At 43.1% G+C, this 133,657-nt stretch overlaps 3 protein-coding genes across 9 annotated transcripts; all 3 read left to right on the top strand.

Annotated features, from left to right (window-relative positions):
- The first annotated feature begins 23,402 nt into the window (after positions 1-23,402).
- On the top strand, positions 23,403-24,490 carry MTLN (mitoregulin). Its single transcript, XM_059942774.1, has 2 exons — positions 23,403-23,777; positions 24,396-24,490. Exon 1 carries the CDS (start codon positions 23,470-23,472, stop codon positions 23,638-23,640), a length of 171 nt encoding a protein of 56 aa, XP_059798757.1. The 5' UTR covers positions 23,403-23,469; the 3' UTR covers positions 23,641-23,777; positions 24,396-24,490.
- A 3,689-nt stretch (positions 24,491-28,179) lies between these two features.
- On the top strand, positions 28,180-88,420 carry NPHP1 (nephrocystin 1). Of its 7 annotated transcripts, none has more exons than XR_009506401.1 (21): positions 28,180-28,295; positions 31,216-31,289; positions 38,901-38,961; positions 40,052-40,176; positions 47,195-47,351; positions 47,665-47,766; positions 51,277-51,377; positions 51,707-51,749; positions 52,720-52,807; positions 54,298-54,392; positions 56,327-56,455; positions 66,597-66,671; positions 68,999-69,109; positions 70,553-70,635; positions 72,482-72,558; positions 73,492-73,591; positions 81,978-82,090; positions 84,116-84,189; positions 84,786-84,927; positions 86,103-86,147; positions 87,637-87,675. XR_009506401.1 is itself a non-coding variant. In XM_059942419.1 (21 exons), exons 3-21 carry the CDS (start codon positions 38,742-38,744, stop codon positions 87,907-87,909), a joined length of 1,875 nt encoding a protein of 624 aa, XP_059798402.1. In that variant the 5' UTR covers positions 28,214-28,295; positions 31,200-31,289; positions 38,646-38,741; the 3' UTR covers positions 87,910-88,420. The 7 variants fall into 7 exon arrangements, 6 of the variants coding, with proteins under 6 accessions (XP_059798400.1, XP_059798399.1, XP_059798404.1 ...); XM_059942419.1 differs by lacking the exon at positions 84,786-84,927 and adding an exon at positions 38,646-38,764 and having other exon boundaries at positions 28,214-28,295; positions 31,200-31,289; positions 87,637-88,420; XM_059942417.1 differs by lacking the exon at positions 84,786-84,927 and having other exon boundaries at positions 52,723-52,807; positions 87,637-88,420.
- Positions 88,421-99,702: 11,282 nt separating this feature from the next.
- On the top strand, positions 99,703-128,503 carry MALL (mal, T cell differentiation protein like). Its single transcript, XM_059942423.1, has 4 exons — positions 99,703-99,875; positions 122,375-122,542; positions 124,760-124,882; positions 126,882-128,503. The coding sequence occupies exons 1-4, from the start codon at positions 99,771-99,773 to the stop codon at positions 126,942-126,944; spliced, it is 459 nt and encodes a 152-aa protein (XP_059798406.1). The 5' UTR covers positions 99,703-99,770; the 3' UTR covers positions 126,945-128,503.
- The last annotated feature ends 5,154 nt before the right edge of the window (positions 128,504-133,657 follow it).

The raw sequence follows: 133,657 nt of genomic DNA, 5'->3' as shown, positions 1-133,657 counted from the left end.
CGAGCACAGATGACCGCCAACCAAGGAAGCTTTGACGTCCAGAGTTTTTATTGGGGCTCAGTTACCTACTGCCCACGTAGCTGGCCTTTCATCTCTAGCCTCTCCTAGATGTTTAGCTAATACGTTTGGTCTTCAATCCCTCCAGGAGTCAGAACTAACAATGTGCTCAGCGTCCCCAGGCAAACAAAGACACTCCTATCAGGCAGGACATTCCAGGGACCTAGAAATCACCTCCCAGGAGCTGAGGGCAAAGCCTAGACCTCTCTTTGGATAAGATAAACTCTTCATTACATACTTGTACATACATTTCTTTTCTTCTTGAAAATTCACTGCTTTTATTATTTGCACAGAAAAGAATGCAAATGACCCAAATGTCCACTAAGAGAGGACTGCTGGAATAAACTGTGGTACCTTCACACCACGGAGTACTGTTGAACAGTTAAAAGGAAAGAGGATATCTCTACATAACATGAAGTGATGGCCAGGATATGCTAAGTGAAAAAAGTAAGGTGGAGAAAAGTGGGTAGGAAATACTGCCATTTATCTAAGAGGGGGTTATGAATATATAAACGCATTTGCTCATATTAAAAACCAAAGGAAGGGTATACTAGAACCCTTTTTAAAGACTATCTTTGGGGGAATGAGGGAATAGGGACACCTCAACACTCAGAGTGTGGTCTCTAGATAGCCTATTCCACTCAAAGGAATCAGAGCTCCTTGGAGAAGTGGCTGATTCCAGGACCAGGGAAGGAAATATACAAATGATCCTGGAACATCTTGTCACACCAGAAAGAAGGAGGCTATCTGGGTCTACTAAGACAAAGTCAAAAGGACTTTGGAAGCAACCTGCAGAGTTTCCACTGGCCAACGATGGAATGATTTCAACACCAATAAGGAATACAATGGGAATAAATGGAAACATACTATGTGTGTTAAAAAAACAAAAAACAAAAAACTGTGAGTTTCTAATGATACTTTGAAAATACAGCTAGAGAATGCTAGGAAACCAACTCGTTATTTAGAAAACTGGTAAACAGAGGGGAAGATTCAAGCGCCTGTCCCACCTTTCTTAGTCAAATGATACTCAAGGTAACTAAGAGTGGATGATGGGAAGTTTCTCTTATTGAAGTATTCCAACTGAGAATTGAAGAATTAAAATATGACCACTTGCAATCCCTGATGAGTTCATGGATATGGGCAATGATTATCCATGACTGCTAACAGAGAGAGAGAGAATGTCTTTTGCCTCCTTACAGGAGAACATACCACTGCCTACAGCATAGTCTTGCCCCAAACTAGAACCTGAATATGATCATCTCTAAATCAAACTATCAGTTTTGAGGAATACAGGCATAGCTCAGAGACATTGCAGGTTTGGTTCCAGACCCCTCAATAAAGTGAATATCACAATAAAGTAGTCACATGAATTTTTTGGTTTCTCAGTGCATATAAAAGTTATGTTTATACTGTAATCTATTAAGTGTGCAATAGCATTACTTCTTCAAAAAAACGTACATACCTTAATTTTAAAATATGATATTGCTAAAAAATGCTAACCATCATCTGACAATGCAGGGTTGCCACAAACCTTCAACTTGAAAAAAAAGGCAATTTCTGCAAAGCACAATAAAGTGAAGTGCAATAAAACAAGGTATGTCTGTACAACGAACCAATGAATGTGTTAAATGATACCAAAGGGATGCAATGAATAAAATTCTGATTGTGGAAATTTCTATAAGAAAAATCACCTGATTTCTTCAACCGACAAATTGAAAAAGAAAACGATGAGACAATCAGAGAAATTTGAACTGACTGGATATTTAATAATATTAAGGCATTATTAAATTTTTAGATGTAATAATGGTGTTGTGATTATGTTTTTGAGTCCTTATCTTTTAAAGATAAATATCAAAAATGTTGATGGGTAAAATAACAAGAGGTCTGAGATTTGTGTTAAACTAATGAGGAGAGGTGAGTAGGCCTAAGCTAGAACAACGCTGTCCATGGGTTGATAAATGTGGAAGTCCCCACGTAATGTGGACAGGGGAGTTCATTATATTATCCTTTTTACTTTTGTATACATTTGAAATTACAACTCTTTCTGATTTGACTGCTCAAACTTAGGAGCCTTAATGTTGAGAGTTACTTTATGATATCTCCTTAAAATGTCCTCTTTCTGTCACTTGGAATTTCCGTTGGTGCACACCAGGTATCAAAGACAGACATGCTCCTGTTCCTAAAATATGGTGAAGAAAGTCTAACCTGCATCACTAATCACCCACCTATTTGGAGGCAAATCTGTATATAGTCGCGACCTCCTTGGTTCACCCTGAGTCATCAGGGTTTGTGGAGAAATAATCTAGGAATTGGAGACAGGGTCAAATAATAGGAAACATACAGTGAGCCAGTTACACAATAGAGCTGCCAGGCCAACACAGAAAAGAAGAGCAAAAGAAATCCACAACATGTGGATACATAATATGTTTTCCACATCCAGCTACATCAGTGCTTCCCAAATCCTGCTGCTCAACAGAATCATTTGCGGCACTTGTTAAAAATATAGATGCCCGGGCTTCCCTGCTGGCACAGTGGTTGAGAATCCGCCTGCCAATGCAGGGGACACGGGTTCGAGCCCTGGTCCGGGAAGATCCCACATGCTGCAGAGCAACTAAGCCCGTGAGCCACAACTACTGAGCCTGCGCGTCTGGAGCCTGTGCTCCGCAGCAAGAGAGGCCGCGATAGTGAGAGGCCCGCGCACCGCGATGAAGAGTGGCCCCCGCTTGCCGCAACTAGAGAAAGCCCTCGCGCAGAAACGACGACCCAACACAGCCAAAAATAAAATTAATTAATTAAGATATATATATAGATAGATAGATAGATACCCAAGGGCTGTCCCTAGCAATGCTGCCTTAGTAGGTCTGGCGTTGGGCCCTCTGCACTGTATTTTGTAACAAGTCCACAGGTGATTTCGATGCCTGATGGGGTTGGGGAACCACTGAGCTACACTGCCAATTACGAACAATTCACCAGTGTTTCTGGGAACTAATAGTTGGAGTTTTCAAACTCCTGGTATTAGAGAGAAAGATAGGAAGAAAGGAATGAAGAAAACAAAGAGGGAGGGAAGAAGGAAGGGAGGAAGGAAGAGGGAATAAAAAGCCTCTTGGCATGGAATTTAGATTTTTAGAAGTGCTGAAACTCAAAAAGTTGATTCTCATTGCTCTCATCATAAAGTCACCATGAACACTGAATTAGTGAAAACTGAACCATTGCTTCTAGGGGAAATACAAGGTTAGGTTCCCGGGAGCCTGTGATCACAATGTTTCCTTAACCAGTCAACATAACCTTGTTTATGTGTGTTTCTGTCTAAATGACACCTTATTTGATACATACTGTTGATTCATTAACATTGAACCCATTGCCAATATACTGGGGCTCGTGCCTGATCAAATTGTATCTAACACACTTCTTTTCTCCATAAGGCACAGCACAGATTTCTTGAGCTCAGGATACTACACAGCACATTGACAGTATATTTGGGAGCTATATTGAACTGCAAAATCACCAACAGAAAACAGAAAAATGCCAAAAACATATGGCACTAAACAAATGGGAAAGGACACGTTTACAGTACAAGAGCTGGAAATAAAGGCAGAACCTTTTTCGACCTCAGCTGGGAATGTGCACATCAGACAACTCAAAACTGTCACTGCTTTGCGCATGTCCATGAAAGACTGCAAACCGTCACAAGTGTTGACTTGTATATTACAAATAGATTTTAAGGAATAGGTGAATTTGTAAACATGGAATCCACAAATGAGAATGGATGGTGTTTTACAGACCCAGATTTGTTCCTATGGTAACTAGGTGGGTGGACTTGTCCCAAGCAGGCCACTTCTGAAAGAGCTGTGGTCATTTCAATGTGATGGCCAAAGACAAGGACATCACATTTTGGACTTTTATGCAACAGTGAGAATTTACATAAATTTCTCTGCTTACCCAGGAGTCTTTTTCACCACAGTGTGTTTTCTTTCCCACCCCAGTCAGTGCATGGGAGTTGGGGAACATCCATCCTGATTACTTTGTTGCCCTGTAGGGTTTATTGTTGTTTTATCTCTTACACACTTCATACGCGGCACCCAGCAGAGCACAAGCCACACCTCACAGTCTTACTCTTTGCCAACGATTTATTTTCAAGTCAGTCTCTTGGGTATGTCCCAGGTGCTCAGGAAAAGCATGTCAGATGAACAGACACATAGCTCTAAATTGTACAGCTGATTTGGTATGAAATACAGGAGAAAGAGCAGGCCTTTGGGGGCGGAGGTGGGAGATGTATCACTCTGAGTCCCAGCGGGAAAGAGATGAGACACTCAAATTTGGAAAATTTGAGGAGGGTTTAATAAAAGGATAACTTACAAAGGTGTGGGTGGGATGTAAGGGATGTGCAGTCCCTAGGCTTAGTAAGGCAGAGCTGGCAACCAGCGCCCACCCAGGCCAAAGAGATGAGGGGAAGGGACTCTTTCTGGAGGGCAGAGGAGAGAGTACAGAGACAGGGCTGCCTTCAGAGGCGGCCAGTGCAAAATGAAAATGTGAGCACCTTTGCTCAAAAGGCGGAGAAAAATGACATTAAAGGTACTGAAATATAAACTTTTTCTTTTCTTCCTCAGGTAGGTCTCCCCTCCCCTCCCACTTAAACAGGCAAATTAAATCAGGATGTTCCAGGACCCACATCCTACATCTTGTGAGTGACTGATGACAATACTAATCTTTGAATTCCTGAGAGAGAGATAGCACTGCTTTTAGTTTACTAACTTAGCAGTGAGGAATGGAGGGGAAGTTCCAGGGGCTTCCACTTGGCCTTTGTTACCATAATAGTCAACATTAATTGTCATGGAGCCAATGTGCAGATTCTGCTAGTTTCCAACTAAATCTATTTCCAGTGTCTATTCTGGGAATGGGGTAAAAACCCCATAGGAAGGGTCTTTGATTCTTGGATTCAGACCATAACCTTCAACCATAACCTGACCTCCATAAGCTTGTACTCTGACTAGTGGACCATTGTGGCACTGTGGCTGCAAAGGACTCCCTAAGTTCAGAGCTAGTCTCCTACAACCTTTGGGAGGTCTGGGTATTTCCCATTCTCCAGTGCACCGTCATCTTGGCAGATGGCTGCAGGCCTCCCTGGGAAAGGCGTGGAGGAAGATTCAGTGTACCTCTGTGGCCAGACCTTTACTCAAAGGGATCCAGCCTGTACCCCAATTACGAGCCTCTGGATTGGGACCTCCCTGGTGGTCCAGTGGTTAAGACTCTGTGCTTCCAATGCAGGGGCATGGGTTCGATCCCTGGTCAGGGAACTAAGATCCTGCAAGATGCAGAGCAGAAAAAAAAAAAAAAAAAATTTAAAAAGAGCCTCTGGATCTAAAACCTGGCTTAGTCTGGGGCTGGATCACAGGCCGTGAACCTCCACTGTGGCAAATGGAGTTAGATTTCTGCCTAACAGACTAGAATTTTTCTGCCTATATGTTAAGCAACTTAGAAGATTTCACAACTAGTTCACTTCTAGGGACTTCATGATTGATTGAACCATTGCCACAGATGCTTGCTAATCAAAACACTCTGATAACCTCCCATGTGTTATTGTGATTTCAGCTAAGCATAACCCCTTGGCCTCTATCATGCCAGGGTCCAATTATTCCCTTTGAGATCAGGAAATACAAATCCACTGAGCAGCCTAGAAACAGTGGAACTGTTACACTCCCAGGCCCAAAGGAATGGTGGGGACGGGGGAGCAATTACTAGAACCCAGAAGGAGAGAGTCATGTAGAGAAGGTTGCCTTAAAAGAGTAGCAACTGTCAGTCAAAGGGCATAGCCAAGAGCAAGCACCCCTGAAGGGAATGACCTACACTGTGGGCGGGGAGGGATATTTTAAATTCACTCTTCTTTCTCCTAATAGCCTTCAGGAGCTCCCCTCATATAAAACCAACCAGAAGAGGCTTCCCTGGTGACGCAGTGGTTGAGAATCCGTCTGCCAGTGTAAGGGACATGGGTTCGAGCCCCGGTCCGGGAAGATCCCACATGCTGCAGAGCAACTAAGCCTGTGCGCCACAACTACTGAGCCTGCGCTCTAGAGCCCGCGAGCCACAACTACTGAAGCCCACGCACCTAGAGCCCATGCTCCACAACAAGAGAAGCCACAGCAAGGAGAAGCCCGTGCACTGCAACAAAGAGTAGCCCCGCTCACCGCAATCAAAGAAAGCCCACGCGCAGCAACAAAGATCCAACACAGCCAAAAATAAATAAGTAAATAAAATAAAAATTAAAAAAAAAAACAAAAACCAACCAGAAGCCAGAGGGCAAGGGAGCCCACTGATATGGTCAAGTACGTCAGCCTCCTGAGGCAGAAATGGAATGGATAGAGGTTGGAGAACATTAGGGGTAAGTTTTGGACATATTGAACTTGAAGTGCCTGTGGGATATTCACAAACAAATATCTAGTAGCTGGCTGGAAATTTGGACATAGTACTTAAAAGAGAAGTTGGGGAAATATAGATTTGGATAAATAGAATAGAATATTCTAGATGGAATACGTAAAGTAAGAAGAAATAGGCACCTGGAAAAACACCAAAACATAGGGATGGGCAAAATAGGAGTTGGTGAGAGGTAGAAGATTGGGTAAAGATATGTCTGGGAAACCAAATATGGAAACTGAAAAGTTTGGGCCTTCTGTTCTTTAATTCAGCCCTGACAAAAAAATCAAACTGCATGCAGAAATGAAAAGTTTAGCAGTTTGCAAAAAAAAAATTAGGAGACAAAATAGGAGATTCTTGACACAGGAACTTTGAAAAACCAAGACCGTGAGCTGGCCATGTAGACGAAAGTAAAAGCTAGAAAATGATGGTAAAACATTCATCTTCGATGGTAAAAGGTGCTGTAAAAGGAGAAACTTTTTTAGTTTGTGTGGTAGGCAAAAAATGGTCCCCCCCAAAAATAGCCACGTCAAAACTCTGAACGTGACCTTATTTGGGAAAAGGGTCTCCGTAGATGTAATTAAATTAAGGATCTTGTGATTAGGTCATCCTGGATTATCTGGGCGGTCCCTAAATCCAATGACAAGTGTCTTACCAGAGACAGAAGAGGAGAAAACACACACACACAGAGGAGAAGCCCATGTGAAGAAAAGGCAGCGACTAGAGTGATGTGACCACAAGCCCAGGAGCATCTGGAGCCACCGGAACCTCGGAAGAGGCAGGGAGGGTTCTCCCCTAGGGCCTTCTGAGAGAGTGCGAGCCTGTAAGACCTTGACTTCAGACTTCTAGCCTCCAGAACTGGGAGAGAATAAATTTCTGTTGTTTTAGGTCACCAACTTTGTAGTAATTTATTACCACAGCCCTAGGAAACAAATACAGTTCGGTTAAAAAATAATAAACGAAGAAATGTGTTTCTCCTATAATTGTGTTTCTCTAGTATCATGGTGAAATTCAGCTCTGCAAATTTTAAGTCTATTTTTTTTCTCATAGCTCTTCATTACTAATCCAGTGCAATTAAAATTTTTCTAACGCACTATGTACTCAATGATGACTGATCCTCGGCACTATTAAATAAAATACCATTATTTTGGTAGCTACGCTAAAAAACATTTACCTTGAGGGTACTAAAAATATGAGCTTTAACCCAGATTGAGGTGAAATTTCCTTCCTGACAAATAAATACTTATTTTTAGTCTTGTTATCTTGTTTGTTATCTAGAAGTTCCTCGAGACATCTTGACTTTAGCTTACTGAGCTTGCCTTTGGAAAATAATCTTTAATCTTGTTCGTTATGGGGAGTTTTATTTACTCCTTCTATATCTGTTTTAGAAATTATATTTGTTAGAATATGTTTCTTATAGGAAATTAAATTTATTCACCCATCATGTAGCGGAGTACTTCCTAAATGCTAATGTACCCATGAATCACTGGGGTCTTGTTAAAATGCACATGATAAGACAGTAGGTCTGGGATAGTGGGGAGAGGGAGCAAGATTCTGCATTTCCAGCAAGCTGGTGCTGCTGGTCCTTGCCCAGTCTTTGAGTCAGAAGGAAGTAATGTACCTATTGATACTAGGGCATCTGTCTCTCAATCCACTAATTCACCCTCTGTGTTCTGTGATGCCACAGGAATATAAGCATCTGAAATTCACTTCTTAAACAGAAAACATTAAGATTCATTGTCTGGCTTTCTCCCTTCAGGCTCCACTATAATAAATACCTGTGGCTGATTCATTTCTTAATGTGAGAATATTTCCTTTGCTACAGAGGAGAGTTTCCAAGATGGAGGATCAAGTACCATCATGAGTTTGAGCAGAAAGAAGATCGAAAATGGTCACTCAAGTTCTTAACAAGAAAGTCACCCGTGACCTTAGCAAGAGTAGTTGCAGTGGAGTGAAGGGGACAACAGTGGGTTGAGAAGGGAATGAGAAGCAAGAACACGCAGAAAACCAATGTAAAATACTCTTTGAACATTTTTGGTAATGATGGAAAGACACTGGACAGTAGCTTGCAGAGTGGGGTTGAGCGGGATAAAATGAAGGGGTGTGTGTCTGTGTATGCACTGCACCCACGTGGGTGTGTGTAACTGATGTACGCTTTCCACGTGCCCAGGTGACACACATGTGGTCACTTTTCTTTCAATTTTTATTCAGTCTCTGATCCCACTGTCTTATTAGCAGGAGATCAATCAGCTTCCTCTCGAAGACTTTTTGTTTCCATAATTCTTCCAAGAGTAGCAGTGCCTGTGTGGTCCAAAGGGGTTCAGATGGCTTCCACAAGCCAAGCGGAGAGAGAGACAGAGCATCTCATTAGCTTCTGTTTTTATTGCCACCTGCTGCTGTGGGATGGCTCTTCTCTCTCTAAAGTCTTCAGCCTGGGCTGCCAGTATCCGTACATCTGTACAGTAATGTATCTACATTAGGACTTTCATAGGGGAATCATTTGAAGAGAACTAATTTGCACTAATTCAAATAAACTTTCTCTGAAATTGTTCTCATATACAATGACTTTACCCCCAAAAAAAAAAATCGTATAAGAAATGTACCTCTTCTAAATCCTACCATAATGTGCAATCTCTCCTTGTTCTAAACAAAAGAATAGTTTGGAATATTGGTATAAGTATTGAGAAAGTGAAGTGAAACTTCAGTGATCGGGTAAAAAACTGTTTTGCAAGTCAAATGGTTTCCAATTCTTTGAATTCCACAAAATTAAAAGAAAACCAAAAGAGATGTCAGATGATGACTCACTAGAAATAATTTTTGATAACAGAATACCATGGAATTATTTAGGAAAATAAATCAGAAAGAGTTCAAAGAACTTAATGACATTTATTTAACAAAACTTCTTTCATTTTTATATATTTATTTATGCAAAAAACCTTCAGTGACTACCTTATTTTATAAAAAGGAATAAAATTATTGCTGAATGCTAGCAATAAGTAATATTCATTCATGGATACATGAATAGGAAAAAAAAATCAGCCTGGTCCACGTCAATGGGTCATGCACTTCCAATAATAGTTTATTTTTTATGTTTAATATTTATCGAAGTTGTAATATTTATGTTTAGATTAATTGTATTCTACTGATACTTACAATAATAAATTAATCCAGAAGACAATTTGTCACAAGAAAAAGTTTTAAATATAAACATACATACGTATACATATACATTCTTTCCCCCTACATATGCGGTACATAGGAACAAATTACTCACAAGCATAAAAATACATATTGAAATAGGATAAAGTTTGGAAAGACACTCTTAACAAAGGGCTTGTTCATGTAGCTTTTAAATGGATGATAGAGGGTAGTATTTGAATTCCAATGAATCCCTCTTAAAGACTGGTATGACAATTTGATTTTTTTTTATATTTCTTAAATTTTATTTATAAATAACAGTTGTTTCATATGTCATTATTCAAACTAATAATTACCCAGATTAAATCCAGATTAGTTGAGATTAAGTCTTTTGAAAAGGAACCTCTATAGGGAACAATAATATTAATGAATGAATTCTAACTGTTAGATTTCCAAAAAGTGGCATTGATTACTCAGGAAGGCTAGGTTTTTATTAAAATCTACAGATTTGGAGGCAATCATACTCTTTGTTTTAATGCATACTTAATAATAATAATAACAGAAAATAAAGTGGAAGATCCAATATATAACATGAATTATCCTAAATGTGTTTCTGTAATGAGGAGATACCGTTAGTCCATTTTCCCTGAGGAAGATAATTTGATTTTAATATGTCAAATTTTAATGTCACTTTGCTTCTGGCAGTGGCTTGTTTCAGGCAAACTTCCCAGTGAGAATAACTAGAAAATCCTAACAAAACATGTTTTTTAAAAAATCTGAGGCAGCAAGGAGCTGCAGGGAGCCAACATCCTGGAAAGAGGGAACCCAGAGAGTGACCTCACACTTGACTCGGCTTCTCTCTTCAAGGCATTTGCAAATAGGCAGGTGGGGACTGACAGGCTGAGCCAAACGCAGCAGGTGAGATGCTGAGATGCTGGACGTAGAGCTGGTGATGTGTCAGTGCTGGGAGAACAAACACTCGCGTTCAGGACCTGCCAGAGATAGAGCCCTGTTAAATACCTCGGACTTTCAGGAGAGACCCTAAAGGGCTACAGTCTATAAGGAAGGATGAAGTAGAAATAGATCCACCTTTACAAGGACTGAAGCCTACCTTTTTCACTCAGTCCCTAACAGGACACATTTATGTTAGTCTTTAATAAGTCAAAGATGAATGTTGTAACCTCTAGGGAAAACATCAAAAGTAAAAGAATGTATAATTAATAAACTAATAGAGAGGGAAAAGAGAATAATAAGTTCCACCTCCGGAGCAAGATAAATCCTCTCTGGATTAAGATATTGTCCACAGATTCAAATTATGAAGAATTTTTGGGGGGAATTCCCTGGTGGTCCAGTGGTTAGGACTCCATGCTTTCACTGCCGAGGGCCCGGGTTCAATCCCTGGTTGGGGAGCTAAGATCCTGCAAGCCGCATAGCCAAAAAAAAAAAAAAAAAGAATTTTTCTTAGAAAGACAAAGACTGAAATAGATAATAAAAAGAGACCCATAGGAAATACAGACATTTGGAGTTATTAAACAGAAACCTTAAGATAATTATGATTAATATGCATAATAAATTAAATGACAAGATGGAGACTCCTGACCGAGAACCAAAAATCATAGAAAAGAATCACACAGAAATTCTAGAAATTTAAAATAAAAGAACTGAGTTTAAGAGGTCAGTGGATGGGGACTTCCCTGGTGGCACAGTGGTTAAGAATCTGCCTGCCAATTCAGGGGACACAGGTTCGAGCCCTGGTCCAGGAAGATCCTACATGCTGCAGAGCAACTAAGCCCGTGCACCACAACTACTGAGCCTGCGCTCTAGAGCCCATGCTCCACGACAAGAGAAGCCACCGCAATGAGAAACCCACCAAAATAAATAAATTATAAAAAAAAAAAAGTCAATGGATGCATTTCACAACAGAGTGGACACAGCTACAGAGGGAATCAGTGAAAGAAGATAGATCAGAATAAAATATTGAGACTAAAACACAAAGAAACAAAAAGGTAGAAAAGTCTGAAATTAGCATAAAGTACATATAAAACAGAGTGAAAATGTTTAACACATAGTGATCTCAAAAGTAGAAGAAAAAAATAATGGGCAAAAGCAATATTTTAAAATGTAGTAGCCAAGAATTTTCCAAAACTGATAAAAACATATCAAGTCACAGATCCAAGAAACTCTGTGAGCCCAAGATGGATCAATACAGATAAAAACTCACTTAAGAATAGCATATAAAATTACTAAAAATTAAAGTAAAGGAGAAAATCCTAAAATTAGCCAGAAGAAAGGTAAAACTTTGTTACCATGAAAGACACAAAAATAGAACTGATGGCTGGCTTCTCAACAGAAGCAATAGAAGCCTGAAGAAAAGGTAATGATATCTTCAAAACACTAAAGGACAATAACTGCCATCCTAGAATTCTATGCCCTGAAAATTATCCTTTCAAAATAAAAGTGAAATAAAGATAATTAAGCAAATCACAGCTGAGAGATTTCTTTAGCAGCTGATTTGCACCACAGAATATACTAACTGGAGTTTTTAGGCAGAAGGAAAATAATTCTAATGGAAGCACAGAGATACAAGGAGGTATGAAGAGCAATGAAAAGGTTAAATATGTGGGTGAATCCTAATGAATATTGGTTGTAAAACAATAATAATAATGGTCTGTGGTGTTAAAATATATATACAGAATTTAAATAACAACAAGGGCACAAAACAACCCGGTTTTTTAAAGTGGGGGAAAGGCATTTCTCTAAAGAAGATACACAAATGGCCAATAATCACATGAAAAGATACTGAACATCACTTGTCATTAGGAAAATGCAAGTCAAAATCATAACGACATACCACTTCACATCCAGGAGAATGTTCATGATAAAAAAAAAGTTGAAAAAACAAAGTTGGAGGACTCACACTTCCTGATTACTAAACTTACTACAAAGCTACAGTAATCAAACAGTGTGGTACCGGCATAAGGACAGACACATAGACCAATGGAATAGAATAGAGTCTAGAAATAAACCCTCACATACATGGTCAACTGATTTTCAGCCAGGATGCCAAGACCATTCAATGGGGAAAGGACAGTCTCTTCAACAGATGATGTTGGGACAATTGGATATGCACATGCAAAAGAATGAGGTTGGACCCTTACCTTATACTATATACAAAAATTAACTCAAAATAAATCAAAGACCTAAATTTAAGAGCTAAAACTATAAAATTCTTAGAGGAAAACACAGGAGAACATCTTCATGACATAGGATTTGCAATGATTTCTTGGGTATGACACCAAAAGCACAGGCAACAAGAAAAAGTGGTTAATTGGACTTGATCAAAATGTAAAACTTCTGTGCTTCAAAGGAAATTATCAAGATAGTAAAAAGACAACCCACAGAATGGGAGAACATATTTGCAAAGCATACATCTAAAAAGGGATTAATATACAAAATAAATAAAAAGCTACTAAAATCAACAACAACAACAAAAACAATCTAAAACAAAAACGGGCAAAGAACTTAAACAGGCATTTCTCCAAAGAAGATATACAGATAGCACATGAAAAGAACCTCAACATCACTAACCATTAGGGAAATGCAAATCAAAACCACAAAGAAATACCACCTCAACCATTAGGATCGCTGTTATTTTTTTTAAAAGGTAAGAATGGGAAGAAATTAGAACCCTGGTGCATTGCTAATGGGAATGTAAAATGGGGCAACCTCTATGGAAAACACAATGCAGGTTCCATAAAAAGTTAAACATAGAATTATCATATGATCCAGCAAATCCACTTCTAGGTATATACCCAAAAGAATGGAAAGCAGATACTTGGATAACAATGTTCATAGCAATATTATTCACAATATCCAAAAGGTGGAAACAACTTGTGTCCATCAACAGATGAATGAGCAAACAAAATGTGGTCTTTTCATATAAATGGAATATTATTCAGTCATAAAAAGAAATAAAATTCTGATACACGCTACAACAAGGATGAACCTTGAAAACGTTATGTTAAATGAAATAAGGCAGACACAAAAGGACAAATATTGTATGATTTCACTTATATGAGGTACCTAAAAAAGGTAAATTCATAGAGACAGAAAGTAGAATAGAGACTACTAGGAGGCTGGAGAGAAGGAGGTAGGGTAAGTTACTATTTAGTGGGGACAGAGTTTCTGTTTGGGATGATGAAAAAGTTCTGGAAATGGATAGTTGTGATAGCTGCACTTAAAAATGGTTAAAATGGTAAATATAACATTATGTATTTTTACTACAGTAAAGAAGTTCTCCCCAGATTGCATCCATTACAGTTTAATCTTTGTGTGGTAAAGTCATATGGGTTTTTGGCAAATACATAATGTCACGTATCCACCATTACCATATCATACAGAGTAGTTCATCACCCTAAAAAATCCACAGTGCATTTTTACACGGTGCAACCCTTCCCCCTCCCCCAAACCCACGGTAACCACTGATATTTTACTATGTCTATAGTCTTGCCTTTTCCAGAATGCTATGTAATTGGAATCATGCAGTAAGTAGCCTTTCAGACTAGCTTCTTTCATTTAGCAATATGCATTTAAGATTAATCCATGTCTTTTCATGGCTTGATGGCTCATTTCTTATTTGTAAATAATATTCCATTGTATGGATGTAGCACTGTTTGTTTACCCTTTTACCTATTGAAGAACACCTTGGTTGCTCGCAACTCTTGGCCATTATGAAGAAAGAGGCTATAAACATTCATGTGCAAGTTTTATGTGGACATAGTTCCAAATCAGTTGGGTTTACCTTTTATTATTTTTTAAATTAATATGTAAGGTTAACTTTTTAAAAATGTACAATTCTATAAATTTTAACACACATATATATTTGTGTAACCACCACCACAATTGGGATACAGAACAGTTCCATCACCCTAAAAAATTCCTTTGTGCTACCCCTTTGTAGTCAAATCCCTCCCCTGCCCTAACCCTTGACTACCACTGATCTGTTGTCTAACCTATAGTTTTGCCTTTTCCAGAATGTCATATAAATAGAATCATATAGTTTGAAGTCTAGTTTCTTTCATGTAGCAAAATGCTTTAGAGATTCTTCCCTGTTGCCATGTTCATCAAGAATAATCCCTTTTTAGTGCTGAGTGCTGTTGCACTGTATAGATATAACATAGTTTATTCATTCATTCACCCATGAAAGGACATGTAGGTCTTCTCCAATTTTTGGCTATTATGAATAAAGCTGCTAAAAAAATTCATGTACAAATTTGAAGGTAAACATGAAGTTTCATTTCTCTAGGACAAATACCTAGGAATGGAATTGCTGAATCAACTAGTCAGTGTGTGCTTAACTTCATAAGAGATTGATCAACTGTTTTCAGAGTGATGACACCATTTTGCACCTGCAACTAGAGATGTATGAGAGTTCTAGTTTCTCAGAATCCTTGCCAACATACTTGGTATTGTTATTTGAAAAATGTTTTCGCTCTTCTAATAGGTGTGTAGTGGTATCTCATCATAGTGTTAATTTGCATGTTCTTAATAACTGATGATGTTGAACATTATTTCATGTGCCTACCTTCTGTATATTTTCTCTGGTAAAGTGTCTGATAAAATCTTTCCCCATTTTTATAAAGCCGTTTGTTTTCTTGCACTGAGATTTTAGAGTTCTTTATGTATTCTGCACACTGTGTTTGTTGGATATGTGATTTTCAAATATTTTCCCCAGTCTTTGGCTTGTCTTTTTGTTTTCTTAACAGTGTCCTTAGCAGAGTAAACTTGTGTAATTTTGATAAAGTTCAATGTATAGATTGTACTTTTGGTATCATAATAAGAGTTCTTTGCCTAATCCAAGTTCATAAAGATTCTCTTTTCTTCTAAAAGTTTATAGCTTTTTGTTTTACATTTAGATCTACAATCCATTTTGAATTAATTTTTATATATAGTATGAGTTGAGGGTCAAAGTTCTTATTTTACTTATGGGTGTCCAATTATTCCAGCACCATTTGTTAAATACTATCCTATACCTACCAAACTGCCCTCATATCTTTGTCAGAAATCAATTGACCATATTTTTGTGGGTCTATTTCTGGAATTTATTCTGTTCTATGTTAATGTCTTCTTAATGTTGAAGCAAAGGAAGATCTTAGACCAATTGTACCTGTGAGCAAAGGATTAACAACAATCATCCTCCACTGAAAAAAAGTGACCTTGGATTATCTTTCCAGCCCCTTTTCCCTAGAAACCTGACAGAGCTGGAACGTCTATATTGCTTATGGTAAAAATGAGCCCTGATTGGTAAAATGCATCTAGATTACAAGGACCATGAGTGGAGTATAAACGCCAGTGGAAAGCCATAGCTCTGGGCTTCCCTTAGTGTGGTGACTTGTAACTGGGACTTGTGGCCTGGAAGCTCTGCCTATGGGATGATTATGCAGGATGCTGATTCCTATTTGGGACTTGAGCTTGGCTCTCACACCCACCTCTGTGATCTCATTCTCTCACATGTAACTCTCCACTTGGAGTGCTCTGTGTGCTGCTATGAAACTATTGCTGAGCAACACACTTGACACTGCCAGGTCAGAATACTGTTTCCTAACCTCTGTCCTATCCAAGTGTGGCCTATTATAGTCATTGAGTTTGATTGTCTAGTTAGGCCTAAGACCAGCCAGTGGTGGGCATTACTGTAACTAACCAATTCTTCCTTGTACCAGTTGATATAATACATCTGCTTTATTGTTAAAATACCTAATGACTGAGAATACAGATTTGAGATCTGTGAGGAATGAGCAAAATAGTTATACCTCACTTCCTTGCAGTGCCTAACCTAAACACCATCTTCTCCTCACTGCAATAGTTTTATACTTGACTTTCTTTAGTGTCCCAGTTAAGAAAGATGGTCAATATTACTTGACCCAGGAATTCATTGAGACCTCATCATAGTTCTCCCAAGTCTTAAACCAAAACTCTAAGGATATGCTATTCTCATAGGCGATCCCTTTGATCCCATATGGAAATGTCCTCTTCTTAGGTTCCTCTGATCTGGATGATTCTATGACTTACTGTAAACATCTGCTCACTGACCTGGCCAAGACATATTGGCTGAAGGAAGGAGAGTATCTAAGAAGCGATTACAAACTAATCAAAATTATCCAAGATCAACCATGGAAAGACAGTCAGAAGGATTTCTGGGTTTAATTGGATATTGGGTACAATGGGTACCAAACTTTTCTGAAATAGCAAGGACTCTATACAATTTGACTAAGTCGAATATCTTAGAATGTCTTCCATGGAATGCAGAAAAGGAAAAAGCTTTCTGAGATCTCATAACATCTTTCTACAGTCAGCGAAACTGGATCTTCCAGATTAGCATAAACTTTTTTGTGTGTGTATGTACATAAAAGGATAGGTTTGGTTTCCTTTCTGTTAAATCACTAAAATCAGGTTAATTTTAATAATATGCAAACAGGATCATGCAGCTCCCCTGCTATTAAAAAAATAAAAAAAGCCTGCCTATTTCACTGTGAATAAAATCAGAGTGGCCTGGGGTTGGGGGAAGGGACAGATTGGGACTTTGGGAACTCTGCTCAATACTCTGTAATAACCTAAATGGGAAAAGAATTTGAAAAAGAATAGATACATGTATATGTATAACTGAATCACTTTGCTGTACACCTGAAACTAGCACAACATTATTAATCAACTCTACTCCAATATAAAATTAAAAATATAAATTAAAAAAAAAATCAGAGTGGCCTGAAAGTCCTGTCCACATTTCCTACCTCCCTTCCTCTCCTGCCACTCAAGTTCTCACTAAGTCAGCCTTTTGCAGCCTCACAATGTTCACAGATGTATTCCCTCAGCCAAGAGAAGGCCCTTCCCTGCTATTCCTACTCCTAAGTCTGCCTTCAGATTTTCAATGTAAAGTCCATAGGAGGCTTCCCTTGACCACTCCCACCCTCCCAATCTTGATTACCCTCCTTTGGGTTCCCTCAGACACGGTACATGGTACTTTTCCATCTGCACACTGATTAGTGTTTGTAATGCTGTATTTATTTGTGTGAGGATTTGGTTGTTGTCATTTTTTTCTCTTAGCCAGTAGATCCTGGAGACTGGCTCAGCATGGATTACGTTGCACTGAATATCTGGCACAGAGTATGCACTCAGGAAATACTGGTGATAATTAGTGAATTATAGGTGACCACTTACCTCGGAATTATGAGGAGACTGGTTTGGGGTCTTACTCAGAAGGATTTTTCTGTTCTCTCTGAAGGATTATAGGAGACCACTCTACTGTGCATGTCTCCAGAATTATAGAACAGAGAGGCAGACGTGAAGAAATGCTTTATGGTTTCTGCCAAAGGAGAAGAATCAGCTTTCCCCATAGCACCCCTTGCATTTTTGATTCTGTACTGGAAGGAAATGATTCACACTTAGAAATCACACAACCAGGTATATTTAGTTGATATTGCTTGCCCACCTCCCCTCAGTCCCAGACTCTTAGAGTGTGTACTTACTGGCGGGGGCAGGTGAGTTCGTTCAGCACGACCCCCAACCATGCAGGGATTTCTCTTCCCACCCCAACAGTTCAGGGGACAAGAATGGGAAACAAAGGCTCCGGCAGTTAAACTCAGAGACTCAGGGTGTGGGCTTGTGGCCTGGGGACAACTGGCCCAGCAAGAGTTCTTCAGGGCCAGAACTCAAGGACCTACTGAGTTGAATGTTCCATTTTAATCACGGCAAAGCTATACCTTTTAGGGTGTAAAATGCCTGCTGCGTTGCTTATGGCCCTGGAGTTGTAGAGGAAACCAATTCCATTTACATATATATATTTTTTAATATTCTTTTTTTATGAATATTCTTTTCCATTATGGTTTATCCCAGGAGACTGGATATAGTTCCCTGTGCTACACAGTAGGACCTTGTTGTTTATCCGTTCTAAATGTAATGGTTTGCATCTACCAACCCCAAACTCCCATTCCATCCCTCTCTCTCTCCCCCTCCACACCCCTCCCTCCCCCTTGGCAACCACGAGTCTGATCTCTATGTCTGTGAGCCTATTTCTGTTTTGTAGATAGGTTCGTTTGTGCCATATTTTAGATTCCACATCTAAGTGATATCATATGGTATTTGTCTTCCTCCTTCTGACTTACTTCACTTAGTATGATAATCTCTAGTTGCAATACATATACACTTTAAATGAACTTACAACGAATAAAAGTCTAATACTGTAAATGGTAGAATCTTTTCCCCTGGCAAGCACTTCAAACAGCAAACTCAATAGTGGCAGTTAATGTATTATTCAAAAGACACTCTTGTAATCAGTTAACTCATTACACTTGACTATTCGGCCTGTAAATCCACAGTAATCATCACCTCAAAGTTGGTTGACCATTATCAAGTCTACTAAAATGTTCCATTGAAACAATGTACCCAGGGGAAAAATACAAAGTCTCAAGCCAGGGACACACTGGCTTTTTAAGAGGGATTTAAATCTTACACAGCTGTCTCCTCTCCAGAAGTTCCATTCTTCCGTCTGGCCAGAGTTCCCTTCTGCTAAAACAAGGGCATTTCTACGGTCTCTGCCAGGTCTATGTGTCTAAGGTTTTCCCATATTTAAGGCTCCAATGTACATGATCTGGGTTTATTTTTGGCTGTGCCTCGTGGCTTGTGGGATCTTAGTTCCCTGACCAGGAATCGAACCTGGGCCCTCGGCAGCAAAAGGGTGGAGTCCTAACCACTGGACCCCCGGGGAATTCCCATCTGGCTTATTTTTAACACAAAGGCCACTTAGGGGTGAGGCACGGATTCCAAGTGAAGTTCAAATTTGCAATAACACCAGTGGCCCAAGTACACAAGGTCAGGCTGCCAAAACTGGCTTTTAAAAATGCCTTGTAGCTATTGAACCATACCAAGCTCCTCATTTTACAACTGAGAAAACAAAGGTTCAGGGAAATTTAGTTTTTTCTTCTGATTATCCTACTTATCTTTCAAGATTCAGTTCAGCCACCCACAAAGAAGCCTCCTCTGACCACTCCCTGCCTGTCATCAACATCAAATATTTATTGAGGGTCTGTTATGTGCCAGCCCCTGTCGTAGGTACTTGGGATTCATCAGCATACAACTGAGACAAAAACCCCTGCCCTCAAGTAGTTTACATTATAGTGGGAGAGCTGGAGATAAACCATTAGTGTAATAAGTAAATCCTACAGCAAGTGGAAGGCAGTAAGTACTATGCAGTAGGAGAACAAAGCAGGAAAACAGAGATCCGGAGTGCCAGAGAGGGGGGATTGGTTGGGTTTATGACTTTTAAATAGTCAGGTCTCATTGAGAAGGTGACAGTTGACAAAAACCTAAAGGAGGTGAGGGAGTGGTTAAGATTCTGCGCTTCCAGTGCAGGGGGCACAGGTTGATCCCTGGTCAAGGAACTAAGATCCCACATGCCAAGTAACATGGCCAAAAAAAAAAAAAAAAAAGGAGGTGAAGGAGTTAGTCATTCAGGTATCTGGGGGAAGAGTATGCCAGGCAGGGGAACTGAACATGCAAATGTTCTTAGGTAGCACGGAACCTTGTGAGCTCAAGAAACAATGAGCAGGGACTTCCCTGGCAGTCCAGTGGTTGAGACTTCACCTTCCAATGCAGGGGATGCCGGTTCGATCTCTGGTCGGGGAGCTAAGATCCCAAAAGCCTCGCGGCCAAAAAACCAAAAACATAAAACAGAAGCAATATTGTAACAAATTCAATAAAGACTTTAAAAATGGTCCACATCGAAAAAAAAAAAATCTTAAAAAAAAAGAAAAAAGAATGAGCAGAAAAACAAATGAAACAGTGAGCAGGCCAGTGAGATGTAAGAGGTAGAGGAGAGCTGACCATGCAGGGGCTTTGGGCACTGCAGAGTTTGAGCAGAGGCATTGCATGGTCCACCTTCTGATTTCAAAGGCTCACTCTGGCTGCTGCATTGAGAATAGAATGTCGTGGACAGATATGGAAGCACAGAAACCTGATAGGGGCTATTGCAGTATCTCAGGTAAGAGATGATGGTAGCTTGGGTGCAGTGGTAGCAGTAAGGTGAGAAGAAGTTTAATTCTGGTCATATTTTGAAAGTAGAAATGTTGATGCAAATAATCAATAAACAATCTATAATAAGAATAGAAGAGAGTTTTATTTGAGCCAAACTGAGGACTATAGCCTGGGAAACAGCCTCTCAGTAGCTCTGAGGGACTGCTCTGAAGGGGTAGGGGAGGAATATATATACATGATTTTTTTTGGCTAGGAAATACACGTAGTCAAGCATACATCTTGATAAAAGATTACTGCCAATCACAAAGAACACATATCACAACTTAATGATTTTAGTGCCTTTCTATGTAAGAGAAGATGCAAAAATCTGGGGTCATTGAAATTCTTTCTGAGGTATGCATCTTAACTACCTAGGGACCATCTATTCAAATCACAGAATGACCCATCCATTTTTTTTTTCCCTGAATTTCCCTCAGGGGGTACTCTAGGTGGGCAACTGTAGTGGGTTGCTACTTATCCCTTTGTAGTACTAGATGATGGGCAATTTCTTTAATGGTTAATGCAGGTGTATAATGTATGTTTGACAGGCCATAAGACAGGCTGTTTTAGTTAGCATAAAGTTCAAGGCACATCACGTATAAGCCAGAATGACTTCCCTGTACCTCAATATGTGAAGATTTCTTCCACTAGAACCTACAGGATTGACCAATAGATTGAACGGAATATGAAAGAAGGAGAAGGTTTCTGAGGGTTTTTTTCTTTTTTAAAGGCTAAGCTACATACTTAACTGTATATTCCAGTTCATCAGAGTGTGTCATAATTATTTCTTTCCATCTCTTTCACTCTGCACTGAGCTGTCTGAGGGCAGCTGTTGTGCCATATTCACCTCTACATTCCCAATACCTACTGCAACATTCAAGAAATATTTGCTAAGTAAATGATCATTAAGCATGGCAGACTTGAATTCACATTGGACCCAATACTGTCTTTATCATCACCCTAATAAGATAGGTTTCATCTCAAGTATGAAAGTCCATTTGCTGATATCTATAGAGAGGCTAGGTCAGGCCCGTGCTCTAAAAGAGTTCAGACTCCACGTGCTGGTCTCCCTTTCGTGACTGTGTCTGTTTTCTATTGCTGTGTAACAAATTACCACAACACACATTTATAATCTCAGCTTTCCATGGGTTAGGGGTCCAGGCACATGGGTCCTCTGTTAGGGTCTCACAAGGCTACAATCAAAGCATCAGCCAAGCTGTAATCTCATCTGGAGGCTGCACTGGGGAAGAATCTGCTTCCAAGCCTATTCATGTTACAGGCAAAGTTAATTTCCTTGTGGTTGTAGGACTGAGGGCTCTAGCTTTTTGCTGGCTGTTGGCTGGAGGCATGCTGCTGTTCCTAGAGGCTACCCATAGTTCTTTGCTATATAAGCTTCTCCAACATGTTTGCTTACTTCATCAAGCCCACAACGGGAGTCTTCAGTCTGTTAAGAAGTTTTATATCACATAAGGTAAACACAGGAGTGACCTCCCAGCAAATCACAGATCAGCCCATACTCTAGGGGAAGGACTTAAGACATGAACTTCAGGAGTGGAAATTGTTGGAGGTTACCTTAGGGTCTGTCCACTAGAATGAATTTCATCATTAGAATCTGTTTTCCCTCTATCCCCACAACTCTGACCTAGTGTTAGTTGTGGAATAGAATGGCTCTCTAGACCTTGCTGTCCAATATGGTAGCCACTAGCCCCTTATGTGACTAGTGTGACTGAAGAACTGATTTCTGAAGTTTTAAAAACAACTTCATAAAATTTAGTTTAAAAACCAATACTCGGACTTCCCTGGTGACACAGTGGTTATGAATCCGCCTGCCAATGGAGGGGACACAGGTTCGATCCCTGGTCCGGGAAGATCCCACATGCCGCAGAGCAACTAAGCCCGTGTGCCACAACTACTAAGCCTGCGCTCTAGAGCCCGCATGCCACAACTACTGAAGCCCGCGTGCCTAGAGCCCGTGCTCCCCAACAAGAGAAGCCACTGAAATGAGAAGCCCGCACACCGCAACAAAGAGTAGCCCCTGCTCACTTGAGAAAGCCTGCGCGCAGCAACGAAGACCCAAAGCAGCCAAAAATAAATAAATAAATAAATTTATTTTAAAAAAGATACTCAACTCAGATATTGGGGAAATGTTTACATGTGTTTGAAACAACGTGGGTATATGAATCTAATTTTTCGACTAACTTTTGTGAATTCTAGAAACTGATCAAGTACCTCCACCGAAAATGTAGTGTTCAAATTGAGATGTGCTGTTTATAACATCTACACCAGATTTCAAAGTCTTAGTATAAAAAAAGAATAAAAGATCTCATTAATAGCTTTTCTGATTACATGTTGAAAAGATAACATCCTTTATGTATATTAGTCTAAGTAAAATACGTTATTAACAATAATTTCAACTGTTTGCATTTTTTTTAATGGGTTCCCATAAAATTTAAAGTCACATATTTGGGTCGCATTCTACTGCTGAGAGAAAATATAAAGAGGCTGAGCTGACCATGAGGTTGGAAAGACGCACCACCATAGTTAGCTAATAATAATAAATCAAGGCAACGTCTGATGAATGCCAAACAATAAGTATGGCAGGGGTTCAGAGGAGGGAACTGTGGGGTCATCCAAGGGCGGGGCAAGTCTTCAGCAGCAGGCGAGATCGACGAGTCTGTAAATTGCAAGAGCTGCGCGGCAGGACGCACCGGGCACGCACGGCCCGCGCCCCGCCCCGAAACGCGCTGCGCCTTTTGACCCGGCCGCCGCGCCGTAGGCCGCGCTGCAAGCCTGGGAGCCGCGATGGCGAACGTGTCCGAGAGGACGTTGCAGCTGTCCGTGCTGGTGGCCTTCGCCTCCGGAGTGCTCGTGGGCTGGCAGGCACACCGGCTGCGGCGGCGCTACCTGGACTGGAGAAAGAAGAGGCTGCAAGATAAGCTGGCGGCGACGCAGAAGAAGCTGGACCTGGCCTGAGATCCCCGCGCTGTCGGTCCCCGCCGGCCACCGCGCGGCCACCTTGAGGCCACCTCGCCTCTCCGGCGCGGGGCTCCAGCCGAAGCCAGGCTCGCCTCACTCTCTCCGCCCGCAGTGCCGGGCTCTTGCCGGAGTCGGTGAGCAGTACTTACAGCGCCGCTCTAAGGGGAGACTTCGGGGACGGACGGATATCTTGGGACAGGAGGGTCTTTGGAGAGCCCACAGGAGGTGACTTGTCCCCCCAGGCACCAGAAAGAGGAGGAAGTTCTGTTTTCCCTAATAACTCACATTTTGGTGTCGTAGTTTAGTTCATTGCGTGTGTTTAACGGGACTGTCTTAACCACGTGCAAAGTCGTTGCACCTTGGCAACATTCAACTTCGAAATGGAAAATACTGGAAAAAATAGAAAATGAAAAAAAGGAGCGTGGAGGTGTTCCTACCACACCCTTCCCCCCTCCGCACATCAGCTTATTTTTAAAAATATCCTTGGTAGCACCATAGTACATCTTTGCATTCATGTTTTGTCATCTCCAGTCTAAATTCTTAGGTCCTTGGCAGGCTGGCAATGGCTTGAAAGTCAGGAGCCTTGAGTCTAGTCCTGGCTTTTTCATCAGAGCTCTGCAAATTTACAGGGTCTCAGTTTTCTTATCTGTAACACCAGATCTTGTTGTTCATGGTTTAACTAAACAATAGAATAATTTGAAGTTAACCATTATGCATTTCTAATTTTTATTTCTCTTTTCTGTTTCCAACAGCTTGTTGAAGATGGATATAGAGAACTGGACAGAAATAGTTTCTCCTTGCACTTTATGAATCAATTTTATTTTTAAAATAAAAAGAATTAAACATATTTGAACCTTTTATTAAAAGGAAAAGGAGTATCTTGCCTCCCATGCAGCTTACTGCATTAAGAGATTTGGATCCTCAAAACTTATAATTACTGTTTTTGGTCAGATATCTTGTTTTCTAAAGAACCTATGCTAGTTCCTTGGTACAATTGCAAAGCAGCGTTGGTCTAGGAACCATTATGATTCCCTTTGGTTAGCAGTGTTGCTGGACCTATTCTGGAAAGCAAACGGCTATGTAAAAATAACTGAGGTAAGGGTAATGTATGTAAGACCTTTACACATCTGAGGCTGACAACATACTCCAAGCACAAAGTATAAGTTTTTATTGACAAAAACTTCATTTGTGTCATTATGGAGTATACATGTGAAGGAGAAACCTCATTGAATAGAGCTTAGTGATAAATCCCAACTACAGTTGACCCTTGAACAACATGGGTTTGAATTGCACAGGTTCACTTACATGTAGATTTTTTTCAATAAATCTATAGGTAAGTGGACCACTGTCCACTTACTATCCATGGCTGGTTGAGTCTGCGCATGCGGAAACATGGATAGGAAGGGCCAACTATGGCACTTGAGCATCCTTGGATTTTGGTATCCGTGGCAGCCTCTGGGGTTCCAGGATGATATCCTCCGATGATACCAAGGGATAACTGTGTCTGAAAATTGAGAGTGAGTGACCAAGTCCCAGGTTATTTTTGATTTTCAAGAGGTTTTTTCTAGAACACTGCCCTTGCTCATTCCTATAAAGATTAATTTTGTTTCTCAGTAAACTTAGGATCAGCTCTGTATTAACACAAGAATATTTAGGAAAGTTGTTTCCACAGAAAGCTTTTTTTTTTTTTTTCCATTTTAGTAGGGCCATTATGCTTTATTACTTCCAACTTTATTTTCATTCTGTGAATGCAGTACTTAAGGACTGAAATGTTGGTTCTTAGAGCTGCATTCCATCTGGGATGCAGGTGGCTGAAGTATCTGAGTCACCATTCATCACTGAGGGTCAAAGAGTTGAGGCTCTTTGAGACAAGGTAGTTTTCTTATGGCACATCCATGGTGCCTGCAGACTGTTGGTATGTGCCTGGTTAAGCGTCTAGGTGATGACCAGTTCTGCCTGTATGCGCCTGTTCTTGTGCCACGTTCCTGGTGGACCTGGTCTTTCCAGTGTGACTCCTTTCCCATTACTTACGTGCAGCACCCGGACACACTCGTCTCCCTCTCCTGTCTCACCCCAGTGTTCTGTCATCCTGCCCCTCTGGGCCTGTGCTGTTCACCCCCGAGGCCTGTCTAGTCCTGATGCGGTTTTCAGCCACCCTACACCACTCAGTCTGCCCCTCATTTTCTGCCTACTGCCTCTTTACACTGTGCCCATGTGTCCCCAGCCCTGTGGTGGACAGTTCCCCCAGATGACATTGCCTCTCACTGTTTCTCCTCTAGCTGTCTACCCCTTGCCCTACTTAAATGTGTTTGGTTTTTTCACTGAAACTATTGCCTTACATGGAGATGTTGCATTTTCCATGTTAACCACTAGTTCTACACTATGAGTCTCTACGAAGCTGTTAAATTCTTTTTCAGTATCTCCTGTGAGACAGCAGTACAAAGTTGATATACATTGTAACACACTGATGGAAGAAAATCATAACGAGTTTTATGAAATAACTTGTTCTCGGGAGAAACAATGGCCATGGTTTGCTTTGGTTTCGGCTACCTCACTTCAAAACGGTCTTGTAGGTTACTCTGATTTTCGTAATGGCATCAAGGGATGACGACAGAAGCAGTGACTAGTGCTAAAGTGACTATACTGAGCATTACAAGTCAAAAGAAATGTAAGTTAACGAAAAAGAAGGCAGCTAGCTGAGTAATCTCGTTCCTTACAGCATCGTGAATACCTAAGTGGTATTTCTCAAACTTGAATGTGCACATGAAACACTGGGGTATTGTTAAAGTTTAGATTCTGATCCTGTAGGTCTATGGTGAGGCCTGAGAATGTGCATTTCTAACAGTCACCCAGGTGATATTGATGATACTGATGTGGGAATCATAAGGAATAAATGCTGCTCACACTGAATAGTGTACAGAAATGTATAAAATCAAAGCATCTTTCCACCCGAGATGAACAAGAGTAGTAAACCTTTTTTGCACCCTTCCTCATACATACATACACGTGTAGGGGGTTTATTTTGTTTATTTTTACCAACATAGAATTGTACCATCTTCATGACCCTGTAACTTTTCCATTTAAAATATGGAAATCCCTATAAAGCAGGTAGATTTAAAAAAAAAATTTTTTATAGACATATGTAAAATAAATAAGAATTCCATAAATGACGGGTTGTCTTTAGTGCAGTTTTTTTCTTTTTGCTTACCTCTAACAAGATCACTTAGAAGTACCGATTTATTAATCCATCTAAAAATACTTTATAGCACTTACTACTTACTCATTTGTTGTTAGATTTTCAATGGAAAAACTATGGCTGTTTAAGTGAACTTTTAAGTATCATGAGCCATGATGGAGAAATTAATTCAAAGTAAAGACATGAGATACAAAAAAGAGTAGAATGGATGAGTATATTAGAGTATGTCATACAATGAAACGTCAGAGAGCAATGAGAATGAACAAACTACAACCCACACGATGATATAGATTCATTGCACAAACAGGTTGAATGAAAGAAGCCTGACAAGATGCCAGTACACGGCGTGATTCCATTATTCAGTTCAAAAAGAGGCAAGACAGATTTTTACAGTTAGAGATTGGGATAGTGTTTACTTTTGGTGTAGGGGGTGGAGGTGGGCAGGGACTAGAGGAGGGGAAGACTACTAGGGTGCTGGTCACATTCTGTATCCAAATCTGGGTTATGTTACATGGGGGTGTGTTCAGCGTGAAAATTCAGTGCGATGGGCGCTTGTCACTTCTCTCTATTGAAGAAAAAAGTATCGCAAATAGCATGGCAGTTGGGCCTGTGGAATTACCTTGTGTGTTGTACTGAAGAACACATCAGTGTGGTTCATCTCTTGAAAAGTGAGCTCAGGTCGTCATTCTTATTCGGTGTAGTGGAAAGAGTTTGGGAATTGGATTTATAGGACTGAGTCCCACTTGGGGAAATGTTATTACAACCTCCCTGAGAGATGTAGAGTGGAGCTCATAATTAGGTGCTCACGAAATTGCTGTGGAACAGAGTCACCAACCTCCCAGAACTCAGGATGGACAATGTGCAAAAGTACAATGAAGTGATACTTCAGCAGTATCCCAAGCGGCAAAGAATTAAGAACTGCCTTTTTGAAGTGAGAGTATAAGCCAGAACCACGTATCCCATTAAGGCCATATAGGAAAGCTATCCTTGCAGTTAATTTAAGACATTGAGATGCTTAAATTGTATCTTAAGATTAGTTTAGAAAAACTGGTGTCAGAAAACAAGTGCCAAAACACCAAGTGCCCCAGGAGGAACGTCGTGGTAGTACTGAGTATTATGGGACTTGTAGTTTCGGACGCCGCGGGGCATTCTCCCTCATCTCCACCCCAATCCTTTGGGACTGGCGAGAAAAGGGTGAGTAGCTGGGCAGTGAGCTCAGGACCTGCGGGCTGGCGGAGCGGCATCCTCGAGGGAGAATCATCCCCACACTCTTCCCGCACCAGCCAGTCGGGCTGGGAGGCGGGCGCGCGGTGATGGCGTCACCTTCCGGTGCCGCCGTCTTGGTTTCCCTGGCGACCGGCGTGAGCTCCGCGCCGAGGCGAAGGAGATGCTGGCGAGGCGAGAGCGCGATCCCCTCCAGTCCCTGCAGCGTCGCAATCAGGAGCTGAAGCAGCAGGTATCATCTGGCTGTCCAGTGGGGAACCTGGGATCTGGCGGCGGGCGAGCTCTGGGGCGCACCCTAACCCTGGGAGCCTACCCAACCCACTTCCCTTTCCAAGTTGTAACCTGCCCCACCCCCAGCATCAAACTGATCCCAGCACCAAACTGATTCTAATCCTTCACACTCCCAGCCCAACCCCGGGGAGGCTAGAAAATCGGGACCATCGACTAAATGCTGCCCTCCCCCGCACCTCACCCTAACGTCTGCATCTCCAACCTAACAACTCCCTTAACCCATCTCACCTCCAAATCTAAACTTTTAACAATAATTATTCCAACCACCTCTGCGCCCAACATCACTCTCCTCCACTCTCCATGCCCCCTTTCCTTTATCCCTCATCCAGTGGAGCTATTGAGTGTTTTTGCTTCACATGAATCCAAGCGAAATAGGTGTCAAGGAATAGTCCTAATATATAAGAAAAATAAGACCTGACAAATGAGCAAAGGACTTGAACTAAAGGAGAAATACTAGTAACACACAAATATGAGAAAAGTTAACTTAAAAGATAATCAAGTAATTGCAAAGGAAGTAAGAGATCACAAACACTTAAAATATCACAATACCCGGTATTGGGGAGGCTGTGATGAAACAGGCACTTACACTGCTGCAGGGTATAAGGCACAGCATTTCTGGAAAGCGGTTTGACAAGATGTAGCAAGTATTCATGCTCCTAAGCTGGGAATTACATTTCCAGGAATTTACCGTACACAATAATAAAAAATTGAGACACAGGTTGAGGTATGGAGGTATTCATCATAGTATTACTTATAATACAAAAGGCTGGATGCAACTTAAATGATCAGTAGTAGGGGAATGGATAAATAACTTATGTTGGGATATAATACTGAGATTAAAATTTTAAGGACATTTTAACATGTTAGGGAAAATATCTGTGATAAAATGTCAAGTTATAAAAAGAATATAAAATTGAATATACAGTATTTCAATTTAAAAATTTTATATGTAATATACATAGAAAAAAAGATGGAAGGAAACATGCCAGCATGGTAACTCTATGTGGCAGAATGCTAATGACTATTATGTTTCGCTTCATACTGTTTGATATTTTCATAATTTTGGGTTGGGGCGGGGAGACTTCCCTGGCGGTCCATTGGTTAAGACTTCGCCTTCCGGTGCAGGGGGTGTGGGTTCAACCCCTGGTCGGGGAGCTAAGATCCCACATGCTTGGGGGCCAAAAAAACAGAACATAAAACAGAAGCAATATTGTAACAAATTCAATAGAGACTTTAAAAATGGACCACAGTTTAAAAAAAATCTTTAAAAAAAAAATTAAGAAAGGGAATTCCTTGGTGGTCCAGTGGTTGGGACGCCACACTTTCACTGCTGAGGGTCCTGGTTCAATCCCTGGTCGGGGAACTAGGATCCCACAGGCCGCGTGGCATGGCCAAGAAAAAAAATTATTTTAAGAAAAAAGTAAGTAGTAATTAATGGGTTGTTAATTTATTTTCTGAAATTCCTATTTCATTTTGCTAATTTTACTTTTTATTTTTCATTTGATCTATTACCAAATATTGTTTCCACTAAATAGAATTATTTTATAAACTTTAGCAGGTAAGAGATGTACTGAATGCTCATATTTTATCCACTTTTGGACTTTCACTTAAAAAGTACAAAAGACGGGATGGATAAATGTTTCTTAATGGACTCTATTGGAATTATAGTGGTACAACAAAACAGAATACTCTTCTGGTAGAAATAAAAATAAAACTTGATGAGACATTGACTTAAGCTAAGCTTTGGCCAGATGCTTAATATGGTTTTGTATTTAACTTTAAATTTAGTGGGACATTGAGAGAACCAGGAAATGTTGTAGAAGTAAACTAAAAAAATTATTATTATTACAAAGATATAACAAAGCAGACTATTGCCAGGATTATTCAAGTTGGAGACAAATTGGCTCCGGAGCCTTTTGATACCCTGCATGTCTGTGAAGGACTCTGTAGGTAGTGTGAGCTCATTCTTCCCTGGCCTCACAGAAGACACCTGAAGCAAAAAATGGAACAGATTTCCAACTTGGTATCCATGGGACAAGTGATCAAGAGCCCATCTGGGTCATGCCTGTGATGACCAACTCTGTCACCATGTGTGTGAATTTTGTGAATAACAGACAGATGCAAAATGGCAAGAGTAGAGAATTTTTATTTCTCTTTTTTCATCCACTTTATCTTCTCCACATCTATAGAATGCAAAAGATGTATGTGCCTCTTTTGTGGGTATGTTGGCAAAGTTACATGTAGTGTTTGGAAATGACTAAGTCACAATGTAAGATATAAGAATGAGGATTAAAAAATTTGTGGTTTATTCATATAATGAATACTACTCAGCAATAAGAAGGAATAAACTAGTGATACACACAACAATATGGAAGTATCTCAAAAACATTCTTGTGAAATGATTACACAAACGAGTACATACTTTCTGGAGTAATGGTAATTTTCTGTACGTTGATAGGGGTTTGGATTACATGGATGTATGCATTTGCCAAAACTCAGTAAATGTATACTTAAGATTTGTGCATTTCATTTGTATGTAAATTTTACACCAAATATTGAACTCTAGTTAATGATACCCATGGTGTATTAAGGGGAAATATATTGATGATTGTAGTTTACTTTGAAATACATAAAAAATAAGATGAATTGATGAATAGATGGGTCATAAAAGTATAGTAAAATGTTAATGGTAGAATCTAGGTGGTGGGTATTTGGATGTTCACCATAAAGTTCTTTCAACTTTATTGTATATTTAAAAGTATTCATTATAAAATATTGGGAAAAAAGAATTAAAATTTTATTTCCTAAGGTTATATGGTACTTAACAATATGATATTTTAAACAGTCTCCATTTATTGTAGGTTGATGATTTGCTTTCTGAGAGTCGATTGAAAGGAGCTCTAGAAGCCAGTAAAAGGCGAGATATTTACCAAAGGTAAAGCATATGAAATTATGTTAGCTTTGTAGGGACTGTACTTACATTTCAGTGAGCAGTATTTACAGCATAGAAATTGAGGCATTATTTCTTTTTTTAATTAATAACATTTCTAAAAAGACAAAATAATAATGGGAAATAATATTGAGGTAACAATGAATGAAATTTTCCAAAATGTATTTTACAATATTTCTTACAATTATCTATGTCTGCCTAGTCTAAATGTTGGAATGATAAGATTAAATAGAGAATTACAAATGTTAAAAAGGGGCAGCTTACATTTATTTTGTACTCTGTATGTACCAAGCAGTGTGGTCCACGCTCTAAAAACTTTTTCTTAATTAATTTTTACAATAACATTGTGAGATACTCATTAATATAGATGAGAAAATTAAGGTTCACAGTGGTTAGTTAATATGTCTAACATTACTTAGCTATAAGACATTAAAGTGGGAAGGCAATAAAAATGTTTTGAGATAAATGCAGAATTTATAGATATATTTAATTAATTAATTAAATTCAAGTATAGTTGACTTACAATGTTGTGTTAGTTTCTGGTGTACAGCAAAGTGGTTCAGTTATACATATATATGTATATGTGTGTATATATATATATGTTCTTTTTCACATTCTTTCCATCATGGTTTATCACAGGATATTGAATATAGTTCCCTGTGCTATGCAGTAGGACCTTGTTGTTTATCCATTCTATATATAATAGTTTACATCTGCTAAACCTAAACTCCCAATCCTTCCCTTCCCCACACCCCACCCCTCCCTTGGCAACCACAAGTCTGTTCTCTATGTCTGTGAGTCAGTTTCTGTTTCATTGATAAGTTCATTTGTGTCATATTTTAGATTCCACATATAAGTGTTATCATATGGTATTTGTCTTTCTCTTTCTGACTTACTTAATATGATAATCTCTAGGTTCATCCTTGTTGCTGCAAATGGCAGTATTTCATTCTTTTTTGTGGCTGAGTAGTGTTCCACTGTGTGTGTGTGTGTTCATGTGTGTGTATATACATATATATATATAAAACGTCTTCTGTATCCATTCATCTGTTGATGGACATTTAGGTTGCTTCCATGTCTTGGCTATTGTAAATAGTGCTGCTGTGAACAGAGGGATGCACATCGTATCTTTTCGAATTAGCGTTTTGTCTGGATATCTGCCCAGGAGTGGGATTACTGGATCATAGGGCAGCTTTATTTTTATTTTTTTGAGGAACGTCCATACTGTTTTCCATAGTGGCTGCACCAATTTACATTCCCACCAACAGTGTAAGAGGGTTCCCTTTTCTCCATACCCTCTCCAGCATTTGTTTTTTTTGTAGACTTTTTAATAATGGCCATTCTGACCAGTGTAAGGTGGTGTAAGTAAGTGTAAGGTAAGTGTAGTTTTGATTTGCATTTCTCTAATAATTAGTGATTTTGAACATCTGTTCATGTGCCTATTGGCCATCTGTATATCTGTATATCTTCTTTGGAAAAATGTCTATTTAGGTCTTCTGCCCATTTTTTGATTGGGTTGTTTGTTTTTTTGTTACTGAGTTGTATGAGCTGTATGTGTATTTTGGAAATTAAGCCCTTGTTGGTTGCATCATTTGCAAATATTTTCTCCCAGTCCATAGGTTGTCTTTTTGTTTTGTTTATGGTTTCCTTTTCTGTGGAAAAGCTTGTAAGTTTGATTAGGTCCCATTTGTTTATTTTTGCTTTTATTTCTATTGCCTTGGGAGACTGACTTAAGAAAACATTGCTACAATTTATGTCAGAGAATGTTTTGCCTATGTTCTCTTCCAGGAGTTTTGTGGTTCTATGTCTTATATTTAAGTCTTTAAGCCATTTTGAGTTTATTTTTGTGTACATTGTGAGTGTATGTTCTAACTTCATTGATTTACATGCAGCTGTCCAGCTTTCCCAATACCACTTGCTGAAGAGACTGTCTTTTCTCCATTGTATATTCTTGCCTCCTTCGTTGAAGATTAATTGACCGTAGGTGTGTGGGTTTATTTCTGGGCTCTCTATTCTGTTCCATTGACCCATATGTCTGTTTTTGTGCCAGTACCATGCTGTTTTGATTACTGTAGCTTTGTAGTCTGAAGTCTGGGAGGGTTAAGCTTCCTGCTTTGTTCTTTTTCCTCAGGATTGCTTTGGCAATTCTGGGTCTTTTATGGTTCCATATACATTTTAGGATTACTTGTTCTAGTTCTGTGAACAACGTCATGGGTAATTTCATAGGAATTTCATTAAATCTGTAGATTGCTTTGGGTAGTATGGTCATTTTAATAGTATTCTTCCAATCCAATTAATCCAATATTAATTCTTCCAGTCCAATTAATAATATTAATTCTTTCTATTGCTTTGAATCATCTTCAGTTTCCTTTATCAGTGTTTTATAGTTCTCAGCATAAGTCTTTCACCTCCTTACTCAGGTTTATTCCTAAGTATTTTATTATTTTTTTGATGTGATTTTAAAAAAAAATAAATTTATTTATTTATTTTTGGCTGCATTGGGTCTTCGTTGTTGGGTCTTCGTTGGTGCGCGTGGGCTTTCTCTAGTTGTGGTGAGCGGGGGCTACTCTTTGTTGCGATGCGCAGGCTTCTCATCACAGTAGCTTCTCGTTGCAGAGCTTGGGCTCTAGGTGCATGGGCTTCAGTAGTTGTGGCACGTGGGCTCAGTAGTTGTGGCTCACGGGCTCTAGAGTGCAGGCTCAGTAGTTGTGGCGCACGGGCTTAGTTGCTCCACGGCATGTGGGATCTTCCTAGACCAGGGATCGAACCCATGTCCCCTGCATTGGCAGGCAGATTCTTAACCACTGTACCGCCAGGGAAGTTCCTTGGTAAGAGTTTTTATCATGAATGAATGTTGAATTTTATCAAATGCTTTTTCTGCATCGATTGAGATGATCATGTGGTTTTTGTCTTTTCTTTTGTTGTTGTGGTGTATCACATTGATTTGCATATGTTGAACCATCTGTGTGACCCTGACAACTTGATCGTGGTGTATGATCTTCTTTATGTGTTGTTGGATTCAGTTTGCTAATATTTTGTTAAGAACTTTTGTATCTATATTCATCAAAGATATTGGCCAGTAATTTTCTTTTTTGGTGTTGTCTTTGTCTCATTTTGGTATCAGGGTGATGGTGGTTTCATAGAATGACTTTGGGAGTGTTCCCTCCTTTTCAATCTTTTGGAAGAGTTTGAGAAGGATCAGTATAGTTCTTTTTTTTTTTTTTTTTAATGATGGAGCTAGGTATTTTTTTAAATTAATTTATTTTATTTTATTTATTTTTGGCTGTGTTGGGTCTTCGTTTCTGTGCGAGGGCTTTCTCCAGTTGCGGCGAGCGGGGGCCACTCTTCATCGCGGTGCGCGGGCCTCTCACTATCGCGGCCTCTCTTGTTGCGGAGCACAGGCTTCAGACGCGCAGGCTCAGTAGTTGTGGCTCACGGGCCTTGTTGCTCCGCGGCATGTGGGATTTTCCCAGACCAGGGCTCGAACCCGTGTCCCCTGCATTGGCAGGCAGATTCTCAACCACTGAGCCACCAGGGAAGCCCCAGTATAGTTCTTTTTTTGTATGCTTGGTAGAACTCCCCAGTGAAGCCATTTGGTCCTGGACTTTTGTTTGCAGGGAGTTTTTAAAATTATAGATTCTATTTCACTTCTAGTGATTGGTCTGTTCAAATTATCTAGCTCTTTTTGATTCAGTTTTGGTGGGCTGTATGTTTCTAGAAACTTACTTGTCCAAGAAATGCAGAATTTAGTTAAGCAAGAGAAGGAACTTCACTACAATCTCAGTGGAGTTGCAGCCTTTGGTCCATTTGAGTCAAATGCAAGAATTATGTCATGGTATAACTTGGATCTAAGAGCAACCAACCTAAGCCTGAAGGTTATGGACTTGCTGTTGTGACAGCAACTATAAAAACAGCTCAAGAGTGAACATCAGTGGCTTAGGCCAAATTATGGTAAGTCCTTGGCCTATGTAGCCCCAGATCCTGTGACCTGTCAGAAGTCTCTGTCTATTAGCAATTCTGCCTTGTTTGGGGTGGTGACCTTAGCTCACTTGAGATGGGAAAACTGTTCTCATGATGGATGATTGTTTTTTGTTTTGTTTTGAATTTTCTTTTTAATCCTTGGGAGAGTTTAAAATTAACTAGAGTTTAAAATTACATAGACATGATGAACTAAATCAAATTAGACTATTATTACTTTTGTATTAAGTTTAGGACATCATTAAAATAATCTGTATATTTTGGGTATTTAAAGAATTTATAACATTCAATTGCATGTGAGATTTGTGCTACTAGTTTAAATGATTCATTAGAACATTTGAAAAAATTTTACTTAAGTCAGGCATTCAGAGTGCTTAAAAGCAAAATAAAATTTTAAGATGTGGGAATTTAATTAACTACCTTCATTAGTAGGATTGATTATTTGAGGAATTTAGCTCAAGTTGAATTAATCAAACAATAATGAAAGAAAAAGGGAAGGTTATTGTACTTGCTTTACTAGATTTTAAAATAGAATAAGAGTTATATGCTGAATTGAAGTCCCAGGGAAAACTAGATTTTTAAATTTTATTTTAATAAGCTAATAATTATTTTTAAACCCAAGTAATAGTCTTCTCTGTGTATAAAAAGATCCCCTCAGGGCTTCCCTGGTGGTGCAGTGGTTGAGAATCTGCCTGCTAATGCAGGGGACACGGGTTCGAGCTCTGGTCTGGGAAGATCCCACATGCCGCGGAGCAGCTGGGCCCGTGAGCCACAATTACTGAGCCTGCACGTCTTGAGCCTGTGCTCCGTAGCGGGAGAGGCCACGAAAGTGAGAGGCCCGTGCACCGCGATGAAGAGTGGCCCCCGCTTGCCACAACTAGAGAAAGCCCTCGCACAGAAACGAAGACCCAACACAGCCATAAATAAAATAAATAAATAAGTTAATTAATAAAAAAAAAAAAAAGATCCCCTCACAATCATTTTAAAATACACATTGATACTTGCATGTCTGAAAACAACATTCAGCCCTTATGTTTGATTAATAATTGGGTAGATATGGAGTAAAAAATTTTTCTACTTAAACCTTTGAAGACATTGTCTGGTTCCTTTACACCCAGTGATGCTGACAAGTTTCATGGTCATTCCTTTGTAATTGATCTCTGTTTGAGGCTTTTCTCCTCAGCCTTGGTGTTTTGAAATTTCATCACCGTGTATTTAGGTGTTGTTTTAATTCTTCTCAACACTCAAGGGGTCTTTTCAGTTTGAAAACTCTTGTCTCTCGGTCTCTCCCCACTAGTTTTTGTTTCTTTGTTTTTTTGTTTATGCCTGAGAGGTTCTCTTGACACTTTTTTTTTGGCTTGCGGGATCTTAATTCCCTGACCAGGGATCGAACCTGTGCCCCCTGCAGTAGAAGCGTGGCGTTCTAACCACTGGACCACCAGGGAAGTCCCTAAATTCAGTCTTATCTTAGCCAATCCTGACCTTGCACAAGCCTTTCTCAGTGTTCCTTTTCCTCAAACCTTCTGAAACCGTGCAACTCAGATTGGGATTTGAACCCATGGGCCGGGTCTCAGACCCAGCCAAAACCCAGATTGGGACTTGAACCCACGGTCTTTTAACTGAGATCACACACCTGGTCTCAGGACTTAATGAAGCTCAGGTTCTTGATGTCTCATCGCAGAAAGAATTCGGTGAGAGACAAAGTGATGGGTAAGGAGTGGATTTAGTTAGAGAGAAACACGCTCCACAGAGTGTGGGCCATCTCAGAAGGCGAGAGCAGCCAACTTTTTCTTTTAACTTTTCCGTGGATGTTTTATTTCAGCAGCTGTATTGTTAATTTACAAGTGTTCTTCCTTGTTCTTTAATTTTTCTTTTTTCTAGCATTGTGTTCCTGTTTTTAGGTTATCTCATTAATACTTCCATGATTGGGAGTTGTTGTTGTTTTTTTTTAAGTTCTTTTCTGTTCTCTGAGTTGTCTTTGGTTCCTCGGGGCTCAGATTTTTTTAATTTGTTTACTTTTGGTTAGTCTTAAATTTTATCTTCCATGTTGCTAGTTTTCTTCATTATGCCCAATGGTCCTTGGATTATCTTTCAAGAATGAGGGACTAAGTTGATTATTTTTTTTAAGAATGAGGGACTAAGTTGATTATTCTAGAGAGTTGCCATGGGTTCTTCTACTGTTGTGTGTATAGGTCTCAAGGACCAGCCCTTCCTGTCATTTTGCTCTGTCATCTTCAGCTTGTCGGTGACAGCCCTGCATACCATTACAAAGTCCCCAGTCATCATTACCTAAAAGCAGAAAGGATGATGGTTCTTTACCTGCTCCATCAGGGAGAATAAAATGGGAGGAGCTGCCCAACACATTTCTTTTGTGTATCATTGGCCAGCGCTGGGCCATACACGCACCCTACCTGCAGTGGAGGCTGAACACTTGCGTGTCAGCGGGAGGTCAAGCACGCCAGCGTGGAGGAGGGTGGCAGAAGGGCTGTGGGGCAGGCACCTAGCAGGGTCAGCTGCAGGTTGATGTTTCTACTTCTCTTTTCTGCCTCTTTCACATAGGATTTTTGTCCCCCTTTTTCCCTGCTTATTTCATTTTATGAGTCTCTGGAAGAAAAAAAAAATAACTCAGCATAAAAAATAATGACTTTTTCAGGTTATTGGTGGAGAAAACATTTGATTTTTGAGAACTCATAACTAGCTGTAGCCCGCTTTCAGGCATTTTTTTCTCTCTCTTTTTTTTAAACTGAAGTATAGTTGAGTTACAGTGTTGTGTTAATTTCTGCTGTACAGCGAAGTGAGTCAGTTATACCTATATATACATTCTTCTTTTATATCCTTTTCCTTTACGGTTTATCTCCGGATACTGAATATAGTTCCCTGTGCTATGCTGTAGGACCTTGTTGTTTATCCATTCTATGTATAATAGTTTGCCTGCACTAACCCCAAACTCGGTCGTTTTTATGCTTCTAATTTGGGTGTCTTAAGACTTAAGCCAAATTATATGAGCCGTCCATGAACTATCTAAAACACGGTACCCATGTGGATGGGCCATGTTCACAAGGGGAGTGTGCTGTTGGGGGAGGGGCCAGCTGTAGAATCCTAAACTCTGCCTTCACATGGTTACTCTCCCTCTGACTAGCTCTGGTCACTTTTCAGAACCTCACTTTCTTCAACTGGAGTGAGGGTTGTTATGAGACTCCAATGAGGTGATGCTTGTAAACTGCTTAGCAGTATTTGTGGCGCAAAAAATAAATTTTAGCTGTTATTATCATTATTAGTTTTGTCATCTTGGTTGCATCCTAGGTTTGTGGAATTTTAGAGCTGGAGAAGCATTTTTAAAGTCCAGTGCTTTCCTTATTTTAGAGATAGGAAACTGAAGCCCAGAGTCGCTGAAGTTTTCTGAGTTCCGGTTATCGTACCTCGTACCTGAGATCTTGACTGTGAGGATCACCCAAGCTAATGGATGGAAAGGCATTTAACATGTGAATTTTTAAACATCATTCATGCAATAGAACTTGCCTTACCTGCTTAAAGACTTATGTATGATTTTATAAAATAGCTTTTCGTTCTGACAATTAAAAAAATCAATATTTTGTTTCTTTCTTTTTTAAAATTTAGATGTATCCAATTAAAACAGGCAATAGATGAAAATAAAAATACTCTTCAAAAATTAAGCAAAGTAAGTATTATGGTTAATCATGTTAAAAAAATTCCATTTTTACCCAAATATTTTGTTAAGTGGAAGCTCGTTAGAGGGGGTAAGTTCCTGGGTTCACATAAGTTATGAAGTGTAACTGTGGTCAGTGCTGACCTGCCCGATGGGCTTACTGAATGTGCTTGGGAGCAGAAAAGCCAGGGCTCCAAATCCTGGTAGAAGTTCAGCTTTAATGAACTCACCCAGCATTGAGGACTCGGAAAAACCCGGAAGGAGCTATTTTTATTTTTGCATTGCGTAAGTTTTATGTTTTACAGTTTAGAATTGTTTTCATTTTAATTACCTTGTGGGGAGAGTACATAATCTGGCCCTGAGGGTAAGTGGTAGAGAAACTTCTTATATCACATGGCAGCCCTGATATTGGTGACTCTGCAGAAACAGGGCAAACTAGAATTTACTCTGGGCAGTTCCCATCAGGATTTCCTCTTTTAATATGAGCCTGAGCTTCAGCTAGGTGTCTGGGCTAGAGACTCACAGAGCATTTAGGGTGGAAGGCATTTGAAAGTCATCTGCCTGCCTGTATGTGAATCTTCTCTACTGCGTCTGAGACAAGTGGTCACTGAGTGTCTCTTCTGCATTTCTCCAGTGACACAAAACTGTAATTCCGGAGGCAGACTGACCCTAAATTTGAAAACCTAACCATTCCTGTTTCACAAATGAGGAAACTGAGGCTTCCAAAGGTGAAGCAGCTTTCCCAGTGTCTCACTGCCAGTAAGTGGCAGAACTTGGACTTGGCACTTGTGTTTTTGACTCCAAGGCCAGTCCTCTGTCTGGAACCTGTCCCTTACTGACTATAGAGGGACTGCAATACCAAGCAAGAAAACAAAACAAAAAAACAGGAGGTATACTTTTATTTTGTCATTTGGTTTGCATTCCAACATAATAATCTACATTTCTTTTAAACTTACTTCTCTAAGGTAGGCATAGTCTCATATCAATATTTGCTTTGTCTTATAGCACTTACTGGAGTTTTTTACTTTTAAAATAAATGTAATCGGAAACTGAAATTTTTATTTTTATTTTTTTAGTGAAATAGACTTGTATTCTCTCATAGGCTGATGAACCTGCCCCTGTTGGGAGTTACGATCAGAAGAAAGAGGAGGAACACAATCTTTTGGATAAGCTCACCCACCAACTGCAGGAACTTGCTGTGTCCATAAGTAGAGAAAATGTCACTGAGTATGCTCCCTTCCTTCCTTTCTTTCTTTCAGATATTATGTCACCAACAGTTTTAATGTTTGACTCAGAATAAAGTCATATATAGATAAAAACAAATGGCAGTAACAGTACAATCAGTCAACATTTATTTACTGTGTATAGTAGAAAGTGTGAGATCCCATGAGAGACGTAAAGAAGTAGAAGCCATCATCTCTGCTCTCAGGTAATTTATAAGCTAGTTGGGGAAACAAAACAGAGATTGGAAAAGCTAAATAAACAGATGTTAGAAAATAAGGATCGGGCTTCCCTGGTGGTGCAGTGGTTAAGAATCCGCCTGCCAGTGCAGGGGACACGGGTTCGAGCCCTGATCCGGGAAGATCCCACATGCCGCGGAGCAACTGAGCCCGTGCGCCACAACTACTGAGCCTGTGCTGTAGAGCCCGCGAGCCACAACTACTGAGCCCGCGTGCCACAACTACTGAAGCCCGCATGCCTAGAGCCCATGCTCCGCAACAAGAGAAACCACCACAATGAGAAGCCCACACACTGCAACCAAGAGTAGCCCCCGCTCGCCACAACTAGAAAAAGCCCACGCACAGCCACGAAGACACAGTGCAGCCAAAAATAAACAAACTAAATAAATAAATTTAAAAAGAAAATAAGGATCACGGGCTTCCCTGGTGACACAGTGGTTAAGAATATGCCTGCCAACGCAGGGGACAAGGGTTTGAGCCCTGGTCTGGGAAGATCGCACATGCTGCGGAGCAACTGAGCCCGTGTGCCACAACTACTGAGCCTGTGCTCTGGAGCCCGCAAGCCACAGCTACTGAGTCCGCACGCCTAGAGCCCGTGCTCCGCAACAAGAGAAGCCACTGCAATGAGAAGCCCGTGCACCGAAACGAAGAGTAGCCCCCGCTTGCCACAACTAGAGAAAGCCCACGTGCAGCAACAAAGACCCAACGTAGCCAAAAATAAATAAATAAATAAATTTATTAAAAAATTTAAAAAAGAAAATAAGGATCATGCCTTTAATGTCAGTGTTGATGTGTAAAAAGAAAATTATTTGGATTGTCTATTTGCATATTTATTTACTCCTTTTATGAATATTCTTTAAAAATTGGAGGCAGAAACATGCATTCTTTTCCTGCTGGAGTGGATGTTAATAATAGCCTTTGTAAAATGGAAAGAAAACTTGATAGTATAAACAAACCCAGTTCATAGGAAGAAAAAAGGAAAAAAATCAACTATTTAGACTCTTCAAATGCTGTTCCCATACTTTTACACTGTATCCTGGGAAAAAAATGCTAAAGAATATAGATGCAAGGATTCTAGAATTTCCATTGATTTCCAGTACTGAGAATGACAAAAGTGGCTGGTATTGGACTTACCCTTCCTACCATAAACACCATAAAATCTGGACAAAATATACAAAATGGCTGTTCGAACTCATTGAACATCAGCCAAGCAGGGCTGATATCGTTAATACAGGGAGGCACGAGCTGAGTCCTGCGTTTACCCAGACCCTCTTCCTGAGAGTTAGTTTATGGGCGGTGGTGCCGGAATCCCAGACAGGGAGCAGCAGCCTCGCCGGGCTGAGGAGGCAGAGGTCACGTTCTGGACTTTTGCTAAGGCTGCTGGCGCTTGTGCAGAGAGTGGAGAGAGAGAAGAGAGTTGCAGAGAGACAGCTCCAGAAATCCGAATGGACTCCTGGGCTACACAGAGCATGATGCCAGAAGGCCCGGCAGAAAGTGCCTGCTGGGAGACTGAGAACTTCAAAGATTCTGGAGGCCACAGAATCCTGGAAAAATATTCGAGTTTGTACCTAGCTGGAGTAAAGAGACCTTGGTGAATGCTTCAGGCATTTAGTTGGAGATCACATAAGGCCCATGCCCTAGGAGTAAGGAAAACACCCTAATATTAAGAACTGTGATCTTGGAATACAGACAAAACTGAAGTAAATCTTTTCCAACAAAGCCTAAAATCAGACCTTAACGGGAACAAGATCATTTAACTGTATAACAGAACAAAATTCAACACTCTTTAAAGGATGACCACATAATCCAAAGTCTCTAAAGGTATTATCCACAATGTCTAGTAATTTTAAAAAAATGACTAGAAATGCAAAAAAAAAGTAAGGGAAAATAAATAATAATTAAGCAGTGAAAGTCAATAAAAGCAGAGCCAAATCTGAGCCAGATAGTAGAGTAAGCTGACAAGGATTTCTGAATAATATGATTAATATGTTGAAGAAAATAGAAGAAAAGATGGATGAAATGGAAAAAACATGGCATATTTTAAGAGAATTAAAATATAGAAAATAACCAAATGAACATTCTACAACTGCAAATTATAATATCTGATGGAATAATGGCTGAGGACTTTCTAAATCTGGTTCAATATATAGCTTCAAAAAGGTGAAAATGTCTTATAATAAAGAGAAAAAATAATCATTGGAAATCTAGATGACCCAGATGTGAGAATTAGCAAACCAGAGCTATAAAACAACAATTTTCAATATTTTAGAGAGATGGGCAGATTGCTTGACTAGAGAGGAATCTTAAGCAGAGAAATGGAAACTAATACCAACCAAAATGGAAATTCTGAAACTAAAAAACACAATATATGAAAAGAAAAAAAAAATTGGATGGTTTAACACAAGACTGTATACAATAGAGGAAGAGATCAGTGAACCCAAAGACTGAGCAATGAAAAACTTTCAAACTCATGCACAAAAAGAAAAAAAGAATGAAAAGAACAGAACAAAATGTAAGAAAGATTTGGGACATGGTCATAGGTTATAGCATATGTGTAATTGAAGTCCCAGAAGGAGAGGAGAGAGAGTGGAGCACAAGAAATATTTCAATACGTTTTTAAATTGAGATCTAAAAAAGTTATCAATTCACTGGTCCTAGAACCTCAGGCAACCCCAAACAATAAATATAAGGAAACCTACACATAGGTGCATCAGAGTTAAACTGCTGAAAACTAAAAATAAAGGAAATAAAGAAACATATGTACAGGCAAACAACAATTCAAGTTAAAGTTGACATCTTGTTAGAAAAAATACAGGTCAGAAGATAATGCAGTGACATCATAAAAGAGTTGAAAGAAAAAAAAAATCTTATCAACCCAGAATTCTGTGTACAGCAAAAGCGTCTTTCAGAAACTAAAGTAGAATAAAGACATTTTCCGACAAACAAAAGCTGAGAAAATTTGTCAAACAAATGCTGAGAAATTTGCTAAAGGAAGTCCTTTAGGCAAGAAGGAAATGATCCCACAGGAAACCTGGATTTGCAAGAAGGAATGAAGAGCACCAGTATGTGGGTAAATAGAAAAGCCTATTTCTTCTTTTCTAAATGTCTTTAGAGAACACTTGATTGGGTAAAGCAAAATATATATTTAAGAATTTATAATATAACGTCAATTCTCATTATCTGCAGTGGTTATGTTCCATAAAGTTGCTGCAAATACTGAATAGGTGAATAATAAACCATGGCTTCTAGGGAAAATACACAGCTAGGTTCCTGTGAGGCTCTGGTCACAACTGTTTTTGAAACCTGAGTAATACATGTCCTTGTTTCATGTGTGTTTCTGTTTAAAGATACCTTATTTAATGTATGTTACTGATTCATTAACATTGAACTCACAGCCAACAGCCCTATAATTCATGCCTGAAGAAATCTGACACACTTATTTTCTCCATTAGGGCACATCACAGCCTTCTTGTGCTTGGGAACACTACACAGCATTCCAGCAGTATGGGGGCCATTTAAAACAGCATAGGTAGGTTGCAAGTAAAAGATTGGAAAAAGGTATTCCATGTTAACCCTGACCAGAACAAAGGTGATGCAGCTATAGTAGTGTCAGGCGGAGAAGACTTTAAGGTCAAAAGTAATTTAATAGATAAATACATCTTATGATAATAAAAGGATCAATTCAATAGAAAAAAATTATCCCTAATGTGTAGACACCTAATAACATAGCTTTACAACGTATAAAGTAAAAATTGTTAGCACTGAAGGAGAGCTATATAATCCACAAACCTTAACCACCTTTACCCAATTAAAAATATATCTGTAGAATGCTGTGTCCAACTAGATAATACACCTCTCTTCCAAGTGCACGTATAATGTTAACCAAAATGAATCATAATGGACCATAAAGCAATTGTCAACAAATGTCAAAGGATTGAAATCATGCAGTGTATAGTCTGATGACTTGGAATTACATTAAAACTCAGTGACAATCTAAAACTAATACAATGGTATATGTCAATTATATATCAATTTTTTAAAAAACTCAAATGACAGAAGAGTAACTAAAAATCTCCAAATGTCTGCAAATTAAGTCACATACTTCTGTGTAACCTAAGGGTCAAAGAGAATATTACAATGGAAATCTTAAAATATTTTGAATGATAATAAAATACAACTGTGGGCTGCAGCTAAAGCAGTGTTTAGAGGGAAATTTATGACTTTAAATGCATAGTTTAGAAAAGTTGAAAATTAATTACTGAAGTTTCCAACCTAAGAAGCCAGAAGAAGAATAACAAATTAAACCCAAGAAAAATAGAAGTAAGGAAATAATAAAGAGCAGAAGACAGTGAATAATAAACAGACATACAGTAGATAAAATCAATAAACCAAAAGTTGGTTCTTTGGAAAAGTTAATTAAATGGGTAAATTCCAAGCAAGACTGATTAAGAAAAGAGAAAGAGAAGGAAAACAACAACAATAAAACAGGGAAGAAAACTAATCACTACAGAGTCTACAGAAATTAAAAAGATACTATGAAGATACTATGAACATCTTTATGCCAATAAATTTGAAAATTTAGATAAAATAAGTTCCTTGGAAAATAAAATGTACTCAATTTACACAAGATGAATAGAAAATCTTAATAAAAATGTCTACTAAAGAAGTTGAATATATAATTAAAACCTTTCCACAGAATAAACCCTCAGGTTGCTTCACTGATAAATTTCTGCATTTAAGTAAGAAATAATACCAGTATTATAAAATCTTTCTAGCGAATAGAAAAACATTTCCCAAATCATTTTTTGAGTGCTAGATAACTTCAGTATCAAAATCTGATAAGAGTATTATAAGAAAAATACAAGGCCTTCATGAATGAATGTACAAACTCAATATAAAATGTTAGCAAATAGAATCCAGGGCATATAAAAATGACAGTACATCATGACTAAGTGGGTTTTATTCTAGAATGCAAGGTTAATTTAACATTGAAAAATCAGTAATTGAAATTTGCTGTATTAGCATAATAAAGAAGAGCCATTTGGGTCTATTTGGCTAGTTTATGATTAGCAATGTCCATTTGCATCAAAGTATTGTTATCCCATTTTATTTTTTTATTTTTTAAAATTTATTTCATTTATTTATTTGGCTGCGTTGGGTCTTCGTTGCTGCGTGCGGGCTTTCTCTAGTTGTGGTGAGCGGCCTTCTCATTGCGGTGGCTTCTCTTGTTGCAGAGCACAGGCTCTAGGTGCACGGGCTTCAGTAGTTGTGGCTCACAGGCTCTAGAGCACAGGCTCAGTAGTTGTGGCGCACAGGCTTAGTTGCTCCATGGCATGTGGGATCTTCCCGGACCAGGGCTCGAACCCGTGTCCCCTGCGTTGGCAGGAAGATTCTTAACCACTGCGCCACCAGGGAAGCCCCTGTTATCCCATTTTAAAGATAAGCTTCTCTAATGTAAACGTTAGGAGAGCAAAGACCTCTGTTTTGTTCATTGTTACACCCCTAGCACATAGTGTCTGTCACACAGTAGGTGCCCAGTAAATGCTGAAAGTTGAATGAATAAATAAAGCTCAGGGAGACTTAACAACTTATCCAAGCTAGTATTTTAGCTCCCCTCTCTTCCCTCCTCAGTATCTTTCCCAAACACCTTTCTCTTCATCCCTAATTCTTAGTTTAAACTGTTTCATGTCTCACTTTTAACAGCCATCTTTGCCTTTAGCCCTTCTTCCAATCTCTTCCCCACGTGGCAGCCTAATCATCTTCCTGAGGTGCAGATCAGATCATGCCTTTCCCTTCCTTCATTTTTAGGGAGTACCTTTAGAGATAAAGCTCACATGGGCTGCGTTCTGCTCACCTCTTTTCAATCTCATCTCTTGCTTATTTCTCCCAAGCCTCGTCCTACCACTCGTGAGCTACTTGAGGTTCCCTGATCTTGAGCCTCCTTTCTCCACTCCCTTCCTTACCTTTCTACTCCCCTTTTACCTGATTAATTCCAACTCATCCCTCAAGACCTAATTCTAAGCCTTTCCTCATCTCCACCCATGCAGTCGAGGTTAGGTGTCCCTCTTGTGTGCTTCCTTAGTATCCTGTGTTTACCTCTACTGCAGTATCTGTTGAACTATATAGTACTTATCCCTCTGATAGATTGTTTCATTGTCCTCCTTGAGGACAGGGAATTGTGTCTCGTTTATCTCTGTACCTACTGTGTCTGACATGGAACCTGACATATATCATCATCATCATCATCATCACCAACTTTTATTGAAAGCCTGCAGACACTGTTGTAAACACTTTGCAAGTTTGTAACTCCTCTCATCTTCATGATGACCTTATGAGGCAGGTTCTATTATTATCTCCACTTTACCAGTGAGAAATGGAGAGATTAAAAGAAACCTATCCAAGGTCACTCAATGAGAAGGAGATAGAACCAGAACTTAAAACTCAGAGCCCGTGCTCTAATCACTGTGCAATAATGCTCAAGCAGCATCTGCTGAATGGATGAATCCAAGATTTCAGTGCAAGTCTCTTGGCCTCAAGTCCAGCACATGCTTCACCAGGTCACATACGTTCCTCAGATATATTAACTCCTCATCACTCTCAGTTCCTCGGTCACATATTCTTTGCTAGATGGTAGAAGCTGTTAGTTGCACTTTCACTTTATTCCCTTTATTTGCCACTTCCAAATATAGGCCAGTTCTATATGTAGAAGTTATACTCGTACTCAATCTGGATCTGTTCTTATACGTTATTTCAGGCGACCCTTGTCAAAGAATTATTTTTTGCAGAACTGGGGCGCTTACTGAAGGAGAGGACGATGACAATTCTGCTGAAGAAGATGAAGAAGAAGAAGAAGAAGAAGAAGAAGATGAAGAGGCCACAAGTGGAGAATACATTGCTGTTGGAGATTTTACGGCTCAGCAAGTCGGAGACCTTACATTTAAGGTAGTAGAAACAGACTGAAAGCTAACCGAAGGATAAATTTTCATACCTAACATAGTAAGAAAACTCTACCTGTTCTCCTGGATTAGATATTCCTGATATTAACTTTTTAAAGACTCAGTCTGTTTAAATAAAATAAGTGATAATTAAGATTTACAAGCGGTAGTCAGGCGAAATTCTGTTATCAAAGTTACCTGGTAGTAAAATGGTAAAAAGAGTAGATGCTCTTCTGTTTTTGAAAATAGTTTTCATGTTGATAATTCTGAATTTAGGGGTAAATTTTAATTAAAAAATTTTTACTTTTATTTTCTTTAAGAAAGGGGAAATTCTCCTTATCATTGAAAAAAACCCTGATGGTTGGTGGATGGCTAAGAACGCCAAAGGAAACAAAGGTCTTATTCCCAGAACCTACTTGGAGGTTAGTCTTTTTTGTTTATTCTTTCCTTTTTCTTCTTCAGGACATTTTTTCATTTATAATAAAACACTAAGATGCAGTCTTTGATCAATTGACTAGTGAATGACTTAAGATATAGAATTTGCCTCAATTTTAGAGAGACAGAGCATGGGAAAAATACTGTGTATAATAGTTCTGGGGACCTGTGAAGTGCTCTTATGTAGCTGAGCCCTAGAATATTATCCCACAATGAAGATTAATTCTGTGGATTAATGTTGATCATAAAAATTAATAGGCATTTATTATTTGTTGTGAAACAAAACCACAGTTAACTTTGTGTTAACTTCCACAAATATATGATCCTTTACTAAGATGTGGACATACAATATATGCATGTTTATGGCCTGTTTCTTTCACATTTCATAATATAGCATGGTCGTTTTCTGTGCCAACATATATAGATCAGTGCTGTCCAATAGAAATATAATGTAAACCGCAAATGTGATTTAAAATTTTCTAGTAACTACACTGAACTGTCTTGTTTTTTCTTCACACCACACCAACTGTGTGTTTTTTTTCTGACACCAAACACATGTTGTTTTTCCACACTGATTCTTTGAAACCAACCAGATATCCATCAATTCAGTTCAATTCTGACACTAGCTCCTGGAGTTAGCACAGACCTCCACAAGGTAAAGGCTCAGTCCCGCAAGACTGCGCCACTTCAGATGCCAGTCACAAGTCCCAGGGGCTAGCTGTACTTCTGAGTGACCGGCTCTGAATTTGGAAGTTCCCACACCTTTCCTCAGGTTCAGTAATTTGCTAGAGGGACCCACAGATCTCAATAAACACCTCACTTTTGCTTCCCAGTTCATTATAAAGGATATAGTTCCGGAATAGCCAAATGGAAGAGGTGCACAGGGCAAGGTACTGGGAGAGGGAGGGAGTGGGACCTGGTTCTTCCACGGGCTCCTGGAGCCACCCTGCCAGCACGTCAAGTGAGGGCCAACCCAGAAGCTCCCTAAACTCTGTCCTTTAGGGGGTTTTTGGAGGTTGCATTACATAGACACGATTGATGGAATCATTGGCCGTCAGTGATTAAATTCAGTCTCTAGCTCCTTTTCCCTCCCTGAAGGTGAGGGGGTGGGGGGAACTAAAAGTTGCCACCTTCTAATCACTGGTTCCTCTGGCCACCAGCACCCACCCCTCCCCAAGCCATGACCTCATGAGCATAAACTCAAGTATGTTTGAAAGGGGCTTGTTATGAATAACAAAAGACACTCCTGACACTCAGGAAATTCTAAGAGTTTTAGGAACTCTGTGCCAAGAACTTGGTGTAAAGACCAAATGTGTATTTTTATTATACCACACACATTTTTAAAAAGTAAAGGGAAACAGGTGACATTATTAATTTTTTTTTAATTAATTTGTTTATTTTTGGCTGCGTTGGGTCTTCATTGCTGTGCATGGGCTTTCTCTAGTTGCGTTGAGCGGGGGCTACTCTTCATTGCGGTGCGCAGGCTTCTCATTGCGGTGGCTTCTCTTGTTGCGGAACATGGGCTCTAGGTGTGCAGGCTTCAGTAGTTGTGGCACACGGGCTCAGTAGTTGTGGTTTGCGGGCTCTAGAGCGCAGCCTCAGTAGTTGTGGCGCACGGGCTTAGTTGCTCCGCGGCATGTGGGATCTTCCCGGACCAGGGCTCGAACCCGTGTCCCCTGCATTGGCAGGCAGATTCTTAACCGCTGCACCACCAGGGAAGCCTGGTGACATTATTTTTAATAATTTATTTTATCCAATATATCAAATATATTATCTCATTTCAACATATAATCAATATTTTAAAATCCTTTCTCTTTTTTTAATGCTAAATCTTCAAATTCTAGTGTGTATTTTATACTTAAATAGCACATCTCAGTTTAGACTGGTCACATTTCAAGTGTCAGTAGGCACAGGTGGTGAGTGCCTGCCCTGTAGCCCAGCTCAGCTCTGGGTCATCTGTTTCAATGGTAGCATAGTATTCCAGTCTCATTTAGATGGACATTTAGGTTGTTTCCAACCTATAATAACTATAAATGACATTGCAAAGAAGGTAAGATTAGCTTCTGCTGTGAGTTACAGAAGAGCTCCAAAATAGTGGCCTAAATAAGGTAGAAGCATATTTCTCTTGTGTGTGGAGGAAGTGTGGAGATGGGCAATCAAGGAATGGTAAGGCCCTATTTAATATTTTACCCTGTGGGTAGGTGCGAGCAGCTCTTCCTAGGGTAGTTATCTCTTTAGCTTAGGTTGGCTGCTAGATCTTTCGTTATTAACAATTCCAAGCAGTGAAAGAGGAAAGGGGAAAAAGAAGTCAAAAGGCATGAGTTGCAGTCTTTTAAAGGTTTCTTGGAAGTTACACAAAAAACTTCCAGTTATATCTCCTTGGCCAGAATTTAGTTTCTTGACAACACCTAGCTGCAAGGAGGGCTTGGAAAATGTAGTCTTTTAGCTGATTCGTTGCTATAATCAGGGATTCTGTTAGAAAAGAAGACCCTGTGTTGTGATCAGTCTGCACATATACCTTGTAAACTGTCTGGTTGTTCCCCTTAAATAAATTCCTAAATGCTCATTGCTGGTGCAAAGGGTTTCCACCTTTGTATTTTGATTGAATTTGCCATTTTTCCTTTTAGGAAAGTTACGCCTATTTGGACTCCCATCTCCAGCAGCCGAGAGTGCTTGTTTGTCTACACATTTGCCAGTGATGGTTGTCATCAATCTTTTTGCCAGTGTGATAGACCAAAAAAAACAAAAGGCTCATTATTGTTTTTTATTTGCATTTATTGTACTGCTAGTGAGGTTGAGCATGATTTCATTTGCTTTATGACCATTTCTATTTCTTCTTTGTAAATTGCCTTTTCAGTTCATTTTTCTAAGGGATTTTTGAAAATTGTATTGATTTATAAGAGTTTTTGTAATATCTTGATAATAAGGTTATCAGCCCTTAGAGATTTGTGGCAGATATCTTCTTTGTTGACTTTCAGCCATGTTTTATTTTTTATGTAGTTAAATCAATGTTCCATGGTTTTGATATCATGACTGGAAAGGGCTTTCGAATCTCAAGATTATTTTCTTCGGGGACTTCCCTGGAGGTCCAGTGGTTAAGACTCCGCACTTCCACTTCAGGGCGCGCAGGTTTGATCCCTGGTTTGGGAACTAAGATCCACGTGCCATGTGGTGTGGCCAAAAAAAAGGAAAAAAAAAAGATTATTTCCTTCTAACACTTGTATAGTTCTTTTTGCTTTTTTGTCTTTTCTTCTTTTTTTTTTCATTTGAATAATTCCCATCTGGCATTTATTTTTATTAAACTTGTTCTCTACCTCTGTCATTGTAATTTTTTCATATAGTGACATTATCAACCATGTATTGAAATTTTTCCACTGATTTTTTATATGCCCATCATATACTAAATCCCTATCTACACTTGAGCCTTTCTGAAAGTACGTTTATTGGTTGATTTTTGCATTAGGTAAAAAGTACTTCATATTTCAATAATTTTTCAGCCCTATAATAAAGAAGAAGGTGAGGAGTCTAGTGAAGAAGGCAGTGAAGAAGATGTAGAGGTAGGGGATGAAACGGCAGAAGGAGCAGAAGTTAAACAAAGGTAAAAAGGTGTGAGGGGACATCAAAGTAGGTTTAGGAAACGTTTTATTTGTTTATTTTTGCTATTATAAGTAATTCAAGAATTTCTTGAAATGGAAACAGCTTATAGTTTGGGAGCAGGGCTTTTCATATTACTGTTTGCTTAAGATCATTACAACTTTAACTTGGTGATTATTTTTAGCACATGATATTATGCTTAGTTTCAGGTAGACTCTTTTAGGTTTTCAGAAGTTACAATTATATACTTTGTTCTTTGATTAATGAAATTCCCTAATTGAGTGAATAGGCATAACCTTTCTGTGCACTCACCTAGCTACCCTTTCTCCCTAGAACCGATTCTCATTGGAGTGCTGTCCGAAAAGCCATCTCAGAGGTTGGTATCTCCTGTCTTATTAATGATGTCTCGTTTTGTTACCTAATAGCTCTGATAAGAGTTCAGATTCAAAACAGGATGGAAACTTTAAATGAAAGCATTGGATCTTAAGCAGGATACAGAGCATGGAATGCACAGAGCATTAAAACATATTTCTGGTTTAGTAAGCCTATGCCTATGAGGGCTTGGAAATGTCTCTCATTGATTCTGCTTGAGTTTTCTATCATTTGGGTAAAGACAGTTGTTAAATTTTGTTAATATTAAAAAATTCCAAAAAGCTCAAAAAAGTAAGAAACTTGGGACTTCCCTGGTGGTCTAGTGGTTGAGACTCCGCACTTCCAGTGTAGGGGGCGTGGGTTTGATCCCTGGTCGGGGAACTAAGACATGCCACGGGGCGCAACCAAAAAAAAAGTAAGAAACTATCAATAATCCTATCATTTAGAAAGTTGCATAACAAAATGAAAATCCACTCCTTCCATAAGTAATCATCACTAACCATTTAGTAAATACATTCTTTTTGTCTTTTTTACCCTACTTATCACTTACATGGACATGCACGTGTGCGCATGCGTGTGTGTGTGTGAGTGTGTGTATGTACATTTAGTGTACAAAAAAGCCATTAATTCTTCAGTGCATATCAGTTTACGATATCAACTCATCTGTGACACAGCAGTACTTTGTGGAGCAGGACAGGCCATTTTGATGGGGGCTGTGCAGGAAGCAGCAGATCTGGAGCACGGAGCTCAGCCCCCTGGGCACTGCACGGGGCTTAGGTCCTCAGGAAAGGCCAGGATTCAGCAATGGCGTCTTCTCGGGAATTGGGGGTTAAATTGCTGTATTCTTCCGCTGAAGTCTGTATGTTTGTATTTTTCTTTCGGGGGTTGTAGTTGCTATAGTGATAAAGAGAGAGTATCCTAGAGGTGAGGAAACATGAATGAAACCAAGCAAATTTTTGTTTTACTCTCTTCAGCAGATAAACACCGTCGACGTATTGACCACAATGGGAGCTATTCCTGCCGGGTTCAGGCCTTCCACCCTCTTCCAGCTTCTGGAGGAAGGTAACAGGTGTCCATCAGCCACCACAGACTTTTAGTTAAGCGGTCACGTTTACATCTAATTTTTCTGGCACAGCCAAAGCAAGTCATTGAAAAAGATGTAACATCTCACATCTCTCAGACACTCATCTTTTCCTTCATCTTGCCTTTGAAGGAGGAAGGAGCCCTGATCCTATCAGAGGCCAAGCCCTCTTCCTTTATTTCAAAAACACGACTCTTTGATCAACCCTTTCCTGTATCTTCAGCCTGCTCTCCCCTGCCCCACTGGCTGATTCCCTCATCAGTAGTCCTAGCAAACCTAAAACCTCCCACCTTTACAGACCAGCTCCCCCCAACCCTGTCCCATTCTGGATGAAGCCTCCCTTTCTCTGCTTTTCCTCACAGTGAGACTTTTCCAAAGAGTTTTCCCTATTCGCTGTTTCCGTTTCCTTATTCATTCTTGGATTGCCCTGTACTTGGCAACATTTGTTCATAAGCTCATTTTAAAGAGGAATAATGTGGGGAGGCTCGCCTGTATACCCTGAGCTGCTCAGTCGTCTGCGGAGGGGCTGCTTTGGGGCTTCTCTCTCGGGAAGCTCTTCTCAGCCCTCCCTGAACACCCAGCTCCTTCTCATGCTTTGTTTTTTTGTTTTTTTTAATTATTATAAATCTCTTTTTACTTATTTATTTATCTATTTATTATTATTATTATTTTGGGCTGTGCTGCGCAGCTTGCGGGATCTTAGTTCCCCGACCAGGGATCAAACCCGGGCCCTCGTGGAGTCCTAACCACTGGACCGCCAGGGAATTCCCCGCTTCTCATGCTTTGGGTCTCAGGGTACATTCCCAGAGACACCTTCCATGTAGGCCCTCCTACTCCCATTCACTTGAGCACCCTTTATAAGTCTAAGTCAGCTTATAATTATTTTTTCTTTTGTCTACTTATTTTTCGTAACTGTTTCCCCCACTGAAGTGTAAACTAATGAGGGCAGGGGCCATATTTCTCTGATTCACGTTTATGTTTGCAGCTCCCAGCATAGCACCTGGCAGAGTAGGAACTCAAAAATGAGTTCTTGGGTGAGTAAATGATTTTGTAATAAGTATTCTTCATGACACAAGTATGGAAGAACAGTATTAAAATGCTTTTGTGTTAAGAAGTAAAATTAATGATTATATACTTTTTCTAAAATATCTAAAAAGTGTTCACAGATTTTCTGCATTTTACAAAAATATTTGAATGGATCATCTTCATCATGGGGCATGTTACTGGCCTAAAAGTCTTTAAGATCTTTCCTAAAGCCACTTTAAGATCAGCTCTCATGTGCTTCTATCCTTACGTTTCCTGCTGTTGTTCTTATCTCTGTTGGTACGTCTGTCTTAGGAAGCAAGTTTCTAGTAAACAGCTTGGCATTTTTGACGTCTGTTTCCTAAGTTTGTACCATAACATCATGAATTTGGGGTTTTGAATTTCATTCGTTCTTTGTAAGAAAATAAAGGAGCAATTATTTTTGCAGGGAATCAATTTCGAGCAAGTTACTTCTTGCAACCAGCGCTCACTACTTCACAACTGGCCTTCAGAGATCTAATGTGGGATGCTAAAACGGGCTCTGTAAGTATGGTTACTGTCAGTAAAATTATAAATTTTCCAGATTTTGTCATGGTTGCAAATATACAGGTAACGTAAATTGATTAATGCATTATAAAAAAACCAAAAAAAATTGTCTCTGTATTGTAATTTTGAAACACTTAGTGACAGTTTCATAGCTGAGACAAAACTTGGGTCTGTTACCTTGACTTTATCTAGTTTCTCTTCTCCATTGCTCTCTTCTCCCGTTGTTACCAAGGAAATAATACTAGGTATCAATCTTAATCATTTTTTGCCTCAATTTTTTCATCTGTAAAAAGGGAAAAATAGTAATAATACTTCCAACATAGGCTTATTATGAGAATTGCATTGAATGTGTGAAGGGCTTAGAACAGTGCCTGACACATGATGATAACTTAGTAAATGTTAGCCAGTATCATTATTATTAGTGGTAGTAGTAATATTATTTTAATTAAATAGGAATGAGGAACTTGGCAGTACTTTCTGATGATATTTTGTGGGGAGCTTGGAGTGAAGGATTACTGGTCTCCCCCTTATTTGAAGTAGGAAATGCTGCTCTTGACATTTAATTCTCCTCTTCTCCTCCTTAGAAGATATAAACTGCATTTGAGCCCCTCACTCCCCTTCCTGTTTACCTTCTGCTTTTTCTCCCTTGCTCCCCCAGAGCCTCAGGGAAGAATAAGAGAACCCAGTGTGGTCAGGTGTTGTGGGGAGGGGTGGTGCAGAATTTTCGTGCTGTTTTTCTTCTCAACCAGAGCAGTACCTGGAATCTTTTTAGCATTAAATATCTCCTATTGCAAGTTTACAAATATGTTATATTTGGTGTGTGTAGTATACTAGTACTGAATAAATAGCATTTAATTCTGTGAACCTGTACCCAGAGAGCTCAATTGTCAGCTCTCATTTCTTAAATTGAAAAGGTGACAAGCTGTTAAACATTGTCTGATTTTTTTTCAGTGATGTTATTTAAATGGAAAGGTCCAGGACCATAAAGCAGAATGTTAAGAATTGAAGATGTTCTTAAATAAAAAAACACTAGAATGCCAGTTTTTTTAATTGACATTCTGAATTATCTTGTGAAGTAGAACTGAATAACTACATCCAATGGTCAGTGCGTTCTCTATATAAGAAACCAGGGAACAATGTAGATAAATGCTTGGAATTGAAACAAGGAGGAGCTAGCTGGATAATATTAACGCCAGGTGTCACGGGTCACTACGCTGTGGTGACCTTCTACGCGGACCTGCCTTGTGTAAGAAGGAGCTGTAAGAATGAACCCAGAATACAGTTGATTCCATGGTCAGGTCATTCTTTTTCCCTGATTGTACTGACTACTCTTTTCATCACAATTTTTGTGTATTTAACAAAAAAATGCAAAATTTTAGAAAAGATTTATTTATTTTTGGCTGTGTCAGGTCTTAGTTGCGGCACGCGAGAGGTTCGTTGCGGCACTCGGGCCTCTCTCTTGTTGTGGTGTGCGGGTTTTCTCTTCTCTAGTTGTGGCATGCGGGCTCCAGAGCGCGTGGGCTCTGTAGTTTGTGGCCTGCGGGCTCTCTTGTTGAGGCGCGCAAGCTCAGTAGTTGTGGCACGCAGGCTTAGTTGCCCTGCGGCATGTGGGATCTTAGTTCCCTGACCGGGATCAAACCCACGTCCCCTGCATTGTAAGGCGGATTCGTTACCACTGGACCACCAGGGAAGTTCCAAAAGCAAATATTTTAAATATAAATATTTATGAAAATTTTAGCTGAAGTTTTGGGTTAAATTAAACAGACTATTGAAACTTTTCTTGTGTGTGTATGTTGTGTGCAAAATTTATTCTTTTGTTCTTTTTTTATTCTATATGCATTTTCTTAAGCATTTACAAAAGATGCTTTGAAAATGAATTTGTCTTATAAGTCATAAAAGTAAACCTTCCTCATAACTAATTTTTCTCTCAGATTAGGTCAAGACCAAGTCGTGTTTCCTTGATTCTGACCCTCTGGAGCTGTAAGATGATTCCTCTTCCAGGAGCGAGCATCCAGGTTCTGAGCAGACACGTGCGCTTCTGTCTGTTTGACGGCAATAAGGTGAGCTTGCTGAGGAGTTAAACCAGTTCCCACCATACGTTAATGCCACATATTCACCACGTACTGCACAGTGTCTGTCTATCTCTTTCTCCCTCTCAACCTCTCTCTCTCTCTCCGTGCGTGTGTGTATAAGTATCTGTATAAAATAACGTGTGGTAGAGTGCAAACTACATGTGTTCTGACGACACAGACTTAACTCCTGGCTCTTTCAGTTGCTAAGTGTGTGATATTTATACATCACAGTTAACGCCTCTGAGCCTTAGATTTTTCACTTACAAAAAGGTACTGATACCTATCTTCTAGTATTGTATACAGTTCAGGTTTGAAGTTTAGAGTATTGCATTTTTGACAGGTGTACACACCTGTGTAACCAACATCCCAGTCAACATATGGAGCATTACCATCACCTGACAAAGTTGCCTTGTGTCCTTTTCCATTCTGTTCCTCCCTGATTCCTAAGAGAATGTTTTCTACCCAGTACCAAAAAATTTGAATAACTCTTAATTAATTGATTTATGAGATACAGATGAAACAGTGCATAGATGGAACTTTATGACTTTAATTGCATACACTAGACAAGAAGAAAGATTTTTAAATCAGTGATCTAAGCTCGAACTCAAGAGCCTAGAAAAGGACGAGTGAGTCAATCCCAAAGGAAGTAGAATGGAGGAAATAATAAAGAGTAGAAATTAATGAAATAGAAAACAAGAGAAAATCAGAAAAGGCAAAGTTTATTCTTTGAAAAGATTAATAAAATTGAGAGATGCCTAATAAGACTGATCAAGAAATTTTTTTTTTAATTAATTAATTAATTTATTTATTTTTGGCTGTGTTGGGTCTTCGTTTCTGTGTGAGGGCTTTCTCCAGTTGCGGCGAGTGGGGGCCACTCTTCATCGCGGTGCGCAGGCCTCTCTCGTTGCGGACCACAGGCTCCAGACGCGCAGGCTCAGTAGTTGTGGGTCACAGGCCTAGTTGCTCCACGGCATGTGGGATCCTCCCAGACCAGGGCTCGAACCAGTGTCCCCTGCATTGGCAGGCAGATTCTCAACCACTGCACCACCAGGGAAGCCCCAAGAAATTTTTAAAGAGAGAAAGAAAGAAAACAAATGATTGTTGCCAAAACTGCCTCTGTTCACCGGTGCCAAATAGAAACACGGAAACAGAGTTTTGGGTGAAGTAGAAAGAGTAGCTTTTATTGCTTTGCCAGGCAAAGGGGGCCACAGTAGGCTAATGCCCTCAAAACTGTGTGTTCCACCCTGGAGCGGGTAGCGAAGAGTGTCATAGTGCTCAAGGAGCAGAGCACGATCGGCTCATGGACATTCTTCTGACTGGCTGGTGGTAAGGTAATTGGGAGCCAGCATCATCAACCTTCTGGTTCCAACCAGTCTGGGGTCTGCGTGCCTGTGGGCAGCACACAGTTAAGTTCTCCCACCTGGAGGGGGTTTCAGTATCTGCAAACCAGCTCACAGGACACGACTCAGAATATTATCTACAGCCCTTGAGGAAGAACTAAAGGTCCTTGACTTTGTTTAATGGCTAAAGTATTATTATTTTGTCTTGCTTGACTGTTTTCCTTTCTTTCTGCATTTTTTCACTTCTCTGATTAAATTTATTCTTTGACTAAAGTTTTTCTACAGACAAAAGGCAGTCGGAGGACAGGGGTGGGGTCTTTTCTGGGAAGGCCTTGTAGGGTCCTGCTTGGTTACATGATCACCATCTGACATGAAAATGGAGACCTCAGCACAGATCCTGCACACATTAAAGGGATAAGCAGGGGATATTGTGAACAACTTTATGGCAGTAAATTTGATAACATCAATAAACAGGTAAATTCTTTGAAAACCATAACTTAATGAAACTGACACAAGAAGAAATAGAACAATTTGAATGACCCCTGTTAAAGAAAGTGAAACAGTAATTAAAAACCTTGCAATAAAGAAAACTCCAGACCCAGATGGTTTCACTGGTGGATTCCTCCAAACATTTAAGGAAGAAATAATACCAATAGTACACAAACTTCCAAAGAATAGATAAAGAGGAAATGCTTCCCATCTCATTTCATGAGGCCAGGAAAAACATGATACCAAAATATGACGAGACATTACAAAAAAGAAAAATTACAAGACCAGTATTCCTCATGAATATATAAACTAAAATCCTAAACAAAATATTAGCAAATTGAATCCAACCATGTATAAAAAAGGACAATATATCATGACTAATTGGCATTTATTCCAGGAATTCAAATGTACACACCTGTGTAACCAATATTTAACATTTGAAAGTAGATTATTGTAATTTTCTATATTAACAGAACTAAAGAAGAAAGATCACCTGATCATCTCAATAGATGCGGAAAAAGCAGTTGACAAATTTTAACACCCATTTATGATTTTAAAAAAGTTCTCACCAAACTAAGAACAGAAGGGAACTTCAAATTGGTAAAGGGCAACAAGAGAAAACTAAAGCAAAGCTACTAGCATCATCATACTTAATGTGAAATATTGCACACTTTTCCCCTACAGTCAGGAACGATTCAAGGATATCCAAGAAATAAAAAGATAACTCAGGTTTTTTTAATTGACAAAAGACTTGAACAGGCACTTAAAGAAAGAAAATATGGGGACTCCCCTGGTGGCGCAGTGTTTAAGAATCTGCCTGCCAATGCAGGGGACACGGGTTCGAGCCCTGGTCCAGGAAGATCCCACATGCCTCGGAGCAACTAAGCCCGTGTGCCACAACTACTGAGCCTGCACGCCACAACTACTGAAGCCCGCATGCCTAGAGCCCGTGCTCTGCAACAAGAGAAGCCACCGCAATGAGAAGCCCGCACACCGCAACGAAGAGTAGCTCCCACTCGGCGTAACTAGAGAAAGCCCGCACACAGCAACAAAGACCCAGTGCAGCCAAAAATTAATTAATTAATTATTTTAAAAAGTATAGTACAAATGTTTAAAAAAAAAAAAAGAAAGAAAATATGACAAACCAATGGGCCTATAAAAAGATACACAACATATAATAAGTCATCCAGGAAATGCAAATTAAAACCAGAATGAGAGAGAGCCAACCATAGGCTATGCTTAAGAAACCACCTTAAACATAATAATGTAGGCAGGTTAGAAGTAGAAGGGTGGAAGAAGATACACCATTCAAAACATATTAATATCAGACAAAGTATACTTCAGAAGAAGGAAAATTACTGGGAATAAAGTGGTACATTACATGATAAAATGGACAATTCACCAAGAAGATGTCACAATCCTAAATGTGTATACACCTAACATCAGAGCTTCAAAATACATGCAGTAAAAAGGGATAGAACTGAAAGGAGAAATGGGCAAAGCCACAATCATAATTGGAGACTTTAATACTTCTCTCTACAGTACTGTAGAACAAGTAGACAGAAAATTAGTAAGAATATAAGAGAACAGAATAACACCATGAACAAACTGGATCTAATTAACATTTGTACAACAGTTCACCCCCAAAGAGGAAAGTACGCATTCTTTTTAGTGCATATGGAACATTCAGCAAAATAGATGGTCCTGAGCAGATTTAGAAGAATTGAAATCATACAATGTACGGTCTTTGATCACATGTGATTGAATTAGAAATCAGAAACAGAAAGATAACTGGAAAAATCCTTAAATACTTGGAAATTAAACAACAGATTTCTCAAGAATCAATGGGTTAAAAGAAAATTTCAAGAGAAATTAGGAAATATTTTGAACTGAGCAAAAATATGAAAATGCAGCATAGTATTTGTGGGATGTTAGCGAAAGCATTGCTTAGAGGGAGATTTGTAGCACCAGAAAAGAATTCTCAATTCCATAGTCCACCTCCTGAGGGGCTGATGCTTGCCTTGAGATCTGAGGGGTGAACAGGCCGTAAGGAGGTGAAGAGAAAAGGGGACAAGGGGAGTGTGTACCTGGCTGAAGGAGCAGCACGGGCCAGGGCCTTGGCAGGAAAGCACTTGGGAAGGGGAGCCAGGGGGCTGAGTGGGGGGAGCAAGAGGAAGTGTAGGGCGGGATGAAGGAGGAGATACAGCGTAAGACGTTGTAAGCCATGATGTAGGGAATTTTGTCTTTACCCTAAAAGCGGGGAAAGTCATTGGAGGTAGGACATGACTTAGACGTATGTTTGGGGATGATTTCTGGCTCCTCTCTGGAGATGGATTGAAGGTGGGGCGGGGGTCAGAGGGATCTGAGTAGACCACTTGGGGGCTATGTCACAGTGTGGTGGTCAAAGGGCAGCAAGTGTCGCCTCAAGAAAACGAAATCTGGAGCCATTTTTCCTGGAATTAACCCTGGCTCCGCCAGCTGGATGTGGGACGCTGACCAAATGACTCGACCTTGCTCTCTGTCTCATGTGCATCCCTTAGGGTCGATGTGAGGACTAAATGAGTTAATGAAAGTAAAGCACTTGGACCAATACATGGAACATCATAAGTTGACCAGATGAGAGATGACGATGGTAACTTAGATTAGGGAAGTGGAGATGAGAGCTGTGGCCGGAGGGATATTTAGGAGGCAAAACCCAAAACAGTTTGGTTGGTGGTGGGTTGGATGTGGCAGGTGAGGGAGAGTGGGACGCCAAGCATGACACGAGGTCTTTGACTTCCACATCGGGGTGGATGGTGGTGACGTGCAGTGAGGTAGAGAACACTGATAGATATCTTTCCTTCTGCTGAGTGTACTTCTAACTCGCAGCATGAGGAAGGTACCTTTCTTTCATCTGAACTGGGGGTAAATGAATGAACTTGTGTTACTGTAAGGGTCTTTCCTTCCTTCTGCATGCTCTGCGCAAGATCACTGCTAAAAACGAGCCAGTAGGTGTCGCCCGTGACCAAGAAAAGATGAATTGCCTTCTTTTTTCCCAGATCTGGTTCCACACTTTTTGCTGTACCTCTCGCTATTCTCATACGTGACAACATAAAACAAAGATTAGAATTTTATTTTGAATAATATATCAAAATAGTAGAAGTTATTTTATATAAAAATAATAGAAGTTAGTTTATGAAACAAATTTATGCCAAATTTTCCAAATCGAGGAGTTAGAGAACATATTTAGTAGTTACACACTCATGCTATTTACTTAAGAATACTTCTTTAATAAGCCTAAGCCAAGTTACAAATAAAAAACATTATTACTAAAACTAGTTAATGAGACACTACTTCCAATAATGACTGAGTAAGCTCCTCTCCGAATAACTTGCCCAGTGATGAGAACTGTAAATTCTGGGTAATATCTGCAAAGCAACTCCCTCAGGGCTCTGAAAAGCATCCCAAAGCAGGCAGGTCCTGGAGGGGCATCTTTAACTCTTGAGTCTGCTGTTTTATTTTTTCTCTTTGTTCCCTCTTTTTTCATTCCTCTGTTTTATTTTTTTCTGTCTTCCTATGTGTTACTGGAACATTTTTTAGAACTCCATTCTGAATTGTCTGCCGTGTTGTTGAGTGGATCTCTTTGTATAGCTTTTGGTGTGACTTTATACCTACATAACTTCCCGTAGTTGGCTAGTGTCAACATTCCAGTTGAAGTGACATGTAGAAACCTTACCTCCCTTTAAACCTCTTTACCCTCCCTGCTTTCTAATTGTCTTAAATATCTCCTCTACATACATTGAGAACCACATCACACAGTGTTATAATTTTCCTTCAACCGTCAAGCATAATTTAGAAAACTTAAGAGAAACCTCTCATATTTACCCTTGTTTTTACTCTTTCCATTGTTCTTCCTTCCTTCCTGATATTCAGAGATTTCTTCTTTTATCATGTTTTTTTCTATTTAGAGAACTTCCTTTAACCATTCTTTAAGGGTAGGTCTGCAGGCTACAAATTCTCTTAGTTTTTCTTTATCTGAGAATGCCTGTTTCCCCTTTATTCCTGAAGGATATTTTCACTAGCTATACAATTCTAGCTTGGCAATTCTTTTCTTTAAGCACTCAAAAAATATTGTTCCATTTCCTTCTGGCCTCTGTCTGATGAGAATTGGGTTTTTCCTATGAGTGAATCTAGGTGGTGTTTTTCTCTCATTGCTTTCAAGATAATTGTGTTTAGTTTTTAGAAGTTTATGTACTTTGTCATGGATTTCTTGGGTTTAACCTGTTTAGGATTTTCTCAGCTTTTTAAACTGTAGGTTTATGTCTTTTGCCAAATGTGGGGATTTTTCAGCCATTATTTTCTCAAATACTTTTCCAGCTCCAAACTCCCCTCTCCTCTGGGACTCCGATGACATGAATGTTAGTTAGATCTTTTGTTATAATCCCACAGGTTCCTGAGGCTCTGATCATTTTTTCCCATCTCTTCTATCTCAGTTGTTCAGACTGCATAGTTTCTGTTTTCCTATCTTCAAGTTCACTGATTCTTTTCTCTTCTATTCTGTGGTTGAGTCTATTCAGTGACTTGTGTAGGTATGTGTGTGTGTCTGTTTTTAATCTTGGTTATTGTATTTTTCAGTTCTAGAATTTCCATTAGGGTCTCCTTTATCTTTCATTTTTTTGTTGAGATTTCCTTATTTCTTTCTTGAGGCTTTGTATTTCTTTCTATGTTTTAAATTTCTTTTAAGCATCTCCATAGTTGTTTATTGAAACATTTTTAGATGGCTTCTTTAAAATGCTTGTCAAATAATTCCAATATCTGTGTCATCTCATATTGGTATCTTTTGATACCAATCTCATTCAAGTTGAGATTTTCCTGATACTTTATATAATGAATGATTTTTTTCTTTTTTTTATTGTATCCTGGACATTTTGAGTGTTGGGAGTCTCTGGATCTTAGTAAGTTTAACTTCTATTTTAGCAGGCCTCTGACACCATTACTGCCAGGTGAGAATGGAAGTCCAGATTCCCCACTTGGCCTCTGCCCACACCCCTGGGGGTAGGTATGCCTCCTTACTTTTGGACCCTAGTGGAAGTTCAGGCTCCTCTCTAGGCCTCCAGAGACAGCACTCACTGTGTCATTCCTCAGGACCTATGACCTCTAGTCAGCCCACTTTCCTGTCTCCATTCTGGACATTACAAGATGATAAAAAATCAGGTTTCTGAATTTCATTGTGTTAAATTTTCCATCAAAAAAAGAACTGTGAACAAATGATGAACTCTAGCTAATGATATGCATGCTAATGTATTTAGAGAAAAGTTTACTTATGTCTGCAAGTTTGCAGTGTATCAAAAAATTAGGTGAATTGATGGATGGACAGAAGATACATGTGATAAAGCAAGTATAGTAAAATATTGATGGCAGAATCTAGGTGATAAGCTTATGGGTGTTCACTATAAGTTTCTTTTAACTTGTCTGGTGCGTTTGACACATTTCATAATTAACCACCATTGTATGTTTCATCCTTAAAAATTGATTGAAAACCCTTAAGAACTCAGTAAGAAATAATACATCAACTAATTGTATTGGTTTTGCCAATAATAAAAGAAATAGAAAACAAGTGTAAATCTCACATTTAGACTCTTATCTTAGAAAGTTACAATCTTCCAATTTGTTTATTCTTTTCCTTTTACATGTATTTTATACCACAATCTGACTTTTACTGGAATTAGCAATATTTGTTAAATTAGTAACTATTTCAAATACATAGAAACATGCAGAAAAAAACATAACAGCTACCCATGGCCTTGTCACATAGTTCTATTGAAGCCTCTCAGTTTGCAATATGTAAATGTTTAGCCTAACTACTTAGCTGTAGATTATTCTCATAAATCTATAATCACTCTGTATTTCTTTCTCCTAACACACCAAAGATACTAACATGCTTTAGCTACCTCCTGCCCCATCTTGTCATCGTTGCCTAGAAGTTTTTTGGGTTTTTTTTTAATGCAAACAAATCGTTTTTTTAAAAACAATAAATATGTAATTACGTATAGTGACATACTTTGTTAATATCTATGCTCAGGGTTGTTTCTTGTATTGTTAGTATTTGATTTCTTCGTGTGTCCTTAGAAGCACATTTTATGCAGAAGATAGTTTACCCTTCCCCCCCCCGCAGCCAAGCCCCCACCAATCTAATGGTGTTGCGGTTGCTACCAGCAATACTACCCCCACCTCCAAACTCCAGTCCAGAACCAGACCTTACAGTGGAGTTCAGCGTTCTTGATCTAAGGTGATGTCAGGGACATCACCGATTCATTAAAAGGTTCACTTGTTTACTTGGCTCTGATCCTGGCGTCATGGCTCCATCTTTGTCCTCCTGCCTGCTTAGGCTCTTTACTTCCTGTGAGGAGGCAGGTTGGCCACCACCTTTCTTCCACCCTACCGGCTTCAAGCAATAAGGCTGTCTCTGTTCCTCTATCACGTGTTGAGTACCATTAGCCTCTGTAACATACAAATCCGGCTCCTTGTCACCACATCCCGCTCTAGACTCAGAGCCCAGGAGACCCCCAGTTTTAGTCTCACCCTATTCTTTGTTTTTCTCTTCTGTTTATGGGCCATTGAAATATTCATCTCACTTTTGAGTCCTCCTCTGTCTTTTTAAGTGTCACTGCTTTATGTTTGGAGCAGAGCAGCTGTGTTGAGGCATAAATTCATCTTGAGCAGAAGCCCTTATGCATTCTTTTGTTTGTTTGTTTTTAAAATATTTATTTATTTATTTGGCTGCGCCGGGTCTTAGTTGCGGCACACGGGATCTTCGTTGCGGCACGCGGGATCTTTTAGTTGCGGCACGCGGGATGTTTTAGTTGCAGCATGCGGAATATTTAGTTGTGGCATGCGGGATCTAGTTCCCTGACAAGGGACCGAACCCGGGCCCACTGCATTGGGAGCGCGGAGTCTTAACTGCTGGACCACCTGGGAAGTCCCCCTTATGCATTCTTGATGCAGTTTGCGAAGTGGAAAAATCTCTAAAATTTTGAATCCTTGATTATTCCATCCTTATGCTCTGAGCCAGTCATTCACCCTCTCTCGAGGCAGTTTTCTCAAATGTATAATGAGATGTTTGGACTAAGTCCTTTTTAGCTCTCAGAGTCAGTAACTCAAGGAAGATGTAAAATTATCAAGCAGAAGAAGTTATTCCTCAATCAAAATCAGCATTCTCCAAGTTGAGAAGATAAAAGCAGAGATCGTATGAGATCTCAATTTCAATGATTGCAAAGGAATTCTTAGATATTAGAAGTGGGGAACACTTCTTGAAAAACCAAGAAGGACCTTAGAATAAATAAAATGCAGTCTTAGATTAGACACCAGATAGTAATCAAAAGGAGTTTGTACTCCAAGAGCCCAGTCTGAGAATATATATCATTTTAGAAAGGGTTTAAATAAATTCATTTATATTAGTTGTGGAAGGAAATGAATGGAGACTTTCTCTGTGGAAAACAACTTAGCTGCCCATAAGATCCTCCTAGTTGCCTACCAATAGCGACACAGAGGGCAGTGAATTGAATTTGACCTCATAGGACACGTTCAGGATGATTTCTGATTATTTTTAAAGCTTAGTTTTAGAAATGCTATACTAAAATATTTTTATCTAAAATAAAAATTGTATATTATCTATGCTTCTGGAAAATGTCAGTTTTGGCCATAACTTTATAGAATTTGAACTCTTTTTTTTCTTTTTTTTTTTTACAGTTTTTGCTCCTTTTGTATTCTATTGATTTGTGTATATTATAGGACTAACTTCTTGCAATAGCATTTTATAAGAGATTAAATTCCAGGAAAAATATACTTTATGGGCCTAGGGATCTTGAAGAAAACTGTAACCGTGTATCTGAGCTGGTAGCAGTGTCTGTCTTGATGGCAGGGTAATGGATTGCACATAAAATGCTCTTGTGGGTCATATTTCTTAAAAGGTCGTTCATACCTAAAATTTCTCTGAATTTTCTGGTTAATCTATCTCATATATTAAGTATTTCACTTAATACAATTGATCACTAGTGCAAAGATCTGAGTCTGAATTCATTTATCAGTTCTTTCATTGTGTTATAAGTGCTGTAACACTTGTTTTTTTGTTAATCATTTTAAATGTTATGTATGTATAATACTTGATGTAAAAAGAAAAAAGAATTACAGAATTACACAAAGTAAGAAATAAAATATCCCTCTCTCCCTCTGCCCAACTGTTAACTGTTTGAGACTTGGAAGTGGTAACGTTTCAAAGAGCTTTCTACAATATGATTTCAAATGGGAAAATCTCATTTCAGGCTCTGAGCAACATTCATACAGTCAGGGCCACATGGCAACCTAAGAAACCCAAAACATGGACCTTTTCTCCCCAGGTAAGTAATCTGCTTACTTGTGAATGGAAGTAAGCAGAATGGAATGAAACATGAACTTTTTTTACCTGATAAGTATTATATGATTAATTTCTAAGGCAAGATTGTCAAAGTGTATTCCTGAAATAATGTATTTGTATTTAACACAGAATATATGGGGCCAGATTCGAATCTTTAGATTAATGTTCTTTGAGGACTTTGATAACAATTACTCATGTTTCTGACTCACCAAAGTTATAATGCCTATGAATCATCTCATTCAATGGATCACAGGGTTTAATTCTAGAAAATTCCCTCTGATGAAAAATGAAAACAGAAAGAGAAAACTTAGGAAATGTTTTTCAAAAATGCAATCTCCAACTGTGCTCATGAGAGTTGTGCTTTCTTCAGATAAAATCAAGGGTGACGCCTAGGGAACTGGTCATTACACCCAGGGACTGTCAAGGCTGGGACAAACAAAGGCTGGAATGAGGTTAAGTGGCTTGAAACCACCGAGTCAGTGCCACATAGATGCCAGTGGAGACAAAGATATCTTTATGTTCTTTTAATAATGTTAATTTTCTATAGTTCTATTTACTTTACTTTTTTTCTACCTTCAGAGTTTCATTACTTCCCTCCCACAGCTAACTCCCTTATGTCACTGCCCCTGAGAACCCTTCATTAACCTTCCCCTATTGCATCAGAAGATCTTACAGCAAGATAGAGGTTCACTGAGAGGACACAGCATGTGGAGGAGGCCCGGCCACCTCGCCTGTGGGCTGTGTGTGTCCACACTTGTCTACCACACGACTCCTACAAGTCCAGTTTGATCTCCTAAGCATCCTACTGCTTACATTTTTTAAAAATTGTAACAGTATAATTGTTCTACTCTTTTTAAAAAAAATTTCCTTTTATTTTATTTTTTTTATGTTTTGGCCACCCCGCGCGGAGTGCGGGATCTTAGTTCCCCGACCAGGGATCGAACCCGTGCCCTCTGCAGGGGAAGGGCAGAGTCTTAACCACTGGACCGCCAGGGAAGTCCCCCTACTGCTTCCATTTTGACACAGAACTTCACAGTTCTGGTAGTGCGTCTCTGTGCATGTGAAGTGGTTAGGGTAGAATTTTCCAAGGTTCTCCTGGATATAAAGATGAACTGTTTGGAGGGATAAATAATACGTATATGTTGCTTTGTTGAATGAAATTAAGCGTCCTTAGGTGTGAGGCATTCTTCCTAGGTACTGTGGGAGCTTACACGTTAGTAGAGAAGACACATAAACACATATAACACCAATATCCTCTATTTATGGAGCTCTGACCACGTGCCAGGCACTGAAGTGGGCCGTTACGTGCATTTTCTCATTTAATCCTTAGAGTCGCTCTAAGGAGTGGGTGCTGTTGATAACCGTCACATGGGCAGAATGTCATGTCACACAGGCAGCACTTGGGGATCCAAGTGCTGTGGAAGCACAGAGGAGGGTGAAATTAATTCTAGTCCTTAGGCTCAGGGAAGGTTTTATAGACGAGAAACTAAACTTTGAAGGATGGGTAGGATTTTATAGGCAAGGAAGAGGGATGTAGTTGTCCAGGGAGGGCGAATGGCAAGGGCAGAAGGGAAGGAAAGGAAAATTTCCAAGGCATGCCTGAGGAAAGTTGAGCAAGTATGTGTGCAGTCTACAATTTTAGTTCTGTTTCCAAAGGACAGCGGTTAATATAAATATAAATATCTTATCAGGGAATTTCCTGGTGGTCCAGTGGTTAGGACTCTGCACCTCCACTGCAAGGGGCATGGGTTCGATCCCTGGTGGGGGAACTAGGATCCCGCATGCCGCGTGGCACAGCCCCCCGCCAAAAAAATCTTATCATATATCAAACTATTTTTGTGATACCTCTGAAGACCTTGGTACAGTGCTTGTTTCACATTAGCCTCTGCTCTAAGCATAGAGTAAGTGAACGTAAAGGTAGTTTTCTTCAACACAAAAATTACATTTTAAAATTTCAAATCATTGGTATAGATGAGTCCAATCCATCTGCTTTTTGTTTCCTTTAAAAGACCTTTATTATGATGCAGCAGCATAAACTATTTATAGATGAATAGAGCTGAACCTTCCCTCCATTTTTAAAAAATTTATTTTATTGAAGTGTAGTTGATTTACAATGTTGTATTAACATCTGCTGTACAGCAAAGTGATTCAGTTACACGTATATATACATTCTTTTTCATATCCTTTTCCATTATGGTTTATGACAGGATATTGAATATAGTTCCCTGTGCTATACAGTAGGACCTCATTGTTTATCCTCCAACCATTTTTCATGTTTATTAGTAATTTTCGTTTTTGGTATCATTTCAGGTTACTGGCATCTTGCCCTGCTTGCTTGATGGTGACTGTTTCATCAGGTCCAATTCTTCTTCTCCAGATCTTGGAATATTATTTGAACTTGGAATTTCTTATATTCGCAATGTATGTCAGTTGAAAGATAAAGCTTTCTAAGGTGTCCGTTAAAGGGAAAGTTTTCCCTTATGTCTGTCTTTAGTAAAATAATTGAGGTTTTTATGTGTAATAGAATTTTAATCTCTTGAGGAATGAGAGTGACAGTGATTCTAAATTTTTTATGATGCTGCTTTTCCAGGAGTGTTTAAAATAAGTGTACTTGTTTACATTTATAGCTTGAGCGAACTCCCGTGCTTTTAAAGAATGAAGGTTGGAAAAACATGAGACCTTGCAGAAAGTGATAAAAGATGCTCAGCGGCTTTGCAGCGCAGGGCTTTAGCTCTGTCCTGGAGGGTCAGAGCGCCCCTAACCTCGTAAATGAGGGTTCTAATGAAGGGACCTGGCAGGGTGGTAATTTTTATAAAGGGAGCACCAGAAACTTGGATTCATTTACATCATATAGACTGTTGAATCAGTGGGTGTGGGTCTGTGGTAATAATTATATATTTCCATATATTCCAGTAATAGCTTGATAGGTGTAGTATGTGTGCTTGGGCTCGTGATAACCCAGAGAGCCAATTCTTATTACGTTAATGGTGTAATACCGTCCTTTCATTTCTTTAAGGCAAATTCATCCGTCTGCTGTGGGTGGGTAGGACAGGAGCAGGTCCCCCAGGTGAACCCCAGACGCCTCTGACAATTGACAGTGGGGTTAAGTTCTGAGCAGACGGACCCTTGAATGCTTTAAGCGGCTCATTCCATTTCTTACTGAGACAGAGCCTCCTACTCTCATGTAGTATTGAGGTGATCTGGAATCATCCCACAGCATATTTATGTCACTCAAGAAGCAATAGTGGGCTTCCCTGGTGGCGCAGTGGTTGAGAGTCTGCCTGCTAATGCAGGGGACACGGGTTCGAGCCCTGGTCTGGGAAGATCCCACATGCCGTGGAGCAGCTAGGCCCGTGCTTCACAACTACTGAGCCTGCGCGTCTGGAGCCTGTGCTCCGCAACGAGAGAGGCCGCGATAATGAGAGGCCCGCGCACCGCGATGAAGAGTGGCCCCCGCTTGCCGCAACTAGAGAAAGCCCTCACACAGAAACAAAGACCCAACGCAGCTATAAATTAAATAAATAAATAAATAAATAAATAAATAAATAAAAACAAAAAAAAAACTGCTACAGTCTAAAAAAAAAAAAAAAAGAAAAAGAAACGATAGTAACAGTTGTCGTATCATCAGCTTTAGGGGTTTTTCAGGAGCAATTTAACGAGAGAAGATTTTCACTTTACATCCTGCCTTTACCATCTGGCCTGCAAGTCAAATGGGACTCCACTGGGTTTCACTTTGTTTTCTTGTGAAGAACTTTTTAGTTCTAAAGGCAAATACTAGTTTTATTCCTTTTAGAAGAACTTGGTATGTGCTTATAGATTTGACTGATTCAGACATTAAGTTTTATACACTTTTTTATTTTCTAGTCAACTGGTGAGAGAGGAGAATTAAGTTGTGGCTGGGTGTTTCTTAAACTTTTTGATGCCAGTGGAATTCCTATTCCAGCAAAGTAAGTTGGCTTATATATTCCTTCCAAATGGGTAATCTTGTGGAAATTCATTTTTTAGAATCTAGATACCTCAGGTTTCCAGAGTGTATTATTAACGTTTCAGTATCTTGTGTGGAGAGGGCTTTTAATGTTGATTTTAATGTTCTTTTAGGTAGTATATGAAAACAGCACACATGATCTCATCCTAGCAGGGAAGAATGACACATGTAGCAAAGGTATTTTAAAAGATATTTGCACCGGTTGTCTGCCGAGAATATTCTTTCAGTGATTTCCTGTGGTATTAGTACATTTCACAGTGCTGAAATAGAGCCTCATTCTCGCCAAAGAGTGAGAAAGCTGAGTCTGGGGTCCCCAGGTCCTCCGTGACTCCGCCTTTCTTCCGTAGGTGGTACATGGAAATTGTAGCGGCAGCCACTGTAAACAAATTTAAAATTTAAGACCAAAAACAAATATTTGTAATGCATTTGCAATATATACATAACAGTCACAAGATTATTATCCCTAATAAAAAAAGAGCTTTCAAAAATTAAGAAGAGGACAATCCAAATTTGAAAATGGGCACACACACACACAAATCTAAGTCTAGAAGATAAGAAACCCACAGAAGAGATACAGATGGGCCGTCACTAGGATGATGATTGAGATCCCAGATTTGGAATGGTAAAATTCAGGGCTGTAGCCTGGGCTCTGTCCGTGTAGCTGTAAGCAGGTTGTCTGCAAGCCTCAAGTTCCCCCATCTTTAAAATGGGATCATAATAGTTCCCAAGCCCAAAGGTTTAATTCAGATAATGCTCCCCTCTTCCATCTTTGCTGATACCGCAGGGGCGGGCGTGACCTCCTTACTGCAGGACAGAGGTAAAAGCCCTCCCCTGATGTTACCCCAGTGGGAGGGGGAGGGGCCTGTAGATGTAGAAGCCCAGGCTTCTTGTGGGGTTTTTTTTGTTTTTGTGCTTTTATTTTTTTGTCTTTAATACTGTTCAGGGTTTTTCGCTGTGCTTAGTGGGAGGGAAAAGTGTGTTTATCCAATCCTTCTTAAAGTGAAGTCATAGCTATTTTTTTAAATGAGGTGGAGGCCTATGTATTGATACAGAAACATCTCCAATGTGTATTATTATGTGAAAACAGCAAGTTGCAGAATCGTGTGTGTGCTGACTCCACTTCTGTTCACAAAGAGCTGTGTTTGTGTGCGTGTGTGTAAACCGTCCCGGAGGTTGTCTCTGGGGAGCAGAACTGGGGAGGTGGTGCCACAGGATTAAGGAGGCCTCTTACTTACCTTCTGCTTCCACACTTACAGAGTACGCAACTTTAAACGTGTGTCAGTTTAAGATTTACTGTTTAAATGTATGTGTTTGTTTCCATGTGTATAGGAAACAAATAGGACAAGGGGCTACCAAACTAGGGGGGAAAGAAGGGGGGAGGGATTTTTCATTTTTTGTTTATCATTTCTATGCCATTTGAACTTTATACAACAATCTACATGTTACTTTTATATTTTAAAAATAGTATGAATTCATAATAGCTTTATTTCCAATGATGATTTGAAACATTTGAAAAATGCATTTAAATAACACGAGTCATTAAAGTCAAAAGACCTTAATGACATCAATTAATCTTTCTCATTTTTATGTAGAAAAATGTATTTTCTATGGTTCATAGTTAAGAAAGAGACTTTATTTACTGAGATGGTAACCCCATGGAGGTATCAACAACCTTCATTCTCGTTTACCAATGAGGCATAAATAAAATGTCTGTGAATGCGTCTGTGCTAAAAAATGTTCCACTACTGACTCTACTGTTTCACAATGTCCATAACATGTATCCATCATGGTATATTTTTCTTTTGTAGAACTTATGAACTCTTCTTGAATGGAGGCACCCCTTATGAAAAAGGTGTTGAAGTGGACCCTTCAGTATCCAGAAGAGGTACCACTCTTCTGTGTTGCTTTCTTTCCTTTCCTTAAAGGTTAAACAAGCAGAAGATGCATCGGAGAAGATACCTATAGCCTAATAAGCATAACACTTTTCACCTGAATTCACATTTTTTAAAATATGTCATTTGATATTAAAATCTTAGTCATTTTTATCTAAGTGCTTATTTTCTTGGTAGCATATTTGAGACTCTAACGTAGGAAATTAGGATGCATGAGGACCCTGTATTGGTTCCTTTTCACTGAACACGGGGCCACAGAATTAATAGAATAGGCCAATTCAGTGATTGCCTATTGCTAGGTCAAAGGGTGTAGACATTTGAAATTGTGGTATACATGCCAGGTTGCCCTCCAGAAATACTGAGCATCTTTTAATGTGTTCATTGACCAGGCACTGTGCTAGGTAAAGGGAAAATGGAGAGTAAGGCAGATAGGGCCCTTGCCTCTTGGAGCTCAGAGCCTGTTGGGTTTGAAACTCCCCTCTTGCTCCTCAGACATCCCCCTCCTTGCTTCGTGATTTAGGACACACAGCACTGCTGCCGCCCCAGCAATGCCAGTCCCACCTTCTTGGAACAGGAAGGAGCTGGGATCTGGGATGCAGCTGGTTCTACTTGGAGTCAGACGTGCTTTTTAAACTCCTGTTTTCTTTGTCATCTGGCAGCAGTGATGCTGTCACGGTGTCTGATGTAGTGACAGCTCCAGGGGTGGGCCGGTTGGGTATGTTCTGAAGGTCCTTAGAGCACATCATACTTTATCAGTTCATTTAGGGCATATGGGCAACTCCTGCCTCTCATACAATTCAGCCCCACTGGTGCTGAAAAAAACTGTCTTATTTTTATATATAAAAAATTATATAAAATACTCTATTTTATTATATTCACTGCCTAAGCACTTAAAGTTTTGAGATGTATTTTTTATTTTTTTAAAGCACATGGTAGTGTTTTCCATCAGATGATGACAGTGAGAAGGCAGCCTCAACTTCTAGTAAAACTGAGATCTTTGAACAGAAGATCAAGGAACATGCTAAGGTTGGTACCTGCTGTTACCTGTCTGGTGAACTTGGGCCCATTCAGCGTTTGTGGACCATCTCTGCTTCTGGCTTCTCCACATGCTTGGTCACCTTTTGTTAGTTATTTTTTTTCCTCACTAATTCTTCTGCCAAGGATCAGTAGGGAAATGGAATAATAATACATTTCAGATGAGCTTATTCTTCTGTTTACCAGTTAGCACAAATGATAGATGCAGTCAGAAATAGTATAGAAACTTTTGAGTCAACGGGACTTACCATCCACAGTCCTACCCTTAGGCAACTTCGGGGAACTTTTTTTAATGTCAAGTTTGTTGAGGTATAATTTACACGCAGTTAAATTTGCTCTTTTTAGTTTAAGTTCTTTGCATTTTGACAAGTATATACAGTCATATAACTACCACACAGTCAAGATAGAGAATATTTCCATCACTATAAACAGTGAACTGATATCCCTTTGTAATCAGCTCTCCAGCTCTGGTCTCGGGCAACCGCTCCTCTGTTTTCTTTCCCAACAGTTTTGCCTTTTCCAGAATGTCCTACAAATGGACTCACACAATACATAGCCTTTTGAGTCTGGCTTCTTTCATCTAGCGTAACGCAGTTGAGATACACCCATGCTGTTGCATGTGCTAGTGGTTTTTTCCTTTTTGTTCTAACTAGTATTCCATTTGGTGGATATACCATAATGTGTTTATTTATCCACTAGTTGACAGATACTTGGGTTGTTTCTTGGTTTGGGCAATTATGAATAAAACTGCTCTATATATTTGCGTAAGAGTTTTTTTGTGTGTGTGGGCATGTCTTCCTTTCTCGTGGGTATAAATACCTAGGAGTGGGATTACTGGATCATCTGGTGTTTGTTTGACTTTATAAGAAACTGCCAAACTGTTTTCCAATATGACTAGGACATTTTATACTCTCTCCAGCAACATATGAGAGTTCCAATTACTCCGTATTCTTGACAACATTTGATATGATCAATTTTTTTCTGTTTTGCCCATTTTCTTTATTTATTTTTGGCTGCATTGGGTCTTCGTTGCTGCACGCGGGCTTTCTCTAGTTGCGGCGAGCGGGGGCTACTCTTCGTTGTGGTGCACGGGCTTCTCCTTGCGGTGGCTTCTCTTGTTGCGGAGCACGGGCTCTAGGCATGCGGGCTTCAGTAGTTGTAGCAGTTGGGCTCAGTAGTTGTGGCACACGGGCTTCAGTAGTTGTGGCTCGCGGGCTCTAGAGCACAGGCTCAGTAGTTGTGGTGCACAGGCTTAGTTGCTTCACGGCATGTGGAATCTTCCCATACCAGGGATCAAACCTGTGTCCCCTGCATTGGCAGGCAGATTCTTAACTACTGTGCCACCAGGGAAGTCCTTGCCCGTTTTAATAAATGATTAGTGGTAGCTGTTGGTGGCTCTAATTTGCATTTTCTTCAGGGAGATTTTGCACTGGTAGAATCCCAGGTCAATCCATTTCTAACTCAGTAACCTCTTGGACAAGTCATTTACCATCTTTCTCAGGGTCTCAAGGTCTACGTCTTTAAAATGGACATAATAATAATATTAACCCCATCAAGCTCTGAAGAGGTTTAAGGAAAAGAAAATATATAAAACAGTTAGTATTTATAGTACATGGCACACAGTAACACACAATAAGTACCAGCTATAATTATTATTATTATTATTATCATATGTCTAGATAAATGTAAATATAATGGCAGGTGGCTGGCACTGTCATCAAATTTGTTCAGATGAGGATGTGCTATGTAGCTGGTAAGATCAGGGGGATTCAAAATAAGCTTTGAAGGTTTGGAAGAGGTGCCACTTGATGATGTGGCGATGTGGAGAGCACACAGTGGACAGAAGGGGCAGAGGGAAGAGCGTGGCTCGGGAACAGAGGCTGATGCAGTTGACTGGCCCCACAGTGACCTGCTCTCTCTGCTCGCGGATTATCAGGAAGCAGGGAACCTTGGCCCACCTCTGTGAATGGTTGCTTTTCTCATTCTAGATCATGCTCCCAGTTCAAATATCCCTTGTTCTTATCTCTAGTACCGAAATGTGTATTATAATTATAGTGTTAACAGTTAAATCTTTCAATAACCATTAATTTATGTGTTCATGGGCAGTATTCATTCTCTTGGCCTTTTTTTTTTCCTGGATGTTCATAGAGCCTATAAATTCCCTTTTTTTGGCCAATCTTTCCTTGGACAGTTTTTATTTTTCAAGATTAAAAAAAGAAGCACAGTAGCGGTCTTTGTAGAAGAAAAGCTAGAATCCTGTTTGGCCTCATCCTTCCTACTTCTTCAGCCTCCCGCTACCCCTCTTGTTGATAAGCTTTCGACAGTCCGAAGCACTCCCAAGCGTGTCTGTCAAGTACAGCTCTTAGTAGTGTTTCTTTGGCCCCAAATATCAGTTTGCAGATACGCTTTACAATCTAGAGATCAAATCTGACTTGGGTGTGCGGCGGTCAGATGGGCGGGCCCATTCTCCCAAAGCAATGAACGTTCTTCTGTATGCTGGGTTCTCTAAGAAGGGTCCCAGGTCCTCATCCCCTGACCTCAGGAACTGAGCCCTTGTTGGTTACCGCATACAGTAGGCACCCGAAAAATGTTTGTGAAATAATTTCTAAGTAGAGCTCTTCCTGCTGGTGTAAAAGTGGTCGGGAGCTCTGCTCTGCCTTCTGCGGTCCCTGGCCTCCCCCACCTCATGTTGGTGGGCGCTCCTGTCTCCTCCCAGAGCCCCGAGAGAGACCTGAGCACCGTCTTGAAATTGCCGCTCCACTTTGCCTGGTTCAGAAATGCGCTCTGCTCTCCTGGTAGTGTCAAGCATGGGCCGCAGGGCCCGCCGGCCTCAGGCAGGCTCTCCCAGAGGCAGGCCGTGGGCACGGTGAAGCCAGAGGCCTTGGGCCCTACTGCCGGGCCATGGGCTGGGGTGCGAGGGCTGTGCTGTGGGTCCAGGATGAGAGGCTGGGCTCAGGCCTGTGCACCCTGGAGGTGGAGCCTGAGGCGGGGCTGACCCTTCCCAAACTCCTGTCCCTGACCTGCCACCTGCAGTGAGTGGGGGAAGAAGGCAGCTGATGCTACCAACAGCCCTCCTCCTTCTCTCCAAAGCCCGTCCCGCCTCTGTCCCCACGCTCCCTTGCTTAAGAACTTCATCTTTTGGGATTTCCCTGGCGGTCCAGTGGTTAAGACTCGACGCTTCAACTGCAAGGGGCGCGAGTTCGATCCCTCGTTGGGGAACTAGGATCCTACGTGCCGCAAAAGAAAAAACGAAACAAACAAACAAACAAAAACCTTCATCTTTGTTTAGCCAGATTTCTCTGCTTGAAGGAGAAAGGACAGGGGCTCTTTTTGTTATGCCAAGGGACCTACAAAAATGCGGGCAGGGCCAAGGGTGGGAAGCCCAGTTATAATCTGCATTAGTGCCCAGTTTGCCCAGTATCCTTGCTGGCCAGCTTCATCCTGCCCTCTCACCAGCCAGCAGTCTTCCGTGTGTGTCTCCTTTGGCTGTCAGGAGCCCTGTGAAAATCCGATGAATCAACGTGGACTCGTCTCCTTGACCAAAGAAACAGCACCAGAATCCTGTCCCTGGGTCTCCTTTTATGGAGACAACTCCGATCATGTTGACCCTCAGCTGAGATGGAAGAGGGAGCAAATAGATCCTCCTGTTTCACCAAGACTTGCCTTTCTGATTTTGGAGCTGTTTTTTGATGGGGTTTAACTTGGTGTGATTTGGCCAAATGCATGCTTTTAAGCCTCTGATGAGGGAAAGCCCTGAATTTAGACCCAGACTCCCAGAGCACGGGTTCTGAATACCGAGAAATACCGGTCTGTGGCAGTAGGGTACATGCCTGTATATAAATATGCTATAAATTTGTTTATTTTCCTTTGCCTTTTTGATGTATGCCATCTTTTTTTCTCTTTTACTTCCATTGTATTATTGCTAAAAATAAATGAAGTAATAGTGTTGCTTGCCCGGGGCCCAGTATCACGTTCATTGCCCTTCTGTTGGTCAGTCTGTGAGGTCAGAAAGAAGTATATCTTTACTTCTTCAGCTCAGAGCTTCCTGGTCACCTTGGATTTGGGAAAATCAAAGGATTTCCCTAAAGGAAGCTCTGATAAAGAGCCGGCAGCGTTGCTTCGTGTTATGGGGAGGTGCCAGAAGGAAAGGAGCGCCTGCCCTGGGGGCGCTGAAGGCCTCCGCTGCAGGCTGGCCGCAATGCCTGCCAGACAGAGCAGGCCGGTCTGGGAGAGAAGGGGAGGAGAGAATGGAAGGAAGGTTCCACCCCTTCCCCTCGTAAAATTAATGTCTGTTTTTCCGCATGAGACATGAGTTCGGGCTTGCTGCTGAAACACTGCCCACGTGAGCCATAGACCAGAGGGCGGGGTGTAGAACCACCCTTGGGAATCACAGCATCAGCACCGAGAAGGCATGTGGTGGCATCAAGGCAGCTTAAACGTCCCCCCTGCAGCCAACCTGAAATCTAGGTCAGGTACATACAAGATCAGAATTTTAGCAGGGTTGGAAAAAGATGACTTCTGGCTCTGTGTATGAAATGCTCTATATGAATATAAGTGTGGTAAGAGAATCTGTCTTGTGTTTTGGGGCATTTCTAGAAATGCAAGGGTCAGGGAGTGGTCAAGGATATGTATCTAAATTCCGTGAAACTAGTCATAGGGACCCATTACTCCTGCACCATCCCCCGGGGTCACGTTCATTCTGTTCTCTTTCAGCAGGCGGGAAGCCTGGACATTACCTCTGTGATTGATTTTCCCTTCTAAAGTTCTCATCCTGGAAGTTAGAATGAAGGATTGTTTTCTGAAGTTAAAGTCTCTTTTAACTTTAGGTGGTTTCCCTTAGCCCAAACACATCTTCCTCTTGATAGAGGACATTGTTTGCAAGGTTTTCAAGATTTCCTATACGGTCATTCTTCATGCTTAGTGACAGAGTTCATGTATTTCTAAAAATAACACAGAAAATGTGTGTTTAGAATGATTCAAGACATTTTCTTGAGTATCTGCTAAGGTTAACTCTGGTGCTCAATATTCCCAGTATTTAGTGTGCACCAGGTGTCAGGTTTGAAAGCACTCACTTGTTGTATTTCCAGATTATATTTTGAAATCTCAATATTGAAATTTTATTTCTGTTTTTTTATTCCCAAGTATTTTCTTTCTTTCAATGCTATTAGATATGCTATTAAAGGAAATTAACGTTTTAATTTCCTTTTCAAATTGTTCATTGTTAGTATATAGAAATATGACTGATTTGTGTATGTTGATTTTATATCCTGCAACTTTGCTGCATTTGTTTATTAGTTCTAACAGTTTTGTGTGTGTGTGTGTAATCTTTAGGGTCTTCTACATATGAAATCACGTTGTGTGTGAACAGAGATAATTTTACTTCTTTTTTTTCTAACTTAGATGCTTTTTATTCATTTTTCTTGCCTGACTGCTCTGGCTAGGGCTTCCAGTAATATGTTGAATAAAAGTGGTGAGAACGAGCATCCTTGTCTTGATCTTGATCTTGATCTTGATCTTGGAGGGAAAGCCTCCAGTCTTTCTCCATTGAGTATGAGGCTAGCTATGGGATTTTCACATATGGCCATTATTATGTTGAGATAGTTTCCTTCTATTCCTAGTTTGTTGGGTGTTTTTATTATGAAAATATGTTGCATTTTGTCAAATGCTTTCAACATCAGCTAAGAAAATCACCTGGTTTTTTTTGCCTTGATTCTGTTAATCTAGTGTATTACATCGATTGATTTTCTTATTTTGAACCATCCTCACCTTCTAGGAATAAATCCTACTTGGTCATAGTGTGTAAAACTTAAAGTGCTGTTGAATTATGTTTGCTAGTATTTTGTTGAGGATTTTTTGCATCAGTATTCATCAGGGATATTGGTCAGTAGTTTTTTTGTTGTGTCTTTGTCTGGCTTTGGTATCAGGATAATGCTGGCTTCACAGAATGAGTTTGGAAGTATTCCTTTCATTTCAGTTTTTCAGAAGAGTTTGAGAGGGATTGGTATTAATTCTTCTTTAAATGTTTGGTAGAATTCACCAGTGAAGCCGTCTGGTCCTGGGGTTTTCTTTGTTGGGAGGTTTTTTATTACTATTCAATCTCCTTTCTAGTTATACGTCTGTTCAGATTTTGTATTTTTTCATTATTTAGTCTTGGTAGGTTGTGTGTTTCTAGGAGTATGTCTGTTTTATGTAGATTATCGAATTTGTTGGCATACAGTTATTCATAGTACTCTTTTATAATCCTTTGTAATTTTTGTAAAATCAGGAATAATGTCTCCTTTCACTTCTGATTTTAGTAACTTGAGTCTTCTCTCTTTTTTTCTTAGTCAATCTAGCTAAAGGTTTGTCAGTTTTATTTGTCTTTTCAAAGAACCAGCTCTGCTTTCATTTATTTTTTTCTGTTGTTTTCTATTCTCTATTTTGTTCATTTCTGCTCTAATCTTTATTATTTCCTTTCTTCTGCTACCTTTGGGTTTCATTTGTTTTTCTTTTCAAGTTCCTTAAGGTGTAAAGTTAGGTTGGTGATTTGAAATCTTTCTTCTTTTTTAATGTAAGTATTTGTAGCTATAAAATTTCCCTCTTAACACTGCTGTCACTGCATCCCATAAGTTTTGGTGTGTTGTATTTTCATTTTATTTGTCTCAAGATATTTTCTGATTTCCCGTGTGACTTCTTCTTTGAGCCATTGGTTGCTTAAAAATATGTTGTTTGATATCCACATATTTGTGAATTTTCCAGTTTTCCTTCTGCTATTGATTCCTAGTTTCATTCCATTGTGATCAGAAAATATACTTTGGAAAAAAGAAAATATACTTTGTATAATTTGTCTTTTAAATTGTTAAGACTTGTTTTGTGGCCTAATATATGACCACATATGTTAGGAGAATGTCCTGGAGAATGTCCCATGTGCACTTGAGAAAAATGCATATTCTGCTGTTGGGCAGAGTGTTCTGTATATGTCGGTCAGTTACAGTTGGTCTGCAGTGTTGTTCAAGTTCTCTTTCCTTATTGACTTTCTGTCTGGTTGTTCTGTCCCTTATTGAAAGTGGGGTAATGAAGTCCCCTACTATGATTGTAGATCTATTTCTCTCTTCACTTTTGTCACTGTTTACTTCATATATTTAGGAGCTCTGACGTTTGTTGTATATGTTTATAATTGTTATATCTTCAGTTGACCCTTTTATATGATGAATTGACCCTTTTATCATTATATAATATCTTTCATTGTAGCAGCTTTTTGGCTTAAGGTCTGTTTTGTCTGATGTTAGTATAGCTATCCCTGCTCTCTTTTGTTTACTATTTGCATGGAATATCTTTAACTATCCTTTCATTTTCAGCCTATGAATGTCCTTAGATCTAGAGTGCGTCTCTTGTAGACACAATATAGTTGGATCCTGTTTTTTTAATCCATTCTGCCAATCTATGTCTTTGGGTTGGGGAGTTTAATCCATTTACATTTAAAATAATTACTAATAGGGAAGGACTTAACTGCCATTTTGTTATTTGTTCTCTATATGTTTTAAGGGGTTTTTTTGTCCCTCCTTTCCTCCCTTACTGCCTTCCTTTCTATTTAATTGATTTTTTTTGTAATGATACATTTTGATTTTCTTTTGTGTATATTCTATACTTTTTTGTGTGTCTGTGGTTACCATGAGGATTACATACAACATCCTAAAGTTCTTACAGTCTATTTTAAGCTGATATCAATGTAACTTCAATATTGAAATTTTCTTGTCCTTGAGACCTTACTACAGTATGTACCAGGCACTGCATTAAGCATTCTACATTTACCTCATTTTAATCCTTTTAGTAACCTGAGATGCAGCTCTGACTATCTGTGTTCTACAAATGAAGAAACCAAAACACAAGGAGAATAAATAATTAACCCCAAATCACATAGCTAGGAGGTAGCACAGCAAAGTGAGAATTCAGTCTGATCTGCCACACCCTCCTGTGTTCCACCCAGCACCGGAACCGTCTGAACTCGTTTCCTCTGCATTCGTCACATCAGGTGGGGTGGCAACATGGCTTTGTTAAAACTTGTAGCTGACTAGTCCCGTTCTTTCTAAAACACATAATTGATGACTTTTATTTTTTATTCGACATTTAACATGGGTGTATATGCGAACATGGAAACACAGGAATGGGAACCCAGAGTTGCAACTTGAAAATATACACGTAAAAATAAAAGTTTTCTGAAGTTTAACGTGGTCAACTTATAGTGGAAGTTTTCCTTAAAATTATTAAAAATTTTTTTCAATAATGAAGCAAAACTTGAAACTCTTCATTCGAGTAATAAGTATACATTTTAAAAACACTGTAGGTTGGATTGTAGGGGATTGTTTAATGAATACATTTTTTTTTTCTTCTTTAATAGTCTACTGCCGGAAACATTAATTGGAAGTATGTGCTCCGTTCATCTGTTGATATTTTATCGCCAGATTCTTGGAGACGTGCTGCTGAAAGACAGGATGAGCATGCACAGTGCTGGTGAGAAGTCTTCGCAGTTTCCTTACATATAGCAGTGCATCACGCTTTGAGTAAATGTAACCTCTGCCAGCCTTTATCTTCTGCTTCTGAAGGTGACATTTGGAATAAAGTATTTAGAATAGCATCAGTGTCAGTCACTTACTTCAGATGCAAAGCATTGTGCTCAGTGTGCATCCTGTGTGAGCTCCGTACTGTTAACGTTCTTTACAATATACGCTTTTTACCATTCAGATTCTGGGGACTTGAGATCCTAAATTTCAGATGTAATCATGTTTTCCCTTAATGTCTTTAATAATGTTTTTACTACGTGTTTGATATGTATTATCAACTTTTTGGAAAGAGACCAAAATTACCCAAAATAACTGGTTCTTAATGCAAGAAGTTTAAAAATCAATAAAATTGGTGAATCCAGGTAAGAGGTGTTCAGGAGTTCTGTTTTTATTCTTGCAACTTTTTTGTCAGCTAGAAACTTTTTCCAAGTAAAATGTTAAAAAGTAATTTTAAAAAATCAGTGAACTGTCACACATGATTGAACTTGCACAGAGATATGCATGTGTTGTAAGAATTACCTCCAAAGAAAGTTTAATTTTATTGGATATTCTTTATTGAGTGCCTAGTGTATGCCAGGCATTGTGCCAGGACCCACTGATGAATGAGACAGGCACCATCATCCCTACTCTCGTGGAGCAACAGACTTCAAACACAAAATTATATGAATAATCCTTTTCAACCTCAAGTGTTCTGAAGGGAAATACACAACAAGAGCGCACCCTAGGAAGACCTGAATTAATTCATAGGATGAGGGAAGGCTTCCCTGGGCAAGGAATATTTAAGACAAGACCTGAGAGAGGGGTTAGACATACAGGGGAGATGGGTGGGGGCGGATCCTTTCTGGATAGAGGGACCAGCATGTCTGAAGACCCAAGGCAAGAAAACCTGAGTGCACCGGAGGGATTGAAATTGCAGGCAGGCCAGTGTGGCTGGACTAAAGGGAGAGGGAGAGAGAGCCCCATGACAACTTGGCTCTCGTGGGCAAGTGGAGTTCACGGTTAGACACGAGTCCCCTCCCAGGGACACACCACCTGGATAGGTAGATAGAAATGGAACTACCTAGAGTCAGAGAAGCACCAGCATTTCTCAAGGAATAATTGTAATTCTAAAGGAAGGACAGTTTAAGGCTTCTAGTCATCACTTGCCTCTGAATTTGTTTCAATGGCTCTAGAAAAACTTCACGAACGACCTGACTCCTTAGAGAGGATAAGGCTTATTCGTTTTCCTATAGGTAGGGAGAAGGCTACTCAGAATTGTTGGCTTCGTTTGAACCTGCGCATCAGAATAAACTTAGCAAGACCTAGAGAGAGGATTTTTCTCTACTGAGGACACAAGATTATAGAAGTCATTGCCCTTGCCGTTTCTGAAGTGTCCTTCCTGGTGGGCCTCTTTGCACAGCCTTCCACGTGCCATTATTGATTGTGAAATATCAGTATTCTCCTGCTCAGTATTTAGGCACGTGGTCAGAATCCCCACCTCCTGATTCCTTCCGATGTCATCCACGACCATCCGTTGGCCCCAGGCTGGGCAGGAGCTGCCCGCCCTCCACCTCCTTTCCCTTGGTGCCTCCTGGTTCCCACTCAGCCTCCTGAGAGTGTGGGTGCCTCCTAATTGGAAGATTTCTCTTACCACACCACACTTCAGTCATGAGGAGGAAAGAGAGGTTGAAAAAAAAACATAGAAAGAACAAAATGTTCTAGTCTTATTCTGTTCAGAGCCACTTTACTCCCACCTAAAAGCTTTATCTACTTGGTACCAGACTCATTTCAGACTTCCCCGGGGTGTGGATATAGGGGCAGATGGAGGCTGAGGGGGCAGCTTCCAGCCCTCCGAGAGGTTAAAGTGGGTAGAATGTGTTATCAACAAATCATGTGGCACAGTAATTTCAATCTGAGCGAATGTTTTTATGTCTGTTGCTATAAAATACATTGGCTGAAGTTTACATAAAATCCTTTTTATTCTTTTGTATTTCAGATTTAATTAGTAATCCAGTGCTGGCCACCTTCCCCAAGCTCTTGGAGCAGCCTGACATAATGGATGCACTCAGGGTGGGTAGTATGCATCATGATGGAAACCTGGCGGGTTCTAAAAGCGGTTAGACATACTGCATAATGAGTTCTGACACCGACTCTAGGTCTTTGTGGGATTTGTTTCTTCCCTATTTGGATGATGTCTCCCGATCCCTGTCTATTGTCTAGCTAACTTTGTCTCATCTGTCCTTTCTTACTATGGATGTTACTTCCCCAGGGCTGCCTTCCCTGACCCAATAAGCAGATGGAGTGCCTGCCGTATACCCCATTGCCATCTCCTCCCTATTGTTTGTTCCTTGACTTAAGATGGCCACCGATTGTGTCCTAAGAGCAAAAATCCAAAATGGTTTGTTAGATAAATTGACTGAGTTTTCAGAGGAGAATCAGGGCACGCATATCATTTTTATTTTAATTTGAAGTATGTTATCTGTTGTATGAAAAAGCAGCTGGATATTAGGTTGAACCATATGAAATCTCTTTAATTTTTAGCCATTTATTGGCCTTCAAAAGCGGCAGTTTCATAAAGTTCAACTTAAATATCAGAATCAACAAATATTAGGCCTGTGAGGCAAATACTCAGATAACATAAGTGCTGTAGGGGATGTGTAACCCAGGTCCTTGCAGACTTAAAGAAGGCAGCATATGAAGATCAGGATCCCGTTTCATGGAAGAGGTCCTCCGTGAGATGCACCTCATAAAAGCCTGGGGGCCACGTCGGGCTTCGACGTGCCGAGACGGGAGAAGAAGACATCACAGGTGGGAGAATCAGCATGAGCGAACATTTTGAGGCAGGAAGGAATAGGGTGTGTTCTTGAGGAGAGCAGATGACCCAGTCTGGCGTGTCGGATGTCGTCTGTAGATGGTCAGGGTCGATCTGAGTCTCATCCTGTGGGTGAAGAGTGTGGTAGGCGGTGGGCAATCCATGAAGGGTTTTGCTTTCGGAACCCCGGACAGCACAGAGACGTGGAGAAGCACATGCGCAGGAGGGAGGGGAGCTGTGCTGGGAGGTGAGTCCTCTCGATAAGGAGGGAGGTCGTACGGCCCGGTTGAGTTGGAAGGACGAAGCATCATCTACGGAGGTGTTTATTAGACTTTGCAACTGATTTCACGTGCTGGTTTGGCTGGGGAGGGGGTGTCAACAGTAATGGTGAGGTTTTAGAAAAAGATGTAAGAAAATGTTCTTGGCATTTGCTTTTCTGTAATTTCAGACAAGCTCATCCGGCACTATAGTTAGATAACGCAGAATTTCTCTTTCTTCCCCTACAAAGCATTAGTATATTAATATTTACTCGTTATACAAAAGGTACATAAGTTGATTCATTCAACAAATATTTCACGAGAGCCCACTATGGCTAAGGCACCATGCTGGGCCCTGGAAGGTCTTTGATGCATACTTCTGTGGGGTTAATTGAACTCTGGGTTTTTTATTTCTTTAAAGAAGCTTTTGTGAAACTTTGTGCACAGGTTGGAAATAGTTACTTGCAAAGCTGTACTTCATTCTATCTCTCCCTGACCATTGTCCTCATCTCGGCGAACAGAATTGTCGAGGAGTATGGTATTTGGCAGAATTTTCTATGTTCATGACTGTCTTACCTTAAAAGCTTAATGGTATTTTATTGTTTAGGTGCTGCGTTGGTGCAGTTTGCATGGATGTGTTAGCATTGCACTGATTCTGTTCTTAAATTAGTTTTGACTTGTAAGAAAGAATCATGGGCTTCTGAGGAATCGTTCACTGATACATCCCGCCTCGTCAGTCTGGTTCTGGGTCATTAGCACTTGATGCCTAATTAGAGATTCACTCCTTACATGTGCAGGATCTGTACAGAGTTTGTAATCCTGTCCGTAAGTTTAATTACAGAGTGAAGTTGCAGAGGTGTGGCAAAGACTTGTGAATACTCGGATTAACATAATATTTCTATTTGCTTTTTTAGAGTTCCTGGGCTGAGAAAGAGAGTGCATTAAAAAGGTCAGACAAGGTAAGGTGATTGTGCACCCTGAGCTTCACGTGTTCTGTGCTCAGTGTCTGATGCACATCCTAATCATGCCTCTTTTTTAGCTGAAGTAACCGTGGTCCTAATCCCTCTTGACAGTTAAACGGTGTTATTGCGGTTGCAAAGACACCTTCCAAGAAGGGTATGGGTGATGGATTCCAAGTGTAAAAAGAAACACTTGATCGAGACAGTCATTTCAGATCACTGAGTTTATTGAACTGAGGGGAAGTTTCTAAGCCAAAGTGTCCCAGTTGGCTATCAGATTTCTCTCATTAAAAAAAAAAAAAAAAAAATTCCCCTAGCTCTCAAAGTCCGTATCAGGTAAGGAGAGGGAAGAAGAAAATTGGCATAAGCTGTAGCACACATTGAAAGCACGCATGGCTGTGCTTACATGGCCGGAGAGCGTGGTCATTACCAAACAGAACTTGCAGTGATCAGTGAGTAGTGGCTTGACTGCTCTAGTCTGGGATTGACAAACTTTTCTGGTAAAGGGCCAGAGAGTAAATATTTTTGGCTTTGCTGGCCACATGTGCTCTGTCTCAAATACCCGGCTCTGCCACAGTAACGCAAGGCAGCTTCAGGCAATGTGTAAACACCTGGGCAGGGCTGTTTTCTGTAAAACTATTTCTAAAAAGAGATGGCAGTGGGCTGCATTGGGCCCATGGTCCATGGTTTTCGGACTTCTAATCTGAACTTTTCATTATCCTCAAGGAATCATGGGAGAACAAACAAAGACACTAAAAATTAAAAAAAAAAGTGTATATATGTATCCTTATTTGAGTTTTTGTTTGACTAAAACTGGCAGGATTAATGCCCTTCTAGCTCGGCAGTGGTCATGTGCTGGGCCTCGGGCCTGTAGAAGCTGCCTCTCCACACACGGTAGCCTGCGGGGGCCACATCGCAGTGTAGACCGCCACCCCGGCTGTGATTCCCACCCCAGCTGCCGGAGCCGGGCCGCCTGCCCGTGTGGATATTGCCCAGCTCTTGTTATGGGGAAGCGGGGTTGACAACACATTCTTACTGCTTGGGGCTCCTTTCTCCGGATTTCACGCAGAGCCCTTGCTACCCTTCCCCTGTATCACCTTGACCTCATTCGGCAGTACAGCTGACTTCACGTTGTGTCTTAGTTCCATTTACCTGGAACCGCACCCTTGTCCCCGGAATTAGATTCTGGCACCCCAGTCCGCTTGATGGAATGTCCGAGACACTCCGTGGCACTCAGGGGGCACCCTGGCCTCAAGGAGCCCCTTGCAGACCCTCAGAGAGAGCCACTTGTCTCTCTCCGCGGTGACTCCTGTTGTGTCCACGTCCTGACTGAGCAGCCGGTTCAGAGCCGACTACCTGCCAGACACTGATGGCACCTCCATCCCACCCCCTAGACAGCTTCTAGTTAACAGAGTTCATACAATGTAACACTTGAGGAGGAATGACCTGGGTCCACTCACAGCCACTGGTGGTGCCGGTGTTTTCCCAGAGAGACAAGGAGCTCCTGAAGGCCGTGTTCCTCCTGGTTTACCACGACTGCGTGCTCCCCCTCCTCCACTCCGCGCTCCTGCCCCCGTTCAGGTGGGCAGAGGAGGAGACCGAGGCCGCCCGATGGAAGGTCATCGCCGACTTCCTCAAGCAAAACCGAGAAAATGAGGGCGCCCTCCAGGCTCTGCTGTCGCCAGCGGGGCTCCATGAACCTTTTGACATTTCAGAGCAGACCTATGACTTCTTGGGTGAAATAAGAAAGAACGCAGCCTGACAGCGGTGCCCCTTGACCTTCCACTTCCTGCTGAATCTGATAGACCCTCCATGGCAACCTGCATCGTGTGACAAAACCGGAAGTAACTGTCCCATCATAACTTAGGCTTTATTCTTTTTTGTTGAGGCCACATTCTATAAGAAATATTTATCTGATCATTTGAATATGTGTTAATACAATGAAGTAAATTTTTATAAGGAATACTATTATATCTAAATTTAAAGAGAATTTTTTTTCAAAAACCAACTAACAAATTTTTGTTTTGTTTTTCTTTTTCTTTTTTATTGAGTATAGTTGATTTACCATATTATGAAAGTTTCAGGTGTACAATATAGTGACTAACAATTTTTAAAGATTATACTCCATTTAAAGTTATTAATACTGCCTATATTCCCTGTGCTGTACAATATATCCTTGTAGCTTATTTATTTTATACTTAATAGTTGTGCCTCTTAATCCCCTACCCCTATCTTGCCTCTCCCCACTGGTAACCAATAGTTTGTTCTCTATATCTGTGAGTCTGTTTCTTTTTTTTTTATTGAAGTATAGTTGATTTACAGTGTTGTGTTAATTTCTTCTGTACAGCAAAGTGACTCAGTTATACATATATATACACTCTTTTTTATATTCTTTTCCATTATGGCTTATCATAGGATATTGGATATAGTTCCCTATGCTATGCAGTAGGACCTTGTTGTCCGTCCATTCTGTATGTAATACCAAGTAACAAATTTAAGTTAACTGTATCTATAGATTTGTATGAAAGCAAGATTTTATCAAAAGCTAAATTTATGACTATTCAAGAAAGTGAAAATATAATCTACAGAATAGGAGAAGATATTTGCAAATGATATATCTGTTAAGAGTCTAGGACCCAGAATATATTAAATATATGATTTTTGCTAATAAACTTTATGTTGTGAAATGTAGGGGAAATCAGAGTAATCTATTTGAGAAAGTTGTGTTATTAATCACTGAATTCAGTCTAATATTTGAATGTGGTTGATTCTAATTAGATATAAAAACAGAATCTAGTTTTACCTTTTCAAGTCCATGTAATTGGTGCTCTTAAAAAGAAAATAAAACAAAACAAAAAAACACCTCCAGGCTTTGGGGACTAAGTTAACCCACCCCTGTGTCAAAGAACAAAGATTTTGTTGCATTTCAAATAAACCTGTGACTGCCAGTAAATTGTCCCAAGCCCTCACCGTTAATGATAACAGTACAGCTGGCATTTGTTGAGTGCCTGCTGCGTATGTTCTCATTTACTAGGTTAGCGCTCACAGCTACTATAGGAGGCCAGCACTGGTTTTTTCCTGTATTTCTACTGCTGAAGAAACAGGCCAGGCAGATTCGATAATTTTCCTGAAGTCAGAGCTAGTAAGTGGCATAGCTAATGTACCTCGTAGAGACACCATGTATAATCTACAACTTAAGACATTCCCCTCATCAGTGCAAACATTTAAGAATTGCATGTGAAAATAAAACATGAGAAGGCTATTGGAAGGAAAAGACGATCAAATTAGAGTTTAACCTAAATTATCAGAGTACCAGCCGAGGAATTTTTTTGACAGCGTGCTGCCTTAAAGGAGGCATTTACTTTTTTTTTTTTTTTTAAAGTTACTTTTGATTCTATTTGGTTTTGTTTTGTTTTTTAAATTTTATTTATTTATTTATTTATGGCTGTGTTGGGTCTTCGTTTCTGTGCGAGGGCTTTCTCCAGTTGCGGCGAGCGGGGGCCACTCTTCATCGTGGTGCGCCGGCCTCTCACTGTCGCGGCCTCTCTTGTTGCGGAGCACAGGCTCCAGACGCGCAGGCTCAGTAGTTGTGGCTCACGGGCCTAGTTGCTCCGCGGCATGTGGGATCTTCCCAGACCAGGGCTCGAACCCGTGTCCCCTGCATTGGCAGGCAGATTCTGAACCACTGCACCACCGGGGAAGCCCGGCATTTACTTTTAGAGATCCATTGTATTATGAAACTCCTGGGCTACATCTTAGTCAGCTTCCGCTAAACCCTTAACCAAAACTCAGCTTGGGCCTTCATCTCAGAACTTAACATGGTATGAAAGGGCTCCCAGCCACAAATGTCATGAGAGAACATGGCCTTGGAGAAGAGATTTCACTATGTCTCCACCGCCCCCCTCCAGACCCCACCCCATGCCCTCAGTGACGTGTGGGAAGCCATCATGACGAGCTGCCTGTCCCCTTCCCAAGGTGGTGCCTCTCTCCCTCTGGGACCATGGCCCTCCACGGCTCCTGCTACAGGAGAGGGGTTCCCGCCTGTGTAAATGGATGTGGTGCGCGTGTGTACAGAGATTTCCTCGCTCTGTCAGAGTTGTGTCATCTTAGGTCCCTGCTGCCTCGTTTGAGAGAACATGAGACCATGTCGCTCCCCACTGCGAAGGTCTTTAATTCCTAGCTGCCACCTTTTACTTTTTCTAATCATTTAGCTTATTCTTAGCATCAAGCCTGAGGTGGGGCATTCTGAGCGAAAGAAAATATTGCTGGTGAATTCCTTTCAATGAATGTACCGTGTGGAGCGAGGGAGCTTTCCTTAGAAGTTGTTTTCACAGACTGTCTTCTGTGTTCATTTGAAATGTGTCGTGCTTGACGAAGGCGGCCAACTTCAGGGTTTCTGACACAGAAGCCAAACACGGAGACAGGAGAGAAAACAGTTTCAGTCATGCTCAGGCCCAAAAGGAAGGCGCGGAGGCAGCTGGGCCGCACGGAGCAGGCTGGGCCGCAGGGGTGAGTGCGGCTCCGCCGTCCAGAGGCTGAAGTTCCCTCCTCGGTCAGTGGAGGCTTTTTTTTTAAAAACACAATGAAACCTCTCTGGCTTTTTAATGCCACCTTTTAGCTTCCAAAACAGGAAGAGGTTGTCACGGAGCCAGAAACATCCTGGAAATGAGTCCTTGGGGGTCCCCGTGTCAAGGAGCAAGACTTGACAACGCACCGACTTAACCGTGAACTGCAGCAAGAGGGCAAGTACGGGGTGCCTCCCTGTGAGGGGTGGGGGGGTCCCCACATCAGAATCACGGGTCGGGGCAGGGGGACCTTCCCTGGCGGTCCAGTGGTTAAGACTTCGCCTTCCAGTGGAGGGGGTGCGGGTTCGATCCCTGCTCGGGGAGCCAAGATCCCACATGCCTCCCGGCCGAAAAACCAAAGCATAAAACAGAAGCAATATTGTAACAAATTCAATAGAGACTTTAAAAATGGTCCACATCAAAAAAAAAAAAAAAAAAAAAAAATCTTAAAAAAAAAAAAAGGAACCATTGTGGAGGACGGGGGGATTGGCCCGCTCCCTCCACCTCCAGCCTCATACACCGGATTGAACATCACATCCATCAGGTCTGCTGGAGGTGGAAAATGTTGCAATTCCCTGGCCTGGGGGCCTGGTCCGGATGGCAAGGGCCGGGGGGCGTGTACTACAGAGCAGGTACCGCCTCAGTCGCCAGTAGTTTTATGGTCTAAGATTGAGGCCAGAACAACTCACAAGGGAGTGGTTGAAATGCATGATACCACATACAAACGGAGCAGGTTTGACTTGCCAACCCAGTAGCATCTAGGAAACCCCCAGGGACCAGGGAGGGCGCTGGAAGTGTCATCTGCCAGCCCAGGGCTTTGTCAGTTTACAGTGTTACAGGACGTCCTTTGCTGTGGACTTGCTCACTTCCTCTGGTGTGAAGCATTCCAAGTTGGGAGGTTTTCTCTGGGCGTGGAGGTGACCAGAGCTGGCTGTAACCTAGCTGCTTTGTGTTCTGCTTCCTCAAAACAGAGAATCTGAGACAGAACCCTACTGACTCAAGGCACCATACATCTGAGGTTTATAATTGCCCATTTGTTCGTTCATTCATTCATTCATTCATTATGTATTTGCTGAGCACCTACTATGCTCCAGGCACAGCATTCGGCTTGGAGGACCTGGTGGAGCAGCCCTAATGAGATCCCTGTCCTGACTTACAATGCACGATGTGGACGTAATCACACGTGAGAACCATGAAGAAGGGCACAGACTGCTGGAAGGGCCTCTCGCTGTGTCTTTCCGTTGTTGCTGTGATATTTAAATTCCAGCCATCCCATGTCTACGGGGTTAAGAGCCCTGCAGGGGGCACCGAGTAAGAGATCAGCACAGGTGGTCCTTCTTATCACGCTGTCTCTCCCCAGACACCGCCATTCCACGCTGGGGACCAGCTGGCTTCCACTCAGTTTTTGGAAGTGGATGAATCCCTCACTCTCTGAACTCCCACCGTTTGCTGTCTGAAACTCAGGAATATGTGGATTTAAGAACATGTGGATCCCTCAAGAGCCAGACTTGCTAGCGGAAATTCTGATATTTGAAGGTAGTAATCGAGTAATCACATAGATTTGGACGGGGAGGGATGGGAGGAGTGATAAATGAATGGTGAGTGAAGGGCTGGGCCATGATGGGTAGGAAAACGGAGGCCTCGGAATTTATGTCTCAGTGACTGACACTGAATGAGGGTGTGCAGGCGTGCGGGCAGAGTATAAAATGGAAATCAGAAATCATGGATGGAAAACAGCTTGAACTCGGGACTTTGGTAATATGGCCATTGGGTAGTCCATTTCTCATGCTCTGGAGACAGACTGGACCTTAACCTGCTCATTTGTATTTGACTTTGCCAACAAAGATTAACCTTGCCGAACTTTGCCCTTTCGAAGAGGCCACTTGGGGAGATAACAAAAAAGGCTCCAGGCTTTCTGAGCCATTCTCCAGGGAGGTCTCTCTGGATAACCCAATCATTATCCCATGAGCCCGTCCTTTTTCCTGCCAGCTGTCCTTTGACCCTGAAGCATTCTGTGCCTGCCCAGACCCCAAGGACACTGGGAACCAGACTCAGTTCTTCCTGATGGCCACAAACAGCATTACCCGCAGCCTCCTCCCAAGCCTGGTCCTGTGGGTGTGTGCATTCTAACTCCCCCATTTGGGAGTCAGATTGATTTGTAGAGATAGTAGCTGCAACCCAGCTGTGTCTGAATGAGCAGGCCAGAGCCAGTGAGACATGAGTGTCTCTGCAGAGTGAAGGGGGAGGGCTGGGCTCCTCCTTCTACAGGGGGAAGCAAGTGCATGGATATCTGGTGCATTTGCTGTCCAATATCCATAGACTTCTGGTAGCTTCACCCCCCTTCTCCTTCTGGAGGAGCGCCCCCCCCCCCCCCACTACACCACACCCTTTCATCCCTTTCATCACAGCTCCAGGAAGGGCTATGATTAGCTTAAGAAGATCAGGATACGCCACTCCCCTGGTCACAGTGATTGGATTAAGAATGGGCCAATAGAGAGCAAACCCCAGAAGATTTACTCCAGAGCCCTCTCCTTCCCTGCCCAGTGTAGCAGGAGATGTGAGATCTGGAGCCACTGTGTATTGCAGCAATTTTACTACTGGGAAGTGAAAGCCTAGAGCTGTGTGTACATGGGGTTAGCACTGAGTGAGGTTAAGAATAAAGCCAACGGTAGTGACAGCAACAGGCAAGCAGGGCTGGCAAACAGGGGATCTTAGGTCCTTGGTAACATTGTTTGAGTCCCTGGATCAAGCCTGACCTGAAGCCAACATTCCCCCAACTTCTCACTTACCTGAGGTAATAAATTCCCTTGGTTGCTAGAGCCAGTTGGGGTGGGTTCTTCTAACACGTGCAGTGGGAAGAATGGATACACTGTCCCTTCCCCAAGCATCTCTGGCTTTCTCCTGGCCTGCCTCTTATCTGTCAGGCAACCAATAAATCTTTTATGAAAAATGTATAAGGCGATTTATTGGTGGTGAGAGAGTTTGAGGAAGAAGAGACAAAAAAAAAGAGAGAAGCAGTTGTCTCCAAAGTCTTTCTGACGGAGAGGGTAGATTCAATCATTCGAAAACATTTATTGAGTACTTACTGTGTGCCAGGCAATATTCAAAACAAACAAAGTCACTGCTCTCCTGAAGCCAACATCCTAGGGAGGGCAGGGACGGGAGACAAACAATATGCAATGTGGAAATGAATCAATAAACAAAAATACGAGGTAGTGATAAGTGCTATACAGAGAATCAAAACAGGCTGGTAGAGTTTTGGTTCCGGTCAAATAGAGATGGATATTCTACCCTTTCCTCCCCACTGAATGCAACTAAAGCCCTGGACAGGATTCATGGAACAGCTTTCTGAGGTCTCTGAAAAATAAGTAGAAGTGGGACTATTTGGGAAGGAAACCAGAATTGAAAATACTACCAAAGTGGTGGTGAGTTTCCCAGTTTTTCCCTCCAGATTCTTCAGGCCTGGGCTCAGACAACATGAAACCTAGAACTGTGTCCAGGATACAGACCAAAAACGTTTCCGAAAAAGCCCTCCATTTCTGGGCTTAGGAATGGGAAAGAGAGCCCATATAGGTCAGAGAGAGTGTAGAAAACCCCTGTTTATTTGTGGGGTTTTTTCCATTCTTTCCTGCCCCCAGGCAATCTAGTGACAGTAGGGGTGACAATGGCAGTGGCAGCCAGACAGGTGACTAAACTCTAAGGAGGGGCACCCTTCTGTCTGACCAAAGGAACTGTGGTCCTAAGAGCATGGGGGGAAATCCTTCTTTCTCTCTCTTTCTCTGTGTAAATATATCTTGTTGCTTTTTGTCACAGTAGAGCAGGGAAAGTAAAACCCTGGCTTTTTAGCCAGAGGACCAAGGTGAGGGTGGAGGGGTCAGGATCACCTGGGAACTGGAAAGTGTGGGGGGATCATGCGGAGGAGGGAGCTAAAGAAAGTGATCCCATAAAGTAGTGTGTGAATGTCTTAGCTGCCCCTAAACAGCATGCCAAAAGATTTTAGGACTGAGCAGCAAGGTCCCAGACTGATCCTAGGTCCAAGAGTAGCACACACACCAAACAGGTCTCAATAGCACTGCAAAGCCTTAAAAACTGAACTGACGTTGTTCAGGTGGTTTCAGACCAGAGAAGGTAGACAGGAACTTGCAGCCTGTATCTAACCAGGCTGGCCACCTGCTAAAGCAAGCAAAAGTCAACATTTTCTATAGGATTTAAAGAAGACCCATAATCCTATAACATAATATTCAAAATGTCCAAGATAAAATCCACAATTACTTGATATTTGAAGACCCAGGAAAATCTCAACATTTCTCAAAGGGGAAAGATGAAAAGACAATAAGAGACAACAAGTCTGAGATGACACGGTTTTTGGAATTGAGACATTAAAGCAGCTGTTATAATCGTGCTCTAAGAAGTAAGGGCAAATCCCCTCGAAACGAATAGTCTCATCAGAGAAACAGATGATATAAAAAGAACCAAATTGAAGTTTTAGAAATAAAAAATACAATAACCAAAATGAAAAAGATTAATTGGATGAACTCAATAACAGAATGCAGATGATAGAAAAGTCAGTAAATTTAAAGATAGTTCAATAGGGCAACATAAATCAATATAGATAGATCAATACAAATTGTCCAGTTGAACAATAGAAAGGAAATAGATTGAAAAAAATAAACAAATCCTTAAGAACCCATGGGACAATGCCAAAAGGTCTAACATTCTTGTCACCAGAGTCTCAGTAGGAGGGGAGAGATAGTGTAGTACAAAAAAAAAAGTTTTTTTGAAGAAATAATGGCTGAAAACTTTTAAAATTTGATGAAAGACTTAAAGTTACAGATTCAAGAAGCTTAGTGAACAACAAAAAGGATAAACTCAGGGAAAGCCATGCCCAGCCACATCAGAATCAAACTATAAAACTAAACACAAAGAAAAAAAGTCTTGAAAGCAACCAAAGGAAAACAATGCATTCAATATAGGGAACAAGAGTTTGAATTACTGAGAATTTCTCATCAAAACCAGAGGCCAAAACATTTCTTAAGTGCTGAAAGAAAAAACAAAACTGGCAACTCAGAATTCTATATTCTGCAACAATACCCTATAGGAACAAAGGTGGAATTAAGACATTCTCAGATGAAGGAAAACTAAGGGAATCTATTGTCAACAGACTTGCTCTGAAAGAAATGCTAAATGAAGTTCTTCAGGCAGAAGGGAAATGATACCAAAGGAAAGCTTGGAACATCAAGAATGAAGGAACAGCAACAGAAATGGTAAATATCTGGGTAAACAGATTAATTTTTTCTCTTAAGCTCTTTAAAATATGTATGATGGTTGAAAGCAAAAAACATAACATTGTCTGATGGGGTTCTCAACGTATCCATTTATAACATGAATGACAACTACAACTAAAAAGAAAAGGGTAAAGGGACCTATACGTTCTTCACTCCATCCGAAGTGGCAAAATACTCTTGAGTCGACTGGAAAGTTAAGTATGTATACTGTAAATCCTAGAGCAACTTCTAAACAAATAATACAAAGAGACATGGTAAAAAACTCAATAGATGAATTAAGATGGAATCCCAAAAATGTTTTTAAAATCTAAAAGAAGGCCCAAAAGATGAAACAAAGAAATGAAACACAGAGCAAACAAATAAAAAACAAAAACTGAAATGGTAGACCAAAATCCAAATATATCAATAATTACATTAAATGTAAATAGTCTAAAAATACAATTAAAGGCAGCAAATTGTTGGGAGTTCCCTAGAGGTCCAGTGGTCAGGACACAGCACTTTCACTGCCATGGCCGTGGGTTCAATCCCTGGTCTGGGAACTAAGATCCCACAAGCTGTGTGGCACGGCCAAAAAAAAAAAAAAAGCAGCAAATTGCAGAACGGATTAAAAACAAAGGCCCAACTCTGTCATAACCACACACACAAACCATTATAAATATAGTGATATAGGTAAGTTAGAAGTAAAAGAGTAGGAACATATATATCACGCAAACACCAAGTGTATTATAATAAACATGCAAACATCAATTATAAGCAACAGTATTTGCATACATTGTTGGTGGGAGTATAAATGGTTTAACCACTTTGAAAAATAGCTTGACATTATCTAAAAATGCACACCACATGACGCACAATTCCATTCCTGAGATATTCCCAGTAGAAATGCATACCTAGATGCCCTAAAAGATATGTTCTAGAATTTTCGTAGCAGTGTTACTAATTAAGACCCCAAACTGAAATAACCCAAATGTTCATAAACAATAGAATGGATAAAGTGTAGAATATTTATACAATGGAATACTGTGCAGCAGTGAGTGAACTACAGCAGCACACAACAACGTGGATGAATTTCCCAGGCATAATGTTAGGCGAAAGAAGCCAGACGCACAGAAATTCATTCAAAAACAAGCAGAACTGAGTGATAGGGTTAGACATCATGGGAGCAGACATCTGGGGAGAAGGGAGGGCAAAATGATTGGGTGGAGTCTGACAACATTCTATTTCTTGCTCTGGGTGGTGGTTTCATGGTCTGTATGTTTTGTGCATTTTTTCTGTAAGCATATTATACATCAATAAAAACAATTTTGAAATGATTTTTAAAAATCAGAATGGAGGGACTTTCCTGGTGGCACGGTGGTCAAGAATCCAACTGCGAATGCAGGGGGCACAGGTTCGATCCCTGGTCTGGGGAGATCCCACATGCCGCGGAGCAGCTAAGCCCTTGCGCCACAACTACTGAGCCTGCGCTCTGGAGCCTGCGAGCCACAACTACTGAGCCCGAGTGCTGCAACTACTGAAGCCCACACGCCTAGAGCCCATGCTCTGCAACAAGAGAAGCCACCGCAGTGAGAAGCCCGCACACCGCAACGAAGAGTATCCCCCGCTGGCCGCAACTAGAGAAAGCCCGCACGCAGCAATGAAGACCCAACGCAGCCAAAAATAAATAAAATTAAAAAAAAAAAAATCAGGATGGAAATATTAACAGAGGAGGTGCTGGTCTTACTATGGAAAGGAGAAGCAAAGAGAAGTGATTTCAGGATGAGAATTAGATGAACGACTACTTATAAAGCGTCTGCCATTAGCCAGAACTGTCCTGGAAGTTTTCAAATAGACTATATCTCATTTAACTCGCCCCAACACACAAAGGAGAAAATGTGACCCGCAGCCTCACACCAGGCTCTGACCTTGTCTCACAGCGCATTCACACCTACAGCCCCAGCGAGGCATCAACTAGACTGGAAGGCGAAGATGTTCTCACAGCTCTAAACTTCTGTCCGTCCCGGCATCCCATTGCCTGTGGTGCATTATGAATCCCACAGCTTTCTTATGAAGAGCCTCAGTAGAGCGTGCTATACTTCATCGCATATAATAAAACATGACTTGGCTGAATGTAAAATGTTTAAAATACGCCAAATTTTTTACAGCCTTGTTTTGTCGCATCTTCCCTCCTAAACATATGAATTGTCTCAGAAGGTAGAAGTGGCTCAGGCCCTGTCCAGGTTCTGGTATTAACTCTACTTCATAGATGAGAAATAAGCCTGAGAAAGGTTATTTTCCTTCTTGTTTTCCCTGAGCTGTTCCCATAGACTCTGTGCCATGTTGTCGGTGGCTGAGTCCAAGGTATCCTACAGACCAAGAGAGTGGCCACGGCTGATTTACAGCAGTCCGGAGAGGGGGCAAGAGGTGGGATTCCTGGGGCAGCGCCTGCTGTGCTGGGTTCATCCTGCAAATGAGGTGGGGCTGGAAGGCAGGTGGGATCAGGGCCTCACTTCCCCGCTAGATCCCCACAGGCCTGAAGGAGGGCACGACCGGGCTGGCTTGACGTTCACTCCATGTGCCCTTTGCCTCTCTTTGCAGTGACTTTGCTTTGGGCTCATTTGTCCAAACTCTCCTGTCCCCTGGCTCTCACCCAGCTCTCTCCCAACCACTCAAGACCTGGGCCCGGGAGGGCCGGCCCTGGTTGTTCAGGAACTGGCCTCTTGGGGTGGACATCTCCTGACCCCAGCACACAGGGCAGTTCTCCCACATCCCCTCCACTCCAGGGCTGAGGCCACGGAGGGCAGGGAGAATGGACCTCCAAACCCCGAGCATCCCCAGCAGACTTTGGGGCACCAGGCCTTCCTGCAAGGTGGCAGATTCTCAGATTGACAGGCAAAGGGCCCACATCTCCAGGCCCTTTCTTTAGAGGGAAAGGAGCCACTTGGTCGCTGGGTCACAGCCCTGCAGCTCGGCCAGCAGGCAGGCGGAAGGCAGGAAGGAACCGCTTGGCCCCAAGCCTGGTTCCTGGAAGCACCGGCTGGGGCGCTGGGGCAGGGAGGGGAGGAGGGCTCGGGTGCCCACTGGGGCGGATTCTTCCCAGAGAGGGAGGCCTCCTCCGCTGGGAGAGAAAAATAGGAGAGGAGGACGGTGACACAAGGGTGCAGAGAGAGAAGGAAGTGCCACGTCCCCAGGATGGGGCAGGAGCTGGAAGCGAGGGCTGCTCCTCTCCCTCTGGCTTGAGGCCCCCAAGGATGGAGAAGGCCGGAGCAGGGCATGCTGTGACCTTGACTTGACCTGGCAGATTCTTGGTCTCCTCACTTGGAAAAGGGGCAAACCAGCCACGTGCCGGTCTGTGGGGAGCACCAGAGTTGACTGCAGATTTCTTGGCGCCTAGTAGCTCCTCAATAAACGGTCCTTGTCATTCAAGCGGCTCAGCCTGCATTCTGGGCACCCGGTTGGGGTGGTGGCTATAGCTGGCTTCCCCTGGAGTAGCACGCCTGGGATTCAAAACTTCCTTAGGAGGAAAAGTCTAGGAAGAGGCTCTGGCTCTCCTTCCTTAGCGACTCTGCCCCAGCCCGGGGCGAAAACCTGTCTGTCTGATGCACAACCGCATTTCACCGAGGATTCTCTTGGCTGGAGCCAGTGGAAGGACCTGCTGAGCTGGAACGGTTTTTTTTTTTTTTTTTTTTTCCTTCCAGGCAACGTCCTCTGATGGGTGTGTCGAGCAGGAGGTGATATTTGAAGGGCTGCGGGCACCGGCTGTTGAGCCAGGGCGCCAGGCAGTGGGTGAGAGCATGGCCTCCCGCGACCCACCTCCCACCATCTACGCCCAGCCCGAAGTGCCCTCGGTGGTCGCGCTGTTCCTCACCATCCCCTACGCCTTCTTCTTGCCTGAGCTGGTGAGTGCGGCCGTGGGGGCCACCTGCCTAAAGCAGGGGCTGGGAGATGCCGGCCTGGAGCTGGAAGCAGCTCCCGGGGGAAGGGGCTCCAAGGCCAGAGCTGCCGTGGCCTCCAGTCTCCCCCACGGGGCTCCAGGCTGGGTGTCCCCTAACCCTTCCCTGAGCGCCTCTGGGCTTCTGCATTATGGGTGGGTCACCTCCTCCCAAAATGAAACCCACCGGGGTAACTGGGCAGGCGACCTGGTGATCGGAGGTGTGGGCAAACTGCTAAAGTATCCTGGGTCCTCAGGAAGATGTTGGGAACGGACTGCTATTATGTGGTTTCTTTTCTCCAACTACTTGTTGTTTGTGCTTTTCTAAAGTTCACAACGGGGGCACTCTGTCTTTCCTTCTGAGAGCAGCTCTTCCAGTATTAATTGTCACGTCAGCTAACGTTGAACTTGGAGTTGTGTGGGAAGTTGCTTATGATAACATCTGCCATAGAACAGTCGTGTGAGATGCCCAGGGTGCTCTCAATGACCTGTCACTGCCTTCCTCTCCGGGTCCCTGCAGCTGAAACGGGGCCCCAATCCCTGCTGGGTCCAGAGTGTTCAACAGAACTCGAGTCCACTCTGAGCCAGCTGTCACCGTGTCCTTTTCACCGACGCGGATCACAAGTCTGGTGAACAATTTAGGGCAGAGAAGTTTCTCTTGGTTTTCGAACACCTTCTGAAATTTCTAATTTGTGGGTGATATTTTCTTACCAACTCTGAGTTTGGCAGTGCCGCCCCTGGGCAGGGAGGAAAAGAGAGAAAGTGGTTCCAACTTCCAGTTGGAACTGACGATCCTCTCACCCTGTCATCTGCCTGGAAGGCTGGCCTGATTGAGTGATCTTTTGGCAAACTGGCTAAAGGGAGCCCATTGATGGCAACAAGAAAGCTAAGCCTGGGAATTCCCTGGCGGTCCAGTGGTTAGGACTCCGTCCTTCCACTGCAGGGGGCTCGGGTTCGATCCCTGGTCGGGGAACTAAGATCCTGCATGCCGTGTGGCACTGCCTTTAAAAAAAGAAAAAGAAAGAAAGAAAGGGAAGCCAGGCAGGGTGGGCCCCGCGTTTGGGTGGCTCCAGCTGAAACCCCACCCAAGAAGCAGGTTTCTGCAAGGCCTGGCCCCTAGGGGGATACAAGTCAGGGCGTCCCGCCAGACTGATGGCATCTCAGCGCTCCTGTGAGTTCTCTAGACCAGGTGTGCCCCTCGCCTCCCTCGGAACAGCCACAGGAATGGCCAGGGTGGGGTCAACTCCTCCCCTTTTTATGGAGCACATGCTCCGTGTCAGTCACACCAGCCACTGGCGACAGGACCCATGCCCTCCCAGGTTCCCTGTCTGCTGGACGGAGGCCCGCGAGCACTTCCTCGCTACAGTCAGACGGTGCTTGAGGGGGCGAAGGTCCTGCGCTGTGACACCAGCAAGGAGAGGCCATCCGACCTTGTCATCTCGGAGAGGGGTCCGGGCCTGTCACTGAGGAGGCGACTTTGCAGTTGGACCTCAAAGGACAGGCTGGATTTCCAGGCTGGGGGGCAGGAGAGGGAAAGGCCTGGACCCCAGGAGAGGCTGGCAGGCAGGAGCCTGGAGGGATGGGGCTTCAGGAGTCAGGAAAGTACCCGGCAGTCGCGAGAAGGGCCATCTGGTGCCCGCAGCCCCAGGACGCTGGGCTCCTGCAGCGGAATTCCCGGCGGGGAAGAAAAGTGCTTGATTATGCTGGGCTCCGGGGCCTTGAGTATCTCAGGGGGTGGGATGATGTCACTGGTTCCATATCGTTCATTTCTTTTTCTTTTGAAATCATTTTAGATTTATAGCAACGCTAGTAACAGTAGATCAGTGTTCCCATATACTCTCTACTCATCTTCCCTTAAGGGCCACATCTTACATAGTACAACTGCCAAAATCAGGGAATTAACATTGATACTATGCTATCCACTGTTCTAATGAACCTTGTTCAGATTGTGCTGAATTCCCCACAAACGTCCTTTTCCTGGTCCAGGATCCAGTTCAGAATTCTGCATGTCATTTGGTGGCCGTAACTCCTTCATCTGCTTTAATCTGGGCCGATTCCCTCCATCTTTGTCTTGAGACTTTTGAAAATACTTATCAGTTATTTTGTACAAAGTCCTTCCATTTGGCCTTGTCTGATGTTTCCTCATTACAACTTTCGTTTTAATTCATAAGTAATCCTTGTTCATTGCTGAACACTTAGAAAATACAGAAAGAATTATAATCCATGTATATGCACATATTCGTATTTATACACATATGAGTATATATTTCATGGGTTTATTCGGTACATGCTCTTCTGCACCTGCTTTCTCCTTAAATGAGCGTTCCTAGCATGGAATATAGGACCAAGTGTGCATCGTATCTGGGGTGCGGATGGGAAGGTAAACAGGAGAGGATGGGAGAATGTCCAGTTGGTGGTTAATTCTTTTTTTTTTTTTTTAACCACGTCGCGCGGCCTGCGGGATCTTAGTTCCCCAACCAGGGATCGAACCTGTGCCCCCTTAAGTGGAAGCGCGGAGTCTTAACCACTGAACCGCCAGGGAATTCTGATCCCCATGAGCAGGAGATGTGCTGGGCTGGAGAGAAGAGTGCAGGATCAGCCTAGCAGAAGCCCCTCTGTCCCCGGCCGCCTGGATATGCTGGCTGCTGCCACCCACGGGGCTGACCACAGAGCCCCAGGCCTTGGGGGATCCCAGATTCTCAGTCTGGGGGGCCTAAGGCATCAGGGACAGGCGTATGCTTTTCTAAGGCCATGAGTCCAGAGAGTGTATTCTCAAATTGGGAGCTCAGGCCAGCAAAAAGGGGCAGAGAAAGCAAAATCTATAACCTGGATTCACATGTGGTCCATGATGGGGGCGGCCAGGGTGCACATCGGGGGTGACTGCAGGCACACCTTCCTCCAGCCACTGTTTCCTAAGACAGCGAGGGCCCTCTTATAAAACGAGGGCCCAAAAGCACAGGGAGAGCAGAATTCAACAAGGGCTCCCCTGAGGGCTCACGCCAGCCCCCGCTGCCAACAGCCTCCAGCTCTTTTGTATCAATGATGATGACAGACTAGGATGGCCCAGACACCAGGGGGTCTGCGTGTTCCCTATCAGCTCTGCTCCCCACAGCCTGCTGTTAACGCTCTTTGCCTAAGTGGCTTTATTTTAGAGTTTTTAACACTAAAATGCACATTTTCAGACCTTTGTCATAGTTATGATTGATAGGCAGTTGCAAAGATAGTTCAGAGAGGCCTCCCACACCCTTCCCCCAGCCTCTCCCTGTAGCCACACCTTTTGTAGTAACTCTCTCTTACAACATGACACCAGGGAGCCGACCTTCGTAAGCTATGTCTCTACTTCCATGCCATTTTCTCACACGTGTAGATTTACGTAACCCCTACCACCAAGACACAGAACCGTTCCATCACCATGAAGATCTCCCTCCTGCTTCTGTTTTATAGTCACCCCATCTTGTCTTCTTTCACTCTCTCTCTCACCCCTGGAGACTATTAATTCCATCCCTATAATATTTTTTCTATAAATTTATTTATTTTTTATTTTTATTTTTGGCTGCATTGGGTCTTTGTTGCTGTGCGCGGGCTTTCTCGGGTTGCGGTGAGCGGGGGCTACTCTTCGTTGTGGTGCGCGGGCTTCTTATTGCGGTGGCTTCTCTTGTTGCGGAGCATGGGCTCTAGGCGCGCCAGCTTCAGTAGTTATGGCACGCGGGCTCAGTAGTTGTGGCACGCAAGCTCTAGAGCGCAGGCTCAGTAGTTCTGGCACACGGGCTTAGTTGCTCCGCAGCATGTGGGATCTTCCCGGGCCAGGGCTCGAACCTGTGTCCCCTGCACTGGCAGGCGGATTCTTAACCACTGCGCCACCAGGGAAGCCCCCCATCCCTATAATTTTCTTATTTCAAGAAAGTTGTAGAAATAAATGGAATCGTACAGTACGTGGTCTTTAGAGATTAGCTTCTTCCACTCGGCAAAATGCCCTCAAGGTCCATCTCAGTCCTGTGTATATCAGTAGTGACTCCCTTTTCATTTCTGCGTAGTATTCCACAGTGTGGATTTACTATAGTTTGTTTAACCATTGACCCAGTGAGAAGCATTTTTGTTGTTTGCAGTTTTTAGCTATTCTAAATAAAGCTGCTATAAGCATTCACATACAGGCTTTTGGGTGGATGTAATTTTCTCTTTTTTTTAATATTTTAATTTTACTGGAATATAGTTGATTTACAATGTTGTGTTAGTTTCAGGTGTACAGCAAAGTGATTCAGTTATACATATAATTTATTCATTCTTTTTTAGATTCTTTTCTCATATAGGTTATTGGGTGGATGTAATTTTCACTTCTCTGGGGAAATGCCAGAGTGAGTGTGATTGCTGGGTTGTATAATAAAGTGTCTGCTTCATTTTTATTAAGAAACAGACAAACTGTTTTCCAGAGTGGCTGGGCCATTTTACATTCCCACCGGCAACGGACAAGACTTTGGAGATTTTAACATTAAAGTTTGTATTTTGTTTGGTTTACAGTTGAATTCAGATTTCTCATCTGAAAACAATATTAATTTCAAAACGTAAGCTCCAAGCGTGAGGAGCCTTTGAATCAGTGCATTTTAAGGTGAGAACAGATGTCGTTTATTTCCTTTCTCCTTCATTCAGTGAACAGGCATTGTTTATTCCCTCCTTTCCTCAGTGAGTGTGGGAGCCTGCTGGAACCAGCGCCCCGCGGGCTGGGGACCAGGTGACTCACAGCCCCACTGCCTGGCTCTTCAGAGCAAACAGCGTGTGGGTGGCCGGCCTGGGGCAGGGATCACGTGACTATTACCTACCTGCCTGCTGTGAGTTGGCTCATCAGCTTGTTTACAGGATGAAAGATGGACACACAGCTGGCCCTGGTGACTACAACTGAGGGACAGCTTTATAAATAAGAGTCCAAGGAAGTCTTTTAACTTTCAGCCTTTTCACTAGTTAACTTATTAATTAGATACTTGACTAATTACAAAGAAACAGCTAAGAAGGTTTCTAGAAAGTCAGCCAGTTAAAAGGAGAGACAATTTGGACACTCTGGTGTTTGATGCTTTCAGCTTTTTAATTTGCCCACACAGTGGTCAGAAGGAAATACTCTGACCACCCTAGGAGCTCATTCCAGAACCTTCCCGCTGGGGAAGCTCACCTTTATATCTTATCCAGATCCCCAGCTTCCCCCTCATTTCAGCCTGTTTCTTTTTCTACTCTGTTTATATGTAAAAGCCTGTTTGAGAGCTTACTGAGCCCCAGAGCCGTCAGTCAACTGTGCGGGGCTGAGAAAGGGAATTAGGGCTCATCTTGAGCCTGGTTTAGGGCGGGTACCTCCCCTTTGTTATAACACTTCTTTAGAAGTAGAGTTTTCCAAAAGGAAAAATCCTTTCTCTTGTTTCCCTCTGCTCTCTTTTCAATTCTCCATACTTCTGGGGAGCAGTAAAAGTAAACTCAATTTGCCCCAGCTTTACTTCATCTTTGTGGCGTCTGTCCTTCCCTTCATTCCACACCGGGTCCCCGGCCTCGCCCCTGACCTTGCCCAGCCCCTGCAGGACCAGGGGCCAACAGCCTCCATGGCCAGGGCACCACTGAGACCCAACGCAGTGATGCCCAAGGAGGCCCCAGGAAAGCTGCGACAGGGAGGGAGAACAGGGCAAAGAGAAGGAAAATTAAAGTGTGCGGCTGGGAAGAGCAAGCATCCTGAGAAGAATGGGAGGGGCCGTGTGGAAAGGAGTCAGATGTCAGCCTCCCCCGTTGCCTGGACCCATTTTGGCTTCCCGGCCCCAGGCCCAGCCCTTACCCTGGGAGCCCCCCCCCCCATCCCCCCGTGCTGTTCAGGTTCAGTAAAATAGAGTCAGTTGGGAAGGGTAAGCCTGGCTCTGCCACCTAATGGCTGTGAGACCCTGGGCAGGTTACTTAACCACTCTGAGCCTTAACAATGGGGCAGCAGCAGCAAAGATCTCCTAAGACCGCTCTGGGGTTTCAGTAACAACTGTTCTAGAAATGTGAGCCCATACTATGTTATTGTTGGTGGTCGTCTGGACCTCTTACTAGAAAGCATGGGTCTCTTGTGAGCAAATCCCAGTTGTAAACCAAGAAATATTTACTGAGATTCTACTATTGCTCTAGCCCCATGCTTTGCTCTCTGGGGGATACAAGAATAAAAAGGTAATAATAAGAGGGATATGGTAAATCCTGGACCCTGTCTTAAAGGAGTGATGCATGAACATTGAAGAGCATCCCAAGATAGGAAACAGGGTAAAAAGCAGGGGTGCACAGCCTCACTTGTCAAAGGTTCCTGCAGCTAGAGAAGTTGTCAGGACAAGGTCCCTCAGGGTGAGGGCTTGGCATTCTTACAGAATATGGATTAGGGATTAGATATTTGCTTGTTCAGACTAAGACTTCCTAGGTCTGAGAGGTTAACAAATATATAAAATCAAGCTGTAAGGAAAGAAGAAGTCGGCCCCACTTAAATCCCATGTATTCACTCAACAAATATGTATTGAGCCCCTACCCTGTGCCTACCACAGGAATACAGTGAGGAAGAAGACAGACATGGCCCCGTCTTAGGGAGTTTGATGCTTAATGGGGGCAGATGGAGACTAGCCAAGGAGACCAATAAGTGGTGCCTTTCAATGCAGGAGGGAACGGAAAGCACAGGGGGTTCTGCCCACAGAGGGCATTCGACATAGGGAATTGCTCCTGCAGTTGAAAGGCTGAAGGAGCAGCGAGGAGACGCTGAAGCACCAGAGAGTGACGAGTACACAAAGCAAGCACCATGCATCCTCCAGCCTCTAGAGGCCGCCCAGCCTTGGCGGGGGCGCGGTGGGGCTGCAGGGAGGCAGTGGTTGCCCCAGAGGAGGGGCACAGGGACCTTGGGGTTGGAGCCAACTGTTGCTGGCGTGACGGTGACAGGACCTGGAAAAGTCTCCTTTTCCAGTCCCCTCCAAGTCCTCCCCGTGCCAGAACCTAGCAAGAATCCAGCTTCAAAGGGAACCGGGAAACGTGGCTTGCAGGGTTTCAGCCGCATGGCAGAGCAGACCACGGCAGGATGGGCTTGAGCTGAGACCCTCAGAACTAACTAACTGACAGCCCACATCCCCACATCTGCACACTCCCCTCTGCCTGTGTCTGGACGTCTGGTCCTGTTCTTCCCCCGACCGTTCAGCCAAACCATAAGCAACCTTCCTTGAGCTGGTGGCCTCTCTCAGTTCAGACAAGACAGGCCACCAAGGCTGCTGCTTGGAAGGTCAGCCCACCAGGAGGACTTGTCTTAACCGGCAGGTGCCCTGAAGGAAATAACCGGGCCCCCGGGGCAGAGGGAACCAGGGAGGGGCCCAGCACGCTGAGTCCCGGCTGGGCCGAGGGAGCCCCAGATAAGAAGCCTCACTGATAAGAAGGCTCCACCCCTGCCAGTGCCCTTCCAGGGGCTCTCCACCTGCGGAACTTTCCCCGTGGGAGGCAGGAGAGGCTCCTAGAGTGTCGTCCAGGTGGGCGAGTGGCGGAGTAGAGAAGCAGGCCAGAGTAGGGTGGGCGGAGGAGCCCCACGCCCGTTCCCTGGACTTGACCCCTCCCCCCTCTCCCCAGCCCTTCCCTGCTTCCTTCCCTACCTGCCACCCAGGCTGCCCCTCAGCTGTCGCCACCTGGTCAGACCTTCCCCATCTCGGCCCAGCCCTGTTGTAGCAGAGTAGGCCGGTGCCCATGTCCCACAGTTCCCCCCAACCTCCAGCCTCAGGTTGGACCCAGAAGGTACCAGGTAGGCCCCAGAGTGGGGCCTCCGTGGACTCCCCACCCACGGGGGGCCAGACATCACGGGTTTGGGGCTCCAGAGTCCTCTGACCTATTTCAAGGACGTCGCCCCCCAGCCCCTTCCCTTGGAGGGATTCTCTGCGCTTTGCACTGCTTACTGCTTACTGCTTACGTTTCCACCCCCTGACACCTGGCCCCTCTCTCTGCCCACGTGATGCTGGGTCGGAGTGGGAGTGTGTGTGTTTATTTGAACACCGTCCTCTCCGACAGCACGTTCTTGCCCAGTCCTTCCTACGTGCCCGGGGAGGAGGAAGGGGGCTGGAAAAGCTTTCCAGGGAAGCCCAGCTGCTCTCCCAGGGGAGATGCTCCTGACCTAGAGAATTTCTAGGGCCCGGGAGGTGATGGAGTAGGAAATGCGTGAGGATGAAACAGATGGGTGTTTGTCCCCGTGTGGTCCCGGCTCCTGGCAGAAATGCCAGTCCGTGGCTGGGCCAGTGGCTGGCCCAGAAGGCGTCAGGTGCTGCCACCTGTGTGGGAATCAGGCCCAGGAAGATGAGACTGCGCTGCCAGGAGGGGAGAGTCCAGCAAGCTGCCACCTGCCTCTTGAGTGGATCAATAGCACGTGCTGCACACCTGCTTCATGCCAGGCTCCGTGCCCCACATCGGGGACGCAAAGATCACAGGTCAGAGTCCTGCATCCAGGAGCTCAGGGACTGGGGAGGAGTAGTCAGGAGAGGCTTCCTGGAGGAGGTGACAATTGGTCTGGTCCCTGCCCTCGAGGGTCTGGTCTTAGACAAGCAGGGGAAGTGCAAGCTGAGCAAAAGTCAATTGGAACTAGAGTGAGTGGGTCCTCGGTGCCTGGTGAAGGGCAGGAACATGGCCACGTGTCACAGGATGTCTGCGGTTCCTGAGGGAAGGAGAAGGTGGAGCCCTCCCCCGAGCCCAATTCCAGGGCTCATCTGGGGACATGTGAAGGGAGCCAAGTTTAATAAACATAGTGGGAGGCAAGGAGGGAGAGACCAGGGGGGAGGCCTGGGAAATGGGGATCACGGTGGGGAGTGGGATGTGTTTATCCTGCTTCTTTACATCTTTTCTGTACTTTCTAACTTTTCTAAGGCGCACAGACTTTTTTTAAAAAGGAAACAAATTTGCCCCTAAAATGCTTAGTTTTTTTGTTTTTTTAAGCCCTTTAGACTTTGGAGGAATAAGAAGGTTTTTATTATCTTAGTTTATGTTACATCGTAAATCTGGACTGTTGAGTCCATGAGAAGCGGGGCCAGTGGGGGTGGGTGTCTGAATGGGCAGGCGCGGTCCTGGGGGAGGAAGCCGATTGGGTGGGGGGGGCGGGGAGGAAGGCAGAGGAGGCCCGGCCGCTGACTCACCAGCCCCTCCCGGCGGCATCCTGCCCCTCCCAGGCTCACGCCCCAGGGCAGGGGCTGATTTCCTGGCGCGCGGCCAGCCCAGTCTTGAGAGCCCTCGTGGGTACCAGGGGTTCGTATATGATTTCTTCTGCTGGGTGGGGGGGGAACTCTGGCCCGCACCATTGTTCCTGGAGTGGACCGGATAAGACAGGGGTCCTCACGCGGAGGCCAAGGGGCCTGGGCCGGCAATTTCCTGCTCACCTTAAAGCCACAGAGAGAAAATTCTCACTCGGGGAGTCAGGACGGAGCGGCTGGTGCATGGAAGGGTCCTGGGTTGAATTATGGAGCGTAGCGCTTCCACGCAATGCCAGTGGCCTGGGTGGCCTCGGGGTCCGGGATGGCAGCCCGGGCCGGCCACGCCCTCCCGGGGAAGTCACTCCACCTCTCAGAACCGGTTTCCTCCCCCCCCCCCCCCCCCCCCCCCCCGTCAGAGGAGGTGACCTGCCAGCCCAGAGATCCTCACAGGCTGCGGGCCCCAGATGTGGAGATGGGAGTGGCCTCGTGGGTGCTAAAGAGGACCCACGAGGGCACTGGGGGCCCTGCGCTGCCCGCAGGGAGGCCCGCAGCCAGGGGAGGACTGCTGAGGGGTGCCTGACCCCACGGAGGGGCGGCGTGCGGCCTGGAAGAGGCTGGGCCCCAACCCCCCAGCTGTGGAAGCCCCCCGTGCCTTTATGCTAAGTCCCATCACCGCAGATACGGGACGTTCCAGGACTCCCCCGCGTGTCTGACAACCCGCCGTCCCCTCTCCCTCCCTCTCAGTGGCTCATGCTTCCCACACAGGCCTCAGCGTGGCCCCCCAGGACCCAGGATGGGGCTCTGGCTGCAGCAGCTGCCAGGGCTTTGAGCTGACGTCGGGGGAGTGGCCGCCCGCTGGCACAGTGCAGGGACGGACTGTGGAGAGGGACACAGGGCCTCGGCCAGAGGCAGGAAGGCAGGCTAGAGCTGGGGTTTCCACAGCTGACCGTGATGCACTGAAGAAATGTATTTTCATGGCAACTTCGTGTGTGTGTGTGTGTGTGTGTGTGTGTGTGTGTAACTGAAACAAACGATTCAGGAAACAGTATTTCCTTTTCTATGGACAATGCACTGTATTTTTTCTTCTAGTCTACTTAACTTTTTTTCAAAACAAGCTACTTTTTATTGAAGTATAGTTGATTTACAACGTTGTGTTAGTCTCGGGTATACAGCGAAGTGATTCAGTTATATGTATATATTTTATTTCAGATTCTTTTCCATTATAGGTCATTACAAGTATTGAATATAGTTTCCTGTGCTAGACAGTAGCTCCTTGTTGTTTATCTATTTTACATATAGTAGGTTGTATCTGTTAATCCCAAACTCCTAATTTATCCCTCCCCACCCCTTCCCCTTTAGTAACCATAGGTTTGCTTTCTATGTCTGTGAGTCTGCTTGTGTTTTGTAGTAAGTTCATTTGTATCATTTTTTAGATTCTACATATAAGTGATATCATAAGATATTTGTCTTTCTCTGTCTGACTTACTTCACTTAGTATGATCATCTCTAGGTCCATCCATGTTGCTGCTGGTCTACTTAACCTCTTAATGCTGGTGGTGACTAGATGGATTTCAACACCCACTAACAGATCTCAGCCCACATTTGGAAGGCCCGATGCTGGGGTCACTGCAGAGGCCTCAGGGAGACTGGCACAGGCGGGGCCTGCTGGGTGGTGGCCGAGTGTGGCCTGGGGGTCACGGGGAGCCGGTGAGGGGTGTGGGTGATGTGCAAAGACTCGCATCCCACATCCTCAGCAGGGCTATGACAAGGGCTGTCGCTGGCTCAGACTGGCTCCAGCAGAAGGGAAGTAGGCAATCTCATGTCCCGGGAAGCCCGAAGTTAGGCAGGCTCTGCCTGGGCTGGTTGTGCCATCCATCTTTCCTTCTCTCTCTCCTCTTCCTCATCATAGCTCCAGGCCTAATACCAGACACAGCCATGGCCAGAGCAAGAGTGGGACTGTCTCATCACTGAGGCAGGAAGAAGCCCTTCCCAGGAGTCCCCAGAAAGCTTGCATCTCACTGGCCAGGGCAGTCACATATGTGTCCCAGCCAAGGGATGCGTTGAACCTAACGCATGTTGGAAAGTCACCCACTACATCCCCTCTCTCCCCACGCCACCCACCAGTACGCCCAGTTGGGCAATTTACTCCATAGAAAGAATTTAGAAGAAGACAACTATCTCTGCAGTGTTATTTACTGTGGCATCATCTATAACAGGAAAAGCTAGAAACATCCAACCTCCTTGCCCTGGGGCCTCATTGAGTAAATGAAGTTTTATCAACTTGATGGAATGTAATGGTGGCATTGAAAGTATAGTCAGGCCTTATTACTCACGGATTCTGCATTTGCAAATTCACTTACTAAAATTTATGTGTAACCCCCAAATCAATACTTGCAGTGTTGTCACTGTCATTCGAGGACATGCGCAGAGTGGAAAAACATTTAAGTCACAAATTAGAGACACACACGGTAAACCTGAGGTTGATAGCTGCCTTCTTACAGCTCATACTGTAAACAGGGTCCTTTCCCAGGTCTGTTTAGTGCCATGTCATGCATATTTTTGTGCTTTTTGTTGGTGATTTTGCTATTTAAAATAGCCCCAAGTCCTCTGCTGAACTTATTTCTAGTGTTCGTAAGTTTGACAAGGCAGTGATTTGCCTTATGTAGAAAATACGTGTTAGATAAGCTTGTAGTTATAGAGCTGTTGGCTGAGAGCTCAGTGTTAATGGATCAACAGTATATATTAAAATAAGGTGTCTTTAAACAGAAACACACATAAAACAAAGTTATGTGTTGATCAGTTGATGAAAATATTGTGACCACAAGCTCGCAGGAACCTAGCTCTGTATTTTCCCAGGAGCAATGCTTCACGATTCACAACTAAATTTGCCAGTGCTGAGGGCAACTTTACAGAACTACCTTGAACGACAAGAATCGACTGTATTATTGAGCCACATAGCAAAATAGAAAAATATGGAAAGTTGAATACAAAATGTATGTTCACTGTGATTTACAACTTTATAAAGAATATGTATACACCAGCGCTGGGCCTGGGAAGAAGCATAATAAAAAATTCCTTTGCTGTTAACATTATTTTTACAATCAATTTAAAATATTAGGGTTGAAAAATAATAACAGATCTAATTCCTGGCATGCCGTTTAAGCCATTAAAATCGCCCCAGAGTTAAAGCATTTTGAGTGGACGGTACCAAACTCCCGAGGGACAGGTGCTCTGGCCACAGTGGCACGAACAGGGGGTGCTCTGTTCAAAGGAGCTGTGTCTCTCGGGCATTTGCACCAGAACTGCCCGACGGGGTCCAAAGTGCAGCCCCTGGTTGCATCTCCTCTTATTTTTCCCGTTTAAAGGAGGTGCATCGAACAGGTAGTTGTACATTCATGTTCACAGCAGCACTGCTCACAATAGCCAAAAGGTGGAAGCAGCCCACGTGTCCATCGACAGATGAATGGATAAACAAAATAGGTACATGGTATAATGGAATATTATTCAGCCTTAAAAAGGAAGGAAATTCTGACAACATGGATGAACCTTGAGGACAATATGCTGAGTGAAATAAGCCAGACACAAAAGAACAAATACTCTATGATTCCACACATATGAGGTACTTAGAGTAGTCACATTTATAGGGACAAAAGAAGGATGGTTGCCAGGGGCTGGGGGAGGGGGGAAATAGTAAGTTATTGTTGAATGGGTGCAGGGTGTCAGTTTTGCCAGATGAAAAGTATTCTGGAGATGGATGGACGGTGGAGATGGTTACACGACATGAATGCACTTAATACCACTGAACTGTACACTTAAAATTGGTTTAAATGGTAAATTTTGTTCAGTGTATTTTACCACAGTTTTTTTTTTTTTTTTAAGATTTATTTATTGATTGATTGATTGCCATGTTGGGTCTTCGTTTCTGTGTGAGGGCTTTCTCTAGTTGAGGCAAGCGGGGGCCACTCTTCATCGCGGTGCGCGGGCCTCTCACTATCGCGGCCTCTCTTGTTGTGGAGCACAGGCTCCAGACGCGCAGGCTCAGTAATTGTGGCTCACGGGCCTAGTTGCTCCGTGGCATGTGGGATCTTCCCAGACCAGGGCTCGAACCCGTGTCCCCTGCATTGGCAGGCAGATTCTCAACCACTGCGCCACCAGGGAAGCCCTACCACAGTTTTTTTAAAGGGGAGGGGTGTAAACAATGGCCAAAAGACCCTGGACTTACACAACGTGGGCCATGGACACCTGAATGTGAGGGACAATCATTGTCTTCGTCTCGAGACAGCGTCAGAGGGAGCCTCAGGGAGTTCTGGTTCCCACCGTGGACAAGGCCAGAACTTGTCCTTCGCGGAGCCCGTTCCTCCCGGGCCATCAGAAGGGGTGGGAGCCCCCAGTTCACTTGGCACTGCTGACCTCCTGGGCCTCCCCGTCTTGAGTCAGGCTTTTTCCTCCCAGCCTGCAGTTTCTGAGGCTTCGTGGTACAGTCTGCGTTCACCCGAGTACCAGGAAAGGGAAGGAGGGGCCATGAACGCTTCATGAAGATTAAGGCAAGTGGTAAGAAAAGGAATGCAGTGTTGGTGGTGACTGGACCAGCCAGGCTGAAATGCCGCCCAGCTATGCAGAAAAACCTGCCACCTGTAGTATCACCTGTAGTATCACCTGTAGTATCGCCAGCATCTCCTCCTGGTTCTCAGCACCTGGTCCGCCCCACCTGGACCACACCTCCTAGGTGCAGCCAGGAGCCCAGGTGCAGACCTGAGCCAGGTGTCTTCTGGCTCCTCCTCCCCCCTTCACATGGGGTCATCGCTAGGACAGCACTGTCTTCAGAAGCTCTCAGGGTGTGAAGTTCACTGCCCTGTGGCAGCCCAGCCCCTGCATGGGCCCTTCGGAGGCCCCTCAGCTCTCTGCTGCTCTGTCCAGGTGGACAGATCAAAGGAAAGGCAATTCTCTTTTTGTCTCTCCCATTCAAAATCTTTTTTTTTTAAATTTTTATTGGAGTATAGTTGATTTACAATATTGTTAGTTTCAGGTGTACAGCAAAGTGAATCAGTTATACATATACCTATATCCACTCTTTTTAAAAAATTTTTTTAGATTCTTTTCCCATATAGGTCATTACAGAGTATTGAGTAGAGTTCCCTGTGCTATACGGTAGGTCCTTATTAGTTATCTATTTTATATATAATAGTGTGTGTATGTCACTCCCAATCTCCCAGTTTATCGCTCTCCTCCCTTTCACCCCTGGTAACCATACGTTTGTTTTCTGCATCTTTGACTCTATTTCTGTTTTGTAACTAAGTTCATTTGTACCATTCTTTTAGATTCCACATATAAGCGGTATCATATGATATTTGTCTTTCTCTGACTTACTTCACTCAGTATGACAATCTCTAGGTCCATCCATGTTGCTACAAAATCTTTTGACTTTTGAAACGAGCATCCATCATCCAGCACAGCGTCTTTCTTCTTTCTTTTTCAGTGTATATGTTGGTGATTTGGATTAGTTTAAACCTTCCCAACCCTGTCCCTGAGCCAAGAAATTTTCTTCCCAGGAGGCCAGGGCACTGATTGGTTTATTGAGTCTCATTCCAGAAACATTCTGTGCATCTATAAACAAATGCACATATACACAAGCACACGCACATACATTTCCTTCTTTTTCTATATAAATCATAGCACACTGGGCACGCTGGTCTCTGCCTTGTACAATTCTTAGAGTTTGTTTCATTTTGGTATACAGAGTTTTCATTCTTTTTGAAGGCTGCTGAGTGTTCCATTGTGCAGACATAATTGCTTTCACTAGCCCCCTCTTAATGAACATTTGGGATGTTTCTTTATCTTTCTGTAACCAGCAAGGCTTTTTGGGGGGGGGGGGGTTTGAATTTTTAAATTTTATTTTATTTATTTATTTATACAGCAGGTTCTTATTAGTTATCTATTTTACACATATTAGTGTATACATGCCAATCCCAATCTCCCAATTCATCCCACCACCACCACCCCCGACATCACTTTCCCCCCCTTGGTGTCCATACGTTTGTTCTCTACATCTGTGTCTCTATTTCTGCAGCAAGGATTTAATAAACAACCTTATACATTCATCATTTTGTGCACGTGCATTATTTATAGGACAAATTCCAAAAAGTGAAATTACTGGGTCGAACAATATGTGCATTTAATGTCTTGATCAATATTGTCAAAATAGTAGATTGGCTGACGGCACCGTTATTTAACCTGGCAATGGCAATGGCAATTGACTCCAACCTGGGGGCTGCAGGTGGACTTTGAGGGTCTGTGAGTCCCAAGATTTGTAGACAAAAATCGTGCACATACATTGGTACATTTTTCTAGGTGACCAAAACTTTCATCAACTCCTTAAAGGGGTCTGTGCCCACTGAATGTTCTCACTCACCCCGCTGATTAGTCTTCCAGCTCTTCCAGAAGTGAACTTCCCATCCCTCAGGAAGGCTGGCCTTGGAGTTTCCCTCTTCTGGGTCTTTCTCAGGGAAGATTCCCTCCAATCTCCTTATAGCTAACAACATGGCCAAAAATGGTTACTCAACACTCACCCTGTTCCAGAGAAACTCGTCTAATTTTCACGGAAACCAGGAGAGAGAAGCCATCCCCACCTCCTCTGTTTGATGGACCAGGACATGGACACATAGATGAGTTAAATAACCTGCCCAATAGGCAGAGGTAGGATTTGAATCCGGGAACATCAATGCTTCTTGTCTCATGAACTGAAGTGGATGAGCCTGGAAGCAAAGAGAGGGGCTTTGGGGGTTCTCAGTCCTGGCTGCATGACCTGGGGATCTTTTAACAACGCAGCCTCCCTCACCAGTTCCATCAGAATCTCTGGGGCAGGATCCAGACCTTGGGGCTTCCTCAAAGTCTCCGGATGGTTCTAGGAGTAGCAAGACTCAGGGTGCTGCTCTGAGGGTTAAGACTCAGGAATCCATGTATTTTAGAAGCTCCTTACCCTTATGCCATATTTTTGGCTTAATTCTTTTCCTTTATTAAGCATTTTTCAAAATAATAATTATTGGCGGTATAGTGGTGAACATAGCTGCCTTCCAAAATAATAAGCATCTTCCAAAAGTGACCAAAGTAGGGCTTTTTAAAGAGTATCATTTTCAACTCATGACTTGCGACTTGGTTGATACAGTCCAATCCCATAGTAGTTATTATATTTATTTAGAGGTCAAATTGTCCCATCTTTGGCCAGTAGGAGCCTTCTGAATCCTTCTGACCTAACCCCAGAAGCCTTTGCTATCTGCTCTGGTGAGGTATCAGGCCCAACTTCCCACCCTAGACCTGGAATCAGCCATCGCTCCCATCTGGGTGCTGTTACCCCAGTTCTCATCCTCTAGTTCTTTAACCAGCTCTCTAAACGTGAGGGAGCTATTCTCCATGTTCTAGAGAAGAATGAGTAATTAATAAACTTATTGTTAAGCTCTGTCCTCCCTTAAGTGATCCTTTCCAGTTTCGGTTCAGCCTTTAGAAAATGCATAGAGGAGTAATCCGTGATTGTTCTTAAGGAACAGACTTAAGAAATTGCCAAAATTGTATTTGAAATACACTTGCTCAAAATGTCTGCCTCTAATAAAATATTCTTCCAAGTTGAAGGCCAGCCCCAAACATCTAAAAATATCTCCTGCTCTTGAGAAATACAAAATGAGGATTAAAAGGAGACAGCAGTTTAGGTTGCCAAAGAAAATTTGGAAAGCTAAATATAAGTTTAAAAAAAAAGTCAAGACAAATACTCGAAATTGCCTTCCCTGTAATGAATCCAACCTAGGCTGCCTGAGGCAGAAACAGGATAACAAACTCCACTGGGTCTCAGTTCACCTGGAGTTTGTCCTTGGCCCTGGTCCTTTCAACTGTTCAGAAGGTAGAGGGTGTGGAAATAAAAAGTAAATAACATTCCTCTGTGTAATGTTGATTATGGATTATGCAAACTTTACGCCAAGAAGATTCCCGTGCAATTTGAGTAGATTCCCAAATGCTCAGAGGTCCTACCTTTGGGGTGTGAAATCTGGTTGTGAGGCGAGATGCACAGGTACCCTACCCTGTGCCCTGCGTGGCCTCAGACCTCAGTCCCCTCCAGGTCAGCAGCACCTCACAGACCGTGGTGAGAATGAAGTGGGGACATATAGACTGCGTGCATGCAGCAGTGTCTGCCCAGTGTGGCCTCTGATGGCAGGAGCTGGGCGGGGACCCCTTTGCCAGCACTGACAGGCCGGGTGGGGCTGAGGCACACTCGCCCGCTCCCCTGGACCTGGCACAGGTGAGCTGGCAGTAAGTGGCGGCAGGTATCAAGTGGCAGCTCTCTGGTCTTAGAAAGCCCAAGGGAGTTAGAATTGCTGTACAGAAATGAGGCCGTCTGAGTGAAATGCATTTTATAAACTGTAAAGCCCCTAGTGAATGTGAGGCGGTGGTGGGCTTATCACTGAGTCAGTTGAAAGAATGCTCTCTGACACCCTTCCCACCTACTTTGTTCCAGGCCCTGTGCTGGGAACTAGGAATACAATGGTGAATGGCACAGACCATTCTCTGCCCTCGGAGGTCTCAAGTGAGTCTAAAATTTTACAGGTTCTGGTGCAGTCACTAACTCCCAAATGCCATTCCCACTAATAGCCAGCATTGTTCGGGTACTGGCGGTGGGCCAGCATCTTTATGCACTTCCCATGGCTTGGTGGGGAAGGTGCTTGGCAGGTACCCACAAGCCAAGCCCTGGCACCTCCCTGCAGCATCAGTGCCCCCGTCACTGGGATCAACAGGCAAGAACCTGGGGACAGCGGCTGTCATCCTGCAACACTCCCTCCTCAGGACAGGGCAGCCCTGGCTCACTCACTGGCAGTCCCAGGCCCAGCCTAGGACTTCCAAAATTCACTTGGAGATTGTTTGTTGAGGTCTGGGGAGATGTGCTCCCAGAGCTGGTGCTTTCAGAGGCGTCCAGGCTTCTGGGGGTGTTGCCCAGCCGTACAAGAGCCTAGGAAGCTCTGCCTTGTTGTCAACTCTCTGGTCTATTCTGGCTTCTCCTCCTGGTGCCTTTCTCTTCAGAAGAACCTGAGAATTCTCCATAAATTCAAACGTACTTTTCCACTCCAGGACAACGGCAGTGGGAACCTTATTGTTTATTTGTAAGATGAGAACTCTAGTCCCAGAAAAGCAGGACCCGAAAGCTGCATATCTTTCAGCCGAGCTGGACAGAAGTAAGTGGAGTTGTTTATCCAGGAAGTCTCCAAGAGCATCATTCATAACTGAGCTACACCCACAGTCGTGATCACAATCAAACTTCAATAAACATAGGAGGGAAAAAGTGAACAGGAATGAAAGTTAACAGAAGCCACAAACTACAGAATCAGGCTACCAAGACAAAGACAATGGAATCATCAGCTATTGAATATAAAATAAATACCAAGCAAAATTAATGAAAAGATACACAACACCTCAACACCCTGTACCACTATTGCACAAACTGCAGAACACCAGAGACAGCGGGAAGACTCTAAAAGCAGCCAGATACCTAAGACAGATTCCACAGCGGCAATGAAGCTGGAGCAAAATGGAATACTATGGAAAGATGTAGAACACAGAAAATACCTTCAAAGGAAATAATTGTCAGGGGGGAAATAAGGACAGTTTTCCAACAAACTGACTGCTGCCAAATGACCTTTCCTAAAGAAACTACTAACAGTTGTATTGCAGGAAGAAAGAAAGTGATCCCAGAAGAATATCTGAGATGCAAGAAAATCTTCATTTCTTAAGGAGATCTTAAACTTGACCGAAAAAGCACAGTCTATAAAAGAAAAGATTAACATATTCAATTACGTTAAAATCAAGAACTCAGTTCACCAAAAGACATCATAAAATGTGAGACATAAATTGGTGCAGCCACTATGGAAAACAATATGGAGGTTCTTCAAATAATTAAAAATAGAACTACCATATGATCCAGCAATTCCACTCCTGGGTGTTTATCCAAAGAAAGCAAAAACACTAATCAAGAAGATAAATGCGGGCTTCCCTGGTGGCGCAGTGGTTGAGGGTCTGCCTGCCAATGCAGGGGACACGGGTTCGAGCCCTCGTCTGGGAGGATCCCACATGCCGCGGAGCGACTGGGCCCGTGGGCCACGACTGCTGAGCCTGCGCGTCTGGAGCCTGTGCTCCGCAACAAGAGAGGCCGCGATGGTGAGAGGCACACGCACCGCGATGAGGAGTGGCCCCCGCTTGCCGCGACTAGAGAAAGCCCTCGCACAGAGACGAAGACCCAACACAGCCATAAATAAATAAATAAATAAATTTAAAAAAAAAAAAAGAAGATATATGCACCTCAGTGTTCGTAGCAGTGCTATTTATAACAGCCAAGATATGGAAGCAACCTGAGTGTCCATCAACAGATGAATGGATAAAGAAGATGTGGTATATACACACAACAGAATATTACTCAGCCATTAAAAAGGAATAAAATATTGTCATTTGTGACAACATGGGTGGACCTGGAGGGTATTATCCTTAGTGAAATAAAGCAGAGAAAGACAAATACTGTATGATTTCACTTATATGTGGAATCTAAAAAATAAAACAAATGAACAAGTATAACAAAACAGAAAAAAATGTGAGAGACATATGCTGGCAGAATATATCTGCCATATTTATAACAGTTAATGAGATCCACACTATTAGGAAGAATTCCTATGAATCAATAAAAAAAAGACACACCTGTAAGAAATATGTAACCAATTAAAAAACAACAATAAAAAATTGCACAGAAGAAGAAATACATGAAACATATGAAAATAGACTCAATCTTATTAGTAATCATAAAGATTAAAATCTAATGAGACACATAGAAAATCCCAAGGAACCTACCAAATAACATCCCCCCCCTCAAAAACCAAAACCCTCCTTAAAGTAATACGTGAGTTTAGCAAGTTGCAGGATACAATATTGACAAACAAAAAGTCAATCATGCTTCTATCTGCTAGCAAGGAACAACTGGGAAATGGAAATTTTAAAAAATTATACTATTTACAATAGCTCCCCCAAAATAAAATACTTATGCGTATCTATAAGAAAATGTGTACAGTATCTGTATGCTAAAAACTACAAAACATTGATAAAAGAAGTCAAAGAACATCTTAATCATTGGAGAGGCATACCATGTTCATGGATTGGAAGACTCATCATAGTAAAGATGTCAAGTCTCCCCAAATTGTTCTATAGATTTAACACAATCAAAATCCCAGCAGATATATATTGTAGATATTGATAACCTGATTCTAAAATTTATCTGAGGGACTTCCCTGGTGGTGCAGTGGTTAAGAATCCACCTGCCAACGCAGGGGACACAGGTTCTATCCCTGGTCCAGGAAGATCCCACATGCCATGGAGCAACTAAACCCACACGCCACAACTACTGAGCCTGTGTGCCACAACTACTGAAACCCACACGCCTAGAGCTCATGCTCCGCAACAAGAGAAGCCACGGCAAAGAGAAGCCCGTGCACCGCAACGAAGAGTAGCCCCCACTCGCCACAACTAGAGAAAGCCCGTGAGCAGCAAAGAAGACCCAACACAGCCAAAAAATAAAATAAAAAAAATTTTTTAAGTAAAAAAAAATTAAAATAAAATTTGTGTGAAAAGGCAATAGAACTAGGGAAGGGGATGAGCTTTCTCCTGAGATGGGCAGAAATGTGAGTCACCTGCACTGACAACTATTTTGAGTGCTGTAACTTTAGAGAAAAAATTTTTTTAATCTAGTAGTGTGAATCCTCCAAACCACAAACCCAAGAGACATCCTTGGCTCCCCGTTTCCCATCACTCCGAAACTCCAGTGGTCTCATAGTCCAACAAATTCTTCTTTTTCAGAATTATCGTATTACTTAATAAAAGATACACTCCCATGTACCTACTATGAAGTGAAAGAAATAGAACATTATCATTATCTTTGGAGGCCACTGTACACTCGTTCCCAATCCCATAACTCTCTTCCTCAGAAGGATCATTCTCAGGAGGTGCTGATGAGGGTTTTGAAGGAATTGGGAAGTGGCAATGAGTTCAGGTTTTGTACCTGTTAGACTTGAAAAGCTTGAGAGGCAGGGCCAGGAGTGGGGTGAGGCAAGTGGGGTGCCTAGGGTGCAAATTGTAATGAGGCACTTGCTCTCAGGGGTCATACAAGTGCAGAGAGATGTCCAAGTAGAGACATCAAGCGGGCATGCAGGGCTGAAGGCTGCAGAGAGAGAAATGACCTGCACTGGGTTCCTGGGATCACCAGCCCATGTGGTGCTTAAAAGCACAGATGTAACAGGAGTGAAGACAGGGGGAACCCAGGAGACTCGCCAGGACATTCTAAGGAGGGCCGGGAAGGAGAGGAGACAAACCAAGAACAAAAATCCTTGGTGCTCATGTGCCTGTAAACCCTTGTCCTCCAGGCCTCTAACTGAATGTGCTGTCTGGTGGACATTTAGTTTCTCCCTGGGCTCACCAACATGGCTGCAAGCCCAGCCCCAAAGCAAACAAGTGCAGAGCCCGAGGCAACAGGAATAAGTTTTGGCTTTTCCGCCAAAGGGATAATAAGTGGCTAGACAGAGTTGAGAGGTGATTTAAATGGAACTGTATTGCCCAACTGGTAACTGACTCCAGGGTGTCAGATACTATACCCAGGAGGCTCCAAACCAAATATCCACAGGGCTAGGCAGGCACTGTCAGTGGATGAAGGGAGCCAGAAGGAGAATACTATTCCACAGTGAAAGTGAGCAACCGGGAATGTGCCACACAATGGCATAGGGATTGGGAAGGTTGGGGATGTGGTCCACTGAGAACTCCAGGTCCTTTTTAAAGAGCCAGTCACAACTGCTTTCAGGCTACTCTGGCTGGGGAAATGGGTTCACTGTGGCCAGAACTATGGATTTCTCAAAAAAATGTCTGAAATCTGAATTTTTCGTGTGAAATATCCCTTTTTAAATGTTGGCAACGTATGCAGAAATGTTTCAAAAACTCTATATACCAACACTGTTTGGGCCAAGAAGACACATCCACAGGCCGAATTTAGCCAAGTCTTTCCATTGGAAACCTTTGTGTTAACCACGTGAATTTCCTAACAAAATTTACTCTGGCTCAGGGGCCAGCCTTCCTTCCCCATTTCCCTCTTGAATCCCACCTAACTCCACCTGAAGAGCGTTTAACCAGAGCCAGAGGAGGAGAGAGGTGACCCGCAAAGGGAAACGTGCCCCAGACCAGCCAATAAAGCCCCTTCTTCTGTGGTTTTCTCTTACAGATATTTGGGTGCTGGGTCTGGATCCTGGTGGCTGCCACCCAGGTAGCAAACCCACTGCTACAAGGATGGGTGATGTACGTCTCGCTCACCTCGTTCCTCATCTCCCTGATGCTCCTCTTGTCTTATGGGTTCGGATTTTACAAAAGATTCGAGTCCTGGAAAATCCTGGTAAGAACAAGTGAGAGCGACACTTGGCTCCTCCCAGGCCAACGTCCTGGGTGTGGTGAGGACAGCAGGCCTCCTGGGCGGGAAGGAGAACCAGAGACCTTCCCTGGCCTGGGCCCCTAGGGCAGCGGTCCCCAACATTTTTGGCACCAGGGACCGGTTTTGTGGAAGACAATTTTTCCATGGACCGGGGTGGGGGTGGGTGGGTGCTTCAGGCGGTGATACGAGCAATGGTTCAGGCGGTAATGGGAGAGATGGGGAGTGATGGGGAGCAATGGGGAGTGGCAGATGAATCTTTGCTCACTCCCCCCTGCCCCTCACCTCCTGCTGTGAGGCCCAGTTCCTAACAGGGGTTGGGAACCCCTGCCCTAGGGAACCCCGACTTTTTGTTTGAATGTGTTTACTATTAGGTCGGAATGAAAGCTTTCCTCTGCCAGAGTCCATCCTTCACTGTATTCCCCCTTATTGCCTCCCTCATTAGGGAATATCCATGGCCCAGCTACTCCTGCAGCAAGCGCATCTGGAAGCGTTTTCCCTCTAGATTTAATTTATGGTAAAATCATTGGAGCATCATTGAAGGAAAGGCTAGTCGAAAAAGAATCACCCCAATCTCAAGATCCTACCACAATCACCTATCACCATTCAATCTTCCATATTCCTGGCAAATTTTATGCAAAATGTATAAATCGCACTGAACCAATAATCTTGGATGTAGAGTCTTTCGTTTAATATTATGTCGTTAAATTTTTTTCATCACATCATCTTGATGACCACTGAAAATTCTTCTATATTGAACAAGTCAAAACATATACAAAAAGTAGGGAGGATTATATTATGGACCCTCATGTAACCATAACACAGATTCCAGAATTTTCAAGATTTTATCACACTTGCTTCACCTAGCCTTTATTTTTCCCCCTGAAGAATTTTAAAGCAAACCCCAAACATCATGTCATTCCATTCCAGACACGTCAGTATACCTCCAAAAAATACACACACTTTCTTACATTAACACACTTAACATAAAGTTAACAATAATTCCCCGGTATCATCAAAGACGCAGGTCACATTCAGGTTTCCCCCATTGTAACTGAAACATCTTTTTGCAGTTGGCCTATTTGAATCGGGGTCCTCACCACGCCCACTTGCACTTGGTAGTGATGGTTATTGGGTGCCTTTAATCTAGAATGATTCTCCCTGACGGGGACTTGCTGAAGAAACTTGGTGGTCAGCTGTCCTGTAGAAGGTCCCACATTTTGGGTTTGTTTGCTTCTTCCTGGTGTGATTTGACTTGCTGGTCTAGTCCCTGAATTTTCTGTAAGCTGGAAGTTCGCATCTAAAGGTTAAACTGAAGATGGGTTAAACCTTTCTGGCAAGAACGCTTCATAAGTGGCTTCAAGTCACATCACACATAGTGACTGTTGGTCCCTCTTTCACTGTGACAACCTTACCCCATCAACTTTTTCTCTAATGCTTTCTTTCATCTACTGATGAATATTCTTTAGGGGCTGCAAAATGCCGATTTGCCTATTATGATATTCCTCCCAGAATTGATAACTATGACATCCTTGTGGTATTGAAGAACTCTGCTGAGAGTTTAGCATAGAGGTTCAAAAATTGAAATCTAGAGTCAGATTAGCCTGACTCTGCCATGTGTCAGCTAAGCCTCAGTTTTCTCATCTGTAAAGTGGAGATGTTAATAGTAGCAGCCTTATGAAATTAGCTGTGAAGATGAGATGATACATGTGTATACCTTTAGGACAGCACCCAGCACACAGCAGGTCTTCATAGCACTAATGGTTAGGAGCACAGGCTTGGTGTTAATGTGGCCTGGGCTCAAATCCTGGCTCAGCTTTTATTCACTGACTTTAACGTTGAACTTCTCTTTCCTCAGAATGGCACTAACGATAAATAGTACCGACCTCATAGTTGACAAGGTTAAATGAGATAAATGGGGAAAAGGCTTAGCCTAGAGCTTGGCTGGGAAGAAGCACTCAATAAATGTTGGTTCATATTGGTATTATTATTGCCATATATTAATCCACTATTGTTCACCACATAGAAATTTCATTAGAAACACTGCAAAAGGAAAAAGCAGGAGTTTCGGGAGCAGGCTTGTCTCTTTTGCCCCCTCTTCCCAGCTACGTAGTCAAAGAGGAAAGTGTTACCTGCTCTCATGTCCGCGTGACTGTGGCCACGGCCTCTGCTCCATCTTTCCAGGACAGCCTGTACCACGGGACCACTGGCATCCTGTACATGAGTGCCGCCGTCTTACAAGTACATGCCACGATCGTGTCTGAGAAGACGGACCTGAAAAACTACTACATAAACACTGCAGCCTCGGTGAGTGCTGGGCAAGAACATGACAGCTGCCACCATGGAGGGAAATGCATGAGGCTTAATTCTGTCTCCTGCAGAACAGATGTTCCTGAGCCCTCAGGCTGAAGGAGCCTTGCAGGATAGGAGGAGGGGTGTGTGTGTGTGTGTGTGTGTGCGCACGTATGCGCACGCAATCAGGTGTGCCCAAGCTCACAGGGTACCAAGTCTAAGTTCAGGTGTCATCTCTCGTCTCGGGTTTTCTTGCTCCCTCTTAAACCCACTACGCTGCCCTCAGAATATGTTTTTCCAAAACGTAAATTTTCCAAAATACACATCTCTTATTGAAAACTCTTCAGTGACTCCCATTGCTGCTGGAATGGAGCCGGAATTCCTCAGCATGGCTCAAGTTCCCGTGTCCTTTTATTTCAATGACAGACATGCACAGGGTAACATATTGGCTGATGGAATCCGAGGCAAGGTGGTCCAGGCGAGTCATGGGACACGCAGGACCCCTGGCCTTTAGGTCCACTGGGACCGGAGACTCTAGGCCAGCAGGGCCCGGCCTTTCCAGTCCCCGCGAGGCAGCTTCCTTCCTCTCTTGGTGGGATGGCGCCCTCACGTGGCAGGTGGCTCACAGCTGGGGAATTTCACCTCTGGCGCCGCCTAACCTTCCTTACACCTTCCCAGGAAGGTCTAATACCCAGGCTGGGTCCCAGTCCTCCCCCACCTGCCGCTGTGACCGGGAAGGTCCTGTGTCAGTCGGGCACTCCCACAGGGATCAGGCAGCAGGAGGAAGGGGTGTGGCGCAGGGTGCTGACCCCATTGGAAGAAGGATGCTGGTCAAGCGAGGCGACCCACTAGGGAGGCCTCAGGGGGCTTTGGCTGCCTTTCCGGCCGGTCTGCTCCCTCCCGTTCCTGGCCCAGCACCACGCTGCACCCCCAGCCCGGCTGCTCGCCCTTGCCCTCCTGCTCCAGCCACGTCAGTCTCCTTGCTGCCCCTGGAGCCGCTCTCGCTTTGGCCTTGGCCTTGGCCCCAGGACAAGCACCGCAGCTCCGTCCCCTCCTGCTCGTTTCTCCTTCTGGGTGAGACCGTTCCCCTCCCCGTCCCCTTCCTGCTTTATTTTCTCCTGCGCGCTTAGCTCCACCTTCCATACTACTCTACTGGTTTATCTTGCTTATTTTCTGCTTCTGCCACTAAAAGGTAAGCTCTAGGAGTATAGGAATTTTTGAATTTTTGTTCAGCATTATAGCCACAGTTGCTCTTGAAGCACAGCAGGTGCTTACAAGATATTTGTTGGATGAATGAATGAATGGAACAGAGTGTGATTGGACAGAGGGTTGAAGTGAGGCTGGAGTCGTCTGCTGGGCCAGGACATCATCAGGCAGCGCAGTTGGGCGACTCTGGGGATGGTTTTGGACGTGGCGGGTTGGGGATGGACCCCTGGGAAGGGAGGGGTCACAGGTTTGTGGCTTGGGTAGCTGGATGAGATGAGGGTCCTGGGGCTGACTGAGCTAGTGAGGAAGTCTCAGGAGTTCAGTCTGGACCATAGAGAGCTCGAGGGGCCTCTGAGGCACTGAGGAGCCGAGAGATGGGTGCGCAGAGTTGAGTTCTGGACCAGTGAGTGAAACTTGTCATCAGAGCACAGACAGTGGCTGAAGGTGAGTGGGGGGAGAGTGCCCAGAACCAGACAGCAAAAGAGAGAGACACAGAGAGAGAGAGAAGAGGGGGAGAGGGTCCAGGGCAGGGATGGAGATGGACCCACTTTATGGCCAGGTAGAGGAGCACACGTCTTGCAGGTGAGAGGGACGCTGCAAAGTCACAGTGGAACACGGGGATGGAGCGTCTCGAGGAGGATGGAGGGGCTGGCCAGTGGCTGCCGCCCTTAAGCCAGGCAGGGCTTGGGCAGAGAGGGGACGAAGCAGGGTCAGAACGAGGGCCTCCCAGCAGCGAAGGGCCTGTGTGGGTTGGGAGCGGGGAGCGATCACCAGCATCCCTAAGGAGGTAACTCCCCGGCTCTTCCAGTTCTTTGCCTTCATCACCTCCCTGCTCTACATCCTCCATGCCTTCAGCATCTATTACCACTGAAGAAGCAGGGAGCTGGGCCGACGTGGGAAACGCTCTTTTAAAGCCTGCAGTATCAGCTCCCAAAAGTGGGTTTCAATGTTTGCCATCTGGCTGATAAACAGAAGCTCAGCGATGACATCACTGGATCAACAGACCATCTTTTCAGAACTAGTGATGAAATCACATGCTGGCAAGATCTGTTTGGACATTTTAATTCATTGTGATGAATATGAAAAAGCTGGGAGGAGGGCTTTGTTGTTTTTTGTTTTGTTTTGTTTTGTTTTGCCTGGGAAAGTAACTGTCTCTTGGAATTATCTGACAATGAACCTCGCTCTTCTAGAAAACTAACATCTGTAAGCCCTCACTCCTGAATATTCCAGGTCTACCATCATCAGGCCTGTTTGGGGATTCTGCCTCAGCAACGAGATTCCCCACAGCAGGTCTATGGGAACCTTCACAATTTTCTTAAAATCGAAATGGTGCTGTCAACGCCTTCAGATCTGAAGACCCACAGACCTTGTTCCTGTCCCGTGGTCCTGTCTCTGCTTCTCAGCGGTGGTCCAAACCCGCTGCCCCCTCCCACGCTGCCTGACCCTCATTCACATCCCCTCCCCTTTCCTCCCCAGCTTTGGGAGCCAAGGGAAATCTGTGTAAGATCAGCTTTGAGGGTAGATAATAAGCGATTGGCTCTACAAAATTTTTACACAGCAAGACCTGGGGGAGGGGAGGAGGGGTCGGGGAGGGAAGGGTGTAATCCGCTTCTCTGTAACTGTAAGTCAGGCCGCTCTGCTCAGAGAACTGCAGGGCTGCAGGACGCCTGGGTCAGGCCTCCAGACCCCACCCCCTAAGGACTGGGAGTCACCCTATCCCTCAGAAAAGACCATCAAGGAAGCCGGCAGGACGTTACACGCCAGGATTCTCCTCTGGGCTCCTGTCACATGTGGGACATCGATGAGGCCGGAAAGGACCCATCCCAGGGTCCCTCCTGTTTCCCATGCATCCCCGAGTGGTCCAGCTGGGAGGGGCCTGGAACCACCCAGCCAGCCTCCTGCAGTGAAGGGCTCCCAGGGGCCAGGACATGCAAATGTATTTGCACTTTGGGGCCATTCTCAAAGAAAAGGCACAGAGAAATGTAAAATCGAGGTGCTGGATTCCCAAGTAAATGTTTTTCAAAAGTAGGCTGTGCCGTCGGGCGTTTCTGTCCCTGTGCTGGGGTTCCAGCTGCTTGGCCTCAATCTCTAACGTTGAGTCAGGGCTCAGCCCCTTAACTGCATGGGCCCGATGCCGTTTTGAAATGAAATAAATTATTATGTGGAAGGGACTTGTCTTAGCCTATTCTAGGGCTTACAGTTTTGTATTGACTCTTTTCTGCTCCTGAAGGGGAGGGGGAAGCAGGAGGGGAAGTCACCGGAGAGAAAACTCTGGCTTCATTCCCTGACAACTCACTTTCTAATCGCTCCCATAGCTTGAAAAGCCACCGTTCATCTCTCACGTTCTTGCCTGGTGGCTATCTGAGATGGTCATTGTTAAATATTTACTGAGTAGCCACATCCAAATAAAAGTCATTTGTACAGTCAAAAGCCTGGAGTTGGTCGGTTTCGTGGTGTCAGCACTGGAACTGGCCACCATGTGACAGGTACCGACAGCAGTTGCACAGAAAGCACATCGTGGAGGGTTTTAAGGCCCAGCCCACCCGGCCTTGCTTCTAGGGCAGCTACACAGGGGCACTGAGACTGTCTCCAGGGCTCCGGTTTGTGGTGTCATTTCCACTTCAGTAAGAATAGTTTGGGTGCAAGCTCCAGAAACCAAACTCATGCAGCTTAAGCAAAGTCAGGGATGCCCTGGCCAGGCCTGGGAGGCGCAGAGGCCTGGGTGGGCAGGAGAAGACCCCTTACCCAGCCCTCTGCCCTCATGTCCCTGCTCTCCTTCATGGGGTGCTGTCCTGTCCTCCCATCACATTGCAACGCCCCCCATCCACTGGGCAGACACTGTGGACCCAGCCCTGAACCCCGGCACACCCTAGTTCACCTGCAGCTGCTGTAGCTCCCAGCCACCTTCCTGCCTTCAGGACGGCTGTCCTCTCTCTCTAGGACTCTCCCCAGCTCTCATCTTCTGTGGGGAAGACCCGAGGCAGCCTACCAGGCTCCTCAGAGCCCCCAGCAGAGGGGTGCCCCCCCCTGGGCCGAGCGAGGCTGGGCTTTGCTGGGTGTCCCTCACCCAGCAGGATCCAGGGAGCCCCCGCTTTCCCACGGGGCTCCCTGGATCCTGCACCCAAGTCCTCGCCTCAGGGTGGGCTTCAGGGGAGCTCAGACTAAGACATCCTGATCTCAGGTGGCCTCAGCCTGCAGCGGCTTAAAGCAGGGTTTCGGTTCCCCAGCCAGAGATTGAAGTCAGGCCAAGGCAGTGAGAACGCTGAATCCTAGCCTCTAGACCACGATGGCCTGTGGCAAGGCCCCTGGCCCTTTGGCTTTGCAGAAGTGAATTCCCACAAAGACAGAAAGTAGCAAAACAAGTAAAGTGTTTATTAGGAAGAAAAAGAGTACGTGTGGATAGACACAGGGGTGGACCCAGAGAGAGAGCCGCGCCCTCAGGGTAGTTTGAAACACTTACATGGGGCATTTCTTCCAGGTTTCCTTTGGCCAATTATCTTGCTTTGCCTGGTTCTGAGTCCGTATTTGGTTTATCTCAGGGTCCTCCCATGTGTGCGCATGCATCTCTTAGCCAAGATGGGTTCTAGCAAAGAGGAGTATAGCTAGGTTGACATCACTCCCTTTTTGACCTCCTGAGCACGCCTCGTATAGTCGGGAAGGTCTCCTTGACCTCGAGAACAAGGAATATGCGGTCTCTATCTCTTATCTGGGCAGGGCTCAGCTCCTCTCTCACTCCTGCTATTTTGGAGCTCAGCCTGGGGCCCATCTATCTCCTGCCTCAATCCCACGACCTTGTCCTGAGCCTCAAGCCCATGCTGGGCACTGGGGCCACGGGCACTGGGATGCAGGGTCCTGCCAGCTGCGTTCTATGGCCCTGGCTGAACAAGTCGGTAGCAGGTTTGATTGGCAGCTTTGTCCAGACAGCCGAAGTTCTGCTTTGACCAATAACTGGGCTGTGATCTTTAAATGAGATAAGAAAAAAAAGACCATTAAAATTTGAAAACTAAACAACATACTTAGCTCTGGGGTCTACCTCAGCAGGAATGGAAAATCTCTAGTTGACAGGGTGTTACCCTCACCCTCCTGCCCCCTCCTGCCCCCAGATCTGTCACTGACCTTCCCGTTAGGGATTTGCCGGGGAACACTTCTCAGTGAAAGCTGGACGTTGACCATGGAGGACCTCAGGCAGCCCTTGATCAACATGATGGGCAGTGGGGGAGCGGTGCCGATGTCCCCCGACATCCGCAGAGCTCACACCCCACGTTCTGCTGCTAGATTCTCCCGGGTGGGACCCGGTGCTTCCTGGGACACCAGAAGATGACGAATCTTATTCCCAGCACTGCTGTCCCTCGGTCAACCATCTCCAAGGCCGCATGTCCCTGCCTCTGTCCTAGCCTGGTCATTACACAGCAGCTGGCCCGTCACCTCTCAGCGACTCGTGGGCTGGGGGGTGGAGGCTTTGGGTGACATCTCCATAGTGACGCTGGACCTCCCCTGCACAGAGGCTTTACTCCCAGCAACTTGTACCGACCTAGTGGACCTCGGCCTGACTGCGTTGGGATTGATCTCTGCATACAAATCTGGAACGGGCATGTAAGACCCTCTATCTCTTCTGTGTGTGTGTCTTATCAGAGAAGAAATGTTAGAGGTAGTGATTAAGCACATGGGGTGAGTCAAGACCCCACCTAGACACCTCTTTTATTCTAACTTATCCACCAGGGCGTCCAGGAAGCACACTGGTTTCTGCCCACTTTAAAGTGTCCCGTTGGCCCCAGTCCCCCGCTTCCACCCTTGCTCCAGGGCCTTTGGCTGCATCTCCTGCAGGGTTCAAGCCAGGAGGGTCATCTCTGGCCCATCCTTCCCCTCCCAGCCCCGCCCCCCAGGCCTCTGCACCAGCCCCGCTCCCTGTATCAGCCCCCTCAGAGGCGGTGCATCCTTACCTTACAGAAGAGGAAGACATCTGGATCTCACATCCAGAACGCTGCACCATCAAGCCATAGCTCAAAGCCCCAGTGTTTCTCCAAGTTTTCTTCCTTGTCTTGACCCTTAGCTGTAAGGAGACGTCCTCAAAGCACAGGAAACACAGAAATACGGCCCAGTTTATCAAAACATGCAGAACGTCATCCCAGGAAGGTCGTGCATCCCTGCATCACACTTTCTTCTCACTTTCACGTTAGCGCCGAGTTGTTAAGTTAAGCGCGTGTGACAGTCAGGGTTCCCTCGCCCACGTCTGGCTCCCCCTTTGCCGGCAGGATCCAGCTATTGCTAACAGCAGCAACGTACCCGGGCTACCTTGCAGCTGGGGCTCGATTCTGGCTACTGAGAGGGAAGCAGAGGTCTGGTCCAGGGGAGGGTGGGGTACAGGACTGGGGAAACCTTTTGCTCTCTGGATAAAAGGGTCAGACATCACTGGTTGTCTTAGATTGAGTTTCCCCGGGGACAGGCTCTGAGACCGAGGCTGCGTGTGTGCCGCTTCACCGGGGAGGGCTCTTGGGAGATGCACCTGGGACAGGTGGGGGACGCAGGGCCGGGCAGAGGGAGGCGGTGGCCTGCAGGGAGGTTGCAGCCGAGGCCTTGGTGGATGAGCTGGCCCCCCTGCAGGGATGCCCTGCCTGAGTCCGGAGGGCAGCGCCTCCGTCTCCCACATCAGCCCTCATTGGCAGTCACTGGTATCAGGTCGTTTCCAGAGGGGAGGGGGGCGTGTCCACCCGTGTGAAGAGGTGGGCTGGGCAGGCACCGCCACGCCCACTGCTCGGCCATGTCCCCTTCCTGCCGTGAGCAAGAACATCATGGCCGGGCTACTGTCAAGGAGAGGGCAAAGACATCGGCCCAGACACGGATGACTGTTGGGCAAACATAGCCACCTCTTTCCTCAGACTTCTGTCTCATTATGTGAGAAAGATGACTCCCTGTTTGTTTAATCCACCGTGGTCTGCTGGCCGATACAGCGGCTGAATGCGCAGCTGCCTGAGACTTGTATTCTTTCCTGCCTTCCCCTCCACCCCCAAAGCCTGGCCTCCCCTCAGCCCTATCCCCAGACACTCTAGGTCCTGAATGAATCTGAAATTTGTCTTCTCCGTACTACCTCCCAGGTCCTCATCACTGGGAATCCCAGGACCTAGGTCCCCAGAGCCAGTCGTGGATAAGATTCTGTCCCTCCCTGGCTCCAAATCCTTCACTGCCCTCAGAATAAAGTCCAAACCCCTTGGAAAGTGACCGCACAGGCTCTAAATGCAAGTCTGACCCCTGTCCCAGGTCCAGCTGCATCACCACCCCGGGCTCACCCAGCTCTGATGGTCCAGCTCAGCACTGCCGCTGTGTCTGTGCATGTGGTGGACGTTCCAGTCCCTCTTCCTGGGAACTCGAAGGCCCTGACCTTCCTGTGTGCGTAAAAAACTCTTGTTTATCTTGCAAGATGGATTTCTTGTCCCCTGGAGTTAATCATTGCCTTCTCAGGCTGCTTCTGTACCTGGGGCGTGTGCTGCCGTCCCACTGCGTTGCTCTAAATGCTGTGCTGTCCCCCCACCCAGCCAGGACGTTTCAAGGGCAGGGGTTTGGGTCTTGGATGTTTTTATGGTCTTTGCTCTTCCCTACCGTCCCCTGCCAGGGCCCCCCATCCTCAGCTCTGAGTGCTTGGCCGGCACTGATGACAGAGATGCGGCCTTGCGAAGGCCATTGCCGGCCTGCAGGGACTGATGGCAGAGCTGCCTCCGGAGCCCTCCCTCCCAGGTCTCACCTCCAGCCCACGGTCTGACATCCCGGGGGCAAACGGGTGTTCTCTGCCTTGTCCCTTTTCTTCCTGGACTTTCACATGACAGTTCAGCTCCTTTCACCCTAGAATCCCAGCCACAATGAGGAAGAGGGCAGTGTGTCACCGCCAGGGCCCAGTCCAGCGCTGGTGGCCCTGCTGCAGTCGGCTGGAGCTACCCGTCTGGCCGGCTTGCTTCCCAGTCCACACTGGTTCCGGGCCCAGCACACAGCAGGGTGGATAAAAAGGCATTAAGTGCGCCCTAGAGCTCCGAGGGCCCGGGTATGAGGCGGCTCCTCCGAGGGAACTGTTAAGACAATGCCTCCAAAAACATCAGAGCCAGATGTGAGAAGCACGGGGATTTGGGAGCTGGGAGGGGCAACTGGGAGCTTCAGGTGCTACTGGGAGCCAGGTCCTCTTCTCTGCACTAGGACGACCCTGGCTTCGGGCTGCGGCTGCTCTTTTTAGGGCGCCTCCTTCCTCATGTCTTTGTTTCTTTACCTGGAGAGCAGCTCTTTAGGAAGAAGCAAATGCAGGGGCCATCTCTCTGGGGGTCAACTCCACCAGGCCTGGAGTGGGGGGATGGTGGAGGGCAGGGAAGGCTGTGCAGAGGAGGCTGCTTCTGCCTCTTTCCAGCCTTGTGAACTCAGGCAAGGCGCGTCACTGCTTCAGCACTCCCATTTCCTATCTGTAAAGTGGGAGGCACGGGATCCCTACACTATAATATCTAGGTGCAGTTGCATCAAGACGAGCTGTGTCAAGGTAGGCTTATGCCGAGGTGGAGTTAGGTCCAGGAACAGATAACGTTAAGCTGTAATGACGCGGAGGTGGAGTAA

The sequence above is a fragment of the Balaenoptera ricei genome, chromosome 13 (assembly GCF_028023285.1).
Source record: "Balaenoptera ricei isolate mBalRic1 chromosome 13, mBalRic1.hap2, whole genome shotgun sequence".
Taxonomy (NCBI): Eukaryota; Metazoa; Chordata; class Mammalia; order Artiodactyla; family Balaenopteridae; genus Balaenoptera; species Balaenoptera ricei.
This window is presented reverse-complemented; position numbering and strand designations above follow the sequence as displayed.

Coding starts and splice junctions, on each gene's coding strand:
- MALL (XM_059942423.1), top strand. CDS start 99,771: ATGGCCTCCCGCGACCCACCTCCCACCATCTACGCCCAGCCCGAAGTG. Junction 99,876..122,374: donor CCTTCTTCTTGCCTGAGCTG/GTGAGTGCGGCC, acceptor TTTCTCTTACAG/ATATTTGGGTGCTGGGTCTG. Junction 122,543..124,759: donor TCGAGTCCTGGAAAATCCTG/GTAAGAACAAGT, acceptor CCATCTTTCCAG/GACAGCCTGTACCACGGGAC.
- MTLN (XM_059942774.1), top strand. CDS start 23,470: ATGGCGAACGTGTCCGAGAGGACGTTGCAGCTGTCCGTGCTGGTGGCC.
- NPHP1 (XM_059942416.1), top strand. CDS start 28,227: ATGCTGGCGAGGCGAGAGCGCGATCCCCTCCAGTCCCTGCAGCGTCGC. Junction 69,110..70,552: donor GAATTTCTTATATTCGCAAT/GTATGTCAGTTG, acceptor TTTATTTTCTAG/TCAACTGGTGAGAGAGGAGA. Junction 70,636..72,481: donor GGAATTCCTATTCCAGCAAA/GTAAGTTGGCTT, acceptor TTTCTTTTGTAG/AACTTATGAACTCTTCTTGA.